Source organism: Strix aluco, chromosome 4 (genome assembly GCF_031877795.1).
Source record: "Strix aluco isolate bStrAlu1 chromosome 4, bStrAlu1.hap1, whole genome shotgun sequence".
NCBI lineage: Eukaryota > Metazoa > Chordata > Aves > Strigiformes > Strigidae > Strix > Strix aluco.
The window spans coordinates 15,373,724-15,517,902 of record NC_133934.1 but is presented as its reverse complement, the minus strand read 5'-3'; the positions used below and the strand labels follow the sequence as shown (position 1 = coordinate 15,517,902).

Sequence of the window (144,179 nt, the reverse complement as noted above, 5' to 3'; positions counted from 1 at the left end):
AAAACAGGACATGGCTTCCACCTCACCCTTCCTCAGACTCTCTGTCTCTAAAGTTAACCCTTTTCACAATGGTTCCCAATGTGTCAGGATAATGTGTTGATTCCGATTAAACTGAATGATTCAAGTATAAGAATACCATAAATGTCAACAAATATATGCACCTTCTCTTCTAAATGTAATTTTAAGAATATATGTACCTACAATGAAACAACTATTTGTAAGCAGAGACCTTAGATCCGAGGCTATTCAGATTTCAGGATTAAGAGAAATTCAACTGAAAGCCAAGATCCAAAGTCTATCCCCTAGTTCTGGCATAGCTATGAAACTTGGCCAAGCTTTATTACTGTGCAAATAAAATTTAAAAAACAAATAAACCAAAAAAAACCCCACAAACAGACAAAAAAACCCCCCACAAAACCATACTGAGAACTATTCAGGAAAAACCATCAGAACCCAATCAAATCCTTGAACTGTAATCTCAGTTCAGCCTTCTATTAGAAGCCCATACACAACACATCTTAAAATTAACCTGAGGTCAAAGAAATCTGCATTCCAAAAACTTCATATTCTCAGTTTATCACAATTCTCTCTCTCTTCCCTTCTTGTATTTTAAATGTGACCAACAAAGTGTTTATTTGAAGAGGGATGCATTTATACTGAGAATGTAAACTGCAGTGAACCACACACAATAACACCAGTGAAAATTATTGCATGAAATTGTAGTTACTTTATAGCAGCCAAAAAAATCCTCTCCAGGTTCTAAACTTTTCTTAGATGAGCCTGTAAAATTTCTACCTACAAAATTGTGATGTGAAACCTGTTAGATATGGAAGTAGCCAGATAACTATAATTCAGCATGGTCATGACAGAGAAAGAGGGCTCTTTCAGGTCTTCTGATACCCTAATCTACTATCTCAAGTATCAAGCCAGAAGAAAAGGCCACACCGAAGTGACAGCAGCAGCCATCATAGAAGCATAGCCCGCTAAAGCAATATTCAACAATAGTCACAACCCAACCATTTCTCTACCCCTCCTACCTTGAATTGTGCCTTGATGCACAATCTGCTCTTTTTTCAGCTCTGCTGCACAGCCAACAAAAGGCATATTGCTTGTGTTATTAACAAGACTGAAAATAAGCACTGAGCCTGTGAAAAATGTATTCATTCTTGGGATAAGTACTTATTGACACCCTAATGTGTTGGCTGCCTCCCTTATTTCATGAGCTCTAAGGAGCTTTATTATCAGGGAGTCACCTCATTCTCTCAGAACAAAAGAAATTCAGGTGTGGGGTAAATTGTATATATTCTTTATTGTACTACAGAAAAACTATGCTTATATGTCTTCTGGTTTTGCTGCTGAGAGATTCTTCTCCACAAGCAGTTGGATTTTTTTCCTCATTACTCTTTTAATCTTTGCTCAGCTGCCACCATGGCATTTGGGACTGCTCAATACAGTTTTTAAAGCACTGCATCTGATATTTATGAACCTATAAACTGGTGCTGCTTGTTTGAAGCAGCTCAGGCTGTTGGCAGAGGTTCTTGTCAGTTTTGATTGCAAACAAGTTCTGACTGTATTTCAGGTTCATTCAGAGTGAAACCTTGAAAAATCCAGTAAGAGCCACTAAACAACTTCAGGCATGTCTATATTCTTATCTGCCTCGGATGTCCTGAATGCCTTCTCCTTACGTGTATCCCTTTCTTCCAAAATCATTAACAAATAGCCACCATGGTATCAAATTAATTTTCCCAAGGAAACCTTATTTCCTTGTCCTAAGTTTACCAATACATACATTTACTGGGAAAGAATGAAGACTAAAAGGTATACAGTATACATTTCACATTGGTTCAACTCTGTGGTATGCAGACTAGATAGTTTCAATAATGGCTTGGCAGCTATCTAACCTTCTAGCATCATCACTGCAATCACTCTATAATGGCTGTAGTCCAGCTCTTGTTCACTCCAAAGATCTTCTAAGCTAAAGAGGGGCAGAAGTCTGGAAAACATTACCATTTTCTACCTGCTTTCCTACTACCTGCTTTCCTACTGTCTCACCTTTCTCCATCATTGGTGTATCATTATCCTGGTGTGATGGAAGCAGTAACACTGCACATCTTTCTGCTTATTTTTTCACTGTTTTAAAGACTCTCTTCACATTGTATAGTGGAAAAACTCCCAGACTGCAGAGCACTACAATCTATGCTTTATGAGTCCTGGTGCCACAGTATAGACTGAAGAAAGAGTTTCATCAATATCTCATCATTTAGATGATGCTTCTCAGAGTTTTATTTTGCAAATAGAGGTTCACACAGCTCTACTTGCCAAGGCAAGTATAAATAATCTCGTCTTATTAAAGTACTTATATGTCCTCCATCACCACAGTCCACTATATGAGTAAAATAAACAATACCAGGAAATGTTCTTGACATGAAAATGCCATTTTCCATGCCATTCAAATCATCTCCAGCATGGTTTTGACTGGGGTCAATTAGCAATCTCTCAAGTAATTCTCAACAAAGTCTGGATGTTAACACAAGCCAAGGATTTTTTCCAACAGGCAGTTTGTAACTCTGTTTAAGAGAGAAAGAGTTTAACCTTAAGATCATGGGCAGACGCTATCACTTGGCATCAAGGCTAAAAATATTCCCTGATATTGTTTAATTTTCTAGTAAAAATGTAGTAACAATCTCTAAGTATCTCTCAATGCTTAATCTACAGAGCTTCAGTTTAAGGTGGAAGGATGGGAATAAATATTGTTACAAATTATGCTTGGAGAAGGCACAAGAACAATGCTTACGTTTTCAATAGCATATAGGTGTGCAATTCTCACAACTTCAAAGATCAAGGTAGGTCTAACTTTATTCACCAAGGACATCCATGGACAGAAAGGGCTTTGAACCCACTGTAGGTTAGAATCCAAGCAAATGGAAGAAATTTACTTTCTGTGGACAAAGCCTGCAGCTAGGATTAATGCCAAAACTGACCCTATAGTTCTGCCACCAGTAAGACACAGTAAACATGACACTTATGCAACTTCAGATATCCCATGTTAATACAGCTATTTCAAGTACATAAAATTTCCCTTTAGTATAGGCCTTCTCTACTAATTATGAAGACCGCCTTGGTGACTATTTTGGTGCATATACCTTAATGTTAGAAGGTTAAAATGACAAGAGATGAATCTCACATTTAATCCATCTGTGAGACTAAAACCATACCTGAATAAAGAGTGTACAGGGGGCAATATGTCTTAGGAAGGTTAGATATAGACTTTTGGCTTAGCATTTCACAAGAACTTGAAGCAAGAACGTGGAGAATTCACAATATAAGTTGCAATCATTTTACTAACAGTTTTTCACAATTTCTAAACTTTTTTCCTCCTAATGGTAAATTTTAGGGGCAGTTTTTTTCTTTATCATAGACTTAGTGACCTCCAGATAAATCACACTCATTTTATAAAATTCTTATCAGTTCCTTTTATTCCTCACAACCAAAGGTAAACGTGTAACTGTAGTTAAAGGTTAAGAAGTCAGAAGGATTTATCACTGAAATGACACCAATAAGATCTGCTCAGGAACATCTGCTCTAAGAAATTTATTATTGCAATACTTTCTAAGCGCCCTCTTGATTATCTTGCAAAGGTCTGCATACTAACAAATCTGATGAATATCAGTTTACAGTGGATATATACTTACTTCGTAACACATCAAAAAGCATAAATGCATGAAAATTTCAGGCACAGTCTATCATGGGACAACCTTAATTATAAAAGATTAGCTCCAGTGCCAAATGCTTTGTCATATTCTCCATCCCAGATCTATATTTCCTGTACTCAATCTTGAAGCAAACAGTGCAAGCAAATTGTTTGCTCAAATACATCTTGGATCCCCAAACAAATGAGAATGAATGTCTTGTTTTCCTTTGGTGAACACCGTCATTCTTTGCAATGGAGGGATATAAATATATATACATCAAATTATATAACATGTCACAGAGCAGACAGTCACAAGATGAATTTGTCTTTTTTAAAGGCACAGGCTGAGCATAGATGTTGAGAAAATGAAAACAGTACTGCTGTTAGAATGTACAGCATGAGTCTTTTGACCTGGAGGTAAAGGAAGACAAAGTAACAAAGGCATGTCACTCTAAAGGATACAAAACTAGAGAAAGCTGTGCACTGGTTTTGTGTACAAGTTTTCTCAAAAGACAAAAATATTTCCTTTAGATTCCATTCTCCTTATCAATATTGCTTTATTCCCAGAAAGCAGTACTGTAGGTGACTTACAGAGAAATCACTCATTATTAATGGAAAAACAAATCAACAATATATTTACTTGGCTAATGCACTTCCCTGGGTCACATTATACAGGAAAGCTTTTAAAAATCATTTGTTTGACTGATCGTATTATGATCTGAACTGTTAGCTACTCTGAGCTGGAGATCTTGTTCTAATGTCAGGGCTTTAAAGGTACAGTTCAAATGTGCTCACATGTGGAAGGAAGGAACCACTCTGCTGCAAAGCAGCTGTATGTATGGCAGATGGAGGGTGTCTCAGGAAAATACAAACACTCTCAGCATCACCTCCCAGAAACTCTGCTGCAAACTCTGCTTGTCACCCTGCTGTAAGAAGGGACAATCCCAGTCAGCTAGCAGAGCTCCTGCTGGCTTTCTGGGTTGGCATGCCAGAAAGCTGAGATTTTTCTTGGGCATTGGAGTGAACTTAGAACTGTCATGTTATGGGAGAGTGAAGGGGGCATTTCATGGTATACAGTCTGTTCAAGCACAATTTACCACAGGAAATATGGCCACAGTAAACACGTTCACCATTGTTTCTTGCAGCTCTCAAAACCAGATTTTTATAAAGACAGAAAGTTACTTCCATACATGCACATGCACATGCATGCACACATTACATATGCAAATATGACTTTACTAGCGATCTGTTAATTGCAATCACTCTTAAAAGGAGGAGGTAGAAAATGAAGGTATATCCATCCTCACCTAGAGAAACAGGGTTTCTCTTGTCAGGAGAGGGAGATATCTTTCAATTGGATCCACTTCCCTTTTATTTTTCATATTCCCTTTTAATTTTCATATTCCCTTTTTTCTCCTCTTTCCATTTCATCTCGTCTCATCTCATGTCATCTCTTGTCATTTCCCTTTTTCTTCCCCCTTTACTTTTTGCTTTTCCTCTCTCTTTTCTTTCTCCAGCCATGGTAGTCTAAAAGATAATCTTTCATCTTTTACTTCTTATATATGCATGGATGATAATACAGCCATACCAACACAGTCAAAGCAAAGCTAAGCAGTATTAATTCCTGCTACTTCTGTGCTTGCCATGTGAAACAAAGAGAACTGAAAAAATTGTCATAGATACCATAGCTACGAACGCTGGAAGACCTCCCTCCCTTGGTGTTTCTGGGGACATTTCTTCAGGGTTTACTCAGTCACATTCTTGTTTCCCTATTTCATTCAGTTAATTTGCTAGTATTTGTGAACTACTCTTTATCCTCCATTGCCTTTATCTCTTCTCCATAAAAACTATTAACTTCATAGTCAAATGTACATTAGCAGTGGTTACATTTATGCACAGACTTTCTTCTAGTTTGCTTCTGGCCATCTGGACAGTCCACTCAGTCCCCTCTGTACTCACACAATGCTTTTGAAATCACCAGTTCCATCACTGGGGTGAATCCCTTCAGCCAGGATTACTGCAGGGTGCTTGCTACTCCCTGGGCAGCTCTAGCGCAACTAGGGCAAAGTGATCAAAGGAGCTCTCACCCAAGGCTGAATTGGATACAGCCCCAGAGGGGGAAAGCAGAGAGGGCGGGAAATGTCCCAGGGAAGAGGGGGGCCTCCTGGTCTCTCCTGTCCCTCCCCATGACCACCTGCAGGGAAACCTCTGGTCCTGCAGAGCCCTGGTTACACAGTCCCATGAGAGGGCAGGGTAGGAAGCTTCCAGTGCTTCTCCAAGTGCCCTTCCCTTCTTGGGTCAAGCTGGGCTCCAGCCATGGAGCAGCAGCCCCACAGCAAGAGTGGCCCAGAGATGCAGGCCCCAGCATGGCCTCTTCAGCCCCCTTGTCCTTTCAGGGGGCAAGGTGGTAGCCAGAGACAGGAGCAGCAGCATCTTTTCCACTTGCACCAGGGACACAATTTGCATTTGAGTGTCATCCTTCTTTTCCAACCTAAATGATTCTATAATTCTGTGTTCCCTCCACTTGGGACCTCAGGTCCCTGCCACCTCAACAAGAGACACTTAACACAGAAAGGGACTTCAGGGCATGCTCCCATTGACAACACCTCCCTCTCTTTTCCTTCAGAAGGTTTTGGACAGGATACGCATAGGATGTACAGCTCTGCACATGCTGCACTGACAGAAACATGCCACTTGTGTCAGTCCGGGCACATATGCAGCCAGGCTACAGAAAGCTTTTAAGGTGTCTGGGTCTCAAGGCATGTACTCATGCAGTACAGGCCACATTGCAGGACCATTGCCAGAGCCTTCCTCCTGCTCACTGAAATCTACTGGCTGGCCAGGGCAGTGAAGCTTCTGGCAGCCTCTGACAGCTGCAGTGAGCAGGACAGCTCCAGCAGCAGAGGAGGATGACGAGGAGGAGGAAGACTTCAGTGGTGCACACAATGGTGTCAGGTCTTTGGCTGCATCCACCCCATCATCAATGCAGGACCTGCCCGATGCATGCAAGTTGTTGAAGGAGCTGGTGGGTGACCTCCTTGCTGTCTGCTGAGTGCTTTGCAAGAAGACTTTGATGTCAGAGATGCACCTGGCCAGTGGGATGGATGGCACCTATGAAACCTGGAGCATCCATGAGAACAGCATTGCCTACCACCTGCTTGTGTCCCTGTGGCCACTCCCCGGGCACTCTTTCAGCCTGGAGCTGGACACCACGGGGCACCTGCCAGCAAGGCCCTCCAGTGTCCATGTGATGTTGGAGTGCACGTGCTCGAGGAAGCAGCTGCTGGGGGATATCTTGTGCTTTCTCCACCACCCTGATGACAAGCTGTTGAGGGATCAGAGCTTGTGCCTCCTACACACCCTCTGCACAGGCTCCTACTTAGACGTGGAGACACCTCACATGTTCATGAGATCAGCCTGGCTGCTTTTGCCTCAGTCGCAACTGCCAGCTGGAGGTGCTGCCCTCCTCCCAGTCCTGCAGGTTCCAGCTGACAAGCACCTCCAAGATGAACATCTGCACCGAAGTGATTTTTGCAGTGCAGCAAGGCAGCTCAGGCACCTTCCTAAGCCTTGAGTAGGCAGAGGCCAGCTTTACCAGCAGCACACCATGGCTGGAGAGCTGTGCTCTTGTTGAGATGCTGCTTTCCAGACTCATGGCGAGACACACCCAGCAGCACAACTTCCACCTCAGATGTCTGCAGTTCTGCACCCATATCCTGGTGGTCACAGGCTTTTCCATCCATGCCTGCGACCCTGAGGACCTACTTTCGTCTCACGCTGGGGAGGACCAGACGGCAATTTCAGAGACAGGCACAGAGACTCTGCTCATCCCAGAGACCGCCTGGGGAGTGTGTGCCACAGAGCGGAGCAGACTAGACATGGAGATGTCACCGCTCCAGGGGAGCTCAGCATAACTAGAGTTTGGGGAATCTCAACCGGTCCAGCTGAAGATGCCATTGCAACTGAGGCTCCCATTACCACCTGTAACAGGATGGGACCACCCACCCTTTGGAAATTGTTGATTCCCTCTGGAACCTTTACACAATGTGAAGATGACAATAAATTAGCTTGTTTTAACCAATCCTCTGTATGTTTGTGCAACTCTTTGTTGGGAAATGCGAGCAAGTAGCAGGTTGCTACCTGCTCAGATGCAGAAGAAGTTGGGTGGCATTTTGAGGGAAGTAAGTAGTACCAAAACAGAATGCTTCCTGACCCCTTTTTCCTTTCTTTTCCAGTTTTCTGCTCTGCTTCAGTTTTAAGGGGAAGATGCCTCAGTGTGTGTATACCGGATGGGAGGGAAGGAGGGCAAGAGAGCCAGACCCTTCTCAGTAGTGACCACTGACAGGACAGGAACCAGTGGGCACAAATTAAAAACCATTAAATTCCATCCAAACACCACCAAGTACATCCTCACTCTTAGGGTACTCTAACACTCACACAGCCTGTCCAGGGAGGTTGTGGTATCTCCAGCCTTTGAAAGTCATTTGGACACAGTCCTGGGCAGCCTGCTCTAGGTGGCTGTGCTTAAACAGAGGGGTTGCACCAGATGAACTCGGAGCAAACCAACACCTGGAAGCCCAACAGCATTGTCCTGGGGTGGCTCCTGGGGAGGTGGACATCATGGTCTCCAACTGACGAGCCCTTTGCACAGGGAACAAGCACCACGAGAGCAGAGCAGGGCCCTGAATGCTGTGCTTGCTGCACTGGTGGGAGGCTTGAGCATGAGTCAACGCAGAGCAGCAGCTTGAGAGCTGGAGGCACAGTTAGGGCAGGCACAGGAGGGAGGAGTGTTCTACAGCACCAAGCACCTCCACTCCCACACTCCCTCATCACTATTTGGAAATAGAGTCTCTTTTAGAACACTGATGTCTCATCAGCACGGCAAGGACAGAGGCCCTGCCATGGAGAGGCCCCATCCCACCACAGGGATAGACACCATCACCCTCCCATCAGTATCACGAAGGCACCAAGGGCACTGTCATGTCTACGAGCACAAAGGCCAGCACCAAGGCAGCCGATCCATCTCAAAGGGTGGCAGAGCGCGAGTAAACCATCCACGGGCCACATCACCTTCTCTCACAGATGCATACTGAATTTCTTTGAGTGGCCTGCCCACGGTCACAGGCAAATAGAGCAAAGATGTGTTTAGGAAGTTCCTGGAGTGTGTGGAAGATAACTTCCTGACACAGCTGGTGAGAGGGGGCCGTTAGCAGAACTGCCACCTTGGACTTCCGGAGGGCAAACTCTGGCCTGTTTAAGGGCCTGGTTGATCGAGTTCCTTGGGAGGCAGTCCTGAAGGGTAAAGGGGTCCAGGAAGCCTGGACGTTCTTCAAGAATAAAATCTTAAAAGCATAGGAGCAGGCTGTCCCCATGTGCTGAAAGATGAGCCAGTGGGGAAGAAGACCAGCCTGGCTGAACAGAAAGCTTTGGCTGAAACTCAGAAAAAAAAGGAGAGTTTATGACCTTTGGAAGAAAGGGGCAGGAGACTCAGCAGGACTACAAGGACGTAGTGAGGTTATGCAGGGAGAAAATTAAACTGGTCAAAGCCCAGATAGAATTTAATCTGGCTACTGCAGTAAAAGATAACAAAAAATGTTTCTACAAACACATTAACAAAAGGAGGGCTAAGGAGAATCTCTGTCCTTTATTGGATGTGAGGCAAAACATAGGGACAAAGGATGAGGAAAAGGGTGAGGTATGTAATGCCTTCTTTGCACTTTTGCATCTGGTCTTTAATAGTAAGACCAGTTGTTCTCTGGGTATCTAGCCCGCTGAGCTGGAAGACAGGGACAGGGAGCAGAATGAAGCCCCCATAATCCAAGGGGAAGTGATTAGTGACCTGCTACACCACTTAGACACACACAAGTCTATGGGGCAGGATGTGATCCACCGCAGGGTACTAAAGGAGATGATGTAAGTGCTCACCAAGTCACTTTCAATCATTTATCAACAGTCCTGGCTAACCAGGGGGTCCCAGTTGAATGGAAGTTAGCAAATGTGACGCCCATCTACAAGAAGGGCCGGAAGGAGGATCCGGGGAACCATAGGTCTGTCAGTCTGACCATAATGCTGGGGAAGGTTATGGAACAGAACATCTTGAGTGCCATCACACGGCACATGCAGGACAATCAGGTGATCAGGCCCAGTCAGCATGGGTTTATGAAAAGCAGGTCATACTTGACTAACCAGATCTCCTTCTATGACAGGGTGACCCACTTATTGGATGAGGGAAAGGCTGTGCATGTTGTCTACCTAGACTTTAGTAAAGCCTTTGACACCATTTCCCACGGCATACTCATGCAGAAATTGGCTGCTCATGGCTTGGACAGGCGTATTCTTCACTGGATAAAAAACTGGTTAGATGGCCAATTCCAAAGAGTTGTGGTGAATGGAATTAAATCCAATTGGTGGTCAGTCACAAGTGGTGTTCCCCAGGGCTCAGTACTGGGGACAGTTCTGTTTAATATCTTTGTCAATGATCTGGATGAAGGGATCGAGTGCACCCTCAGTAAGTTTGCAGATGAACACCAAGTTGGGTGGGAGTGTTGGTCTGCTTGAGGGCAGAAAGGCTCTACAGAGGGATCTGGACAGGCTGAATCGATGGGCCTAGGCCAACTGTATGAGGTTCAACAAGGCTAAGTGCCAGGTCCTGCACCTGGGTCACAACAACCCCATGCAACACTACAGGCTTAGGGAAGCTGGGAAGCTGTCTGAGAAAAAAGGACCCAGGGGTGTTGATTGACAGTCATCTGAATATGAGCTGGCAGTGTGCTCAGGTGGCCAAAAAGGCCAATAGCATCCTGGCTTGCATTAGAAACAGTGTGGCTGGCAGGACTAAGGAAGTGATCGTCCCCCTGTATTCGGCAATGGTGAGGCCACACCTTAAATACTGTGTTCAGTTTGGGGCCCATCACTACAAGAAAGACATTTTGGTGCTGGACCATGTCCAAAGAAGAGCAATGAAGCTGCTGAAAGGTCTAGAGCACAAGTCCTATGAGGAGTGGCTGAGGGAACTGAGGTTGTTTAGTCTGGAGAAAAGGAGGCTGAGGGGGGGACCTTATCACTCTTTACAACTACCTGGAAGGAGGTTGTAGCAAGGTGGGTGTCAGTCTCCATTCCCAAGTAACAAGCGATAGGGTGAGAGGAAATGGCCTCAAGTTGAGCCAGGGGAGGTTTAGATTAGATATTAGGAAAAATGTCTACACTGAAAGGGTTGTCAAGCACTGGAACAGGCTGCCCAGGGAAGTGGTTGAGTCGCCATCCCTGAAGGTATTAAAAGACATATAGACATGGCACTTAGAGACATGGTTTAGTGCTGGACTTGGAAGTGTTAGGTTTATGGTCAGACCTGATGATCTTAAGAGTCTCTTCCAACCTAAATGATTCTGTGATTCTATGTTCCCTCCACTTGGGACCTCAGCCAGAGCTGACTAAACCAGATACTTCATTTTTTGTGTAGAATGCAAACACAGAAAGATCTTCAATGCAAAATAAGTGATGGGCAGGAGAGAGGTCTATATACTACCCAGAGGAATTATGCATTGCCCAGTCTATTGCTGTATTCTTTCTCTGTCAGACTAGTTCACATTCACCATTTTAGTCTTAGAGTTTTTTTCAAAGCGATGCTATTACTGTTATTTTACATCAGTCAAAAGAAACTAATATAAGCTATATAAAAATAGCAGTGTAACAGAGTAAGTAACTTTAGGTCATGAAATAAAATCTTTTCTGACTCAAAAGCGAATAAAAAGGAACTTTTTAACTTGAAGTGTCAAGGTCAGAATTAAATCTGGTTTAGTTATTTCTTTTCATCCTTTACACTGACAAGTACAAAACACAATCTTCTGAATCAAAATAAATATGACACTATTTATGTTCTAAAACAAAATGGAAGATAACAATCTTTGTGTCAGAATTTATTTCAAAAAAATATATCCTAACTCTGTATTAATTTACAATCTGTAGTGCAATTTTTGGTAATGCTTTGTATACTATGCTACTATATTTTAAAATCTGTTGAGTGGCTGAGAAATTATAACCCATCTAAATTTACCGCGATTATTGCTGGTCCACTTCCTGGAGATCCTCTAGAAACTTTGTTTTGGAAACGCTGCAAGAGGTGAAGTCTATCACCATCCGCTTGCCCCATTCATATCTCTAGCATCCTAAATTGACCACTAGTGTACATGCACAGCAGTCTAAACAGACCTTTGGTTTGACTCATTACAGATGTTCTTATGTTCTCAGCATTTAAGATAATTGTTTTACAGAAAAAGGTGTATGGCTTTCCTAATAAGTTTTTGTTTTGTTTTGTTTCAAAAAGCAGTGGCAGTGCCATTCTCTTTTTTAATCTGTTTTGCATTGCTTAACGCTGATATTTTGCGCTCCCAATGTAAACAGATTGCCCTTTGATGTCAGGACTAATTCCTTGCATGTTGATGGAGCACAATACGAGAGATGAAATCAATCATATGGCTCTGAGACAAGAATCCATCTGTATCATCATGCTAATTTGAGAACACATTTGGAGCCAAGATAAAATATAATACTGCAAGGAGCAAAACATCATGCTGATCAGCAGAGACACAACTAAATGCCATTGAAGTCCAAGGAAAATAAAATCAGTGGGCAACTTGAATCAAGTTGTCCAGCTGTATTTCTTTGCAGTGATACAAATATGTGTGATGCATGTATACAGACATATATTAGTAAATTAATAAACTGGGAAATGTACTTGCAGACATAGGATTTGGATTTGCTGTACCTTGGTGGTTTTAGTACAAGTATTAAAGGACATTAGATTCTGGCATTGTTTCTTTGGATCAGACAACGGAACAGCTCTCACCAACTTCAACATAAAATAAGTCAAGCCTAAAAAGTTGCTCCTTGTGGCAGTTGGCATGGGGTGGACTTAGTTGACAAGTGCTGTTAGCATATAAACTTCAGTTAACCCTGTAGGAAAAGGGAGAAACTTAGTTATAAAAATAGAGTACATTGAGTGTAAACAACCTGTCAAGCACTGTGAGTGTCTTTGTGGAAAGCCTTTGAGATGGGCTGATTGTGAGCACCAGCACTAGCTAGGTTTTGGGTGTTGAGGGAATGTGAACAAGCTAACAAAGAATTAAATTTTCTCTACCCAATGCTATAACTATTGGTGTCCAGAGTCACTCAAGAATGGAAAAGGACTTAACAGCCCTGCTCCGTGACTAGGTACCATACAGCTGGAAGCACTATATTGACTCCCTCCTGACTTCTAGATTGCATTGTCTCTCCAATGGGGCAGGGAAGTCATATAATTTCTAAAATTGCTTACATCTGTGATTAAAGTGTTTTGGCATCTAATCTATTTAGTCTCTGAACTGCCACTCTGGTCTTAAATCACAACATCTCTTCCTCATCAACTATATCTATAGACTGACAACACTTCAGGAAAGGGATTGTTATTACACAAATGTGATGTGAAGATTAGATGTCATGGGTGACCTAGAATAGCGGTGTCCAACTTTTCATGTTAATAAAGCTCTCATGAAGGTATGTGACTCCTGTACACTATGGCTCATCCCTGTCATATAAGCAAATATGCACCCATCCTGTAATCAAACTGCACATGACTGCCATCATCCAGATCTGTTTGCAAGTATATGTGAAGTCACATGAACAGTGTCTACTTTTATGTACCTGTCACTTTCCCAAAGCACATATTCCACTATTATGAGACAGACATTCATATAATGGGGCATGTAAACAGCCTCGAGTCACCTAAACTTACACACATACACATGCAGAAGACATGCCTTGTCAAGTATGCATCATAACATTCTGATCATGCTATGGACACACAGCTGGTTATATAGTGTAAAGAACTGGTTATACAGGGAAAGATGACAGGTCTCTGGAGAGAGAGGGTGGAATAGAAGATGGCAGTCAGGAACAAATTGTTTGGACTGGCACATATGGCCTGTGGTGTCCCATCCCATAATCCACCTAAGAGTCCTTCCTAGCCCTGACGAAGCCTTGGCAAGTCCTTCCAGAAACAGTTCTCACTGTCTAAAAAGCACATTCACTAATCCATTTTGCCCAAATCTGCCCATTAATGTGGGGAATGTTGAGGACAAAAACAGATTTCTGCAACACCTGAACAGATGTGGCCTGTCTCCTTCATGCAGCAGCAGCAGCACTGGACACAGAGGAGGCACCACTTATGTTCTCCTTCTCCAAAGTCTCCTTATTTCTCTGCTGAAGAGATGGTGGTCCAGACATCAGCTGGTGGACCAGTGAGAGGACTCCCTCAATCCCCTACTTAGACTAGGATCAGCCTGGACCACCGAAACTAGACAAGATGTGAGAAAAATCACAGCATGATGAATCTTAATAGAACCTGACTTTTAATGGATTGTTCAAATCCATAAAAGTGATGTCCCCCATCTGTTATAAAAAATGTGTAATATTCCTCATGTCACTTAACTGGTTCTGAACACTGTGTGGGAGAACACAGGAGAAAGATTAAACTAGGCTAGGAGGATTTCATAACATCTTGTGGCACCTCCTCTCAGTAGAGTAAATCGCACTGTCTACTGCAATTCTTCACATACTTGAATCTTTATGATGCATTCCTAAAAAGCCACACATACCTTTGGGTCAAATTCATATTCACACAACAGTAGCATACATTCATATAGCCACTAGCAGAAATCGCAGCAAGCTTTTCCACTGGTATTCAAGGTAATCTGCAGGAACTGGGAACTCGGGAAACAGGGATGGAGAGCTCTAGGTCAAATACAGTCGGCTGAAAAGAAGGACCTATATTTCTTCACTGATTAATCATATCAGTTCAGAAATACAAATTTAAGTGTTAGCTGGACATCGTGGTTCCTTGATTCTAACTAAGGAGGTACAGATGAAGAATCAGATTCAGAAGAACTGTGATTCAGATTCATTTTATCCTGCTTTGGGCACTAGATCCGAACTACTTCTTTTCTTTTTGCACTGCACACCCAAAGCTGCATTGCTTGCATCTTGCAGGCAGCTGAGAAGCCCACTTTGGGTACAGGTAAAAACCCACCTTGAATCCATTTGGGTGGCCTGCCTACAGCCACAAATGGATGGAGCACTCTCCACCCTCTGGTATACAATCAGCTCAACTCATCCAGCATAAGGAATCTTAAGAGCAGAACAAAAGGTCTTCTGTTAGGATCCAGTTTATCTAAACATAATTCCTGAAGATTAGGCAGAGTAAGACAGTACTGTAGACTCCTTCTGTAGGTTCCTTCTACAGTCAAAGGGCAATTCCTCTTTATAACTGCATGCCTACAGTGGAGAAAGAAGGGACCTCTGCTCCAGGAGTGTCTATTTTTGCATTGACTGGCTTACACTAGGTACTCCACATTTAAATACTTTAGGTGAGATTGCTCTTAGCCAATCTGAAAGGTCCCTCCTTCCCAGCTGCTCTAGAATGATTCTAGGGAGTGGAAACATGACAAACGAAGGGCTTTTACCACATAAATCTCTCCCACCACTAGTTAAGCCCCTTGACCTTAACAGAGAGCCTACGGGCTGCTGGCCTCCTGCATTCCAAGTAGCTAACCAAGGAGATACATGAAATTGTTTGATTTCATATAGTCATAAATTCACGTAAGTGTATGAGTATATATAAGCCTGGAGTTGAAGGAGAAACATATAAATGTGAAAATCACATATTAGGCCTCTCCTCTGCGATGTGGGTGTAACTTGGAAAATGGGAGCACTGGCAGGTATTTGTAGAAGAAAGGGATTGCAATATTCTACTTGGTTATTTTCCCATTCTTCAGAAAGGTATAAGAAAATGCTTCCTCTGTTTTTCCTTAGATGTGGGATGACTCAACAAAACCTGAAACTCTGCTATCTTCAGCATTGTTTAAAAATGAGAAATGCAAGGAACATATCAGTATGAGGGACGCAGTAGATGCAGAGCATAAATTGAGCACAACAAGACTGAAAACAGCATTTTTCTATGCTTCCTCCCACAAGTAAGCAAGGAATTGCTTACAAGGCACCCGTTATGGGGTGCCAGCAGGTCAAAGCATTGCCAGCAGGTGGAGGGAGGTGATCCTTCTCCTCTACTCAACACAAGTGAGGCCACACCTGGAGTGCTGTGCCCAGTTCTGGCCTTCCCAGTACAAGAGAGACATGGACAGACTGGAGAGAGTTCAGAGAGGGACTACCAAGATGATGAAGGGAGTGGGGCATTTCTCCTATAAGAAAAGACTGAAAGAGCTGGGACTGTTCAGCCTGGAGAAGAGAAGGCTCAGGGAGATCTTATCAAGGTATATAAATACCTGAAGGGAGGGTGCAAAGAAGATGGAGTCAGGCTCTTTTCAGTGGTGCCCAGTGGCAGGACCAGAGGCAATGGGCACAAACTGAAACACAGGAGACTGTCTCTGAACATCAGGAAACACTTTTTTTACTGTGAGGGTGACTGAGCACTGGAACAGGTTACCCAGAGAGCTTGTAGAGACTCCATCCTTGAAGATACTCAAAGCCATCTGGACACGGTCCTGGGAACCGGCTGTAGGTGGCTCTGCTTGAGCAGGGGAGGTGGACCAAATGACCTCCAGATGTCCCTTCCAACCTCAAGCATTTTGTGATTCTGTGACAGATTGGAAAGAAAACTATGTTTCTTAACCTTGGCTTGGTGGAGCAAGTTAGAAATAATTCCAGTTCTGTCAATGAACTACATGGGCAAAAGAGACCAGAACTGGACTGTAGGTTGTTCCATTATGCTAGACTGATAGCCAAGTTGAAAAAAAATTTTTGAAAGCAATTGCTTGAGTAACTGACTGATGGTATTTGCAGGATATTTGCACATTTTCAAGTCTACAGCTACCACTAACGCATAAAATTGTTTTCTTCCTCTATGATTAGTGACAGTGTTGAAAGAAGTGTACTGGGAGTCTCCACCCCTCCAACAAAAATACAGAATCTTCCCTGGTGCTGTTCCTCTCCCGTGTGTATTTCATAACAAAGCAGCTTATTTCTATCAGAGGGAGCTGAATTCCACTAGAACTAGAAAAGGTACATATCTGAGTGAACAGATCAACATTTTCTGCACAGCAGGTGTATAGTCATCACAGATTACTTCTGCTCCACTTGAGGAGTGATTGAGCAATGCTGCCCAGAGACCACTGACATCCCAAGAGGACAGGTGGGGTATTTAGCCCACGCACTGAAACAAGAATTCTGTCCCAAATGCTGGGGGGGGGGGGGGTGTTTCTCAACTTTTAACTGGGCTTGTTTGACCTTCTGTGTCTGAAGAATTTGAATAAACATCTTTTCAGTAATAGCTATATCCCCTCTGCACATCTGATAGCCCAGAGGTTTACTGCAAATGTTTCCATCTCCTTTTAAAAACAGGTCATTTGTCTAGTTGAATCAGACTTATATAAGACACAGTTTACTGGGGTAGCCAATGTGCATTAGCACTCTTTTATTAATGAGTTCTACACAATGAAACTGAACAATTCTTTCTGCTGTTCTCCCAGAGAAACAGGCAAGGGGTTTAAAGTGACTTTCTAATCAAGCTGCACCTCATTAATGGAGGCTTTTTAAAATAGCTTTTTATAGTGAGACTGCTTAAAAATACACTTTAATTAACTCCAGTTCATTTTTGCTTACTTTTCTCTTAATTTGATTTAGAACAAAGACTGTGTGAGCTGATGCGCACAAACAGGAAGAATTCTTTCATGACAACATTTTAAACAAATGAGATTTAATCTTTTAAATTCAAAAACCCATGTCTTTCTGGTCATATTATTCACTATGTGGGTATTTACATAAAATATGAATATTTATAGACACAATTATTTATATATAGATATATTAGCCAGGCACATTTTAGTAATGAAACATACTCCAGTACATAGCAACACACATGAACAGAAACACCAATCTAGAAAATGTAAATATGAGAATATATTCTTATTAGAAATCAGAAATAAGTAATTAGATCTATTTTTTAGAAAATCTCAGACTTTCTGAGTGGGAAATGGAAGTAGGTTTTATTTCTGTGGGTAAAGATTTACCAGTCCTAATAATGAACATTTTAAGCAAAAAAGACTTTTCCAGTGAAAAACATCTAAACAGCATTTTAAGAGAGAAACATGGCAGACTAATATTACAGAAAAGTTTCCTATAATGAAGACAGGAAAGGAGGATCCTGTAATAAAAGCTAGCAATATGTGAAGCCATGGCTGAGAACTGACTACACCTGAAAAAATTTCAAAGGAGAGGAAATCGCAGAAAATAAGAGGTGATAGAACGCCAAAGAAGTTAAGGTAGACACCACACAGTCTGCCCAAGAGATCTGCACTGACTACATAGCTGGAAATTGTATGTAAACAACTAAACATGCAAGAATTAGTGGAAGAACATGGCAGCTGACCATGCTCTGACTTTGGACAGGCTGGACTACATGACCTGAGATTCCTCCAAAGCTGAACTATCCTATGATCTAGATGGGAATTCATGTTAATGATGATGTCCTAAAAAAAATAATTTGTAAAAATATGATTGCTAAATAAAATTTTAATTCTCTTTATTTTATAGTCCTTTTCACCAACCCATTTTGTGATTAGGAGGATGAATTACAAGGAGGTAAAAGCTCATACTCTCAATAGTAGTTAAGGTCTGGATAATTTAAGGCAGATCTCTGCTGAAAGGATTGGTCCCTTAGCATCCCTGATGTCCACACTCTTCTTGCGCTGTCTCCTTCCAGCACCTCTGAGCTGTGCTACCTCACAACTCTGAAACTCAGCCTCTCCTCTTCAGAAGTAATAGTAGCAGAAGCAGCAATTCACAACATTTGGGTATATTTACCTCATTTGTCACTGTTCCTTTACTATGGCTCTGCTGCAACATAAGGACAAAATTAGTTTCTTTGGACTGCAAAACTGGAGTAAAAAGGCAGATGCAACAATTATTTTAACATGGAATTTTTCAAACTGTAGGTCTGTAACTGTGTTGAGAGATATAAAAGTTTATATTAGTCAGCCATAGATACCTTCAATTGATGGTAGTTGCTAAGGCAGGCTCATGATGAGTCTGTGCCACTGGTCACTTTTCCTGAACTAGGTGAATGGAGATGCTGCTGTCTTATCTGTAATGAAGAAACAGTGGGTGGAAGGAGATGTTACAAGGTGTTTACACAGAGACACAAGAACCTTAAAAATGGGGCTGAATATTAAACATACCAGTTTTTATGAAACACTGTACACTGGGTTTGTGTGGTGGGTTTTTGGTAGTGGGGGAGGGGGCTACAGTGGTGGCACCTGTGAGAAGCTTCCTGAAGCTCCCCCAGCTCCAACTCAGACCCACCTCTGGCCAAGGCCGAGCCAATTAGCAATGGTGGCTGCACCTCTGCGATAACATATTTAAGAGGGGGAATCTGGGAGGAGGAGTTGGACTTGTGAGAAAGAGTTGTGAGAAGGACACCTGTGTGAACACCAAGGTCAGTGGAAGAAAGGAGGAGGAAGCGGGGGAGGTTTTTTTAAGATGTGGTAACACTTCTTACTGTCCTACTCTGTTAAGTGTTGGTTTTAGTGTTTGAATTAAATTTGTAATTTCCATTAAAATGAAAACCAAACACATTACATTTTGTCTTTAAGGATGAAGTGAGGATCAACCTTCTTTCCTGTCATTGAAAGAATTGAACTGGCTTATATGATATGGCTTCTTTAGGAACACAGGACATCTCCAATGAAGATCCCAGGAACATGGCTTCTTTATACAGTCTGTGTGCACCCCAAGGGTGCTGCCACCTGTAATAACCCAAACCACCTTGAAATCGGTCCCAGTGGGAATCAGATCAAGACCTGAATTAGGCCAGAATGATCAACTGTTACTCTAAGAGTGAGCGTGAAACAGTAGCATGTTTGGGTTCCTCTCCCACTCCATAAAGGAACTCTGCCATGATGCTAGTCCTAAGGCTATAATAAAATTCCTTTCACCCGGTACAGTATAGCTGCCTTTCAGTCAGGATAGCCCTGTGAAAGACATACAGCTCCATGGGTAGGCACATAAGGGTCACTCTGTTTTTCTGATGATTTTGATATTTCAGAATGGGGTTTCTACCAACTACAGCTCAACATTTAACACTTCTGAGGGCTGGATTCCTGGCTAACAGACACTCTTGCAACTAGGAAACCGGGATGATCTAGGGACCCCACAAATGCAGCCAGCACCCAAGATGCTGAGTAACTGGGGAAAATATCAAGCCCAGAAACCAGGAAGGTCTAGTCAGGATTTCACAAATAAATTTATTTCCTTCAATCTTCAGTGAAGCCCATTCTCAGTTGAAATACTCTGACTTGACTACATGATTTGGGTAAGTATTTCAGCTGAATCCATCTAACCAGTTTTCATCTGTACCTTCTTAAAAGGCCCATAGAGAACTGGGGTTAGTCTTGTCCGTCAATGTCTAGGCAACCTGATTCCATCTCCATACAACTCAAACAGCCAGACTCAAAACAGCAATGAGTTTCATTAAAGCTGTATTTTCTAGTAAGCAGATAAAAGATCTGCTTTTCATTCTTTCTAACAAGTGAAATAGGGAATAAATGTTCTTCCCCTGTAGCTAAAGAAATCTGAAACAAGTCCAAACAGCTTCTCTATTGAATTTATACAAACAGCAGCTCTAAGCTCATAAAAATATATCACTGTGAAGCCTACAAATATGGCTTCATTTTATTACTCTCACAATGATAATTTGGAGCAATAAATATTTTACACTGAACTTGTATTCTGTCTGCAACATGGGTCATCTAATTTCCTCGGACTTCACTCTATATCTAGAACTCAGGTTTCATAACCCAGTTGGTCTGTGCCTGGAAACCCTAATGATCTTAGCGGCAGCTAGTTATAAGCAACAAAAAGACAAACACAGACCAGCCCATGTTACACATGAGTGATATTTAATGAAAGCCTGGATCAAGCTTTCTTTTTCTCTGTTAAATGTACCTTCCTCTGCAAGGTCAGTTGATTTCCATGGAATCACTTGCAAACTTAGGTAATGCTCTGAATCAGAGTGGCAGAGTTGAGCCTTAAGGGTTAGAGGCCACCACCGGGAAAAAAAAACCAACCCAGTCTTTTAAAAGTAACTGCGCCCTTAAAGGAACACAGTTATTCTGGATACCATCTGGTGGGTGAAAGCATTCAAATTTGAACACTGTGTCTAATAAAGGCTACAAAGCATCTGTGTGCCTGGGCATGTTCTTTCCATCTGAGGTTACAATATCCCTACTGTAGCTATCACAAACACCTTAAACTTTTTTAGCACCGAGAGCAATCACAGCTTTTTTTAGGCTTCCAGTCCAGTTAGTGATGTTATGTTCTATTTGAAATAAGCAAAGACCCCACAATCAAAAGAATTTTTTTCCTGTAGTGTAAACCCAGGGGACAGATGACCACACAGTGGGTCCCAGTCTCTAGCAGGTAAACACATCACACTGTCTAGGGGAAGGATGTCTCTAAAGTGTCCCATCAATGCCCAGTGCTTCTGAAAACACACAGTATGTTTCATCTCCTGCTTGATGGTGTGAAAGGAAAGCGGGCCATGGCCTTAACCTACTTTGAATCCCTTTAAAGCCAGCAGACATCCCAGATGATTCAACTGAGAGCAAAGTGCCTCTCAGTGCGATGCTGTCAGGCTCTGCCTAGGAGTGTGCTGTGTACGGCACACATTTCAATTCTCTATCCCCTGCCCATGTCACACACTAAAGCCTGGGGAAAGTCTAGTCCTCAACAATATATTGCAGTACTAGAAGAAACATGTCTGTAGTTATTACCTCATGCAGGTTTGTATTTCAGTTGCAGAGTATAAATTCAACAGAATGTCTTTCCTTCACCTAAGCAAGAAAGCCAGTAGAGTAAACTTCAATTAGAGTATGCAGATTAGTTCTTGCCTGTTACTATTAAGTTCTCACAGACCACATAGCATTGGCATGACAGGGATTTGCTTCTAAAGAAAGCAATAATGATACATGCAAAAAAAAAAAAAAAAAAAAAAAAAAAGAAAAAAAAAAGAAATCTAGTATAATATATTCCATCAGGTGGCAAGTATAGGAAAACAAAGTGGCACAGAACAAATGCAGAACAGTACTCTCAATCACAGTGATGCCCTCTAAAAACTGAGATGGAAACTGTCATTCCAAAGAGCATGAATGTCTTTCTCTTAAAATAATCTGAGGCCAGACATTCCTAATTTAGAGTAGCCAGAAAACTAAGCAAAGAATTAACTTGTCTTATGGAGACCTTCTGGCTATTTCCTTACATCTGTACATGGCCATGAGTAGAAAAAAGTCTTCTAGCTCTCAGGCTGAACGTATAATAAACCAAATAACACATTGAGAGATGTCTGAAATTACAAGTCTGGAAGCATAATATTGCTTGAATGGGAAAGCAACTCCAGTCAGTCATTTACCCTGCCTTCTTTCACCATCTTCAGTTTTTTTTCTGTATTTGAAACTGCACAGCAGGGCTCAGATGCATGGATTGCTGTCACCTACCCCTAGTGAAAAGGTCTGTGTGCTGCAAGCAACTTTCAAGTGATATAACAGCATTTAACTTTTTTCCTCCAAGTGGCTAGGTACCACTGAAAATGAGGATCCTAACCTGTTCTCAACAGCTCTCGGCCACACGCTCTTGTGCCAGGGCAAAGCCTTGGTGAGGCAGCTCACATGAAACCAAGAGGAAACAATTCTCTTCGCTGGAGGCACTGGTGGTTTTCTGCTGCTTTAGCAAACTCAACTGCCCAATGAACAAGTCTAGCAGCAGGACAGTGGGAATGGGGAAAGACAGACCTGCCTTTTCAGCACCTGCAAGCTCTGCTGTCCTTGCAAGACTCTGCTAGCTTTAGGATGTCACCCTGAACAGAAGGGTAGGAAAACCTCTGCAGCAGCAACTGATCTGGACTCACCTCTGCCTCATGCCCAGAGCTCTTGTCACCCACACAGATGTTCAGGAAGATTACACTACAAGAGTTATCACTTTATACCTATCTCCTTCTCTTTATATAGCAATACCTTACCTGAAAGGGGTACTCTATATTCTCAAAGGAAAAGGCTTAATTACTTGCAAAGCTATAATGAGTTTGACACATTTTCTGAAACTTGGGTCTTATCCATTGTCAATTTACTACAGATTATTTTTTTTTCTTTTACTTTGTTAAACCAAACATTCTTCAGATCAGGTGAAAGCCATTATCCGGAGTCTTGCATCACTAAGTAATAATCTCTGTTTCTTATTACAAACAGCACTTCAGTTACTAAAAGGAAAAGTCTTAAATGTTTATACTGAACTGCAGGATTTTAACAGGCTTCTTACTTACAGCAGTACAAACCTCAGTGCTCCTCAATGTTTGACTCCTGGAGCTTAAAGTGCCAACCTGAGAATGTTTGCCTAAAGAAAACATATTAGAAGGCCATGGCATTACTGCATGCTTCACAGAGATCCTTTTAAATAAAAATCTAAACTGTGCTATGAGGTGGGGCTGTGAGGAAGCTTCAGATTAATCCTTTATTTATTTCTCTGGAAAAGTTCAATATTATCACTTAATTATCATTCATCCTCCCTTTTCACTGTAAAGTTCCCTCCTGCATGACTCAGTTCCACCTACCTTTCCTAAACTCACCTATACAGCAAGCCCTCACTTATTCTCTGTAGAGAAACCTTCCCTGAAAATATTTTTATAAGATTGAGCTTTTTAGATTTTCCTTGCACCTCCTTCAGTATTGTTCCTACACCAGTCTGGTCCCTTTCACACAGTTCCTTTCCATCTGCTACATTTTGTTTGTTTTCCCTGTGTTTTATTCCTTAATCTAAGATGTGAATTTAATTTTAAAATGCTGGACCATTGAGAGAATATATGGTAAAAGTGGTTCCCACCCTGGACCATAATATTACATCTCCTGAATATTGCCATTACTAAATGAACCATCACTGCTTCTGAGAAGCTTTGATAGTAGCACTTGTTATCAGCAGCACTGGACACTTGACAGAAGCAAACTCAACTTTCAAAAGGTTTATGGTTTAGCCTTTTGTATACTTGTTCAAATCTGATGCCCATTTGGAATTACTGTCTCATTCTCACAGTTTGTTTTGCTATTTCAGCTGTACCTTCTACCATGAACAACCAAGGTGCTGTCTTCCACCTCAGGGACAGCTCTTCTCTGGATGGCCCAGAAAGCCTTCTCTTCCAGAGAAGAACCTTTCCCAGACCAGAGACACACAGTCTCTTCTACCAAAACTAATCTAACTACCTGTGGACTGCAAAATCCCAGGCCCTTCTTTCAAATCCAACAGCTCACATATCTTGTACGCTACAAGGTTTCACCACCCAAGAGTTCATTTTGGACCACTTCTGTTAAGCCACAGCTCTATCTACAATGATATCAGGCCCAAGAAGCAGCACTGCCTTACTCCACAAGTGTGGGACCAAACTGTTTACGGAGTGAAAGGACAGCTCCCTGGATTTATACTGACTTGTTATTTCTATCAAGAGTCACATTGCCTGGTGGCCATGCTGTCATCTCCAACCTGAACACCTCATCAGTGCTTGCCTTTGGGGATAAAGGAAAAACACAGTATGTAGGAAAGGGGAAAACTTTAAATACTTCACCTGAGCAAAGGCCATCTTATAACCTCACACTCCCAGCCACATACATCTTTCCATACTTTCCTTTCCTTTTCACTTCCTTTGATTTTCACATCAAAATGTTGCATTTCTCATGTGTTTACATTCTAGCCCCAAATTGGACCCATCTTCTTTACATGTTAGACCTGAAGTAACATACCTATTATTTCCTGAATGTAAAATAACATTATAATATATATTTAAATGTATTTTATAACTCAACTCCTGAATTCCCTTGGCTAGCTGGATTACACCACTACTTCCTCCCTGCTTTCCCTTGAGTATTTCCTAGTGACAAATCTAGAAATCTGGGAGCCTGAATTGTCCTGAATTGCTTAAGTCATAATTGCATTACTTCAACCTGACAAATGTAAACTCTGTTGTGTAACAGGCAGCTCCAGCATAGACTATACAGAGAAAGCTCTAAGTATTTCCTCAATTAAGTAATTTTCATGTCTTTGTTCTTTCAGCTATCTTCCACCTCTGCATTTCCAAAACAGCTACTGTGAGAAACAGTGGAGTGGTGGCCCAAGGTTTAAAAGACAGTTGTCAAATCCCACTGAGAAGGAGTTGTCTCCTTAATGTTTATGGCAGCATGAAACCAATGCTCTCCATGCAGTGCTGGTAACAGCTTCAGCCAGCTCCAGAGCCGAGCCAGCAGCAAAGCCCACCTCCAGCGCTGGCTGATCTGCACTGTGGTCCATCCTGGGAGCCACTTTGTCTCCAGTGAGTCACCACCTCCTCCCTCCCTGCCACGCAGGCATGCCACCTCTGCTGCCTTCCTGTCTCCAACACGGGCCCTGTCCCCAGCCCTGTCCCTAAATTATCTGACCCTGGCTCTGAATCAGTCAGCATCTCCGCCAGCAGAACTGTTTCCTCTGAGCAGGCTCCCATTTCATTTACTGTATGAGCAGAACACCCTTCTCTTCTGAGTGTATGACACATGCCAGTCATGCAGGATATGCTGGAATACTGGTAAAATCAGACATCCCATTTTTCACATCCTCCTTTTCAGACTAATGAGGGAAGTGTAAATGAATATTGGTGACATTGTATTGATAATTTCCTTTCTCTTTCTTTTGGCTTTCTCATTTCCTTTTTCTAAATTAGTCAATTAACTCAATTAACCAAAAAAAAAATGTAGCATGTGTACAGTTAGTGTCACTCTCTCTTACCAGTTTTCCCACAGTTGAAAAGACACTACCACCATCATGTCAAACAAGTCTGCTTTGAGGAAATTACAAATTTGCTTGATAAAGAGAAGTATGCAGGCAGGATGGACCTAGACCTTCATAAGGCATCAGATTTAGTAGCTCAGAGCATTTGAATTTAAAAAGTAAGGATTACATGTACTTGAAAAAGCCTAAGAACTCAGAAACTGATAGATCTTGAAACCTTATTGGCAATTGGAATTCATTATCAAAGCACTGTGAAAGTGTTTCCATTGTGAATGTTAAGCATCAGTATTGCACTCACTGATGAAAATTTGTGAAAAGCAAGGAAAATTAATTAAATCTAAACTTCCCTGAGCCTAGAGAAAATGCCTTTCAGTGAGATACTGCAAGAGATCACTTTGTTTAGCTTATCCAAAAAAAAAAAAAAAAAAAAGCACACTGAGAAATGACTTAATTAGAATAAGAAAGTATGTTTTTGGGCAAAACATATCTTTAATCTACCTGGGAAGGTGATAATATAAGACAATGGCTTGGAGCTACAATTAGATAATTTAGGATTAGAAGGTGCACAGACACTTTCTGTTACTGACACCAAAGATGGTTCATCTTGGAACAAACTACCTAAAAAAATGGTGAATTTTTCACCTTTCGATTCTTTTATATGAAGACTGGATATTAAATATCAAATGGGTATTATGGTATCTGATCTAGAGATTACATGGAAAAAACAGTGATCCCTTATGACTGCATTGTGCGGGTCTGTAGCCGTTGAACAGCATCTAGGCTTTTTGGTTTTAACCTGTTTGCAAGAAAACCAAAACCCACTGTCATGCCATAAATAGCAGGGTTAAACAGCAAGGCTAATCTCAAATGAAAGTATTTCTCTACTAGACTCTCAGGTTTATAATAAAGCATACAGGGAGGTATTAAAATACAAGTAAAAAGACAGCATTATTGTCATTATTTTAGTAAACACACTTGTGAAATGTTCTCTTTTTATCTTAAAAAATTAAAAGTATTTGCAGATGTCGATTGGTACTAAAGAAATTACACTGAAATTATTTAGTAAACACTTAAGTACAGAAAGCATCTTAAATATTAAATATGCAAAAACATAAAGTAAAAGACATTTATAATTATACCATCCTATTTTTCCTTAAGTAGTTGTATTTGTTTCTTGAAAACCTTTGACAAGATTCTATTTAGAAATACTGCTTTTAAAAAATAATTGAATGTTTTTCATTCCTTAGATTTTCTATTGCATATTTATTTTACTAATTAATTTAGCCATACAATAGTATGCCTATTCAAGGCTGGAGGCAGACAAACAGTTGTAAACAGAAGAACTCCACACACACCTACTTCCTGTAATCCATTTGAAATTGCTGATAATACTTAAATAAACATAGCATCTTTGTTCTGCATCCCTCAATAGAAGTCATGATTAGAAAACAGAGTTCTGTAATTGATTGCTGTGGCTCCTGTTATAATATGAATGCAGGCCAAGGCTAAAGGAAAAGGATTTAAGGAAATACACATCATGAGAATTTTTGTGTAGCATTAGCGCACTAAGCTGGCTTTGGGGCAGGAAGCGAGTGTGATCTGACATTTCCACAGCCCTGCGCCCAAGGAGTGAATGAACAGTGAGTAAGTTGCAGTGAATGGTCATAGTATCTGGCAAACCTCTCATTAGTCCACTTTCAGCAGGAATATTAACCAGCGTCCTATCAAAGGTTGGAGAGGTGATTTAAGCTTTTCTTAGCCACTGCTTATTTAAAGAGACCACTCTCAGACACTTAGGTCCAGCTCATGCCAACCTCACAGTCCCCACACAGCAGCCACAGCAACAGTTTCTAGTAGAAGGATGGAAAAAACCTGGCTGGTGTACATGTGCAGCGGGAACCCGGTCCTGCAATGCTTTTGCAAACAGCTCCACCAACGTGGATGGAAATTTAAACATCAAACCCTAAATCAATATAATCACGTGCCATTGGAGAACAGCAGTTCTCAAAGCAAGCCGATGAACAAGCAACTATTCTTTCCAAGCAAAGCTGCAGAACTAAAGCTACAGAAAAAAAGTAAAAGTTTGGAACAGAAAACATAAGAATAAATTCAGGAAGTCTTAAACTGACCCTCAGCTGCAGAGAGGTTCCTGGCTGTCACCCTTCCCCAGTCAGGGGAGTGCTGATCTATGATTTAAGCAAGTTATCTCTTTAGGCAAACAGTACCAAAACCTGTGTACAAACAGTGTAATCCACCTTCTTGAGGAATACCCCACCTCTTTCAGATCTGTCAGACTGCATGAAACGCCCCAGATAGGAGTGGAGCTAAACTGATCAAAATCAACTGAGAAATGAGTTCCCCCACCAGCCTCTTTTTTCTGTTGTTGTTTGAGCCTGCTTTTTACGCCCAGTGAACATCTAGAGTTTGGCTGTTGAAATAATGGATGAAGAAGTATGTTAATGCTAGTTTTAATGTATTTTATCTTGAAAAAAACATACATTGGTTCTTGGCAAATACAGACCTATTTCATTAAATTAACCCTATGACTTAAAATAAATCCCCAGAAAGCCTTTTTCCCCCAGCTCTTAGGAAGCAGCATTTCTGTCACTCTAGACATCCATCCTGCTTTAAATTCTTCTGGCTAACAAGCATTTCAGAGGGGGAAAACAAAAAAAATTAGAAAACCAAAGCCACCTTGTAAAGTCCAGAAAACATAAACAAGAAGTAAATACAACTACAGTTATTCATGCGGCCTTGCACGGGTGTTATTTTTGTAGGTACAGGAAGGAGGCTATCAAGGAGGGGCGGGGGGCTGTAGATAACAATTTTCTTCCCCAGGCCTGTAATATTATTTGTGTGAATTATTTTCGTGCATCCGTGTGTGTGTGTGTGTGTGCGTGCACGCACAGAAGGAGGTGCTGCCGACCCGGCAGGCAGGCAGGCAGGCAGGCAGGCAGGCAGGCAGGCAGGCAGCCCGCTCCTCGTCGCCCGCTCCCCGTCGCCCGCTGTCCTCCCTCCGCTCTCCGCTCTCCGCTCTCCGCCCCCCGCTCCTCGCCCCGGCCGCGCCGCCGCCGCGCTCAGCCCAGCGGGGCCCGCGGGGGGGCGGGGCGGGGCGGGGCGGGGCCTCGCGGTGACGCGGCGCGGGGCGGGGCCGTACAAACAAGCTGGCGCCGGGCGCTGCCTGCGCCGCTGCCAGGCGGGCGGCACCGGGCGCTCGCTCCCTCCCGCCGCCGGGCGCTTCCCCCGGCTCCGTCGCCCATGGAACAGCGGGGCGGGCGCTGCCCCACGGCTTCGCGCCCCGGCGGTGAGTGATGCGGGGGTGCCTCGGAGAACGGCAGTGGGGCGGCGGGTGCTGCCCGCGGGAAGTTTGGGGTGGAAGCGGGCGCCGGCGTCGGGGCGATCGCGAAAGGCGGGGGGGGTGTCTGCCACCCCCTTCCTCTCGCCCCGGGGGTGCGCAGGTGTCGGCCCCCTGCGCTGCCGCCCGCCCCTGCGCCCGGCACCTGCTCCCGGCAGGTGGGAGCCCCGCGGCCGCGGGAGGCGAGCGCCGCTGCGGGGCCGAGCAGCGTGTTTGACCGACCGACCGTGCGAGCCTGCGCGCCCGGCCCCGGGGAGGGACGCACGGCGGCTGCCCCACACCCTCCTTGCTCACCGGGTCGGGCTCTGGGCATCGCTGCCGGGGCGGGGAAGAAAAGAAAACGGGGGGCGGGGGGGAAGTGGTCGGCAGCACCTGGATTGTGGATCTGCCCAGATCTGGCTCCTGGGCACTTTTTTTCTTTACCTGCTTGTTTCCCTTGCGACTAAATGACAGGGGTATGTAAGGGCAGACTGTCAGGGGTGCAGAGGCAGGGTGGCGGGGTGCAGGGCTCCTGCCTGACAGCAGAACAACTTGCAAAAGCTCCTCTGAGCATCTTCGATCCATTCCACGCTGAGCGCTGGAGCCGGCTGGGTGCAGGGTGCTGAGCTGGAACCTGGCGAGCTGCGTCGGGCAAAGTGGTCTCTGGGGGCTGGCAGGAGAGCACGAAGCCTTGACTCGAGCTCACCTCTGCTTTGAAGGACTGGTTCCCTAGAGCAGTACAGGGAAGGCTCGGTTACTGCATTTCTCAGCCTGCTTTCCAGGGATAAGGGTGTAAGAGGTTCAAATCTTTTGGGGGCAAAAGAATGCCAGGAGGCAGGGGTGGCAGTAACCAGCTAGAAGAGTTCTGATTTGGTCTTGTCTTCGAGCCATTCAAAAGATCAAGAAAGGGCACCTAGCGAAGTACAAGTAATTCAATCACCTCAACTGACTGGGAATTAAAGTGTTTGACTTTCCTTCATCTCTATGTTGGTGCAGTAGGTTGAGGGCTTTCCCTGTCCCAAGACTGTTCCTCTTGGGATGCTGGGGAGGAAGAAAAATACCTGGGAAGTCCTGTGAATACCAGGCTTGAATGGCATGGGGCTGGACTATCTGCAGTGATCATCCTTCTGGCATGAGAGACCCGTTCATTGCCCACTCCCACTGAGAGCCTCTGCAGTATATATGGCAAGTGGAACATTTAGTAGAACAGGTTCAGTTCAGTGTATGCCCATATGTTGTGTGGCTATCAAACTTAATATCTAAATATACATATAAAATATAGTAACTATTACAATTTACTTCTGCCAGCATTTCTTGCACTCACAAACAAGTGCATTTCCCACATTGCTCAGAAACGAGCACCTATCAGTAAGAGCGCAATTAATGACATCAGCTTTAGCTATCTCTTGCACATCCACCCTTTCAGTACCCACCCTGTTTTTTTTTCCTTTTTGGAAAATGCAGAGGGTTTTGATATTGCATAGCCAAACAAATGCCTTCGGTAGGTCAGCAGCAAGATTATGCATCTGAGGCAAAGCCAGCTGCTGCAGTGGAGGGGCACTAATTTGAGCAAATTCCGACCCCACCATTACCAGGTTCCAGTCTGTGTCCCCTCCTTGTCAGGATACTACCTTGGTTATTCTGAATTAGCCATATGCTTCCACAGACATTACAGAAAAACAGAGTGGGTGGAAAACAGTTTTTCAGTACACAAGAATGCCTGCATGTATAGATACATATAACTCCTCTGCTTTTCATTAGAGGAAACCAGAAATGTTTTTGCTGGTCTAACTAGCGTGGGATCTCTCCTTTCCCTCTTCCAGAAATGCCACCCAGAGCCAAGAAGCTTTAGAGCCATGAAATATGTCAAAGCTGATAGATTTCCGTGAAAAGTTTTGATAATTAGAAAAAGAAAACTGAGAATATGCCTGGGCAGTCCCAGATCCTGCTGGGTCATCTCACTTCTTGCTCTAGATCATGAGGGTTCTCTCCAGGTCACCATGAGGTGCTTCACTTAGTAAATTGATTGGTTTAGCTAAGTCTAATACAGTGATGACCTCACCAGTACATACTCTGCTCCAGTATTATTCCGAAGGCAGGAGAGTGGAAGACACAGAAATCAGCTTGGAATATGAACCAAAACATTATTTGGAGGTTTGGGTTTTGGGTTTGTTTTTTTTTTTCTTTATTGTTGCTTTAAATGTCTTACTGGTATTTGAAACGGGGCCCACAGCTACAGAGAGTCGTAAGAAATTGACAGAGGAAATGAGAATGGGATGCTTAATCTGCTGTGTTCCCTTTTTCAATACATCCAGTTAAGGTGAGCCTTTGTACAGAAAGGGAGCAAGACAGGACAGAGTCATCCTTTCACACAGGTTGTTTTCTTGGGGACAGATTTGATGAATCAGGAAGGAACTCTATTAACTGTGCAATAGAGTTCTGCTTCCTAATTAGAATGTGACCCATTTTGCTTGGGAATTGGCATGGGGAGTAACTTCTGGATTTTCAATTGAACATTTGGGTTTATGGGGAGTATAGAGAAGGCGGTGGTACAGTGTACCCTTTCTCTTTGTGAAAAAAATTGAGTCCTGACGGGTATTCAAAATTGCTAGAAGGTGGTAGGGGGATTCCATATTAGCATTCAGTACAAAAATTTCTGTGCATCCTGAGCTTTTCAAGTTTATTTTTATTCTGCTGTAACGTCCCATTTTATTTTTACCTGCATGAGGTTCTCTGAAATCTAGGGTATTCTCTCTTCTAAAAATTTTTATGATCTCTTGGCATGAAAGATTGCAGTGGTCCCTTCTGACCTTAAGAAAAAGAGTGCATGTTATATATAACTACAGTCTATTATAAATTTGTTACTTTATTGCTCACACTGGAGCTGAGTTCTTTCTTTAGAAGTCATGAACTGGTGACCTAGCTAATTTGTATAAACTGTATATGTCACAGCAGGTGCAGAAATATAGCAGATTTCAGCCAAAAATACTTCTACCAAGTCAGCCCTTTTCAGCTTAAGTTCCCCTAACCAAAATTTAGAGACTTTTAAAAGGATATTTCTGAAGTCTTAGAGCTGATAGACAATATATCATAATTTCAGTGCTGTTAAGATGACCAGATTTGTTAATATAATTTGGGAAAAGTACCTAGACAATATCATTTAGGCACTCTAATACAGGTTCATACAGTTACTTATCTTTTTACCTCCCCTCTTAAATACACAGATGGCTTTTTTTATATATCAGGAGGTGATCAATAGTTTATGCCCCTAGAGATCTATGGCTTCAGAGGTATGTAGTTCTATTTAATTTACTAAACTTGTCTCTGTAGCACTCACTAAAGTAGGCAATTACTTGTCATTAATTACTGGAAACTAGAATTAAAGCATTTCATTGGCACATGTTGTTTAAAACTTCTGTTAAAATGTGATTAAAAAATAGTGATGGTGGGGAAGTGTGGGAAGCATTTATTTGTGAAGAGGGCATTTTGAGACACTTTAATAGTTAAAAATAGCAAAATGCAGAATACATTTCCAAGGGAAAAAAAAATGTTTCATAATCTAGATCAGACTTCAAAAAAAAAAAAAATTGCTCCCTTTCCTTTCCTGCTCTTGACTGAGCTTCAAGTGATACCTGTACTAGAGAGTTTTATGCCAGCTGGATACAAAGTGTCACTCAAGAGCTCCTATAAACAGCTAAGGAATATATCCTATGTCAGACACCATCTATTCTTAGAGGATAGGAATATATATTGTTCATATCAATGAGTTCTTGAAGAAGTTCAAGTACACTACAGTTTATCTAGTTCAGTTTTTTTAAACACATCACTGAATACAAATGTTCAGATCACTGACTTTTCATCAGTTTAGAAAGTTGTTTGTAGAGTTGGTTAGCTCAGTAATGGATTTATTTTTTTTTTACCCAATATACGAAGCCAGCATAGCAGATGTGTGGGTTATACTGCACAGCTCATTTTAACCAGCAGTGTTAGTCTTACGTTTTGCAGTACTGAATGCCCAAGTATACGCAAAGGAAAATACAGTCCACAAACTGTGCTGAGATTCTATCACATCTGCAAAACTAAATATACTTTATAAGAACAGAATGTCTCCCTCAGATTTTCAGCTCTAATCTCCCTCTAGAGACAAACTTTAGCAACTGATCTATGGTTCTCATTCAGACCAGACTGTGCTTTTTTAGATGCCTGGGCAAAGATATCTCCAGTGAAAGGCTTCAGTTCTGAAAGGAGAAAAAGTGAGGACATCTGAAACATAACCAGTTCATCCTAAGTTCCTAGAGAACCATAAAAACACAACTTCTCCTTAATGAAGGTGAAGTCACCTGCATGTTCATGGAAAGGATGTAGTCTTCCCTCTCCCAGTCACTGTCCTGGTAGTAACTGTGTCCCATTAGCTCTGCTAAACTTCTCAGTGTGTTGCTGTGGCCTTTTTTGTGAAGTATCCCCCTGCCAGATTTGCCAGCAGACTCTACCTGATGCTTACTGACTGCCCTACAGACATTCCTTATGTTCCCTCCTACCTGCTTTGGCAGCTAACTCAAAGGCTCTTATGAAAGCTCAGAGCTAAATCCAGCCCCATCCTATCCCCAGCAAAAAAGGTGTTATCAGTCCAGGCAAAAACTACCATAATTTGTTAATTCTAATTAAAATAAAAATTATATAGAATCTAGGTGGTTTAGGCCATGCCATTGAGTGAGGCTAAACATACCCAGGCATTAAAATACCTTAGTAATGTGGTAAAGATAGTCAGAAGTCATAAAATAGTGACATATATTTAAAGAGCACTGTAATATTCTTAAATATGGCAGCTGTGGCCCTCGTACTGCATTTACTGAGAAAAGCTTCAATTTATTTCCAAGTTACTATTACTTTTGAAGAGGTTTTAATCATGAAAGCTGATCTGATTGGCAATGTCCACATTGAATCTTGTTGAATAAACAGTATGGCACATTTCGCTAATCAATTGGAGAAAACTGAAGAAAAGATTAAGCACAAGCAAACTTTTTGAAAAGTCTTGGTATAATCTTCAAAGCACCATTTAACATAAACTGTGTTTCTTTTACCAACTTGCTCATTTACTTGTAGCAAATACAATAGTAATGACTGTCAGTTAAATTTTTGTACTAATCTGGAATACAAAGTCATTGAGTGAAGTCATGTATGCTCTGCATGTCTTCTGGAAGCAGTGAAGAGAATTCTTAAAGCAGAAAAGTCATTCGGCAGAGTAGCTCCTATAAACTGTTCAGTGCATGCTTATAATTGTTGAAACAGTTTTTCGGACCCACAAATTATAAAGCTGTGGAATACACGTTTGCATCATTTTATATAACCTGCTGTAGTTCTAGCCACCAAACTGCATAAAGTCTTAAAGAGGTCATAAGAGAAGAAAGCTGAATGACAATCAATTTATATTCAGTTTTATTCCTGGACACCATTTTGCTCACACAACATATGTTTTGTGCTGAATTTAGAGGCACACTCATGTCCATTGTGTTGCATTAGTCTAACACAACAAAATAATTGATCCAGATATCAAACCTATACAGTTTGAGAGAAACAAGAAAGAATTGAAAGAAAAGGCAGACAAAGCTTTATTGATTGCAAGCAAAACAACAGTAGCATATGAGCCAGCAATGTGTGCTCACAGCCCAGAAAGCCAACTGTATCCTGGGCTGCATCAAGAGAAGTGTGGCCAGCAGGTCGAGGGAGGGGATTCTCCCCCTCTACTCTGCTCTTGTGAGACCCCACCTGCAGTGCTGTGTCCAGCTCTGGGGGCACAAACATAAGAAGGACGTGGACCTGTTGGAGCAAGTCCAGAGGAGGCCACAAAGATGATTGGGGGCTGGAGCACCTCTTCTCTGAGGACAGGCTGAGAGAGTTGGGGTTGTTCAGCCTGGAGAAGAGAAGGCTCTGGGGAGACCTTATAGCAGCCTTCCAGTACTTAAAGGGGGCTACAGGAAAGATGGGGAGGGACTCCTGATCAGGGGTGTAGTGATAGGACAAGGGGTAACGGTTTTAAACTGAAAGAGGGTAGATGTAGATTAGATATAAAGAAGACATTCTTCACTGTGAGGGTGGTGAGGCACTGGAACAGGTTGCCCAGAGAAGCTGTGTCTGCCCCCTCCCTGGAAGTGTTCAAGGCCAGGTTGGATGGGGCTTTGGGCAACCTGGTCTAGTGGAAGGTGTCCCTGCCCATGGCAGGGGGGTTGAAACTAGGTAATATTTAAGCTCCCCTCCAAACCATTTTATGATTTTATACTTTGAAAGGCATAATTACTGATATGGTTCATTGGGTGTGCATAAAGTAAATGCTACAGGTACTGTAGCAGTGTTCTGCAGTGTAAGAACACTGGTGCACACCTGATGCACACCTGAACAAATAATTGGGGAGGGACAAAGAAATTTTATATGTCTGAAGCAGAAGATACTCTCATGTTGCAACAGGAAACAGTTGCTTTTGCTTATTTAGAAAAAGTGATCCCCGCAAAAGTATTTGAGTTAAGAATGGGAAGACACTGAAGCTCAAAAAGCTATCTGAGGTGAGGACCTTGGTACCACACCTGTAATATCCCACAAGTCTGATTTCAGAGAGCAATGTCAGCCAAAACAGGAGAAGAGCTACAGTTAAGAGACACCTTGCTGTGTCTTTTATTTCCCCCAAACATTCCCGTGCGGTACTCAGCCACAGAAAGGCTTGAATAAAAAAAGTTGGCAACTGAGTGGTATGCAAACTATGAATCAAAAATGAACAGTCCCAATTAATTGGTATATATAGTTAATTAAAAAAAAAAAATCCCAGCAGTGTGTTGTCACTAATATCTGAGACTAGCAGCTAAAAGTTTCTATTTCCAGCAACAGACTGTTGGCAGAACTTGGCTATTAGCATAGCATATTTCAATCTGACTACTAAGATATAAGGGTTCCTACCATTGGGCTTTAACTCCTTTCAATGACAGTTCAACCTGTTCCTCACTGGAATCCTATTATGCTTTTCCAGTCAGGTGTTAAGACAACAACTCAGGTTTACTATTTATGGAGCTAGTGACTCTTAAAATATATTCTGAAGTAAGTGGCTAGTCTGTTAATCTGTGACCTTAAAATTCAGCAAGAGTTGATGTTTTGTTGCTCTTATATACTGAGCTACCCATCAGTCACTGATCCAATCTGGCTGGTGCTGTACCTTTTGTTCACATTGCTGCTGAATATGTTGGCAGCATAGCTCAGTGGGGACATCCACCATGAATTTATCTATATGGAATTGTCTGTCACCCAGTGTTCCACCACGAGTATCCTCAGTGTGGGGCTAATAATTAAGATTATTTCTTGTTAAAACTGAAGTACATTAAGCTGAGAAAGATTAACAGGAATGGTGAGGACAGGGAAAGAGAGAAGATTAATGACGATAACCAAAATGGAGCTCTCTTAGCCAGATAAAACTTCACAGTGACCATAAAGGGAAGAACAACAAATTCCTCTGCAAAGTTGCCTCACGTCAGACATCACAGAACAGCCCAGGGTGTGACCTTCTGCCCAAGACAGGGCATGCCCATGAGCTCAAAGCCTGAAGGCATACAGGGAAACACACACTTTTCAACTTCACATTTATTGTGACACTTTACTTTCCTCTCCTCCCAACCTTGATTTCTGCTTCCTAACAATATTACTGCCTTGTAGCCCTTTAAAAGTGATTAGAGAAAGGGAAAGCATAGAAGTAATAATCAGTAGCAAACATCAGGAAGCAGACCTGCTCCATTCAGGATGGAGTCATGACCTCTGTAAATGCAAAGCTATCAAACAGAACTTTCTAGATCACTTAGAAACACATCATTAGTCCTTGTCACACTGGGACTTAGCTTATTGTGGAAAAGTCATTAGTTTCTTTTCAGATTCTCTGGAGAATTTCCAAAACCTAGCCCTTGCATTTCCTCAGGTCGTTCATATGTAATTTCATATTTCAGCCCTTGTTAGCCAGTACAGTATGTGCTGTTCCAATTTTAAATTCATAAATACAGTAGCCTACTAAGGCAAAGCAGTCAGGTGCTCTGCCATTGTGGCTTCCACTTCTAAATGGAGTTAGACAGTACCAAAATCATATTTACACCAGCCTTCCACTGAGGTTATAAAGTCTTTGGAAGGCATCTTAATTTAGGGTGCTTGTATGCACAGCCTGCTCACAACATGACAATCTAACGCCTATGCTGTGTGTGAGGCTGTTAAGATTTCACTTCAAACATTGCATTAAAAACACCCTCACCTTTAAATGGGGTTCAGTGGTGGTATTTAGTCTTTTGATAAAGTGTAAAGTTAGTTCTTTACATCACAGCAGCTTGCTGGCTAACTCTTGAAATGACCTTCAGAAGTATCCATTCTGTATTTTCTTTCCTGAGTATCATGACTGGAACCACAGGTCTTTTAGTATTTTTTGATGTAGTCATACTATATTCTGTGGTTTCATTGTCTTACATTTTTGCAGCATCAAAGTGCGTGCCACCTGACACTATCTTTAGAAACCCTAAGCACAAAGCAAACGTTAACTTCACTTAAAAATGACACAAAAATTCAACTTTTCTTTGGTCTGCTACTCACCCAGAGCTCTTCTTAACTTCCTCCTAGGAGAATGTTAACTTCTCACAGTTGGGCAGCTCCATCTACATTGCATGAGCCTTTTTCCCAAGAGGCTTTACATCTAAAGTTGCTGTCACATGGTCCCTTAGGAGACTATAATTCCCAGACTTCCTACAAGACCCTCAGCTTTTTATAGGAGTGCTCTTTTTGTCCAGTCCACACCTTTTCCTTTTTATGTTTTTTCTAAGATAAACCTATTCTTGCAGATCAAAAAAGAGCTTAATTCTCTTGTGATTGTGGTTCAACTCCAATGAAATCAGATCTAAAAAAAATAATAAAAACTAATACTCCAGATGAATCCTGGGTGCAAGAGAAATATTCAGAATGTTCATGTCTCCTGATGACTGGAAGTCATTTTCTCATAGCATATTGTATGTGCCTGTCTTTAAAAGAATTTAATTATACCAAATGATGTATGAGCATAGAGTTGGGAAAACTAAAGAAATTTGTTCAGTTGTGAAAAGCAAAAGATACTTGCAGTGTGGCTTTAGTAGTGATATGTTTGAGTATAAAATAATGTGCTACTTTTCTTTTTCTTTTCCCTCTTTCAGCAAAGTTTCTGTTTGAGAAATACACGTTCACTCAGCAAAACAAAAACAACTTTTAAAAGTTGTTCTCAGTGGAAATCGCTCTATGCCCCATTACCTGCTTGAGTGAAACCAGACTAAGAACTTCTGTCATGGCAGCTTTTCTGCTGGGAGCTGTGTTGCTTATTGTTCAACCTCAGATAGTGCCTTCCAGATCGGCTATAAATTTGAAGGCTGACACTTCTCCTCAGTCTGTTCAGAGAGAGCTTTTAAAGAAAACATCTCAAAAAAATGACTTCAAGGAAAACATTCATTCTAATGGATCATGCCGGCAGCTGCCACAGACTATCATTATTGGAGTGAGAAAAGGTGGAACAAGAGCTTTGTTAGAGATGTTGAGTCTCCATCCAGATATTGCGGCAGCAGAAAGTGAAGTTCACTTCTTTGACTGGGAAGATCATTACAGAAATGGATTGCAATGGTATATTAATCAAATGCCATTCTCTTATCCCCATCAGATCACCGTGGAAAAAACTCCAGCATATTTCACATCACCTAAAGTGCCTGAAAGAGTTTATAACATGAACCAATCAATGAGACTACTCCTTATTTTAAGAGACCCAAGTGAGAGAGTACTATCAGATTACACCCAAGTGTTCTATAATCATATGCAGAAGCACAAGCCGTATCCATCCATTGAACAATTCCTGATTAAAGATGGTGAACTCAATGTGGACTACAAGGCAATAAACAGAAGCTTATACTACATTCACATGCAAAACTGGCTGAAGTATTTTCCTCTTGATCGTATCCACATTGTAGATGGGGATAAACTAATCAAAGATCCCTTCCCAGAAATAGAGAAGGTAGAGAGATTTTTGAAGTTATCGCCACAGATAAATGCTTCAAACTTTTATTTCAATAAAACTAAAGGCTTCTACTGCCTAAGGGACAGTGGTAGAGAGCGTTGTTTACATGAGTCAAAAGGACGAGCACACCCACAAGTAGATACCCGGTTACTCGAGAAACTGCATGAATATTTCCATGAACCCAACAAGAAATTTTTTGAACTTGTGGGCAGAACATTTGACTGGCACTCATTTGTGGCAAGTTAGTGGTAAGCTTCAGAACCTATGTTCCAGTGTACATTTAGAAATTTTAAAAAGGGCATTTAAGCTATAATTTATTTGTAAAATCCATAAATACTTCTGTACAGTATTAGATTCACAATTGCCATATATACTAGTTATATTTTTCTACTTGTTAAATCTGAAAGCATTTTGTATTGTTTTTCATGGTTGTTAACATTGTGTATGATGTGTCTATATGAAGAAACTAAATTATTTCACTGCAGAAGATACTCTCTTGAGAATGCGTTGTCTTTTTAATAAATAAGAAATTAATTTCAACAGAACCCTTCAGAATTATTTGAATACTTTGGCCTTCCTGGACTATTCTGGACTTTCTCCTCTAATTGCTAATAAATATGCTAAACTTTACATTCCCGTTTTTCTTGCTTTAAAATGTGGTTTAATAATTTTTTCATTTCAAAATATTGTTCCATCCTGCTTTATAAAATTATTTCCTGATAAAGTGGTGGTACTTATACATGTTGGGACGTGCATACCCAAAGGACAATGGAAGTCTCTGTGTAATATGACATATTAACTGCTGTACTTACCTTTGTATTTACTGTTAAAACAAGTGCTCCTCAAATTCTTTGGCAGTACAGTACAGGTTTCATGGCAGATTTTTAAAGTTTCTGTGGGGACTAGCTCATAAAATCTAGAGTTAGCTGCAGAAATATGGTCAACCTGAAAACTTCCTACAGTCTCTGAATGTATATATACTTCATAAAGAAGGAGGGTTTAGAGAAGAAATTAAGCAATATAGGGACATTTTCAAGATTCCTTGTGACTGTTCCTGCATTTTATAGCACATTTATGCTTTGCCATCACTGCAAATGAACACTTACACCAGAAAAATTATTTGGTCTACATTCCAAAAAGCAGCAACTTCATTCATACAAATATTACATTTGTACCCCATTTAAGGCTGTTTTCTACGAGTTGAACAGGTGCTTCATGCAACTGAAAATTGCCCATGGACTACTGTTCATTTAATCTCCTTCCAAGAACCATGATGCCAAGTCTTGATTAGACGTGTGCTGTGGGATTAACCCCAATTCCAGGAACTTTTATGGTCTTCCATCTGCTAAAAATGGAAGTTAGATGTTAGTACACTGGTAAAAATTACAGCTGTCCTTGTCTACAGTAGTTACGATGTCCTGTTAGCCATCAATTTCTGGAGTTAGACTTAATCCTGTTTCCACACAAGGCTTACTATAGTACTTTCATTCTGAGCTCCTGATTTTTATTTTATGATCTTGAGTTTAGCTGTTGAATGTGCAGTGGTAACACCCTGTAAATTTGAACTTGTAACTAATTGTTACAATCCTTTATAATATTTAAATGTAGATGCATTAATTTTTTCCTGGTGAGATGGTGCAAGCTTGGGCACTATGACAAGGTACCGTCTGGATGCAAATATCTTATATTATGCTGCTTGCATGAAAATTTGCAGATGCTGCCCCTCTCTCTCTTGCTCCTTGTGCACCTGCCCAAGCTGTATTCAACCTCAGAGAGGTTGGTGGTGTTTTATAAAGTAGATCTTTGATGAAAGCCTACAATGAAATGGTATTGTACTCAATAAAATATTTTCTGAATTGCATCTTTCCTTTCTCTTTTGTTCATCAGCTTCTAGTTTGGAAGACCAGAATTTAGGATTCAACTCCAGTTTAGATTCCAGTTAAATGTAACTTGAGAATTTAGCTAGTGGATTGGTTGGAAAGCAGTTGTTTGCCACTGGGTTGCACCTACATGGTCTATTGCTGACCCAGAATATACAACAAGGAGGGAAAGTTTCTGATGGCAATAATGTCAAATCTTACATGAGGCAAATGCCAAAAATAATAGGATTATAGTACCATCATACTCCTGTTAAAGTTTTGGAAAAGAGAAATTCAGGGGTGTTTCTGTAAGGTGGGGCAGTAATTTTTTCTACAGTCATTATTATCCCATTGTCTTGCTAATGTGATCTCTGCAGGAGCCATCTGGACCTAAGAGATTTTGGCCCAGATGAAAGGCTTCCCACCTTAGTATAGTTCGACCTTCACTAGTGCCTCCCTACAGTCCTAGGCTAAGCCCACTGCATTCACCAACTTTTTGCTGGGAAAGGAAAAATACTACCAGGGCATGTGACCAGGAGCCAGAGGAGTACAAGGAGGGAGGGTTGCATCAAGTTCACCTGCGGTAGGTCATACAGGGCAGCATAGGGTATAAGTGTTGAATCGTTAATGCCAGAGCAATATTGATGCCTGGTGTTGGTATTGAGAATACTTTTAGATGTATAATGCTACTTGATACCAGTATCTTGCCTGTGACTAAGCAGGACACGTGCACATGTTTCCCCCCACCCAATATTGCTTGTCTGTAGAAAGAGAATTGTAGCATGAACCATTGGGTCACTATCGCTGTGTTAGTGCTGGGACCTCATAGCATGTGATCTGTAGGATCAGGAGGTGAAGTGACCACTTCAGGGGGACATCCTGAAGCAAAAGCTTACATGACCCGTGCCCTGGCCACTAAGTTCAAAGGGGCCCACAGATAGTGTGTCATACTGAATGTGTATGCCTTGTGCAGGGATGGTATGACTCTAAAATACCTTATCCTGGAGGTTTTACAGATAGCTGTGTGGTAGCTATGATGGTGATGGACAATAATCACACCCACACTAATGATGGTAATATTTACCTGCCATAGATGCCCTAAGTTCAAGAGTTACAATACTTAAAACTAGGATTCAGAGTGTGAATTTTCAGTTTCACAAAAGTAACATTCACTTTCCACACATGCATTACTGCATTAAATATATTTGCTACCCTATTTCTAAAGAAGTGCTAAACAACAAAAGTCAACAGAAGAAAGTGAAAAGAAAATGAAAGAAAGAGGCTGAAGCACATTCCAATTGAGACTGTAGAAACACCAATAGTGAGCCCTGAAGTCATGCCATATCTATTCATAAAAGAAAAAAAAAAAAAAAATCTCTGAAAATACCTTTCCAGAGTTATGCAATACAGGTATTTATTTCTGTAAAACTACCATCTCAGGTTTAAAGTACAACCACTTGGGTATTGCTCCAGAGGCCTGTTTCCTCAGGGCAGCTAGCCAAGTCTGTGATCACTCTTGCAAATATAAAATAAATACAACACTTCATGAGAGTTCAATGTCCAATTCAAAGCCTACCACCCCCCTTGAGTACAAGAAGAAATGCCAATCAAGTCATTAATCAGGGTGCACTTCAGGACTAAGTCTTGCCCTTTGCTTCGCAACACAGATTAGTGTTAGTCTTTGAAAGCCAGATACTGTACCTGCAGAGGACAAAGTTTAAAGTATAATGATTATTCCATTAACACTGCTGAAAGAGTATGGAAAGGGATAGAAGTCTCCTAGGAAAAAAAAACCAAAAAATTACTTCATCAGGAACATTGCTACATCTACTATTGGTGCTGTATAATCCTTTTACATGTGCTTTGCTGTTCCTTGTACCTTTCTCCTGATGTTGTATGTGAAATAACATCTACCGTGTTTGAATAAATCAACATTGTTTTGGAACATCTGAGAAAAAAAAAATCCATCTTTTTTTTAATCTTGCTTGAGCCTATTTGCATAGGGAAATACGGCACTCATTGGTGAGTGTGTGATACTTACCATCACAGAATATTTTAGATGAAAACTTCATTTCTTTGGGGCTCAAAGATGATCATTTCATGTTTCCTTGTCTACATGCATTTTCAGACCCAGTTTCTGCAGAAAGCCAGGATTCTCATTTTCTGTTGTCATCCACACAGGTTTCAAATGTCTAAAGAGAAATAAGATGGGGTAAGGCATATTTTATGTATCTTTCTTCTGCTTTATCTAGCATGGCTGACCAGACATTTAGGAAAGTTCACACATGCACCCCACAAGTAAGAGGCTGTATATAAAAACTATTTAGACGAATATCCCTTCTCCTTTCTCTTTTTCAAAGTCTGTGAGTCTAAAGTCCTAATTTAGCTCACATTATGAATGAAATTTTTCAGGAGTATATTAGTAGATGTTCTCTAATACATTAATAAAGTAATAAAAAGTACAATTAAGGCAAAAGTATTAAACTGACATATGTCAACAAAGTGTGTTGAACTTGCTACTAGGTATATACCAACTGAAATAGTTGCAAGTATGTGCCCCTACAGCTGTTAACATTATTCTTTTCTCATTCTTAACCCAGTAACTTTTATTTATATGGCTCTGCACAAATGCCCAGTTATGCTGGAAAGATTATATGTTCAATGTTAATTCCTTCATTTTGCAATTGCATTAGAAAAGCCAGTTACAGATAGAAGTCATGCAAATATCTTATGAGTGAAAAAAACTTTTATTAGTATTTTGCTTACCAAAAATAAATGAAATTGCATTTATGTGTCCTAGAATATTAGCAAAGAAGAGCAGTACTCTCTTTTCTTGCAACAATAACCCATACACAGTAAATTTTCTACTTAACTACCACACAACAGTTGATGCAGTTTTTAAGTTAATAGTGCAATAAACTCAACAGTGATGCTGCAGATTTTAAATGCCTTCTGGGATATATAAAATATGCAAGTCAGGGCGGGGAGCAGCTGGATGCATAGGAACAGCTGGTCTCATTGGTCTGAGAACACTTTTTTTTTTAATGGTACAGGACGTGAAATTTTTGGCTTGGGTGTCACTGTGTTGTCTATGAAAGCAATGTCTTCAATTAACTTCCAAGTCAATAATCCTATCATAATGACATCATCTTTTAACTAACTATTGACATCATGCTCTGCCAAAACATGGCTTAAGAGCCAAACCCCAAACAGCAGGTGCCTGAGGGATCCCTTAGTATAAAAATAAATTGTAATACAACTCAGAAACATAGCTTCAATTATGAAGGCACATGGCTTGAACAAAGGACTGTTCTGAAGTGAATGGCAAAATTCTTCTTTATTTAATTTGGATGAGGGTTACAGAAACAGGAACGTGTATGCATTCACAGCAAAACAGCAGAACAACTAACATGCCCTCCCCTTCTTGGTTTTCAGTCAATCAGTCAGCAGCATTTCAACAATAATTATCAGGTAAGCTTCCAGGACTCAACAGAGTTCAGTCCAGATACACTCAGTTACAAAAGGAAGAGTTCTTGCAGTATTTCTTACACCAGATTTCTCAGGGTACCTCTACTGAATTTTGTGAAATTCTTCCTTCCTCTCCAGTATGCTGCTGTATCACATCTGTTCTATAATTAACTATTATATTAATACTCTAAGAAAATAGTTCCATGAACTGATGATATTTTTATAGAATAGTGCTCAAATGAATGGGAAATCACAGCATTATGGGGTCCAAAACATATTTATGTATGTTTGCTCTGATATATTTTAAACTTTAAATGAATAAAATTCAGCTTATTTGATTTGCATCATTGCATTATAGGAAGAACTATCGTCACACTATCACAGGCGAATAGTTATCATCTAATGCATTTGGTAAATAGAAATGTATAATCAAAGGAACATATTTTTCTTGTTGCTAGAACAGCAGTTATGTTCTTGACAATATTATGAGGCTTTTACCCATACTATGACTGGTAGCAGTATTTCTTTTGAAGTAATGAAAAAGTCTGAGAAACATTCTCTTGATCCATGTAGGAATGGGGTCTTTTTTCCCCTTGTGACTTTGTGTAAAGTACAAAGAGCAAGAATGCAAGTTACGTTATATAGTCAGATAACGAAAGTTTACTGAAATGTAACTAAACCGAAAGTAAGATAAGTGTGGATGTGCTGGAAGAAATTGAAACCATACCACGTCTTGTTTATTTCAGTGTCTTATCATTTTCTTGCTTGAATATGTGTGTTCCTGTGCAAGGGGAATAATAGAGGTGAAAAAAGGACACACTCTGCAGAAAAAAAGACCACCTAGTCCATTTTGACTGTCACGCTGGCTGGGACCAGACAGCCACATGAATGGACAAGGACACTGGGAGTGGATAGTAAGGGATACAGGGGAACCTCTTATCATAGCCTCATTCCCTATGTTCACATCCTTACATATGATGAACAAGCACTCTTAGGAAAAACAGCCTCTTGCCCAGTTCTTGTCTGTGCCACCCAAACAGAGAAAAGGCATCCAAATCCATCTGACTATCAGCTGATTCCAGTGCCTAAAGGCCTCTTTTAAAAAAGTCAGTGCAGTATAATGCAATTAGACTTATTATTCACCTAAGTGTCTAATCTTCCCCTTTTTTGTTTTTAAATTTGTACTAAGTTTTCTATGTGCTACAAATAAAAGGGTTTGATGAATAAATGATTTACAGCCTGCAGGAGGAGAAGAGTTCATATTATACATTTTGTAGACAGGAGACTTGCAAAAGAGGATATTTTCTTATAGAAAAAAAGAGCATCTGTGGATCAATTGGTTTCTTGCTGACTAAGCCAACTGGTTATGATACTACTTTTGACATCTTCCTTATTCTTGTGTGGGCTTCAATTATATTAATTCCATAAGATATTTATTATTGCATATAGCTATCTATTGAATACCATACATATGAAGTTTTAGGATGTTGGCATTAGTTTTCTAGGTTAATTATTTAACATCAAATGATGTCAAAATCCTAGTGCCGTTTTTTCATACTTAATAAACTTGAGTCAGCTAATACTCAGGCATTCATAAACTGAAAAGAAAATAATTGAGAAGTTGAACTGCCTCAAATGCTCCTTTTTGTGATTCATACAAGAACTTTTTTTATACAACCTTATGGAAGTTAAATTTCAAGCACAGTAAATAAGGAAAGGATTTACTATCCCTTACAAATAGGGCAATGCATGAAAAATTGATTTTAACGAGTGAATTAACTGTTCATGACGTTGAATGAGAATTGACAGCTCATGAAAGTGAAAAGTTTGCTTTTTTCCTGTTCTCAGAGCAAAGGTAAAATGGGTGTCACAGCCTCTGTGGGGACCTGCAGAGTTCTGGTATGTTCCCTCCACCTTATCACAAGCATGAGAATTTTACTGCCTCTCATCTGTCACCAAAAGATGCTTTTTCTCCTCCTGTGCCTCAGGTTACTAGCCTTGAATTGGTCTGTTTAGCTGTGAGTATACTGGAAATAACAATTTAAACATGAAGGAGAAAGTGGCTTAGTAGAATCAGCTCTCTTCTCCACCTACATAACTGCTTGCCTTATAAACAGTTATGCTGAACCAGCTGGGAGGACAATGTGCCCAGTGCAGACAGCAGGAATACATTACACTGATATTGCTGCTAAACTCTTCATTACCTTATTCAGAAGACAGCTTTGGCATTGTTCCTACTAACTGAAGGACCTCAGCTCTTTAAAATTGCAGCCATTCCACTGGCAGACTGGCCATCATCTCTTGTGTTTGATTGTTTAGTAATAACTACTTGCTGGGGGATGATGCCCCTACATTTCTTTTTCCCCAAACCAGTGATTCAGAATGTGATTTCAGTAGATACAAGCCATGGTTGAACACTCAGAGATACTGTTTAATCTAGCCAAAGCTGGTCAGAGCTGTGCCAGAACAAGAGTGGATTCAGCTGAAAAAGAACCCAAACAAAAACTGTTTTTTCAGCTGCATCAGGTCCCTTGTTCAGGTCATCACACACTTCTGCAAACACAAGTAACCCTGAGCAGATCTGAATGTAAGACAACCTTTCATTCCAAAACTGCCAAAATTTGCTTATTAAACTACAGAAGTCCTGTATTACAAGGTATTACAGCACCTTGAGATATTCCTGCCCTCTAATTTGTACTGCCTTGGGACTGGTACAACTTTGTGGGCAGTTATCGTGTGAATTGGATCAAGAAACTGACGTATTTTTTTATACATTTCCTTCAAATCACTGGTCATGCAGAGACAACCAGAGAAGTGGCATGCTGTGGCCATTGTGGGGTTTGATACAAATTTTGCCACTGAATGCTTTATACTGTGACACCACAGCCCTGGTGTGTACATTGCAGCAAGACCTATCTTCACCCATAGACCTGTCTTCTAGTTCAGACCAACCTGGGAACTGACAAATGCTCTTGATAAAAACATTTAAATGGAATGAATGCCCAGAGCTTATTTTTACGTCTTGTCTGATGATAGACATAATAATATTCAAACACTGTAGATGAGGAAGAGCGGGTGATAAATGACCCTCAAACCTGTCTGTGAGGAGACTGCAACAGTAAAAGTGCCGAATTCCCCACAGCTCTCAAAATGTTCATCTCTCAATGGGTTCTGTTTACTTTTCCATTCAATCCTTAACTTCTTTGTCTGCCAACAAAGGGTAGAGCGTCTAAGATAATTCCTGTTTTTGAAGGACACCTTTAGTATATCTCTTAGCCAATTTCACAAGGAATCTGTGCCACAGCTTCACATTTATAGTTAAATATGTGATAGGTGCAATCAACCACAAAAAGAATGCCCAGAAAATGTCTTTTCTAATCTAAAAGGATATACCATGTTTATGATCATGTTTAACCAAAATTTTAGCAATTGGGAAAATCTTTTTCTAATAAGCAGGATTGTTACCTCATTCTGCTCTCAGATACGCTGTTTAAACCTAGTGCGCCCCATACAATCATCTGAAGAAAGGGAGACAATACTACAGGCCCATAGACATAAAATATACTAAGCAAGCATATCTTCTGAAGTATTGAGAGAGCAGGAAAACCACCTTTTCCTCTTGCTGGTGAACATGTAATTTCTGCTATATTTAATGTCAGGCTTGATTTATACCTCTGAGAGGAGAATTGTACTTAGAATATTTTAAATACCATTAATATCCCTGATAAATTTCCCTTTCTTATCTGTAAAATCAATTTCTGAGAACTTGTTCTTAACTTGGCAAGTGAGGAATGTATCTAAAAAACCCTACAGACAAATGTATCTATAAAACTCTGGCTTCCGCTACAGAGTGATATGACAGTTCTCCTACAAAACTGGTAGAGTGGATTCAGTTAAAGTTGGAAATTCCCAGTCTCACTGAAGTCACCATAGTGAAGTCACCATAGAATATCACCTAGGTGCTAAGGTGAATTCCTCTATGTTCTATCAGCGGCATACATCACTCAAGTATTTTACCACCACTCTCTGGGACCGTCCATCCAGCCAGTGCTTGACCCAGCAGACCGTTCGCTCATCCAGGCCATGGGCAGCCAGTTTTTCTGTGAGAATCCTATGGGGAACTGTGTCAAATGCTTTTTGAAAATCCAGGTAGATAACATCCACAGCTTTTCCCTCATCCAATAGTCGGGTCATCTTGTCATAGAAGGAGATCAGGTTTGTCAGGCAGGACCTGCCTTTCATAAACCCATGCTGACTAGGCCTGATCCCCTGGTTGTCCATTATATGACTTTTAATGACACTCGAGATGACCTGCTCCATGACCTTCCCTGGCACTGAGGTCAGACTGACAGGTCTATAGTTTCCTGGATCCTCCTTTCTGCCTTTCTTGTACATGGATGTCACATTTTCCACCCTCCAGTCCAATGGGACCCCCCCCAGTTAGCCATGATTTCCAGTAAATCATGGACAGCGGCTTAGTGAGCACATCTGCCAACTCTTTCAGCACCCTTGGGTGTAACCCATCTGGTCCGGCAGACTTGTGTGCATCCAAGTGGTGTAGCAGGTCTCTGACCACCTCCTCTTCAACTGTGCTGACCTCAATCTGCTTCCCCTCCCCATCTCCCAGCTCATGAGGCTGGGTGTGCAGGGAACAGCCAGTTCCACTGCTAAAGACTGAGGCAAAGTAGGCATTGAGCACCTCAGCCTTTTCCTCGTCCTTAGTTACCATGTTTCCCTCTGCATCCAATAAAGGAGGGAGATTTTCCCTAATCCTCCTTTTGCTGTTAACGAATTTATAGAAACATTTTTTATTATCCTTAACAGCTGTAGCCAAGTTGAGCTCTAGCTGCGCTTTGGCTCTCCTAATGTTCTCCCTGCATAACTTCACTACAACTTTATAGTCTTCATGACAGACCTGGCCCCTCTTCCAAGGGCAATAGATTCTCCTTTTGTTCTTGAGATCCAGCCAAAGGTCCCTGTTTAGCCAGGCTGGTCTCCTTCCCCTCCTGCTTGTTTTTCGGCACATTGGAACAGCCTGTTCCTGTGCCTTTAAGACTTCGCTCTTGAAGTGTGTCCAGCCTTCCTGGACTCCCATATCCTTCAAGTCAGCCTCCCAAGGGATTTTGTTAATCAGTCTTTTGAACAGGTCAAAGTTAGCCCTCCGAAAGTCTAAGGTGGCAGTTTTACTAACCCCTCTCTTTGTTTCTCCAAGGATCGAAAACTCAATCATCTCATGATCACTGCACCCTAGACAGCCTCCAACCTTTACTTCCCCCACAAGCTCTTCCCTGTTCACAAGAAGCAGGTCCAGGAGGGCACCAAGCTTCATCCACCTCACTGCTTTGGTTGGGAGGTCTATAGCAGACTCCCACAGCAAGATGTGTTTTATTGGTCCTTAACCTAATCCAAACACTCTCAACCCCGTTATCGCTATACTTGATTTCTGAGCTGTCACAGCATTCTCTTACATACAGAGCCACTCCACCACCTCTCCTTCCCTGTTTATCCCTCCTGAAGACCTTGTAGCCATCGATTGCAGCACTCCAGTCATGTGAGGCATCTCACCACGTTTCTGTTATAGCTACTATGTCATAGTTCTTGTGCTGCATCTTGGCTTCAAGCTCCCCCTGTTTGTTGCTCATACTGCATGCATTGGTATAGATACACTTGAGATGAGCTAATGAATCCAACACCTTTTTGTGAGTGTGGGCCCCATTCCCTACCAGACCCTTCTGAGGTGCTTCCACGGTTTCTAAACATCTTTCCCATCTCTCAAATGAAGTGGCAGAGGGAGAGCCCTCACCAGTCCACCATCCTTCAAGCTTTGGCATGCTTCCCTTGAGCTTATTCCTAACAGGGCCAGTTATCTCCCTGTCCCCTCTCATATCTAGTTTAAAGCCTTGTCAATAAGCCCTGCTAACTCCTGCCCCAGAATACTTTTCCCCTTCTGGGACAGCTGCATCCTACCATCTCATTTGTCAGACCCCTTTTATAAGACCCCTGAAATACAACCAGTGTTACAGTGGAGAATGACATTCGAGTTCTGTTTAAAGCCATACAAAAAAGCAGACAAGTCAATGTTTTTGAGGAAACCAAATGCAAACTTCTACCCTTAAGAAGGACAATGAAAACTTTAATGTGTAGGTAAAACAGGAACTTATTTTTAAGCACATGCACCAGAGCCCTACATGGTAAACCATGCAATTTACCTTGCTCTGAAAATGGAAATGCTGCAGAATATATCAGTGTCTCAAAATGAAAGAAAAAGAATAAGTATTTTAAATCAATGCCTTTTGACAGTATATTCAGCCAGAAATAGATACCTTGTAAATTTGCCTAGTGAGAAGTTGGCAGGTAATTTTTATTTTTAATAAATTTAAATATTTTTTAAAAACAGCATGTTTTTAAAGGTATTTATGTATCTGGAAATGCAGAAAGGTAACCACTGGAATTTTCAAAAGCACCTTCGTAAGTACCAGATTCTTTTTAGGGGCTTGAATACTGTGGCTCTGATAGACTCCTGAAGGCTTTGTGAATATTGTCAGAGGAAAATGGTCTCTACGTTCTGAAAAAAAAAAAAAAAAAAAAACCCAAAAAAAAAAAACCACCAAAAAACAACAAACCAACCAACCAACCAACGACATGGAGTCCACAACTGGAGAAAAAATGCTACATTTTAAATATCTCCAAACTGAAGTCATTAAAACAAAATCTTCTAATCTTTAAAGACACCTAACACTTAAAGGAAGATCATTTCAGTGTAGAGAGTATAATTTCTCTGTCTATGCCATCTCCAGTGACAAGTTTGCTGTCTCCAGTGATAAGCTCTCTGTAGCTTAGCTGAACCTTTTCTGAAGTCTTGCTTTCTCCTTAGGCAAAAGTTAAAAAAACCAACGAGGGCAGAGAGGACCTACATCAGCTCTACTTTCTATGGAACAATTGCAATCATATCACAGGAATTTAGCATTATAGGAAATTAAATAATGGAAGAAACCCAAATCATCAAATAAAATACACAGACATTAAACATACACTAGACTTTTCCAGATGATAAACCAAACTTTCAACTCATTTAAATCAACACAGATTCATTAAAGCCAACACACTTTGTTATCATGTACTTTTCACTATTGGAAAAGGGACTTGAAGAAAACAAAAATTATGTGTAGTTGTTCCATAATCCTTCTGCACTTCTGAAATGGTGTAAATGAATTTATTAAAATGAGACTAAAGTCTTCCCTCCCTGGTCCCAGAAAACAACAACAAGGTTGTTTAGCCATCCTTCTTAAACTAGCCAAACTGTATGACAGCAAAAGAAAACTTTAAAATTCCATAGCAGAGTTGGGTAGAGCCAGATACCTTTCAAAGAACAAGAAATCATGTAGAAATTATCTAGACTCCAAGTGTTCATGAAAACAACTCATGTCTCATAAAATCCCCTCTACCCAAATTAGCACATTTCAGCTTTTAGTTACTGCCTGTCAATCCAATGTATGCTATGTAAACTTGCCTTGCACAGATTTTACTTGCTCACTCTTCTACAGAGCTAATTTAAAACCATGCCTGCTCTACAAATTTTCCAGCAGGACAGATCTGCTAACTTAATATGTTGTTTTACAATTTATCACAAAAAAGACAATGAAGTTAAATGCAGCAGAAGGATGCAGATAGTCCCAACAGTTATGGTTCATTGATGGTGTGTTCTGCAGCCCAAACTAAAGATTTGTAGTGGATCAAGTTATTTTTCTTTTATATCCCTAGAAAAGTCTACTAAATTACACATATTTTGACACCTGTAATTCAAGCATAAGGGAGAGACAGCTAATGAATTAAAACAGATTTTTCCTCTAGCTTTCTTGGAGCTTGTCTATCAGTAAAGAAGTTACCAGGGATTTTTTGCCTTTTCTAGTATATTAAGCGAATGCCTCATGCAAAGGAAATTCCAGTTTTCTTCTCTCTATTTCATACTCCAAAACAAAACAAAAATATGCAGGAGTTGTTACTGAGACAAATGATAATTTGCTCATACAGGCAAGCAATTCAACAATAAGACAAAGCAGACAACTGCAGATTGGTTTACAAGATGTGGATCATAAGAACAGTCATCTTTCCTTTGAAAGGCACCTATTTATCACCTGCTAACAACTTTTTAGCCTCCATGGACAATCTCTGAGAAAAAGCAATGACTTCTAATCTGACTGTCCAGGTTAAAATGCTAGTCTGAAATCCAGAAGCAGCCACAGCCACTGCCCTTTATTGAATGAAACATGTCTGAAGGTTCATGCTGACCTGATAAGAGAAGTCTCTCAGATGGTGAACAGAGAAAGACTTTCATAAACTGCAGAGCAAGGCCATGACTGTGCTCAGATGCCAGCTGTGTTTTAGATAAGAGGACATAGAAATGTAGAGTTGCTAAGCATTTTTGCTCTTCTTTTTTTTTTTTTGTTATATAATTCATATACATGTTCATGGAAGAAAGAGAACCAGCTCTGTCTGTAACATCTCCAGAGGAATACTGTGGAATGTCTAACTATTCTCCCTCAATTTGGTCTAGATCAAGAGGTGTCCTCTAAAGGGCTCTCTCCTGACACATGATGTTACCATCAAATGTAGGTTAGCTCAAGAGGAAAAGGTGAAAGTTAACACAAACTTCAGGGCTGGTCATTAGTAGCTATCCCACAACAGTCATTTTCATTGATTCCTTTCATGACATGGCTTTATTTACTGCGTACCTCAATAGAGATTTTCTCTCAAAATCATGCAGATATGGTCTCACTGAGACATGGTGGTGCTGTTCTTACTGCATGTGTGCTAAGGCCACTTGTCTTGATTGTCAGCTGTGAAAAAAAGATTCAGGAAAGCAAAATGTAGCTATAGGTGAACCATGATATAAGGACAACAGGGTCTATACTGCCCTGCTTCTGCCTATTTCTGTAGAAATCATGAAGAGGAGAAGAAAATAGTGGACAGGAAGAAAAAGGTGTTGCATCAGTGAGGTCAAAGATTATTTTTATTACATTTATAGATCTAGCTAAGTTAAGCTAAAGGTAGCACTACATTCTTTTCTAATAAAGCCAACAAAGAAAGCAAACAGATACATAAAATATAGCAATATAAAATGTTTGTAAATAAAATAATAAACTGCTGAAAGGATCAAGCTTTTCAATATTTTTGAAGTGCTTATATTGATATTTCATTTGCAAGAGGTAACAATGTTCCTTTAAATCATTGAGAGTAATTGAACAGATCTGGCTGTAGATTGCTTGCTGTTCTGAGGATTAAATATAGGAAATGTAAGTCGCCATTCTATAGTTAATGGTCCCATAAAATAAACAAAATCTTACTCTGCTTGACTTTTGTGGGTATCAGAATTAAAATTATTTTTTCACTTAAATAAACTGGTATCAAATCATTTAAAAGCTTATACACTTTCTAGCAAAATGTACTTCATGTCTTCTTACAAAAAGTAAGCAATGCACTGTGCCATACCTTTTACAGTACTGTTTGCAGAAATAATGTCCCATTGCTGTTCTCCCTGATTGGCTGTAAAAAACATGTACAGGATTTAAACAATGTCTGAAAGTCCTTGACAACATTACTTCAGATGTCCAGATGATGTATAACAAAAATCTTTACAGCTTTACTTGCAAAACCAGTCACGCAATGCTGAATTTTTTTGTGCTATACTTTCTGCTAAGTGTAATTTAGAACATGCTTGCATTAATGTTGTCAGGCAAGACTCCAAAATAGAATAAAAAACCTACGGGTAACTCACCATCATTCTTTAAAATTGCATGACTACTTATGTATGAAATCAGATTGGGGTTCTGGAAAGGAGATATAATAGGATTTCCTCTAAGGATCCCTATGAAGATGTTTTGGGAAGCAAACAGCTTTTCTCCAGATCTTGTAATTAGACCTCTTAAATCATATCATTCCAACAATTATCACTACTACAACTTGCCCTCAGCTCCTAATGCCTTTCAAATCAGTGATTTTTGAAGCAATGTAACTGGAGTTAAAGAGCTCAGATGAGCTACTTGCTAGAGATATAAAAGGGACTCCACTCAAATTTTAATGGCTTAACTATTCTGAATTCTTCAAATATTCTACAGTTTGCCTATAATGCCTACAGTTTCAAGGACACTGAAATTGTTCTGAAGAACAAAGAGACTAGGGTAACACATTTTAAGCAAAATTAATATTGGCTTAGTAGAATTAATATAACATATTTTATTCTGACTATACTTTTCTGAATATAGCAACCTGGTTCAACATTTATTGCCCCTTCAACTCTTGTTCTACTCAAATTAAGGGAGCCAAAAAAAGCCACAAGTGTTCACCGAAAACATTTGTGCTTCCTAGAAGCTGATCAGCAATAAATGTAATACAATACTATTAACATGCTGTAAACAGAGTTCAAATTTAATCTTTTATGCACTTGTGAATACAAAGCAGCAAAGGATGCAGAAGAATAGCTTTGCAAGAAATCCTCTTTTACTGGTTAAAGAATAGATAAAAAATAAAACAAATAGAGAATAGATAACAAAGGTTAAACAATGTAATGTTTTAGTTTTCTGTGTTACTCAACACAGATAACTTCTGTACAAGGTCACTCTGGATAAAACAGACAGAATCTAAATTGTCTATAATCATCTTGCCAGTCCTCAGTCTGCCTTTTTTGAATCTGAGCCCTAGAAGAATCCAGATTTATACCCTTTTTATTAACATAATACTAGAGAAGCAGTTATGAACATCAGTCACAGCTAATAAATATCTGAAACTCTTTCTTTTGGATCTTCCTGAATATACTTCAAAGTTGCTAGACCTTAATTCCATTTGTCTTGGGTGGGATTCCACAGCTTAACCTCTCCCAGGCTTTATCTGGGACACAATAAGATGTTGGTCATGATTATTTTCTCCAATATATCTACAGATTTATATGTATATGACAACACAGTGATCACATCTGCAAAACAAGAAGAAAAACATTAATCTCTTGAAAGGTAGGAACATCTACAGAACTGTTTGAAAGCTTTGATTTTCCCCCGAACTGAGCTAACCTCATTCCTGGAGGTAAAGCAAAAGAAACCCAAAAAAGACCCAACACTCCACTCAGATCACCATACATGATGTCTCCCCGTGTCTCTTGCAGTCTGACTCTCAACTTTCCATTGATTCATCTCGCATGGCCTTTTCTAATCTATTTGTGTCCCCTCCCCTTTTCTAATGTATTTGAAGTTTCAGATCTCTGCTGAACCCAGACATAGCCCTAGGAATAGTATCCCATTTCAGCCTATATGGAGCCAGTTTGACTCCCAGTAGCCCAGAAGCCACTCATACCTAAAATTCTTTGAAGTTTTATACCTTAGGCTGCCTTATCTGTGTCATTGTTCTACATTCTCACTCACTTCTTGAGCAACCTTGTTGCCATTTCTCATGATTTAACTCTATGCATTCAGGCTGGCAACAGAACAAAACTAAACTGAGAAAGAGTCATAGTCAATACTAGATTCATAACAAATTCTCAAAGTATATATTCCCAGCTTTATAGATTGAAGAAAATGCATTCTGTAAATGCCAATTAATATATTTTTTTCAATTCTAAGTAGTTACTTAAATTGTAATCAAAAGAAGCAGAACAACATTCATTTTAAATACAAGATGCTTTGTGACTCAAATTTATTGACACCACTAAGATTCTTTTAGCCCTTACAATATTTTCCGGAAGCTGTGAAAAGCCAGGCCTACTTAGAATGTAAATGCTTACCTTGCTTCCCTGAATGGAAGTAACACCAGAATTTGGGCCCCTACATTCCCTGTCTAATGCACAAGAAGACTTAGAACTCTCAGAAGGGCTACCCTGCACTGTTAATAGAGAGTTCCTGAGAGTACCCCCTAGAAAACACTGCACTATGGAGTGCTCACTTCTGTGACTCTGGATGGTCCTTCCAGCCCTCCTGGAAACAGGGTCTAGCATCTCCTCCTGATGACAAGGACATAACTTTCACACAACTGAGAAGGACTTGTTTTCTTTTAGAACAAAGCTGCACCATGGTGGTGTTCCTCTGAATATCAGTGGGTAGCGTTCATTTAATAGAGCATTAAATGGCTGTGGCTGTGCTAATTAAGGCTGGGGCCCTTTCCAGCTGATGGAAAGAAGGAAATATTTGGAGGAGTTGGCTGACCTGACATTCTTTAGACATTTATTCTCAGATAAGACAAATCACATCCTGAATACATTTATTGTTAAGGTAGTCAAGGTAGTTTCCACCTCAAAAATAGGCACCTAGAGTTCAATTAAACTAACCCCCTACCCCTTCCCAGTGACTAGAATACTTTGTGGAAATGTGGAGGACCCTCTCTAGCCTGAGTGGTTTCAAAGCCAGGCATTGCTCCTCCAGATGGACAGCCCTTATCAGAAGGCAGTGTGCCCCCCATGCCTCCGACAGAAGCTGCACTGTCCTGTAGAAAAGCACACAATGCACAGGCCAGTCATCTGAAAGACTCCAGGGAAAGTAAGTTTGTACAACACACTGATCTAAACATTTGCTTTTCTTTTGTTTCTTTTGTTCATTTGTTTTCTTGTTATTTCCTACTAAATGTAAACACATAAACAGCCCTAGAATCAAGAATCAAACCCAGGACTCCTTTTCTCTTAAGTAAGCATCACCTCCCAGGTAAGTGTATTAGCCCCAAATCTGTAAAATAAAAGATGGTCAAACTGCCATCACTTCTCCTCCAGCAGCTAGTTATTTAAGGAAAATAGCTAGAAAGCAATGCTGACAGGGACCCAGTTCAGTAACTCCGTACTGGAATGCCATTCAGCAAGAAGTTCCACCTCCTCTGCCAGGGCAAAGACTTGGGCACTGCTCTGCTTCACTTCTGACTTCCTAGCATAAGTGGGAACTAGCTTGTGCATTCTGGGCCTGCACAAATGACAGGACTTTATGAATCACACCCGAGGGACTATCAAGTGATGAGAAAACATCTAGATGCCTCTTGGTTTAAGCATTTATTGTGCAAGCAGAATTTGGATGACAATTTAGATTTAGGTGTCAGATACCTGTTGAGCCCATTTTAGATGACTGTAACTTTTTTTCCTAATATTTCCCAACAAACAAAACAATATTTCACATCAAAGATTAAAAGTTTTTAAAAGCCAGATTAACTATAAAATCCTCTAGGATAAGCTTTCTAGTAAATCTATTCAGACAATTCTTATAGCTTAATTTACATAAAACTATGATATGAAAATGGTGGAGCTTAATGTGCATCCATCAAATTATTAAACAGAAATTTTTTCACCTGTTTGTTTTATTAGTATTTTGATTATAGAACTGTAAAAAGAGGTGAAAGGTATCTGTAATAACATTGTTAAAACCAGAATTTGGATCAGGTTTTCAACAAATTTATCAAAGTGCAAGCATCAGGCAAATTTGGGTTATGCAGTAAATTTTAGCATGAAACTCTTCAGAAGTTTACTGTATGATTTCAGTATGGCAATCTACACTAGTAAGAATAGTTTTCGCTTTGATATTTAGCCTAGCCAAATTTGGGGATGAAAAAATTCACAAAATGACCAAATATAAAACTCAATATACATATAGGAGGGAAGCCCGATTTCCAATCTCTGGGAAAAAAATCAATTAGGCATTGTCTAAGAAGTTATTTGGCAAAACTGTTTTCAATTTATTCTTTGTCCAAAATGAAAAAATTCCACAGATTTTGTTTATATACCTCCACTGGCCACGCTTCACAAATAAATGGAACTGGTAAAAATCTTATGCCTGCCAAGAGAGAACCCCCCCTTGATTATTGGCATTTCAATGCAATTACAGAATTCAGGTTTAAAAATTAGACTGAATGATAAAAAGCACATTCTTCATAAATATTTAACCTTCTTCAGTATGACAGTAATTATAGTGTGGAGCTCAGTAGCTGTATATTCCATTTAAAAGATCTGTCATGCCTTCCATTCTAAATGCTTCTTTTAAAAGGTTTGCAATGCCAAGATAAAAAGAAAACTCCCCCAAGGTGGAAACTTGGAATAAAGTCTCAGCTTCTAAAAATTATTATTAATGGTAGATTCTGAGGATGAGAAAGAATGTTTGAAATACAGTGAGATTTACAACTACTGCTTTCTTTTCCTGAGCAAAATATTTAATAACATTAGATAGTCATTCAATTTTTACATTCTAAAAATATTTGAAAAAATTGCAAAATATTTTCAAAATGAAAACACTGATTCTCATGAAATATTTTTTGTTTTGAAACGTCCTTTGATCCTACTGATAACATTTCATAATTTAAAAAAATACTAGAAGTAAAGATAAAGTATTTGGTGTTGAATACAATTGTTTTAGATCAAATCATAGAATCATAGAATGGTTTGGGTTGGAATGGACCTTAAAGATCACCCAGTTCCATACCCCCTGCCATGGGCAGGGACACCTTCCACTAGATCAGGTTGTTCAAAGCCCCACCCAACCTGGCCTTGAACATTTCCAGGGAGGGGACATCGACAACCTCTCTGGGCAACCTGTTCCAGTGCCTCACCACCCTCACAGTGAAGAATTTGTTCCATATATCTAATCTAAATCTGTCCTCTTTCAGTTTAAAACCATTACTGCTCATCCTGATAAAGAGTCCCTCCCCATCTTACCTGTAGCCCCCTTTAAGTACTTGAAGGCTGCTATAAGGTCTACTCAGAGCCTTCTATTCTTTAGGATGAACAACCCCAAATCTCTCAGACTGTCCTCATAAGGGAGGTGCTTCAGCCCCCTGATCATTGTTGTGGCCCTTCTCTGGACTCTCTTCAACAGGTCCATGTCTTTCTTGTGTTGGTGACCCCAGAGCTGGACACAGCACTGCAGGTGGGGTCTCACAAAAGCAGAATAGAGGGGGAGAATCCCCTCCCTCAACCTGCTGGCCACCGTTCTCTTGTTGCAGTCCAGGATGTGGTTGCCTTTCTGGGCTGCAAGCGCACATTGCTGGCTCATATCCAAGTTTTTCATCCAGCAGTACCCCCCAAGTCCTTCTCCACAGGACTGCTCTCAATCCACTCGTCGCCCAGCCTGTATTTGTGCATGGAATTGCCTTGACCTGTGTGCAGAACCTTGCACTTGGCCTTGTTGAACTTCATGAGTTCTGCACAGGCCCACCTCTCAAAACTGTCCAGGTCCCTCTGGATGGCACATCCCTTCCCTCCAGTGTATCAACTGCATCTCACAGCTTGGTGTAATCAGTGAACTTGCTGAGGGTGCACTCAATCCCACTGTCCATGTCACCAACAAAGATGTTAAACAACGCTGGTCCCAATACCGACCCCTGAGGAATGCATCTTGTCACTGCTCTCCATTTGGACATTGAGCCGTTGACCACAACTCTTTGAGTGTGACCATCCAAACCAATTCCTTATCCACCAAGTGGTCCCTCCATCAAATTCATGTCTCTCCAATTTAGAGGCAAGGATGTTGTGTGGGACAGTGTCAAAAATTTTGAAATGTTTCAAATTAAATATTTCTTTTCCAGAAATTCCAGATAACCAAAAAAACTATTATTCAATCAGCTTTAGATAGGTATAAATACATTTTGATAGGTAAAACCATACTTTCCATATTATAGAAAACTAGAGAATAATTTTGAAGATTTTGCTAATGCTTAACTTGAAATTCTAAGTTGTCTAACTAGGGGAAGCTAATTCATCCATTTGAAGTCTGATGGTCTGGGGGTGGGGATAAGGTGGGAAGAGAGAAAGTGCTAAACCTCAGCTATGATCATTAGTTAAGTGAAGAAAACAAGTCTTGTCAGGAGAGGGTGATATTTGTGGCTGTGCTGGCACCCAGGCATTTGACTTTGGTTTTCACTTGTCATAGAAGCAGGATGCGTAAGTCTCTTGCCAGAGTAGAGTCTTGTTTTGCTACTCAGCAATTGCAGTCAGAGCACCTTAGGAACAACCCCCTTTCTGGCAAGGAGAGAGCAGGAGCAGATCCCAGGAGCTATTTTCCCATTCTCTGCCCACACAGCGTGGATAAGAAACTAGGCTAGTTTGCATGTGGGTGGCTGGGGGAAGGAGGTAAATAAAGACACATATGTTTATACGGCAATTCATCTCTACTGGAAGTCAGTGAGGTTTGGAGCCCAGCTGCTGCTTATGCAGCGTTGAAAAGCTTCTTCTCCTTGGAGCTGAACTATTATTAGAGGCAAAATTCCTCTCCAGCTTCATGGCTGTATCAGTGAAGAGTAACTGACAGTATCTCTATAAGATGCTGCATACACCTCTTCAAGATTAGTCAAAAGAATGCAGTCGAAACTCAAGTTTCACTTCAGATTCTCTTAAGCACTGAAAGATTTAATGAGAAGGCCTTTGTGCTTCAGTTCCTTCCTCTTCTAGGCTTTTTCTAAAAGATTAACTTTTTCTTGGGTATTCATAATGGCTTTAGTCCTAATTACCTGTATACTATCATGGACTATTTTTATTCATTTTCATTGCTTTGCATTTATGACAGTGAATTTCATTGCATTTTTGTCACTATCAGTTAACTAGCATGAGAATTTTCTGCAGCTCCTGACAATCAGCTTTAGATATGTCTAAATAATTTTGAATCATATACAAACTTTGTTGTTTCCCTATTCAACCCTTTTGCAGATTTTTTGAATATGCTACACAGTATTTGGATCTCACTTCTAACTTTCTTGTATAGTCATAACCAAGCATATACTCCTACCCTTTTTTCCATATCTTTTACATAGTCACTGACCTATGTGAGGACTTTTCTTTTTTCCCTGTGACAGCTTCATTTCTTCACCAATATTAGCTTTATCATCCTTACTGATATGCTGTTGACTTTAGAAGACCCCTAGTAGATGTGTGAAATAGGAGTTCCCCCTACGGAGTGACTCTTCCTCCAGATAACATGTAACCATTTCTCTACTAACTCTAGTACATAGGATTCTCATCACTCAATATAAAGTGTTTTTAGCTCATTATGAACGTCATATTTCTACATTCTCTGGGAGAATCTTTAAAAGTTATTTAATATACAAAAAGATATTGGCATTTAGATGGTTATTCAGCTAAGTAACCTAAAATGGTGTATGAATCTACACATTTGTCTAGTATAAAAGCCAGATTCACTGACCCTTAGTTTCTTAAGATTCCTTCTGTTTCTTCTGAAAGTTTGGTATCACACTGGTCACTTATTGTTACTTTTGTATTAAGACTGATTAAAGAATGGGTGATGTACCACAGTCATTGACCAAATTCACTTCAATAGGTCCTATTTCCCTTCCTACTGTTCTAAATTTACTGAATTTCAGAGAGAGAAAGAACAGCAAAAGCAAGGATTAAATAATTAAATAATAAAGAAAGGAGAGAAGTGCTCTAGCCATCACTCAGAGACAAAAAGACACATGAAGAAATAAAGTGGGGCAGAAATAAATTTTTCAAAAATTAACTTTTTTTTTCCCAAGCAAAATATTCTACTGAAGACTGCTCTGTTCTCAACACTTTGTAATAGATAGAACTCACCTTCTAGAAACTTACTGCTCTACTTGCATAGTATCTCCTTTCTAGGGTTACAAAATGGAAGGTTTGAGGTACTCATCCTCCTTTTGGGGAACTATGACCAATACTACTGACATGCAGCTTTCTTGGATAAAAACCTATGAAAAAAAAAGAACTTTTAAATTAAGTAATCTTCATACACTGTTTGAAGACAGATTTTCCTTTAAAATTAGACCATAAATGACAAGGTGAGGCTTGAAGCAAGAATCTGGATGACAAATATTACTTGCAAATAAACAAGAAGGCCATAAATTCATGAATTTGAAAATACAAGGAAAAATAAGTATGTTTCCTTCAGGAAGACATGCTTATCTAAAGATGAAGCTGTCATTACTGGGACAGGGCTACCTCTCTTTTATGCACTGTGCTACTTCTTCACAATAATGTGTCACATTTTAACCTGTTCACATAACCATGGCTCTTGAGTAACAAAGATGATTCCCTCACATGTGCCTCAAAACCCAACGTCTACATTCACCTACACTCTTTCCAAATGCTTTGCACATCTTAAGAAGAGACATGAGAATAAAAAGATTATCTGGCCTAGTATTTTCTTTTAAGAAATCCTAGTTATTAGTGAACAGATCATTTTTATCGTTTGATTTCAAGGCAGAAGTAATTTTTGGCAGTTAGCTTGTCTGGTTCAGCTATTATTTAAACATTGTTAAAATACAAGAAGCCACAATAAATGAAATTTATTTCACTGAAGTTGCTCACCTTTATGTGAGCATAATCATGTGAGTATGAACATATATGAGTCCATAATTTAAGTTTTTTTGCAGTTCAATAGTCTAAGCTGCTCTATAACTCTTGCAGTGAACTGACTCTTTCAGTGTCCTTTATGGAAACGTATTGGAAGCACTTGATTGTCTTTGTCCTTATCCTCATTCATTATCATCCTCAACACATTATCAAAAGTAAAATTTACACAACAGCTCAGGCTTAAGAACCAAACAGAACTGAAAGGCTTTATATGTGAATGTTGGAAGACTCTGGAATGATATGAACTGTGAGTGTTCTGACACAAGAAGATACTCTAGAAAAGGCCACCTCCTTCCTTTCTGATGCAGATGATGGTATGAATTAGTTTCATTCTGGAAATCAAACACTTGAATCGTAATATGAGATACAAATCCAGATATGCTACTTATGCACCAAGTTCTATTCTGTCATGTTATATTTCTCTATTTCTGTAGGTAGGAAGTTCTGTCCCTTTTCCTGCCAGGAAAAAACCAGAAAACCTGCTGCAACAGACAACTCTCTAGCGTCATTACTATGCAACATACTCCCTGCCTGTCACTGCCTCTGGAGTAGTAATCCTTGCCTTCTCCTGAGCACCCAAAGAAAGTCATGAACTTGGCATGATCCACCTCTTGGACCTCAGACTGCCATGCAGTCTGGATATGCATGATGGTGTCCTAAGGTACCCTGAAGGCTTGAGCATGCCAATCACCACATGCTTTAGAAGGTACAGCCATGCTAAGGGTATATTTACAGGTTCAGGATATGTTTACATGCTATGTTGAAAATGATGCAAACTTAAGAAATTTCCAAGCCTATGTCCCCGTGCTACTTAGACCTCTTGTCCTTACCTCTCCACTGCAGTTTATTCACCCTGAAGGGACTTCCTCCTTTATTCTCATATAGTATGTGCCAATAAAATTAGTTGCAGGACTTTCCTATGAATTAGATCACTAAAATTTTCTAAAATTTTTAACTCCCCTTGGAAATATTTTTTTGTATCATGTTTTTTAAACACAGAACATTTTCATGAAGCAGGTGACAGTTCAGTGCCCTAGATAAGACTGTCCTATCCAAACTCTCCCAGAGATCCTGTTTTTCAAAACCTTTAGAAAACTGTTTGTAGTAACACCATTATTATAATTAAGTAACTATTAATCTTTAAAGAAGTCTCAAAGAACTACAAGAATTTGGGAAATAAAATGGACTTTCATAATTAAACAGTTTTAAAGGCAGAAAGGGTCAACATGTAGATAGCAAACAGAAAAACACATTCTTCATTAGTTTATAGCCATATAATAAGCAAAAAAATATACCTTCAATAATCAGTTATCAGTGAAATGCCTGACCTATTCAAATCAAACACTTCTAACTGGGTATGAATAAGTAGAAGAAAGATTTAATTCTTATCAACAAGCTGTTCTGAATCTTTATGGCAAAGATGGATGGAGAGAGGGTGGAAGGAAGGGAACAGAAATGGAAATATCTTAAATGACTAGATGCATTTCTAGATGATAGATATGCTCAGAAAGATTCACATAGCAAGATAATAACTAGAAATAAAACTCTAGTCATACAGCACCAAAGTAGAGAATGCAGTTGCTGGTAGGATTCCTGAAACAGAATCAGAGAAAGAGGAAAATAAAGAAAATGGAAAATTTGAATAAGAGTACAAAAGATTACACACTAGAAGTAGAAGTGTGATGGGGAAAACTACATGTGAATGTTGGAGACAAAAGATGAGGGAGACACCCCCTCCTTTCTAAAAGACTTGCTGATTTTTTTCAGAAACTGTATCAGGCTAGAATAGAAATGGGAGGTTATACTTTGCGGTGAAAACCACAAAAAATTATACAAGATAAGAGCTCTAGTGTTAGGATACAAAGCATCTCAGCCCAAGTCTATAAAACTTCACAAATGAGATTTCCAACTCAGCATTACCAATGCCTGAGTGTCAAAAGAAAAATGAAAGGTTGGGTCCTCTGTTATCAGGAAATAATTTAGTGCCATTGACTTCAAATAGAGGTGGAGCAATTAACACTAGCACAGAACCTGGCCTGATCCATTAGTTTCCATACTAACAAGGGGGAGCACAATTCCCTGTTAATTTGTGACAAACTTAAAATAACTCTGATTATTGCAGCTCAGAAAGTGGAAGATGAAACAAACACTGCAGAGCAGTAGGAGGAAGTTCATTTTATGAGAAGCAGCTCTTCATTCTCCTTGCAAAAGCAGTTCCACTGTGAATAATCTCACTAATGTTTTTACATGCATACAATGAGTATATATACACTGATGAAGGACCTGTCCTGTCCAGATATCTGCGAAACACAAACGTATTCAGAAAGGACAAAGCTCACTTTAAGATGTTAACACAACTTAAATATATTCCTCAAGTCTCTGGTAACTCCCATTGGCTGAACACTGATGGTGACTGATGCAGTAGGTCCTGGTACCTTGAAACTCCAGATGTGAGAGACTTAAACTCTGTTTGAGCCTGAAAGTGGAAACACACTAGGGGTTCTGTCCAGAATTTTTGCTTCTTTCCTTTGGGTTTGGCCAAAGGAGAAACCCTGACTTCATAGATTCATAGAATGGTTTGGGTTGGAAGGAATCTTAAAAATCATCTTGTTCCAACCCCCCTGTACATAAGCAGGGACACCTTCCACTAGACCAGGTTGCTCAAAGCCCTATCAAATTGGCCTTGAACACTGCCAGGGAGGGAGCAGCCACAGCTTCTCTGGGCAACCTGTTCCAGTATCCCACCACCCTCACAGTGAAGAATTTCTTCCATATATCTATCTAAATCTACTCTCTTTCAGTTTAAAGCCATTTTCCCTTGTCCTATCACTACATGACCTTGTAAAAAGTCCCTCTTCAGCTTTTTTGTAGGCCCACTTTAGGTACTGGAAGAATGCTAGTGTCTAAGCCTTCAAACTACTGGAAGAGTGAGCAGAATTGAAGCTCTGCCCATCCCACTGGCAAAACACAGCTTTTAGTCATCTTCCCATTCCTGGTAGAGTTAGCTAGAAATTTTTCCCTTGAACTGTTATGCCAGTGTATAAGTGTTCTACAAGAACAGGATGTGATGAGCCATTTGACAGAAGCAGGTAGCTTTCCTACAGAGGATAGCACACTTTACTGGCAGGTGACCCAGCTTCCCAGCAGTGTGTCAGACAAACTGAACATAGCCACAATTCTGGCAAATGCAGAGTAACAACTAAAGCCACAAGTGGTAGGGTTTTAGGGCTCCCTGACAGGGACTTGGAAACCTTTTGGTCATGAGACTTGAGTGAAGCCAAGACTGCCATGCTGACTGGATGTGGCCAGGGATATGTAAACCACCACGATTGTGGTGTCCAGGGAGCTTAAGGAAGTTCACCAACAGTTCGCTTTTAAGAATACTATATAAATGATTCTTTGTGTTTTCATTTCTTCATACAGAAAAAAGTTCAATACATTTCTTTCTAACAGAAATGCCATTATTTTGTTCAATCGCAGAAATACTTTTTAAACTTTCTGAATCTCCTACTGAATGTAAATACATATTGCAATGAGCCTCAGTACATGGGCACCCAACCATATCATTAGGCATCCTGAGAATCTGTGAGGCTTCAATGTCTTTGCTGGTCCAGACCCTAAAATACCCTCAAAAAATTAATCTTTCATTGGAGAAATGTCTATAGAAAACAGAAAGTGCAAGCAGGGGAATCATTAACCTGTAGAAGTTAACACATATATTAAACTTTGCTGTTTCAGTGGGAACTTCGATACAACAAGGACAAAGTTCTAGGACTGGATCAAAGTGTTGGGACTGCACATGATGCAGAGCATCAACCTCTCTCATTAACATCTATGTCTCCTGCAGTCCATGGATGGCTAGGAAGACCAAGACCTCGAAAAAAATTCCTGGAAAAAAAGAAAAAAAACCCCAAACCACTGAATAAAATAAACTCATGAAATTGAACAAGACTTGTTTAAAACTGCTTAGACCATTAAAGCTAGGGAGCCTACTCCGGATAGAAAAGTTTTCATTCCAAATACACGATCTGCTTATTCTTCCTTTCATGTATGGAACAACTGACTCCTTTCAACTCCCTGGGAACTGGCATTTCATGAGTGGTTATCTCTTACTACCTCCACACAAAAATCTTCTACTTTATATGAACAATTAAATATTTATTGTACATCGGACTAAACAGTTCATCTTGAAGATCACACATTTGAGAATATAGAAGGCCAAAGTTTGACGTTTTAATACAATTTTTTATCCTGGAGCATAAAAATATTTCCAGGGAGGGTTTAGAGGGGGGAAGTTGCTCAAAATTGTACACTTCCTTTAAGAACGTCATTGGAGTAAATTGTCATTTTCCCAGAGAAAAGGCTTGTTGCAGATATTCAGGTCATTCCACTACTAAGATCTCCATCTCACATCAGTCTAACTAGCAGACAGCTCATGGACTTGCACTGCCAGGATGTCACTTCCCTATTCCTTTGGCAGCCCACCAAAAAAATGGCTCCTGTGTCTCAAGTGGGAGCTGCCTGCACATGCCAGTCACCTTACAGAGACACCCATAACAAGGCTGACAGAGAGTGGTCAGAAATACTCTAAGAGCTCCATGTTGGAGTTTCCTAAAATACAATGTTTCAAATACTTCCACTGTACAGGAAATCTCATATTTCTTATTTTCTGCTCAAGTTAGGAAGAATATTAAAAAAAGAAAAAGGTCATGTGGGTAGACATATAATCTCCCACTCTGATTTACTTTTAAACTTCATTTCCAGCTCTGAAACCCTTTCTCTACAAACAGATAGTCAAGCTCTGCCATTACCTGAATACATCCAAAAATTAATCCACTGATGTCTTCTGTTATAAACAAAAAAACCCATACTTAGTAGGTGCTTACTTCTCACAGATTACTTTTTGTCATAGGATTCCTCTGGGGGCCTAATATTAGGAAAGTTCTTTCAAATCTCAAATTACAGTTCCTAAAGTGTGTATGGTGAATGTATCTGTGACATTTTAAAAGACATTTTAGCTCATTTGCAGTCTTCTACCAACAATTTGTCAAAAAACAGAGAAGAGTCTGCTGAAATGAATAGTCTTTTGGAAACCAGCAATTCCATCTAAGGAGAAATTAGCAAATAATCCACATGACAGTAACAGATGCTGAGCACAGCAAATCAACCAACACCTAGGCAATCTGAGTGAACCCCAAAGCACTGAACAAGAGAAATCACAGTATGATAATGGTACAAGAGATTTAACACCCATGTGGAAGAACAGATACGGTATTGCCAATGCTGCTGATGTTGCATGGAGGTTTAGGTTTTGGTCAGAATTTTGAAGACATACGCCCGTTTTCCACTACATTTTGACAACTTCAAGTACTAAAACAAGGGAAGTTTCATTTAAATTATGAAGAATTTACCAAAAAAAGTTATTCAGGAACTGTGAAGTCATATGAGATGCACTTGGGCATAAAACAAAGACAATCTTCAGTACTGGTAGGAGTTTTCCAAACAGTTGGAGACCAAAAAGTTCAATAATACAAGCAGCTGTTCCTGGTTGGTTAGGTAACAGCATTTACAAGAAGTCTTCTAGAGCCAATGCTCTATATGTTGCCATATTTCCTTTGTTTAAGTTCAATGTGATCTGTGTGCACTGTGTAAACACAACATGCACATAGTACTGATAAAAAGGGGACATTATATCTGGCAGCATCACTGGATTCCCTTACAATAGCAATAATTTACTTAGAAGAAGCCTCCCCCTAACAATCACAGCATGCTCACTGTGCAACAATTCTAATTCCAGTGTCCGGATACCGTGTCTTTGTAATTTAACCTCAATTTCATCATCATATTTCCTGCTTTTATATCTACATCTGCCTGGCAAATAGTCTCACTGGGAAATAGCTTGCAAGCAAGGAAGAAACTGGGCATAGGTAAAACATTTAACGTCTTTAGGATAAAAAATATTCTCTGCTGAAATTCCTCTTCATAGTGAGAGATGCCCCTTTAACAAAGAAAATAAAGCTGGAGTCGTGTGTGCAACCTCTTCTTCCCCAAGACTAGAGGAAGCAGTGCACATATTTTGCTGTTGGGTCACAGTGCATCATATGAGATGTCTAAACATCTGCTGTATGTTGATGTGGTACTTCACATAACTGTGCCCTGATCCTCAAGTAGGGTTCAGTCACCACAGCAAAATAAAAATCACAGTTATAATAACAATCAGGCAGCTTTGCTTACTGATACAATACCATGATGTAATTTGTGTTCTTCTTTTTTGATGGTTTGATGATGAAAAGTGCCTTTCGCTCCTACCATTTCCATACCATTAAATGAGGTCATCCTTTGCAAACACAAGGGATCTGAAATAACATTTGTAATGAGTTATTAACTGTAGTATAATGAAAAAAACCTTCTGAACTTTACAAAACTGCCCATGATTTATAATGATTGTATATCAAAAGATGTCAGGGGAGGGAGTGCAAATGAGACTATAATAACTGAAACAAAGACAGAAGAATAAAGAAATAAAGATAAAAAGAGGCAACCACACTGATAGAGTTGCTAGGGCATTAGAAGAAAAACAGCACTTACAATTTATCAAGTGATTAAGCTCAGATACTACTCATTAGGGAGACTCCAGCTTTCTGAACAATAACATTTGGCACTTGCTAAAAGTAGAGGTGTATTTTCCACTAAGAGTTAGCATCAAGAATGAAGATACAACCTCTTAAGACTTCCCAAAAAAACCTGAACTTGAGCACCTGTGTAACTGAACACGAACTGTCCCTCTTAGTGTCAATGAAACTGCTTAGGATTTCAAAGCTTGGCATGCATGTAGTGTTGAGCTTTTGACAAGCTTGTTCATGTTTTGTACTAAAATCTTGTTATCAGGAAAAAAGGGAACTCAGCTTAGATACATAGATAAGAATTTATTGTTAGTCCAATTAATATTTTAGCATGTAATCAAAATGTAACATCCAGTTATGCCCAGGTACAACTATACCTATGCATATGTTTTTCATTATCTAAGTAGTACAGAAGAACCCTCTTAACACTACAGGAAATTATATACTATCTTCTTAGTACCTACCTCCTTTCTCTAGTGCTACTCACACTCTTTTAATGCTCCTCTAGCTCCTAAAGTCAACAGCTCCAGGCTTCTGTAAGAAGGGGGCAAGAGAGCCTTATCTGAAAGGACTTGAGAGCAACCTTATTTCTTTGTCCCAGTTAATACCAAAGGCTGTTTTTTGTTACCAACTACATCTATACACTTGTAAAACAAGCTAAAATCAGCTCAAGCTAAGACAAGCCCAGCAAGTTCTAAGACCCTGCATCGCTAGGTCAATAAAAAGCCTGTGGCTTTTTAATAGTAATGGCAAAAATTGTTTTTACTGGGCTACATCTATGTTTAAGACATGTGGGTGCTTGTATACAGTGCAGAAGAGAAGGGTAGGTACACAGATGTGACTTTCTACAAGAGGCCAGTCTACTGACTGTTATGTGAATACACAGACCTTGACTGTAATGGAATTAAACGTGAGGCCTGCAAACCTGCTGTCAGAGCTATGTTTTGAAAATCTGTTACCACATCAATGTGCTAAATCATAGGTATAGTTTCATTTCTCTCACATCTGATACATGACTGACTTCTAGAATTACAGAACTGTGTCTGTTACTTCAGTATTGTATAAAAATTTGACATCATGTTTCTAAGTGTTAAATACGTAGAATAAGATAACTTCTGGAGTCAGATGGCTTTGCTAGTGGAAACTAATGCCCCTTTTAATTATTTAGAACTTTTGAAGAATTATCAGCTGAAAGTATGAAAAGGAATGGAAAAACATCTACTTGGATTTTTTGAAAAATCTGGGAGAAGATATTCAGGAAATTAAAGTGCCTTGAGTGATGGATACAACTTTCCCATGGGACTGAAATGACAGATTATGTGCAGAAAGGGTTAGTGGTTAGCACAGCAGGTGTTAACGGTGTTGGAAAGATTCAGTGATACAGGTTTTTACAAATAGTCTAAACAGGGAGTAAATAACAACGTTGCAGAAGACAAAAATTTGCATTAATTGGATTTAGAAAAGCTAAAACTGAAGAAAATTTAGATGGCTTTAACAAAGGCAACCAAAAAGACAATAGGGATTCAGGGTAAAATTACCACAAAATTTGATTATATAATATATGATCCTTGATACTATAAAAAACCTTCTTTCAGTTTCCTGCCCAGATTTATGAGAAAATTTTGCCCAGAACAATATCCTATATGATTTATCTTTACACCTCTCAGGGTAATATGTAGTCACTTAGAGAAAAGGTACTCGATGAGACGGACTTCTGGTCTGATCTGATGAATACATTCCAGTGTAAACATAGCAAATATAAGAAATAAATAAATGTTCAGAGAAAATGTAGAGCTTGTTACTCAAATAATTTTTATAACTTCTTTTGTTATCAGGAAAATGAATGTGATGTTGCCAAACAAGCACAGGGGGGATTAGGGTTATACTGTTTCTTGGACAAATCTTAAATAACAAACAAAAAGAGGCCAAGAATGTAGTCACAGGGCAGTTATTGAAAGAGTAGACTAGAGTAGCCATGCGAATCAGGCATCTGTGATAAAAAGCTGGTGAGCTATTCTAAATGTTTTCTGTACTGGAAGTTGAGCAATAAATTCTAAAGTTGTTAAAATATTGAATTTAAATATATTAGTTACAGATAGGCATTCTATAAGCTGAATTTATTACTGGTTGCCAAGTTCCTTGAGTTATGTCAAGACCAACTTTCAGCTTCAGGCTTGACTTAATACTTGACATTTTCGAGTCATAACTGCTTGAGCAGTACTATAAAATACAGGGCTAAAAATGTTTGTGTGGTGTTGTAGCATCTCAGGTTTTCTGTTACAGATTGCATCTCAAAAGTGAACTTGTTACTGCTGTGGTCAGGAATAGAATAACATGTTGGACTGACTAACCCAGAGATTTTGATTCAGCTACTCTTAAGTAGTTGACATGAACAAACAAATGACATTTTGTCTTGAGATTACCAACACACGAAACACAGACTCTCAGTTACATCAAATTTCATGTGACGTTTTTAAAACACACCCTCTACTTCCCACTCATCTCAAATGGTCTGCAAATAGCAAGATATCATGCAATCCCTATACATTAGCCACACTGCAGTCTACGGCTTGTCAAAGATTGGGGTTTTTTATAGGGGTTTGGGGTTTTTTGTTTATGCTGAAATAAATATACAGTTTATGGGAGTTTGGCTCTTTAAGCTTCAGTTCTGTAACATGTAACATGAATGTGAAAATGGAACAAAACTTGCCCTTGCAGAGAGGAAGTCCAACTGCATGCCAGATTGTGTTATCAAGAATGTAGACAACAGGTCATGGGAATTGACAATTCTCATTTACTTGACACTTGTGAGACCTCATCTGCAGTACTGCAATCCAGATTTTGGATTCCCTGAGATAAGAAAAATGTTGACATGCTGCACCAAGTTCAGGAGATAAGCCACTAAGATAGGGAATTGGAGCACATGGTTTATAAGAAGCTGAAAGAGCTGTGTTTGTTCAGCATTTGGAAGAGAAAGCTTAGGGAGACTTTATTGCTGTTCACAACTACCCAATGCAAGGATGTAAAGAAGATGGAGGCACAGTCCCTTCACAAAGGTCCATAGTTAAAGGACAAGAGGCAATGGACAAATTCTTACCTCAGTGGGAATCTTGTATTCCCAGATACTGTCATAACAGGGCCAAAAAACCCTCTAAAATTCTGAAGTGTTTTTTAATATTAAAAATTAATAACTATGAACTAGCTTACTATTTTTACTATTTTACATTCTTCTAGAATTCTCATGCATACTCCACACTTTATCCCAGACAACTACCTATGTGGAGATGAGGGATTTTGAGAAGTTATGAGTTTTTAATGATTGTTGAAGAGCATCAGTTTTCGAGTGTATCAACAAGACAAACAAGGACATAAGATCCAACAGTGAGGAAGCTGCAAAAACCTCACTTGGAAGCAATAAGCATGTCCTAGGAGAAAAGAATTTCCATGTTCAAAGCTGCACAAATTGAGGTCTGGAAAATCAGATGCCAAAGAACAACAGTCTTCAGTCTAATTCAAATAACCAATTTATTTTGTTGGGGACTCAAGGAGGATGAAATCCCTTTGCTTTAAAAGAACTGTCTTACTGAGTGAGCATTTTATCAAGCTGTGCTTGATAATACCAAAAAAAGAAATACTAAAAACTGCATGAAAACACTCAACAACAATACTAAGCTCATGGGTAGTTTACTTTCTCTCATGGATCCAAAGAACTTTACAAGATAAACAGTATTATTTCCCTCTTTGAAATAGAAGAAACTGAAACACCAATGTTAAATGACTTGACAAGACACCAACTTATCTTGGACTTAGATTTGGACTGTCTGAATATCAGTCCATTGCCCAGTGCTGTTAGTCCACTAACCAATACTGTTTCCAATTGCCTGGCAGTATGTTCTGAGCATGCCAGTATAACTGCATATATTTTGTATGTAACATAATAAGCTTTTTGGTCTTTTTGGTTTTCTTGGGAAGAAAAAAAAAAACAAAACAGGTATGGTCAGTTTGTGTTCTAAGGTGTATGCAAATTGGCTGATCATGTCTCTATTAAGTCCTCTAACATTTATATAATCCTTAAGAGTCTCAAGACTTTTCTATTTATATAAGCAGTCACTGCATTTCACAGTTTGTCCTGTCAGCTCCCTTGAGGCCTGCTACATATCTTGGCAGGACTTGTTATATCCCCAAAGGAATCAGTGATTATTCTTTCAAATGGAGCTGCCACTACATTGGAGAAAGTCTTCATAACAATGGGTTATTTTTGCTGTAGATGGACTTCTTCTTCCCTCTTTATAACTAATTTGAAACTAGAACATTCAGCAAAACTGTAAATGCAGTATGTCTCATTTCTCAATGGGAAGATGTCTGCATCAAGTGTACTCCATAGTGAATTAGTTTCTCTGTCGGTAAATGAATTCAGTATCCACTATCATTCAAGTAGGGTTCACATTCAGTATCATCTACATAAAGAAAATATATAGTATTAGCATTCAGGTTTGATAACTTTTTATGAAAAAATTATAACTTGTTATCACAGTTAACATAATCAGATTTAGTTTAAAAGGACATGATCATGTGATGGAAATTTTGTGATAAAGTTAACTAGTGTTTTATGTTTTGCCGTTGTGAATGATGACATCAGCACTGACTGAAGTTATCAGAACACTAATGTGTAAAATAGGGAAGACTGACAGGTGTTACATTTGACTCCTCTTTGAAGAACTGTGCTTTAAGTCCAGATCTATCCAAAAGTAAAATTAATTAGTAAAGTGCCTTGCATGACTGGAATAACTATAGTATTAGAATATGCTGAGTTTGATGGATTCTTGTGGAAATTAAAATATCTGAGACAGATCTTCAAATTTCTTTTCTACAGGGAAAGATAGACAAGATGCAGAAGATATAAAATGATCGTCTACTACCTACCTATCATTATTATTAACAATAATGAAGCAACACACAGTAGATCAAAAATCATCCCTTGTATATACCCTAAAAGGATTAAATTCACCTTGCTGTGGAGGATGAGGACAAAGTTAATGTACCGTATAATCCCCACATACGTCCAAAAAGCTGTGTTATTTCAGTTGCTTTTCAGTCAGGAAGGCAAAAGCAAGGATAATGCTTTTGGAACAAATAATTTATACCTTTGAATTAATTTAGCACACATGCTTAGATTCAGAGAAAACACACAGCATTCATCCTGACAATTGTTTTGCAATGTGTAACAAACCCAGAAGAGACATAAAAGACTCCTTAAAGGGTAAATTTCTTCCACTGACTGTATTTCTTATGTCCAAATAAACAGATAGCATTTAGTCAGCTGTGTATGTGCTTTGCACAGTTAACCATGCAGGCTTAAGACCATGATTGTTTGCTTAAAACCACTCATGAGTAGCTTTTTTCATCAATACTGGGGTTGATCCTGAAATCCTAACTTACAAAAATCCGACTAGTGCCACTTTGTGATCCAGCTGCTGAACCAGAACCCAAGCCAGACATCCCATTGGTTCTATGCAGCATACAGGGAAGAGGTGTTAGGAAAAGCCTTCCCACAGTTACATGGTAGGACAACAAGGCAGGAAACAGAGACACACTCCCTTAAATTCTGAGAATAAGATTTCTTAAAGGGGAGAAATAGTGTGGGATGAGTTACAATCCTCTCCATGCCAGACAATCAAAATGGTCATTTGGCTGCAGAGATGACATAGTAGACCAGGGCTCAAAGATTATTCACTCTAGTTGCTTCCCACTGGCTCTTTATAGTTTCTGAAAGAACAGACCTTTCCCAGAAATCCAGAAAATCACTGCATTCAGCATTTATGATTAGTGAACCACCTGCTCTCCACAAAGCAGCCTTCATTAACACTTTTTTCCAGTAAAAGAGCTTCTCCACAGTCTGCATAAGTAACCTCACAGAAGATTTTGTAGCCATTACAACAGTTTTCTAGGATGCTATTTGTGACCAAATTATTGTGGTTGGTTTAACAATGTACATGCTGTCTGTCACTCTCTTCCCTTTACCTCAAAGAACCCCGTTTATCTAAACAGCTCCCTGCTTCCCACCCCATCCTTCAAACACATGAGAAATACAGTAAACACAATGGTCAAAACCCACCTTTTCTTATGTTCTACAGAGCAAAGACAGTTCTGACAATACTAGAAGACATGTAGTCTCTTCTCCATTACTCAGAATAAGATCTCACAACCTTTGTATGACTTCTACCATTTTAAGTCTTCTTCTGGGCTCCAATTTGGTCTCATCACATGCTACAGCTCAACTACAGTCCTTCTCAACCACCAGCATTATAACCACAGATTCTTAACCATTAGCTTCTTTGAGGTAACAGCCCCAATATGATTCCCTGAGTTCCAGCATCCTGCTTAGGGTTGTCTGTCTGTCCTGGGCAGAGCTTTGGTCTGTTCATCTGCTCACATTTATTCCCTCTCTCTCTTCCTTTCTCAGACTCAACCCTCTCCTTATATCTTCTTTGATGGCCAACTTTCTGTAGGAAGCAGGTGACACTTTTTTCTCTTCTATTCTTTTCCCCCCTCAAAAATATTGGGTTGTGGAGGTTTTGGGTTAAATTAAAAAAATTAAAAAACAGTATTATTTTTTTATAATCTGCTTTTCCAGGAACAAATCTCCTCTTCATGGCAAAACCTGAGGTATTACATGTCTATTCTTACTGGTCAATGAAAATAGGGGAAAGACCTTTTCCTTATTGTAAAAAAAGTAACACCTGAAAGGATAACCACTAGCAGGTGTATATCTGCTGAAATCATGTGCCTGTTGCCTGAATTTCACTTTTCACTGGATTTCAAGAGCAAATACTTGGATGAGAAAAATAATTATAAGTAAATAACTATAGGTAATATCTCTAGGTACATTATGTCTGAATTATCTGTCTTCTCCAGAACTGTTGAGAAATTGTAATGCCAAAAATGCCTGTCTTCGTGAAATGCTTAACTAAATTAATCTGTTGAAGTATTCACCTTCCAAATGCTTTATGAGTAGCAACATTTAGTGTTATTTTGAAATAAGATTGTTTTTATCATTCCACAATCAGAGGTCTGTTTCTATACTTCGCTAGTAATGTTGACTAGGAACAAATCCTAAATACACTGAACTTGCTGGGAGTCTTTCCTTTGATTTCATCAGTCTTGATGAAGGCCCACAGCTGGTCACAAAAGCATGGCGTCTTTCTGTGGTAAGTACCTGTAACACACTTAAACGGCTAACTGTAGCTTAAGCTATTGGTCAGAATATCCTGAAGAGTAGTTTTTCCTCTAATACATACAATTCACAGAGTGATTGCATGGAATACTACTGTTTAATGAGGCAACTGGCAGATGATGGAACAGTTTACAATTAAGTGAGAATCAGTCCTTAGAGTTAATTTACAATAACGCAGTTCTGTGTCAGCTTCTGTACAATTTTGCCAGCTAATTATGCTTTACTGTATGGTTGTACATTGATCTTTTTCAGTAACTGGCTGAGAGAAATAAAAAAAAAAAAATCTTTTTTTTGGGAGAAAAGATGCGATAAACTCTTAGATGTTATCTTTATTTCAGACTATACACTGATTGAATAAATGACCCAAGATAATTGGGAACTTGGTGTTGATAGAGTTGCCATCTTTTAAATAAAAAACAGAAATGGGGACCAAAACACATTAGATGCTAAATTTTCATAAATGTATGTGTAACAGAGGTGAAGAGAACCATAAAGCAGGTGCATACACAAAAACACATGCACAATTGCACAGTTAGTTTATGCAAGCCATTATTAAGATTGCAGATGCAAATGGTAAGTCAGATGTTTAACTGTTCATTTACTCATGTAAGTACTGTTTTCCTAAGCAATGACATTGTATATATGTAAATTGAGAAGCAATCTGATTTGTCAGTGTTATACTCACTTTGCACAGGGGTAAATAACTACCAAAGATGAAAGAAAATAGAAAATCATGACTACAAAGTTGAATGGCATTAATTATTGGTGCTACTGCAGCTCATTATATTGCAAAATCTCTTCCTGATTAGATGCACATTCAATAGGAGACATGACTAGAACAGAGAAAAAAAAAAAAAGGAGATGAACAAGAAATATTTCAAAGCTTCTGCAAAGATGATAAATGTCCGTTACCATGGTCTGGAATCTCTCAGACAGAAAGACCTCTTCTGGCATATAAACTGTTTCCATTACATTAATTATTTTTCTGTCAGGAATGTATGTATTGATATACACCCTCTTTGTTTCAGTAAGAGACTGCTAGTGAGGCAGGAATATCTTGCAGTCAAAGACAACCTAAGCAGGGATGCCTCTTACATTTAAGATACATCTTTCAGTCAAAATACTATGCGTATTCAGCTACACAAAAATTCATGCCATACCCAAATACAAGCCCCAATACCTGGGGTACAAATAACTATAAGGATTTCTGTAAAATTTTAATCTCCATGGTTTTTATACATTTCCTGAATCCCTCCACATGTGTATCCTCTGAAAGCTCCTTCATGGTGTCACTTCAGGTGCTGCTCTGGGCTTTCCTTCTCTCAAAATGCCAATCCTAATCCGAACTGTAATCTTAACAAAAATCCTAAACCTAAAGCTGGAGCTGGGTCTTGGCTTTAGCCCAAGACCCTATCCATAGCAAGATGAAAAAGTTCTCAGGAGAGAACTCTGAAGCCCAGCACTCGCTTTGGCAGCCCATTCCCAGCCCCATTCAATTTACAGCTGTAGGCTTTTTCATTCTCCCAACAATAAACACAAAAACGACCTTAACTGCAGCTCAGGAGTTGCAATACAGAACCTGGAGCAGCAGGTGGAATGAGCAGGGGTTGGTGACATGCGCTCGAAATAAGACAAGGCAGTGTCCTATGTATAGTGTTAACATGTAGTGTTAAAGTTGGGAAAGAGAAAAAGAGTCAAAATGCAGTGGGAGCAGAGAAGGAGTGGAAGAAGCAAAAGCAACTCTTCCCTGAGAACTTCTTCCTGTGTGTGGCTGGGAACCTTGGTCTCAGGCTTTGTGTGGCTCGAGGGTTACGATTAAGGTTAGGGCTGGGAGAAAGTCAAAGCATAGAGCTGCAGCTGTCATGGGGCTGGAAAGGGGCTCTAAGAGGAAGGTGCAGGCTCCAAAAGATCTCTTCCCTGACAGCTTGTTCATATCAGACATTGGGCTGACCTTTTGTAAAGGGTCTGCTCTTATACCGACTGATTCTCTGCTTTTGATCCTCTTGGTGTTTGTGTTGAGTAGACTTTGGGGAAAGCAGAATAGCATTATTATAATTTTTAATTGTACATTCCCAGTAACAATTTCCAGTCTAGTTTAGGAAGGCATTTCAACATGTAAAGTATGTAATGAGGATGAACAGGAATTATTTAGCATAATAACAATATGCAAATATGTAAATAATATGTGAAGTGATGGGCTTGGCGATATGGAGAGAAGAAACAATAAAAGACAGTTTAGGCTGAGTCTCAAGGAAAACTCTCTCACATAAAGATCCATTAATCAGCTACACAGGTGAAAGTGCTACTACTTATGATATTGATGGGATACTAAAAATTAAGCATTTGACAGGGAATATTGGACATGGTTTAATAAGTCTTTCCATCAGTCATGTCTCTAAGAAAATGCAATGTTTTCGCACTTCTTTTAGCATTTTGAAAATAATATCTTTCAATATTTAGGCTAAAAACACAGATACTATTTTGTAGGGAGTAAAATTCTTTCTTTATATGTTTTCCACTTCCTTTAATAGGTGCTGTAGACTACTTTCCCTGCTCAATAATTCAATATTTTTATTTTTCTCTGATTTCCTATCCACAATTTTTGAGGCTTTTATGGTAGTAAGGACATTTTTCACTGGTTGAATAAATTTAAAGAGCAAAAAGCTGAAAATATCAGGGACTGGAAGTTCTAAACAACTTTGGTTCTGAGAAGGAAGGGATCAGTCTCAAGGGAAATTTAAGTAGAAATTTAATGCCATCAGGACTATTGGAAGTATTGTTTTCACAATTAATTTATAAAAAATAGAAATACTTCTTGCCTAATTTATCACTGTTTAAGGTACATTTATGGTAATAATTATGGGTGCCTTTCTTTGTGTTCACATGGCTTTAAGTCCTTGCTGCTGTTTATGATATCATCATTCAGCATAATTTAATTCTACATGACAAAACCTGACAAAGTTTAGTGGTTTCCTGTACCTTGTCCACCTGCTGCTTATCTGGACTCACTTGGAAAGGATTCAGTAAAATTTCTGCAAAAGAGGCCTTGCATGACATGCATGGAATAAATTAATTATGTGTGTGTGTAATGAGGCCAAAAGACCATGAATCCTTTAGAGACCCCTAAATGGCAGTTTTGCCTAAGTTTTAGTGACCCTTTGAAACAAATTGTCTACTACAGGACTTTGCAGGTGTCTGGAGTCAACACAGGTGACAAGCTGGTGTCTAACTCTTCAGCCTAGTGTTCAGATCCCTCAGTCAGGAAGAGAACTTATCCAATTGCCACTGGCTGAAAATCACCTCTTCTTCCTCCCTCTTTTCCTGCCTTTTGATTATAGGTTTTGGTTCACACTAGGGGACCCACTACTTTGCCTGCACAACCCTTAACTATTAACAAGCATGCAACAGCTGCCCTTATCAAAGTATGCTCCAATCAACACTAACAGCATTGCAAACAGGCACTACCAAAAGGGAGTCAGTGTGTTATAATGACAACTTCATAGTTGCTGTGGGGAAAATATTATGTGGGAACCCTGCTGCACTGTAAAGGACACCCAGGAGAGGATGTATATCTGGAAACAGCTCCCTCTCCCCTCTCCCTCTTTGTCTTATGCTAGATAGACTAGGACTGAAGCAAATGATTTACTTTCTCTTTGTCCTCTTTTGCTTTTTTGTTTTTGTTTTAGTTTTCTTTTTCTTCCTAAAGTTACTTTCACTATTTTAGTCAATGTATGCCATCAGCTATGGACCCTTCTAACAAATTTTTGTGCAAGTGAATCTATCTCAACATCCTTTGTGCAACATATTCTTTCCTTGGCCAGGGCCAAGCACTGATTTATGAGTCCCAGTATGCCCAGAATGATAATATATGATGTCAGTCACACAATATGGTAGTGTTCCCCACTTCCTTATCTTAGAGTTGGGCTCCTCCTAAGCTGCTTCTCTAACCTCTGAAGCTTGCTGCTTGGAGGACTGCTTGGAGTGCCAGTTCAGGCACCCTGAGTTTGAGGCAAGCTCACAACACATTTCTGCAAGGTGATTATTCAAAAGATTCTCTTTGTTCTTTTTGAACTCCTAACGTTCTTAGTAACTGTTGACCACAGGTTAAGAGTACCTCCTTATGGATTCAAACCTGTTTAGATGTTGCATAGGGAACTTTGATGCTTAGCTCAACGAAGACCCTGTGAACCTGTGAAAATCATCAGAAGCTTAAATGTCTGCAGTGAGTTAGGTATAGGGAACAAGGAATGAAGGAAGGGGTTTTGGACAGTGTTCTGAGCCCATCATGTAAATTCTGCTTAAACTGTATATCAGGACTTGTGCCTCTTATCCCTATCAGTAAATGGGGACAGTCATTATTCTTTTCTTTCAAATCTTATTTATCTTGGCATTTTAGATTTCACTAGAAGGCTTTTTCCTTCATTGCAGTGACTTATTGAATGGTATCTCATTGGAGGTAGGAACAAGGGCCTTCTAAATGTTATTGGACTAGGAATAGTAACAATAATTTATACCATTAACTAGTTCTTAAGGCACATCATCTTCACACACAGGACTGCATTTGTGTGTTATTCAATGTGAAAATATTCAGTTTCAAAACTCTAGGTATTTGTTTCTGGGAATCAGACACTTTAAAAAAAAAAAGAAATTACATTCATATTCATTGTAAACCCCACATATTCAGTTACCAAGTAATTCAGAAATTGCATTTCCTAGGTTAGACTAGTCTGAATTTTCTTCTCTGACATCACCATGGCAGAATTATATCACTGGAAATATATAAGAGAAGACATTATTTCTTCTGTTGCTTTGAAACAATTAATGGAAAAGGGAGCTGAAAATTGAAGCAGCTGCTGTCAAAGTTGCGCATAAGTCTGCAGAGAATCTTTTTGCCAATTACTTTTTTATCCTGCCTGTATGACATAAGTTCCCAAAGTGTCCTGTTGCAGACTGCATCATCTGTGAGGGAGTCACTCACATGATAAGAACTAGCAAACATCACAAAAGTATTTACATGAATTTCCATCTGGTTTGGGAAATTAATTTGCTTTGGCTGTGGTTTGCTCCCCAGTTGCAGTCTATGCAATTCTATATGGACACTGAGTCAGAGAAGACTCTTGGGGCTGTGAGGGGAGAATGAATTTTCTATTTAGCCCCAAAGGTTCTATATTTGTGCCAGAAGAAACTGCAGTTATTCAGTTACAGATCAGAAGAAATATTCTCTGAGTGACGTGACTAATCCCAATAAAGATTCCTGATTTATAAGGCAGAGTTAGAGGTTACACTTGTCATTGGAGTCCAAGGGATGTGTAAACCCCACTTTTTGTTTGTAACTCAGGAAGGTCAGCTTTACATTAATTCAGTCCTGTGCTGACAGCACTGTAACTATGTAAGGTAGATTTCCACCACCAAATATTTCCCAGCACTCCAAACAGGATCATGATACCTATGCTGCCACCATAGTTTTTTGCTGCAACCAGAGCTAGTTATTCCACTTCGGACACATCCGTAACAGCTGCAATCATGTTCTCCAGTACCACAAAACCTTTAAACATATTTTGAATGTTATCAATGCATTGAAATTATATATGTTCATTCACATGAGGAAAAATGAAGCAATGCCATTAATTAACTTATCTAGTATCACAGAATGACCATAGTAGAAAAAGGTTTTAAAGCTCTAGTCTTACAAACTGAATTGTTTCATATCAATAAAATGGCATGAGTCAGGGCTGTAGCTTCTACAATACTGACGAAGAATAAGAAGAATCATGAACCTAATAGCCCAGCAGCTATGCTGTTTCTTTTGATATTATGTAAGGTACATCATATAAATGAACTAATTCTTGTTCAGAAAATCCTTTTAGAACTTACAGCTTTTGTTGTTTTCTCTTGATGCAGCTTTTTGCTCTGAGTGCTGGCAGCAAAGTGAAATTTACTCAAATCCTGATGGCCATGTGGAGCTGGTGCTTCAGTGAGCAGAATTTGAGTAAATTCTTCCTTGCTGCCAGCACTTGAAGCAGAACATACAGGATTTCCAGGGAGAATGCCACATTTGGGAATGCAAGAAAATACAGATGGCCAAAGGCAACCTAAAAGCTGGGTTATGAGGAGGAAGAAATGGAGCGGGAAGAGGAAAGAAGCAAATTGGAGCCCAGAGAAAGAAAGGAGAGGAACAAGGCAGAAAAAGCCAGGACACAGGAAAGGGGAAGTGTAGTCAACTTCAGCCAGTGTAAATAAGGACAGTTCTGCATATTACAATATGGTTACATTTCTATCAACTCTAGCTGAGCATCCAACCTGTAAACATAGAAGGTAAGAGATAATTATTTTTTAAAGTGAAGAATTCAGATTTTCAGTTTGACATCTTGGTCATCACTGTATCTCATTTCCTTTCTATCTCTTTTTGTAAATGTAGTAGCTGCTTTTTCTCATGCTGGCAGTCTCTGAAGAAGACACAGCAGAAGAGAACCCTTCCTTTTAAGTGAATTCTTGAAGTCTCCTTGGAGTATCCAAGTACGAAAGGTACACTTAATAACTAACCACCTACATAGTAGAGCTGCTAGAACATTTTAAGAAAATGGAAAGCTGACAAATCTGTTTCAACAAAGTTGTCAGTTGTAAGTTTCTGTGATCTAAGGTCTGTGAAGAGAGAACAAAAGACAAAAACTGACCTGCTTCACTCTAAAAAAAAAAAAAAAGAAAAAAGTTATTAAATGCTATTTCCTTCTCAAAAAGATGAAAGGTTTTGGGTTGATTCTAACATAGAATGAAACCAAATTTTGAAATCTAATGAGCTGCTACAAAACAGCATTGTTGTTCCCTAGCTACCTCTCATATTCTTTGGGCTAGTTGCAAAACTATTTCCAATTTAGCAGGTTCACTGTATAATTTTTCCCCCCAGTACAGTGAGAAGAGAGACTCTTTCCTATTCTTTTGGTACAGAGAGGATTTTAGATCGTAAAATTAATTGTTTGCCAACATGCATCTAAATCCAAATATCTGTGCAATCCAACATAAATTCACCACCGCACCTTGCTGTGTGTCACTGAGCTTTGTGGTCCAATTTTAATGGAATACTAGATGAAGCTGATGTGCATATTTTCATCCCACACATACAAATTCATCATGAGAATGATTGCCTTCAGCAAACAGCATACAACACATGACATTACAAATTTAGATACACCTTCCTGAAAACATAATAGGAACAAAAGAGATAATGACCAGCAAAAAATCTGCCTGAAATTCAAGCCTCTGAAAATTGTCCTACCTTTGTCAAAATTAAAATGAAGACTGGAGAAAAAAAAAATAGAATTATTAGAAATATACATAAAATAATCTGACAATCTGAAAGTACAAAACACTATTCAGCCGGTAGACTTCTACCTAGCTAGTGGATTAACATAGTTCAGTTGTTTACTTTTTGTCTTCATCTATTTGAAAAGTCAGATGTAATTTGCAACCCATTCCCTTTTTAAGTTAGTTGAGGATCAATGTTTCTTAATTTTTTTCAATTTTCTTTCACTGACTAAATATACTACCATACGTGCCTGGAAGTCTCAGCCAGCAGTATCCTGGATGAATCTTATTCTAGAAAGAGAACTACTTCTTTGTGCTTTCTCCTTTCACTTTTAATTTATTCCCTGGATGTTTCATTAAGAGGCTGCAAGTTCCCAAAACATTAATAGAGGTTTAAATAAGACTAGTCTCCTTCCACTGATCTCTCATGTCTCAGCCATTCAGTCTTTTCACCTAACTTGATACGCAGTTGTAAATATACTTTTCATGCATGATGCTTTTCTCAATTTTTTTTCTAGTGAGATTGCACATCACAGAAGCAAACACGCACACAGACAAAAGGGACAGTTCCTCGTCTACAATAAATCAGCAAAATTTACTGAAGTTGCCAAATGAGGCCATTCCCAACATCTAGTAATTTTCTACACACCAAAACACCATTTGTGAAGCAAGAAGTCAAGACTAATTCTATTCTCTGTTTCTCCCATGTCTTCATCCTCTCCCTTCCTACGAGATTTTAAGGCTCAACTGTAGTATACAATGATACCATTTGGGATAAGAAATAGCATAAAGCCACACTCTTCTTTTGATTTTTCTCCTGGAAAGTGAATGAACTTGGAAAGAGTTCCAGTTTGGTACAGCATATGCTGCTCAGCATGCTACCACAGCGAGCCCAGTGCTTCAGAGGGGCAAGCCCAGTCTCGCATTCCAGCAAAGCAGCAGCAGTTCTGTTCAGTTCCCAACCCAGAGCTGTCAGTTATGATATGAGCAGGCCCAACAAAAAAGTCATGTCATAGCAAACAGCCTGTTTTAACAAAGGTGCTGGATTTGGGGGCAGGGAGTGGGGAAAGGGGAAGCTCTTCCTTCACTTGAAGGTATTTCTAATGCATCAGTGGATGTGCAGGAACACCTGTTAGGAACAGAGCCTCTCTAACTCCAAATAAACTGCCCAGTGATTTATTACTCACCCTGTTAGGGGGAAAAAAAAAAAAAAAAAAAAAAAAAAAGTTGTATCATGTTTGTAGTTTGACTTTATCTCACTTCAGTGTCCAACAATTTGCTTTGTCTGCTAAATTAAAAAAGCATCTGCTATCAGACATTTTCTTCCTTATGTAGGTACTTTTATAGCAAGATATCTCTTGAACTCCTTGTTCCTAAGTCAGAGTGAGTTTTAATCACCTGTGATAAGCAGAATATTTCAGACCTTGACTAATTTATATAGCTCTTTTCTGAACCCTTTCAGGTTTGTCAACCTCCTTTTAAAGGTGCAAATACTACCTTTGAAGAGAGTGTTCCGTTAATTAGTGGTAGCTGGCAATGTTCTGGATCAATTGTTTTCCTTTCAAGAATGCCAATTCTTGAAACCAAACAACTGTAGTAATACAGTTGGTGTGTCAAATCTTTCAGAATCTGTTTTCCCCTCAGATAGGTTGTTTTGCTGGCTGCTGCAGAATTAGAACCTATGGGTTCTGGTACCACCACTTCAAATCTCTACAATTTCTTAACGGCAAAATGAATTGTAGCCTCAAATTCAGTCAGAACTTCCTGCATAGTCATAACAAATGAGACAGCTCTGTCTCATTTCCTGGAAGAAAATGGGTTTTTTAAATTTTCCAGACTACTTGGTCTCCAGCTGGACCTAACCAAGTGCCAGAAGTTTTTCTGAGATATGTACCTTGGTTTACTGACCTGCATAATCAGGTTTTCCATCTCTGTTGTACTGGTTATTGGTGATTACTGAAAGATACTTCATTCTTTTTGAACATCTGTGATACCAGCTTTTAAAACCACACATACGGTTCTTATGCATTCTCATTTCTCCCGAGGACAAACTGGACCAATGTGCTGAGGAGATGACCAGTTTGTTCAGAAGTTGAAATATCTCTTACTGATCTGAATCTATCTAATCAAAGGTTACATTTACCTCAGTGTAACAGAAGATAATTTTGAATTTCCCCCTATTAAATAAGGACTGTGTCAACTCTTTGGGTAGGAAAGATGATATCTCCAGTACGTCACTGGCTGGTAACAACACCTTCTCCTGATGACAACTAAAAGTCACTTTGATGTCAAAAGGTGTGGTTCCACAGGAATTTATTCTAATAACATCTGGTCTAGAGAATTCATCCTCCTCCCTTGCATGACTACACCATGAACCATCAGAATAAGCTCATGCCACAATCTAGGTCACACTGCTTTGCTGCTCAGGAAAAGCTAAAACCATGCAAGCTCAGCTTTAGTTTGGTTTAAACTGCCCTGGAACCACATTCTCAGGCTGTCATTCAACCAGCTTTTTTCTGTAACAGTGACTCAGCTTTAATGGCTTCACCTTTTTCCCCCTTTTAATTTGATCAGTTCTCTGATCCGGTTCACTCTGCAACTGTGCAAATAGTGGTAGGAGCAAAACTGGGAAGAGAAGGAAGAGTGAAAAAAATAATCAACCTGAAGGAGAGCAGACCATGACACCACTGAATGAAGTGCTGTTAACCTACAGCCTCTCTGAGAACAACTTTTTATGACGTTCCTCCAGCCATTGAACTGTGTGTTTTATTTTATTCCTGCAATCAATATATATATTACTAATTAAAATTACTATTTCTGACATACATACTAACCAGGCTTTTTTGCATAGGTTTCATGCGGTTCAGGTTATGAACCTGGAAATATGTCACTAGATATTTGAAGATAAATTCCTTCTGGGTAGGTTATGTTATCTGTTCTGTCAACAAGGCTGGAAGCAGCAAAAAAAATAATTTGGTTCACAGTTACCTCAATCTTTGTCTCAAGATCTAGCAAGTTCAGAAAAGCTTAGGTTTGTCCATGGCAATGAGGTGGTCCCTACCCATGATGTGAACATTTTGTATTGTTATATCATCTCCACTAACCCACTGCCTTCCCATCTTGGTGATTCATGGAAAACTAAATGCCTATCCCATCAATTTTCCATAAACAGTCTGAACAGCACTCTCCATTTACCACAGCTGGAACTGCTTTTAGGCAAATCCTTAGCTGGAGAGTTTGATGCTTCTTCCTTATACTTATGCAATATTAGACCCACTCTGAAATTAGAGGAAGTGTATTTTGTAATTTAAATGTCTACTGGATTGAACTTTTTGATGTTTCTCACACAACTTGCAGTTATCTCAGTTCCTGTGAAAATCAGTAGGAGTTAAGAGCACTTAGCACTTAAAGACAGCTCATAAAATCAACCCCTGAGTGATAGGTCATTTCCCTTTGTTAAACTATTTGTATGAGCTTTGGTGCAACTAATAATTATCATAATCACAGAATCATTCAGGTGGAAGGGACCTCAGAAGATCTCCCCTTCAACCCTCTTCTTAAAGCAGGGTCAGCCATCAGATCAAATCAGATTTAATCTGATCAGATAATAATACTGAATACCAGATCAACTCTGATATGTGGTTGATATTTTCTTGTTTCTCATAGTGTTTTCTAGAACTCTTTACAAATGGAATGTAAGGTGATTTCATAACCAGTGCCTGGGTTGTGGAATGCTCCATTACACATAGTCTCAATATCTAAGTATAACCTGAATGTAGTGAGAAAAACAAGCAAATCAGGCATAGATTGTTTTTCTCTTGAACATTTTGAGAATCAAGATTACTCTGCCTGACATCTGCATGATTTTCCATGTAGTTGTGTTGAAATACGAAAACAATGTAATCTAATGTCTAACAAGCCAATAATGGAAAGAAATTATAGCTGAAAGCTATAAATCCCTTGGAACATGAAATATTCTACATTTTCAACTATTTCCATCTCTTCTCTGTTTGCCTCCTGCCCAGTTTAAAAAGAATTTTCTGTTGGAAAAAAAATGGACATTAAAAGAAGCTTAAAGAAATACATATATGTTTCTCTTCAAAGTATACTTTTCTGGTCTTACCCATTCAATTTCATTCTTAACTCCCACATGCTCCAGATCACTATCCTCTTTCAATGCAGTTTCAGCAGAGATTTCTGACGCTGGACTGAAGCTACATTGAGTTGCTCTAGCAGAATCAAGTCTAGAGTTACATCCCTGTCAATAAATTAATTGCACGTGGGACCATTCACTAACACTGAGATCAACTGGCACAGAACAGCTCATGTTCCTGTTACTAAACACTATTATAAGCTGGGTATTGATATCTTAACTAGCTATTGATAAGCCTGACCTAGGCTAACTTCTGAACAGTTCATGGCAAATATTTGAGAGCATAGAGATTGATCTGGGCCAAAAGCTTGCCAGGGAATGTTCTGGTAGTATAACAGTACATACATTTAAGTTGTTTCTGGGAACAGACCTTGGGCACGTCTATATTATTTAATTAAACAGTGACAAGGAAATGTCATAACATCAAAGAAAATGACTGAGAATATACTTCTATTCATGTTCCTGTTTACTGCTCTTGAGCCTTGGCTGAAAATTACTTCTGCTACACTTAGGAAAAGTTGGTCTCAGGACAGACCTGGTAGCTTGGGCTGTAGTGCACTCAGTCCTTTTCACACCTTATCTATCCAGACCCCATGAACCTGGACTAAGACCTACAATAAGTATGACAAGAGGCTGAGAGAACTGTTTGTTCAGCCTTGAGAAGGCTAAAGGGAGCTCTTAACTGCCAACAAATGCTGAATAGGAGGATACAGAAAGGATGGAGCCCAATTCTTCTCTAAGTACCTAGTGGTAAGGAAAGACACAAAGGAAACAGGATGGAAAACAGGAAATTCTATTTACATCTAAGGAAGAACTTTTCCAACGGAAATGTGGTCAGGTTGCCCACAGAGGATATATAACCTTGGAGATACTCAGAAAAGGGATGGACAAGCCTTCAGAAGTCTGACCTAGATCAGTCTGCTTCAATAGATCTAGATGACAGCCAGGGATAACTTTCAGCCTGAATTATTCAATTATTCTGCAATTCTAAAACAACAAACAAATCTTTCCAAGTCCTTTCTTAAGGAAGACCTGGAACTTGGGAGAAAGTAGCTCTTAGAATATGCTTGAGTGTTTATAAGAAAAAGTAGTCTGTTTTGAGAGTGAGCAAGAAAGCATAGTCCCATACCTTAAATGGCTGGGCTGGCAGGCCAGTAATTTGGGTTTGGTGGGGTTTTTTTGCTCCGTGAAAACACAATGAAGACAACAGCAAATTAAACTGCAACCAGTGCAAACCCACTCGCTAGCTGTGATACAGCCTACACATGAAAAAAAATGTTCTATGATGTTTCACTGGAATAGACTTTTTTTTTTCCTTAGCCTATTCACTTGCATCTTTGGTTCTTGCATAAGATTTTACTTATGTTTACATAATCTTAGTCTTCTCTGTTGTTTAGACTGTTAGAACACTCTGAAGCCCCTTTTGGTATTAGAGCTCTATCATGTACATCACATTTCTAAGCTAGCCTTCATATCTTTCCATCTCACCCACTCTCCAGCTATTTCCAAATCTCATTTAGAATGAGGCATCTTTCCTTCTTTAAATCTTCATTCCTTTCCCTGCCCGCACTCACTAATATTTGGGATACAGGTTTTGGTTTTTTCCCTTGTTCCCAGTGATAACCTCTAAAATAAAGCATGGATTCTGTGGTTTATTAAATTTCACTTTTTCCCAAAACCAAGAATTTACAGAATGAACCGCATTGTATGTATCCTAGTGCTCAGCCCTCCTCCAGCCCTCCTTCAAAAAGTCCTGATTTGGAATTAATTCCTTTTAGGAAATTCTTTAGTTCCACTGCCATGAAACTAGCATCAAATCAGAATCTAGTCTTTGAGCCACAAAGACAGATAAAGACTAACTCTGGACTCACTTTTTTTCATGGTCATTCATTTAAAATATTTTTAAGATGCCAGTACTGAAATTACTCCCCACTTGCAGATATTGCAGTAATTATGCAGCACTCTGGTGCCAGTACACATAACAGAGGCCCTCCCCCAAGTCTATGCTTTGTGCCACTTACCCATACATTTTTCATTATCATTTATTTTTATTATCAAACCTAGCCCTGACTGCCAGTCAGTCAGCCTGCATGTAGACAATGTGCTGCTCCCACAGACAAGAAAGTCAGAAGAAGAATTTTAAATGAGCTGTTTCAAAAGTGTTTATCACCTAAGCCTACTTCCCAAAGTGGTACTATGGATAGTTAGAGTGCATCTACTTACCTGGTTTTCTACCTGGGACTGAATTTCCACCAAACACAAGCATCTCTCCAGTGGTGATAAACAGCCTTGCCATTCGTTTACATACATTCCTTATTCATTCAGATCCACACAACAGATCTTTTTGTCTCCAGTTTGGAACATGGTTTGACTGAAAAGGCTTTGTTCACATGAATCTCTGAACATCTGTTCAAGTTTTTCTCATTCCCAGTCCCCATCTATTAGAAATTCTATGTACTCTCTACGGAAAGTTTACTGTATCTTTATCAAATAGGAAAGAAAAAAACACCAAACAAAACAACAATAAAAAAAGGACCCAAAAAAACCCCACCAACTTTCTTCACATCAAGCACATTCAGCTCCATATAAAAGACTGAACTTGAGTCCAGCAGCTGAATCAAATACTGTTCAAGTCTGGAAAGACAGAATTTAAGAAGGGTATAGGTGGTGTTCAGGCCTCAGTGCAAAAGTGAACATTATCCATTATGAAAATTTGTCTTGAAATATTATGAAGTTTGTCTATTAGTAAGCAGATCTAGGTCAAATGTTCCCAAGAGCCAAGCTGCTAATGAAACAGGTCGAAATCTAGTTGTGTCTTCATTATATATTTCCATACATTTTTTATGAAAGTTTGCACACCACCAGTAGAAAACCCAGCAAAGCCTTTTTAATAGAAGTACTCCTCAAAAAGATTACAATGTAGGATTAAGTTCGTTTGGCTTTAATATATTAGCAAACTTTTTCCATTTGTTATTTTTTTCCCCTTTGAATAAAGCACACAGCATGAGGATGTACTGTATTATTTCTAAGACATTTATGTCTTTATTGAGGTCAGCTCTCCATTCTGCCCCAACTTTCAGGTGTTTCAGAGAGAAATGTCAATCTGTCTCTCTTGCTAGCTTATTCTACTGTGCGTTATTCTATCTCAAGTCACTGGAGAACAGTATTTCAGGAATCTAAAAAGATCTCAGCCTCTAGTTCTGCTAAGAAAAAGAAAAAAAAAGAAACCCAGACAGCCACCTGTTTATCACACAACAGTATCTAAGTGCCTCATATCTAATGTATTTATACAACAGACCAGTAGGGGAGGCAGATGTGATACTACTATACAGGCTGGAACTGAAGTACAGACTTATTTTTTACTGTTGAAGAACTTAACAAGAAAAAAAAGCTAATCAAAAAGAAATTCTCTGCCACTGAGCTCTTCTACCATATTGTCCTGAAAATGTCTACATTGTTAATGATGTTTCATATAGTACCTCATGCAATAGGAACAATCAAGTCTCAATACCATTATCCTAGATGAACTGTTCTAGAAAACATTAAAATATCTTCATTCTAAAAGGATGCAACACATCCTAGATGACACATAATTCTCACTTTGTTCCTGCTACCTTAGGTAATAAAAAACAGAGAACAGGTCTCAAACTGTCACACACTGCATGGAACAATGGTAACAGGGTGAAAGAGGCTCCTACTCTAAGGACACATGCACATCTGGCATAAAACTGTTATATATCTAAATACTATGGGAAGAACTGAGCCAAGAGAGGTTGCTGAACTTGCTATTGGCAGCTAGCCAAGGGACTCCTGCTACACCATCCTCCTATTTCACAGTGGGACTCAGAGACAAGTTGGGAGTTATTATCATGCTCTCCCCTCTGTTTTCCAAAGTGTGTAGTATTTATTTTATGGTTTTAACCATATAATGATTTTGATATTCATCTATTGCTACTGTTTTAATTAACACTGTTCCTATTTATGTAAGGGATAGAGTTTTTATAAACTGACTGCTCTAAAACAGAACCATGTATGCAACAGGAAAAGTGACAGCCCATACTACAATGGCAAAACCTACTGGTGCAAGAAATCCATTACCTAGCCTTTTGCAATAAGAGCCCAAGGCATGACATTTCAGAAGAAATCATGGGGAAGAGAGGAAGTGTATTAAGTACAGTTAGTCCATATGTGAAATCTGGCAAGTTGTATGATACTATAATACAGGACAAGATAAAATACTGAAAACAGAACAGCAAGTTGAGTCTTAGAGAGAAGTGAAGATGCTTTCTGTTACCTGCCCTCCCCCACAGTAGTGAGATTTACTGTTTCCTACATATGTCTCCTTTAACCAAGAGAGAATTTCTTTAAAATCTTGGAAGTTGGTGTTATTTTTGAAATGAACGGAATTTGAACTTGCTATTAGCATTAGAAATTGCTTTCTTTGGCTTCTCTTTCTTTTAAATTACCACTCTGATTGGATCTGTGGCCATTGGCCCCTACTTGGTAACTCATCTGGCTTGGACGTTGCTATGGTAGCCAGTACTATTTTCATAAGCGTGTATGACTTTCCCAGTATGTTTCACACATATTTCCCAAAATGTTACCTGAGCCAAACATAAAACTTTTTCATAACTGATAAAAATAAAGCATATCTTAGTCTGCCCAAACCACAACTGATGGATAAATGTGATGTGCATCCATTATACTCATTGTTAACTCTGGCCAGTGGAGATCTCTTTCTTATTCTATGGAGGTGTTCTTACATGCAGGGAGAAAAAAATCTGAGAGATAATCCAGTCTTTGTGAGACCTGATAGTTCTTCCAAAAGCATGGAATTCTCGGCTGGATGGAGGTAACACCAACTTCAAAGTCACTTCACCACAGAAAAAAGAAATGAAAGAATCCAGTCTTGCAGTATGCTGTTCATTGAGTACAGTGGACTTGCTTCATAATGAGAAAGGAATTAAGTGAAAGAATATGGAACACTCAAGAAGAAAGCGTACAAGTATAACAAAGCTGCTCACACATTTTTAATGTATCAAAAACGTTCTTTCTCTGGCCCCCATAAAACATAGAAAGTTCTAGACTGCTTTCAGGGATATGAGAAAAAGCCATCAAACAGAGAAACATACAAAGTCACCAGCAAACCCCTACAGGATAATGATTCAAATGTCATTTTCTATTTTTTTTTTTTTTACTGGGTTTAATTTATCTAGCTTTTTATTTTTTTTCATACATTAAACACTGTGCTAGGTAAAAAGACTGGACCACAGAGTACCCTTTTCTTTTAAAGATGCCACAATGGCTTTTGATAACACAGTTTTGACCTTATCCTATTTTTTTACAGCCTATTTGCTATTTCTAAGGTATTATTCATTGCCCATTATTATACTAATAAACTTTATTATCTTTTATAAAGCTGACAATGGTTAAATGCTTGAATGGCCCTCACAAAAGAAAGCCATAATGACAGAACAAGGTAAACCTAATAAACCATTCTTTGTTCTCAAAGTGTATTTGTGACAATGAACCATTACCTTTTATTTATTATTCACATAAATGTATGATGGGATTTGTAGCCTCTCCGGTATTAACTGTCTCATCTCGCAGAGACCATCCAAGTTTTTTTGTTAACTGTGTTTTGAATTTTTCATCTCTTTAGTAAGAAGACAAAGAATGTACCGAAAAAAAAAAAATTATTCAAAATTTGCCCATATTATCCATTTTAAAGTCTCAGCAACTCTATGCACGTACACTCATCTACATGCTAGAGTCACTTTTTCTAGCTTCACACTGAGCTAATACTACCAGCTTAAGTCACTTAGACATGTAATAAACAGGCAGATTGTAGAAGGTAAGAAATGGTATTGTTTGGACCTTTGAAATACTGCTGAAATTTAGTGGAATGTCACCAACTCTATAGTTTTATATCAGAAACCAATATTAGACCCTGTAGGCATGCAACACAGGCCAAAAAAAAAAAAAAAGCATAATTAAAAAACTGATCATAAACATCCATGGTGCATGTAGTTCCCATATCATAATGTCATGTGCTGTCTTGATACATGTATATATATGATTTATTAGCTTCCTATAGATGCTTTTCCTGTAGCTATTATGGGAACAGACAACTTCTTGCTTTGTCACGTAACTTCTTAATACTGTTTATTTCAATTATGTTCAAAGTCCTTTTCCACTTAAGTGCGTTAAGTATCTCTGTATTAGCAAGATCTAAACTGTTTCTTCAGTTAAGTCAAACAGATATGAAATACTGAAGTTCAATCCAAACCACAAGATCTTCCCTCTTTCAATCCACTGGAGAAAAAAAACCAAAACCAAACCAAAACAAAACAAAATAAACTCAGAAGAACAAAATCACCAAACCAGATATACAGCTCAAAAGAGACTTTTTATTTCATAAATGACTCTTTTTCAGTGCTATGGAAAATCAGAAAGTAGATTTTAATCCAAAATCTAAGCCAAATCTTTAAAAAACACCTGGAAAACCATCAGAGCTATCAGACTAGACATATGTTTGGGCTGCTCCTCAGCAAAGCATAAGATCCTCCATAACTTCAATAGACTCCAGGAGACACCACAAATGCAATAAAACTGAGCTCCAAGGTGTACATAATCACATTTACCCTGGCCTCCTCTTCAGGCTTTCCCTGTCAAAGTAGTGGTGCAGGATGAGCTCATAAACAAGAAAGTAATGGCTCAAAACAACTCTATGCAAGGTACATTTTGCTATAGAACTCACTGTTACCGGTTTTATTTTTCTGACACCAACATCTGCACACCGTTCCATCAGCTGTTATACTGAAAACCAATGTTAAAGAGGGATAAGTCACATCCTAATCTGAACCAATATTTTTCAGCAGCATCTTGTAGAACACAGGCCCCGTGCTAAAGACCTCTGATGTATATTTAAGTGGAACGCTCATCAAATGCATGACAACCATTTCTTGCAATCAGAATACTGATACAACAGAATTAGGCTCAGACCATAGATTCATATAATATACATTAGTAAGCCAAGTAACACATTGTAAATTACTCTTGGCCTAAGCTTATAAAAATCTCGTGAAGGTTCAGACTGTCTTCCTTTTTTGAAAAGGACATGGTATTTCTCTGACTAAAGGAGCATCTGTCAGCTGGAAAGAACTTGAAGGGGGTTATGATGCTCTAGTGATATTTTCTTATTCATGTTAACTCTATGTGTGCTTGTTCTCCCTTTAGAGGTAGCCATGGGAAATACCTCATCGTACAATTCATTTTTATTGAATGTCTCAGTAGTACATTTATTTTTCATAAGTATTTTTGATGCATAGTACAAAGGATAGAAGGCAATAAATTGTTTATCTGATCAGACAGCATGACACACCTCACAGCCTCAGCCATTCTCTCCTTGGATCTCACCACAGAATACATTTTAGAATATTTTTTTATTGTGTAGGTCTTGGAATAACAGACAATCAGTTTCATACTCTTGTAAATTGTTCCATTAGTTAAGTATTGTAGCTATTAAAAGTTCACCCCCTAGACACACACATTACAGTCAAATTCTCTCCTAACTGGATAGATAACCTAACTTAAACAAACACTTTAGTCTCTCACTATTGTTTTCCTTTTAGATTCAAATCAGAGTTCTTTTTAATTATTGTAAGTTATTCTTCCCTATTCTAAGTAGCTTCTAACAGGATCTGAGACATGTAAATATGCTCATTATTATAGAAAAGCAATATTATTTTCAAATTATTGAGGCTAGCAAGGACAGAAAGAGCTTTCCATTGTTCTTATCCAGGGAACATAAAATAGCAATGAATATTATCAAATCAATATTCTTTGAAACAACATGGTTCTGCTTCTCACTCAACTCTAATCACAGGTAGACAGTAAGGAACACACAGCTGTTCTGCCATTTTTTATCAATAACTTCTTACTCAAATGATGGTACAGTGTCATAATTTGCACATAAATTATTTAGGTTTCTATTATTGAGTTCTGCAAATATTTAGAAAAGGTTGTCAACTGGTAAGGTCCTCAGAGATGTTATGTGTCTTTGTGAGAGGTCAAAAAAACTGCCCACACATTAACAAAAACAATAATTTAAAGACATACAGTTGTCAGCATTTTCAAATTATTTCACATAAACATTCATCCCAATCAATCCCAACTGTAATATGATTTTAAAAGAAAAAATCAGGTAAAGTAACTTACCAAAGCTGTAAGTTTTGCATCCTCAGCTCCCTACAGGTCCTTTCTAACACCACAGAATTCTGCGTAGAAAATCTGTCAGGAAATCACAATCAGGCAGTTTCAGTTTATCAGGTTGAAGGTCTCATTCTGCATCATCCTGAGCAGTAACTGTGAAGAAATGTGTGAGCTAAACAACTCACAACACTGCTGGTTTCGCTTTATAGAACTATAATCAACATCCTTCGGGGAAAATACCATTGGAATCCCAGTACCATTCAGGATGGAAATGATCCCAGGATGCCCTGTTCAAAGCAAAATAAACAGTTAATTCAGACCAGGCTCAAGGATTTTTCTAGTCTAATCCTGAAATTCTGTATCCAAGGTCACTTCTTCCAATACTTGATTATTTTTATGGGGATTTTTTTTCCTTATATCCAGCTTGAACTTCCCCTGATTCAATGTATGACCATTGTCTCTTGTTTGCCTGCTGTGGACCTCCATAAAGATCCTGGCTCTGTCTTCTCAGTAATCTCGTCAAAGGCAGTGTTCCCTCAAGCATATGAACTGTACCCTCCGTTTTGATGTCATCTGCAAACTTGATGGGGTTGCATTCTGTTTCCAAGTAATTTATAAATATATTAAACAAGCTAGGTCTCAGAATACAACACGCTGGGGAACTTCACTTGTAACAGGCCTTTGGGTAGGGTAGAAACTATTGACTACTAATTTTTGAGCCCATTTTTAACCGATTCATTCTTTGTAGACTTTTCTTTTACAGAATGCTAACCAAGGCCAGATTTAACATTATTTAACTCAAGAGAAAAAACTGGAGGTCTGTCAATGGGGTGTTTATTTCCTCCAAATGACCACGTGCTGTTAAATTGTTCTAATTTACAATGCAGACTGAACTGGTGTCTGGCTGCTCCGAGGAATGAATAAGTATGAAAATGGCCCTAAGAAGACATAAATTCATTCACATAAACGCTTAGGAAATTTAAGGTTTCTGAGTTTTCATTAGCTTATTACTTCAGAATATTTTCTCTATTATTTGGCTAACTGCAATATGCAAAGATCTGAATCAGCAGATGGGTATTGCAGGGTACGTAAAGACTTTGGGGCCCACTGTCCAAACAGACAAAGAATAGCTTGAAATTGAGTCAATAAGACTGAAGAAAAGACATTGGAAGGAGTGAAACTGGTGAGCTGGACTCTGTATACTTGCTGAAGTTTACTTATCAGTTTTGGACAGCTTAACCTCTCCTTTAACACCAAAAGCGTATGCCTTGATGAGCCTCACCTGAGACTCCCACTCACCTACCCTCTGCCTGTTGGCTCAGCATCTCCATTTGTGTTGAGGCCTGTGCACCTATTTCTAGCCTGAAGATATGTTGTAGGTAGATATGTGCAGGTAGACATGTCTCTTACTGCTGCTGAGCTTCCTTAATGACTGGACTGACTTATCAGAGGTCACCTAACAAAAGCAAGATGATAACCTGTTGTTATCATCAATCATGCTCTGCTCACCCTGCTTGGAGATGTGGAACTGCACCTTGATTGGTGACGGTGCTGTCTCTGGCCAAGTTGCCCTGCTTTGACTCCTGGTGTGTCTTCCCTTCTGAAGCAGCCCTGCTATCCCTGCTCCCTGACAAAGAGCACAGCCAGTGTCCTGGTGGTCTACATAGCGTGACCACTGTCCATAAGACCAGGAGGGGTTAACAATAGAAATTTACTCAGATTCTGATATCTGTGTAGAGTTGGTGCTTCAGTGAGCAAAATTTGAGTGAATTCTTTGCTGCCAACATCCAGAGAAGAGCATACAGGATTTCCACAGATATATTTGGGAATGCAAGAAAATACAGATGGCTGAAGGCAACCTAGAAGATAGGTTATGAGGTGGAAGAAGGGGGATGAAAAACAAAAAGATGAATTGGAATCCAGAGAAAGAAAAGATAGAGACAAGACAGACAAAGACAGGATTCAGGAAAGGCAAAATGTGGTGAACTTCAGCCACTTTCCCACGCTTTTTCTTCTATCTGTAAGTGAATCACTGAAATTACTCTTTTTTTTTTTTTTTTTTTTTTTTTTTTCCCCTAGTTTCTCTCTCACTGTGGAAACTCCTATATTTTGGCTCTTACTGCCAGCCTGTAATTTCCAGTTTTTCTTAAGAATCAACACAGCTCCCACTGACACATTGGACCCGGGATATGCTTGACAAAGACTATTTTTCAGGGCCAAAACATGCACTGTGACTTCAAGTATTTCACTCTTCATTGTCTTGGAGGGTAGCTTCAAGAAGACCAGTTTTTCATTAGCTTTATGCCCAGCACTCCTGCACAGTAAAGTTTATGGAATCAAGCTCTTGGGATAGCAGTAGAGAAATTCTCTTCTGCCCAGACTGGTAGAGCTATTTGGCTTCTTTTTCTAGGTTAATGCATTAAATGCCTGACAGATCCATTGAACTAACATTTGCTTTTACCGCCCATCAATAGAGGTAGAATAATCAAAAGAGAGGGAAAATGGCAAGGAATAGAACCCCCTAAACATATATCCACTCTTGGAGACTATGCAACATTCCATCTCACATATAACAATCTAATAAAGGAAAGAAAAAACTAATTCTAAATAACACATCAGTAAGTCCAGAAAATCCTATCCCAAACCAGGGAAATACCAGAGACTCTGTAGGACACTCAGGACTTCACCTGTGAAAGGCAATGCCAATGCCTGTCTAAAAGAACAGTTTCAAGATGGGCTTGTGAGTGAATTCTGTTCTCCTCACTTGCTACTAGTGATGTAGTAGTATCATAGCCTGCTTGGGTGATACAGTGGTGTTTGGTGCTTTACTCCTCAGAGAATAGCTGGGAATCATTTGGAAGGGATCTTCTGGCCAGGGCTAAGCTTTTCTTCTTGGTCGCTGTTTGAATAGCCTGAAACCAAATGGCTATTGGGGGAAGCCTTAGGCCTTGCTTATAAAGGCAGACATATGCAGTGATTTCACACAGTTATTCAAAATTTACTGTGACAAATGACAGTATGAAAGCTGAAGAGAGACATATAAACCCCACATTTTTTCCTAACACAGTTTTCATCAGAACCAAAACCAACTGAGTTCCACAGCGACCCATATATGCATCTTCTCTGGTACCAGCCAGAACTTCAGCATAACTTTATTCACAGCAGGATAGGGATGAGCTTCCCTATTTCTGTGTAGTCTAAGGACCTGCTTTCCAATAAGAATTTTAAGTTCTAGGAACAGTATAAATCTTGACACACATGCAAGCCTTGGTGCAGAATATTTGCTTTCCGTTTAACAGGTTTTTCATTAGAAGATATGTAACCTTATCACTATGACAGTGAGAGAGCATGAGTCTTATTTATCCTTCCCATGGGTTGCAGGATGAAGTAAAACCAATCAGAGAACCATTGCTTGTGGTTTAGGCTTTCCTTCCTCTGCAGTTCTGGTCACAGTAGGACCAAAACAGCTCCTAAACACCACATCCACAGCAGTGGGGCAACAACCACAAAACAGCACAGAAATGCATACAATTCTTTCAGTGCCATCTGAAACAAGAATCAACCATCCAAGTCCTTACATGTAGGAAAATACTCACCTATCTGTCAATGCTAATAGATTAATATACCTCCAGGTTTCTGTTAAAACAAGGGAAGAGACATGCTTGAATCTTCATTTATCCCTCCACGTTATCTTGCAATGACATATCTTGGAGGAACATTTACTAATCAATACGCACAGTCTGTCTCCTCATTTCCTTTTAATGCACTTAATATGAAAGAAGAAAAGGTTTTGTTCTTTGTTTCATTTTTCTATGCTACATGAAATGAAGAGGACACAGAAGTCAGGTTGTAAAGATTGATACAAACCTCTGAGTAAACTCAAGAGCAGGAACTCAGTAGGTAGGCAAAGGATGACCCTTCCCAAACAAGTATATGTAAACTTTGGTGGTCAAGGGAATAATGCTGTTTCTGTATTTATCATTTAAATGTCTCCAAACCCATTAATTTATCTATCTCTGAAACATTTCTAGTGTTTTCTCACCAGTACTTAAAACAACATATAACTCTGTGGAAATGCAGGGTAAGTACCCCTTATGCCTTAAGCAATATGATACCACCCTCACTCAGCCACCCACTCTTCCTGCAGTTCCGTTCATCTGAGGGATGATTCTTAGCTTTATGCAATCTCCTTGGCTCTTCCTCAGTTCCCTAGGGAGCTCCATCCTGCTCCTGTCACCATGCTGCATTGAACACTACCACTAACAGCATGTAATGGCATAAAGCAGTCAGCAAGACAACTTTTAGGTAGAGACAATGTTTTTGAGAACCAGTTCAGAAAGAAGCATCTGTCAAAGCTAAGCTTACTCTTTTCTGCTTTCCATGACACTTGTTTGACCTTAGGAAGATTTTGAGTACTTTGGTAGACAGTACAAACATAACACAGCAGCACAAAGAAAAGTCAACTTTACACACAGCCAAGTGGACAGGTCTTCCCCTTTGAGGTGAAATATTTTTCATTCAGCTACAAGTGAATTCTGTCTTAAAGTCCAGTCAGGTGAGGCAACTGGTTTAATAATGTAGCTCACATACACGCTTGTGTCAACAAGACATAAAAGAGCAAGATGAATTATTTCTGCAACATGAAAACTGCACATGACAAAGACCATACAATGCCAGGATGCAAGAAGAAAGGTGAGGGTTTGGGTTTTTTTATTACATTTTTTTTTAATGACTCAGAAAAATAAATGGAAAATACAATGGACATTTTCTGAGTCGAGCTAGTTCTTGTTACATTGTTCGTCTAGCGTGATAGTATTAAACAGCTATTCACAGCTGCTTCACATTCACACTGTGCTGTCATTTAGCACTGTTACTGGGCTTCTGGGAACTCTTGGAGATAATGACACATGCTTTCATTTTAGACAGAATAATCTGCATGTTCTTGAAATCCACAAGAGAGTACATCAATTAACATATCCCAGATATTAATCCATAAAACACGTTTGCATTTTGGGAGGTTGGTTTATTGTTTTTAAACAGTCTTATTCTGTTTGCATTAAATCATTGTTTATTTAATCAAAGATTTGCTAGTTTATTTAAGATTTTTAAAAAACAAACAAGGAGATCTTCCAAAACTCCCGAGAAACAGAGGAATTTTTATTGGGGAGAGACAGGAAAGTGAAAAGGGAAAGGTTTTGCACAGCTTCTTTTTAAATATGCTATACAGAGTAGAGATGTGACAAATTCATTTTTTTATTTAATCATCAGATACTAAATACTTTGATATTAAATTCATCAGGTACTACATATGACTGAGGGTAAAAAATGCATCGTACTTGAACAGAATGGCATTTTCAGTGTTTCTGATTTCACCCTACAAGACCCAAATTGTACTTAGGTCCTAAAGAGAAACAAGCGAATGGAAGTTGAAGCCTGTCCCTATATACCTCTGTGTCCTTCTAGATCTTTAGCTAGGGATGAGTGGGTACAAACTAGTGTCAATAGTGGCACGAGCCTAAGTAATTTTGATATTGTGAAGGTAGCTCTTCAGTTCATCTCCTCTCTGTCAAACAGTACCAGAACTTCTATCCCAAAGGAAATATCTTCCACCCTCCCAAAAGGGAGGGCCATGGCACAACCCTCAAAAATATCCCCTGCAATTTCTACCTTTCACAGATAGAAGCATTTTAAGAACTAACAGATGCTGTGAGCATTAACTTCACTAAAGATATTCAGATAAGTCATACTCAGACCTAGAGCTGACAGAAACCAAGTGCTGCAAAATGCTGACTTATTAGGTTATTTTGCAGGATTTTGAAAACCTTTGGAAAGCTTTCTTGGATTTAGCATGTATGTCTGATCAGAAGAAATAAGATCAACAGCCTGACAAGCAGACCTTTTACCTAGAAAGAGAGGTTGATACTCATGACCTTGCTCTGACTGGATAAGACTAAGAACTTTCACCTGTGTTCTTATACCCCAGCTACAGGTTATGGTAGTGGTATGTGGGTAACATATATCCAGTAAAGATCAGAAGTTCTTGTGTTTGACTCAGTATGCGATTGGGGAAAATGCATATATTTTAAATGTTCCATAGTTAAGAGAACTTCTTTTTGACTATTGAACAGATGTTGAATAGAATAGAAGAAAAGTTTAGTTCATAAATTTGAAGCTTGGTTTTTTTCTACAAAATCAATATAAATTTTATTGTAAGTATAATGGTTGGCTTTAAAAGTGCCCACCTAGCATTTTAAAAACAAGATTGTGATATTTTAACTATGTTTTTAAGAATGCATAAAAATCTCTTGTGAGAATTATATGCATTAGCCATAATAAAAAATCATTTAAGGAAAATGCAACAACAAAAAAACCCAAAAATCTTTCTGCATTTATTGGCAACAGTTTGTGAGGTGTTTCATCTTCAGCACAATTAAGGGAGCTTTAAAAAGAATGGATCATTCACACAGGGGCAGGTTGTCAGCACACAGAATCTAGATTTTTATGCTAATACCACTAGCCACTATGGTCCTTAGAACTTGTGACCAAAGACTCAGTGAAATGCAAGGTTCACGCAGCTGAAAAATCTGATTTTAAAAGTTCAAAACATCTCCATTCAACTCTTCTTTGTAACAATATCACAGAATTGTAAAGACTCTAAGTGAACATTTATACAGGCTCTATAAAATGTACTAGATAATCACAAGATAAAGACCGAAAAATCTCAGGATATTCTTTTCCAGTAGCTGTGTGTTCAGTGCCTGCTTCAGTAGGATTTTAGTCTGATTCTACAGGTTCTACATGCTAAAGCAGTGCAAATGCTACAGACAGAGGTCCTCCAGTTTGGATGCCTCTGAGAAGAATTAGTGAGAAAAAGAGCAAGAATAAGGGTGTCTCCTGGCATGCCTAAGTCATCCTGCAATATCTGCATAAGTATATACAGTCCTTCTATGAGAAATGTTTTCATGTGTACAGCTAGTTATTGTACTTCAGACACAGAAAAACATTTTCAGTCTTAAATAATCACACCGTGTCTATACCAAGGTGTCTGAATGAATGTGTGAAATGGGTATATACTAGCAATAGGCCTATGAAATGGAATAATACTGACAAATGAATTTTTCTGGGAAAGAACTCAAGAAACCAGACTTACTCAAGTCATATTGACAGAAAATTGTGAAGCAGGGAGCAGAACTAAGATCTTTAAAGTCACAGGCTAAATGGTTTTCCTACTAGAAATATTTCTTTCATTAATAAAACCAGGAACACACACAATGAAGAAAAAACAGAGGAAAGCTCATGGATCTAAAAAACTTTCAAAAATCATTCTAAAAATCTACAGAATTTAATAGAAGGTAAAACCTCTGCCATTAGTTTTGAAATTGTGACATAAAATTCTACTCAAGATATTAAAAGGCTCTTAAAATTTAAATTATTACTTAAAAAATCCAAAGAGAATTTGTTATCCTGGATTATATTCTAGGAAAGTTTTCTACAAGTATATCTAAAGTGTACAGAATGGGAAAGCTGGACTAATACATCAGTTTACCTCTGATCCAGGAAACCACAGAAATGGATGAAAAACAGACAGACTGAAAGATAGACATTGATTCAGATTCATCAGAATCTGGACATACATGATATGGCTAGTCATTATTAAGGAATTCATTTTAATGCATTAGATTCTCAGTCTAGCTATTTTCAAGATATAGAGAATCCCCTGAAGAGTCCATTCAGGATCATGATTCATCGCTGTTCTCAAATATGTAGACAACATGCACAGCATGGGATGTAGCCTTCTGTTGACTTACCAGTTTAGAACCTATGCTGTCTTGGTCAAAAATAATTTAAAATTAATTTCTTAAAGATTTTTCTTCATCCAAAACTTCATTATTTTCAGAGGTGCACGAAGCAGCGGATTTATCAATGACAGGGTACAGAATGTCCATGATCTCTCTATATTCTAAATTCCAGAGTTACTGAAATTTACTCCTTGAATACTTTATATCCTCCAAAGCATCTAAGTAGCAATTCTAGTCACTTAAATTCTTGTGCTATCTACTCAATACTTAAAACACTGTAAGGAGTAATAGACAACTTGCTCTCTCTTGAACATCCAGTGTGTCTCTGTTCCATCCTTATTTTGGGGGACATAACTTTCACTTCTCATTAATCTCTACTGAGACTGCTTCAGAGGTCTCTAGTGTGTCCAAAGGCTGACTCAGCCTCCATCTGAATCTCAAAGATGCCATTGATTGGTGATGAAATGGAAAGGAGTTTCAGGGCTTGGCATTCTAACACACATGAGGTACAAATTTCCATTTAGCTTATTGATGTTACCAGAGTTTGCTGTAGGCTTATTTTATTTCTCTGTCCCAAAGAGTGAAACGGCTATGAGTCTATCACTTTGAAGAAACTCGTTCACTCCAGTCTGAATTCCAGGAAAACAGATGTAGAAATCTTTGAAATAAAAAAAAAAAAAAAAAAAAAAAAAAAAATTCTTAGATGTATTAAACAAATATGTTCCTTCTAATCTCTGCAAAAAAAAATCCAGGATTGCACTAAAGTTCCTTCAACTTGCAAATGGCTATCAGGTTGGGAAAAATTAATCATACTTTAGTTCAGCAAGTCTTGCCTTTCTATTTCACCAAAAGGGTAATTCTGGAGTCCCTAGATTGTGACTAAGGTAGATATCATAGAATTAATGGTAACTGTTATGGCAATTATGATACCCTGCAACCATATTTTTCATGTGGTGAATATTAGAAGCAGTGCAGTAGTGTGGAAATCAACTGTGACCTGATTTGCATTGATGTAAAATGGAAATAGATTTAGTCACACTAACAAAAATATGCCAAAGCAACAGGTTCATGATGAATGGCTTGTTGTGATGCCATCAGTCCCCTTCCCCCCACTACAATCAGTACATGTGGTCCAGAAAGTACAGCAATGACAGGAGCAAAGCACCAACTCATGAAGAGATTTTGTTGAACTAGACCTGTAAGTCACATTCTTACAGTGTTTACATGTGTTCACATTGGATATTATTAAATAATATCATGATACGGACACAGGCCTAAAGCTGAACTTGTACTACATTTTATTACGTTGTTATTACTATATGGTAGGTCAGTACGCATAAAATGGACTGTAAACTTTAAACAACCTATTTAATCATTCTGTATTTATTGTGACAACGACCTGTGAGACAGAGATGCCCAGTGATGGCACCTAGGCTGACCATGGTGTTGCCTGAAATCAGACTGCAGCTAAGGCAATAATTTGTAATTCAACCAACCATATCAAAGAGTGAAATGGATTTATGATGGTGTTCTCTGAGAGAAATGAAGGTCAGTTTTCAGCAGTGAAGGTGCTGTTGACTGCAGAAGTATGTGATGAAATTATATATAAGTTTCTGTCATCCTTAAAAAACAGAAAAGAAGCTGAATGAACTTCCTTTTCTCTGTGGTTTAAAAGATTCCTTCCCCACAAGACAAGACAGATGATCATATCAAGGGAGTGATATGTTATTCATCTTACATCGACTAAAAATAAAAACGATATCATGTCTGGCTGAATCTAATGTTGGGATGGTATTTCATCAATTAGATTTTTTTAGTATTTCACCAATAAAATTAATAAGAAGCACAAAAAAGAAAACCCATTTTGCCATAGATATCTTCTGCACAGATGGACAGAATCTTGCTAATGGTTGTTTTGTAGATTACTGCAAAAATTGGGGCATTTTGGAACTAAATGTTACCAAAGTCTTGTGGGGGGAGGAGAAAGCCTGCTGCCTAATATCTGAAATCTATTTTCATTTTCTATGTTATTTCTTATAATGTTAAATATGTAACTATGATAGGAGCATCTCACCACCTTGTTTCACCCCACAGCTGCCTGCTAGGATCTTTTATCTACAGATGCTCACCTGCATAAATATCTCTAAAGCTGTCAGCATAAATATAGGCAAATCTACAACAGATACACCAGTGCACCGTGGGAAGAATTCTTCATGGACATAAAACCAACAACTCTCCCCTCCCCATCATATTTTTCTCTTTTGATCTTGAGTTGCACATCTGTGCCATCTTCACTTTAACATTGTGCTTCACCTTTATATAAAGGGCCCTATCCAACCTCATCCCCACCTTCTGGTCATAATTGTGAAAACTGTTTTGCACAGATTCTAAATTGTGATCCTTTTTAAAATGTAAGTGGAAAAAAAAAAAACAAATTTATATAAAATTCTAAGAGAGGGATGGGAGAGAAAGGTGAAAAGGTGTATCTTTGAATCAGGCAGCCAGGTTAGCATGGAACTTCTCTATTTTAATTTAAAAAAAAAATTCTCGGGCCTAGGATGATATGTAAACAAAGGAAAATCGAAAGTCTCACCAATGCAGAACAACATTTGAAATTCCATAGAAACCGTCCTGTCAATTGAACATTTAATATAGCAAGATTTGAGAATTATTAACTCTAGTGACACTGAAGTTTGCCAAGAAGACTGTGCAAGCTGGGAATTTTATCTGCGGTACCACCAACTCAGCTCTTAAAGCACAAGTAATAATGAAGGCTCAGACCCAAAGACATCACAGATTCAGGGATAAATTTTTACCAGAACAAGAGAATCTAAGGTGCTTAGCAATTTGCAAATTGCTGGAAAGAAGGATGATGTGTTCATTTGATTACGGTACATAAAGAATGTGGGCTGAATCAAATAAATGGTGGCTTTATATTTAGTCCTTGATTGACAACCCTCCAGACATGCTGAAAGCATAAATTAATTAAAACTAAATCTACAGCTGAAAAGAACAAGGTCTGATGCTTTTTTCTAACTACCAACATAAGAATAGAGTACTGTATGGTGCAGCAACATTTCTGAACAAGTCTACTTAGACAACTGTGCTGCATTCTACAACAAAAACAATGCATTATCTATACTCTCTTCTTACTCTGTCTGGGCACATGTCTGTGGTTCAAAACAATATTTTGTAAGAAATACATTGGAAGATCAATTTGTATTTTAGAAAAATAAATCAGAAAGGTTTTGCATTGCTTAAAAGACTTACAAAACCTTAGAAGCCCCAGATAGACCACAGGTGTAACTGCTTGCTGGGAATGTGTCCACTCATTATGGCGGGGAAAGTTTTTCCTGATTTCAACAGAATAGTGAGAGATCGTGCACAGAGGATCTAAACAGCCAGAAGCATCTGAGAGGAAAGATCTGCCTAGTGTATAATCCAGGTTCATTTTATAGAAGTTCAACAATGCTATGAAATGTACTTATAGCTATGGAAATTTTAGTAAGCTGTCAGGTGTTGACAAGAGGGTTAACAATTAAAACTGCTTTGCTTTTAGAACACATAGATATTTCATGTAGCCCTGTTTCGATTTTTTGGTCTTATTTTTTATTCTGCATTAATTCCTAACCTGTTATGGAAACTGTGTTACCTGCATAACACCTCTGAAACTGCTGTTTGCATCTGCAGAAGTGCATTTACTTCTACAACCACATTCACAGGTAAGGAGTCTGCCTTGTCAACAGACTCCTACTTAATGGATGACAGGGTATATAAGGACTATAGTCTTCCCTTCAGGACTGTCTGATGCTGCAAAGCCATAATTGCAGCTGTGGGTCAGCAGCTGCCAGTGAAGAATTCTTGTCCTCTCTCTCACAGTACAACCAAGTGTTTGTGGGAAGCCATCTGCTGATGATCAGCTAAAGGGAGCACCAGCGAGTGCCGTTGTTTCATTCTCCTCCTGGGATCAGGATAACAATGGGCTTCTCTTTGCTTAATGAGCGTAAATAAATATCAAGATAAATATTGATATGATCCTGGCTACTACAGAGTCATAATTTGCTCATGTAATTATAGATAGAGGTGTATAAAATGGAGCCTTGACTATACTCGCAATCAGACGCATTTTCATTTTATATCATTTGTTTGAAGACACATGCATTAGAAGACTGCGTTATTGCTTTAGAAGAACTAATTACTGAAATCTTTTCCTCAGTCTCCAGCATTGAAATAAGAAGGGTGAAGGAGATTGGATAGTGGGCTACCAGATGCTGAGGAAGCCATCTATCTGTTTTCCTTTGCTTCTGACCAAACTAGAGTGACAGTGGTTTTGGGGCAAATTCACAGAAATCTTTTTATTTCTTCATGTAATTCAGAAAAATGTCTGCAGGTCAATTACAACAGAGCATGCAGAATATGGTTAGGAAAGAACAGGTGTCTCTATGTAAGTGGACTAGTTATGCTGACCTTGATAAAGTGATTAAACCATGCACCATTATGCTCTACAGTAAACTTATGCTTAGTTCAAAACAGAGTTTGAAAAAAACTCTAGGAAAATGTGCAAAATGCCCAAGGAGGAGTGAGATCTGAGCATGACTGAATGTTACTTTTAAGCCTATATGCTTCCTTCGGTGTAGACATATAAATCCAATTAACGTTAATGAGAATGTGTTGTGCCCATATGCAAACCATGAGCTGAGATGCCCTACTGCCCCTCCAAGATTTCTTTGTATGATTCAATTACTGAACTGCTATGTTTAAAGCATATTTTGACTTGAAAAGTTTCAAAGTTTTAAGTTTATTCTGCCTTAATAAAAATGAATAGCAACAAAATATAATTGATTTGGTAATGTTTTGCAATAACTTCAAGGTCTTTTATGTTTCTACAATTTGAAAAAAAAAAAAAAACAAACACAAATAATGTCAATGTATTTTGCACATATCACATAACCTACACTGTATAAATCACAAAGTGATGACAGATCTGTAAATACTGTTTTGTAAGGAGTTCAAGTCAGATTTCTAAAGAGACAAATAATAAATCAGCTAGGAGCAGGGGGATCCCTGATTTGGAGAAAAAAATTAACCAAAGCTTAGATCTGCAGAAAAACTGTTTCTGGTTTCAAGACAACATTCTTCAAAGAAACAAAAATCTTCAAAATGGAATGAAAGACTTCAATTGTTTCCTGAAACAGATTTTAAAATGACGAAAGTAAGGCATCTGCATTATTAATCAGAAAAACACATCCTACAAATTCTAATTCTGTATTTGTTATTTTCTACTGAACACAGTGTTCCTCACAACCTGACAAGGTGATGATCCCAGAAACAAAACAGATGGTCTTTAAAAAGATCTACAGATCCTCTCTGCTAATGAATCTCAGGAATCCTGCAGGATTTGTAATAAAGCTTCTCATACATATAAAAAGAAACGTACTACTACAGTAACTCCCTTAACAATATTTCTATGAAATCAATTACCTATGTCTGGTGGGTTTTATGTCTAACTTAAGAGACATCTCCTTGCTGTTCCACAACTGGTGCTGCAATGTTATATATTTAAGCTTTAATTTTTCTTCTTCCCTTTCAAATTGGAGTTGATGTTTTTCTTATCCCCAGTCAACTTTTCAGTTTCCCTATTAGCCCTTCCATGACTTTCCCATTCAACCCTCCTGTCATGGAAGATGATCAACATCAGTTTCTCAAGCTGCCTCTAGGTTCTTTCTCATTCTCTACTACTGCTGTGAGTCAACAGTTGACTCCTTTCTTGTATTAATTAGACAAATGCTGACCTGTGACTTCTACATTTCTGCCAACCTCTGCTTCTTTTAAAATTACCTCTTTTAAAATTACCTCTTCATCCCAGAACACTGTGTATTTTGTTATACCTGTTATATCCTGGAAAGTAATTATATTCTGTACCTTGGAAAGAGATGGTTATTTTTGAGGTATGGCTGTATAATGAATCCTTGACTGCTACTCCTTTAGTCAGCCACAACAATACAAGTTATAATGGAGTGACTACATTAGTGGACAAGGGAAGAGCTCTGGACTTCTGTAAGGCCTTTGACATGATCTCCCACAACATCCTTCTCTCCAAATTGGAGACATATGGATTTGATGAGTGGACTGTTCGATGGATAAGAAATTGGATGGATGGTCACATCCAGGGAGTGGTGGTCAACGTCTCAATGTCTAGATGGAGATCAGTGATGAATGGTGTCCCTCAGAGGTCTGTATTGGGACCACTCTGTTTAACAGCTTCATCAATGACATAGACAGTGGGATGGAGTGCACCCTCAGCAAGTTTGCAGATGACACCAAGCTGAGTGGTGTGGTTGACATGCCTGAGGGATGGAATGCCATCCAGAGGGACCTGGACAAGATCAAGAAGCAGACCCATGTGAACCTCATGAAGTTCAACAAGGCCAAGTGCAAGGTGCTGCACCTGCGTCGGGGTGAATCCCAGTATCAGTACAGGCTGGGGGATGAAGGGATTGAGAGCAGTCCCACGGAGAAGTACTTGGGGGTACTGGTAAATGAAAAACTGGACATGAGCCAGAAATGTGTGCTCACAGTCCAGAAAGTCAACCATATCCTGAGCTGCATCAAAAGAAACATGAACAGCAGGTCAAGGGAGGTGGTTCTGCCCCTCTACTCTCATCAAACCCCATCTGGAGTACTGCATCCAGCTCTGGAGACCTCAGTTCAGGAAAGACATGGCCCTGTTAGATCGGGTTCAGAGGAGGGCCACAAAAATGATCAGAGGGATGGAATACCTCTCCTATAAGGAAAGGTTGAGACAGTTGGGGTTGTTTAGCTTGGAGAAGAGAAGGCTCTGGGGAGACGTTATTGCAGCCTTTCAATATTTAAAGAGGGCTTATAAGAAAGATGGAGACAGAATTTTCAGTAGGGCCTGTTGTGATAAGACAAGGGATAATGGTTTTAAAGTGAAAGAGGGTAGATTCAGACTAGACATAAGGAAGAATTTTTTACAATGATTGTGGTGAAACACTGGAATGTGTTGCACAGAGAGGGCAAGGATGCACTATCCCTGGAAACATTCAAGGTCAGGTTGGATAGAGCTCTGAGCAACCTGGTCTAGTTGAAGATGTCCCTGATCATTGTAGGGGGAGTTGGACTAGATGACTGTGGTGGTTTGACCTTGGCTAAATGCCAGGTACCCACCAAGTCACTCTATCACTCCCCCCCCCCCGCCCCCTTCCCCTTTTTTTCTCAACAGGGCAAAGAGGAGAAAGAAAATAAGATAGGAAAAAAAAACAACCCTTGTGGGTAAAACAACAGCAGTTTTAATATAAGCAAAGCGAAGCAAAGGTCCACGCGCGGAAGCAAAAAAAAAAGAAGACAGATTTATTCTCTACTTCCCATGAACAGGCGATGTCGGGCCTTCTCAGGAAGCAGGGCTCTGATACGCGTAGTGGTTGCCTCAGAGGACCAAGGGTGACCCAACCCCCTTCCTCCTTTCTCCCAGCTTTATACTCGAGCAGACGTCATATGGTCTGGAATATCCCTTTGGTCAGTTCGGGTCAGCTGTCCTGGTTGTGTCCCCTCCCAAGATCTTGCCCACCCCGTCCCACTGTGGGGGGGGGAAATGTCAGAAAGAGCCTTGGTGCTGTGTAAGCACTACTCAGCAGTAGCCACAACACCAGTGTGCTATCAACACCCTGCCAGCTCCCAACATAAAACACAGCACCATGAGGACTGCTACAGGGGAAAACCAATTCTGGCTCAGCCAGACCCGGTACAATGACCTTTAAAGGTCCCTTCCAACCCAAGCTATTCTATGATTCTATGATATTAGGAAGTAACACTACTTAAGTATACATACTTTTTATATTGTCAGGTATAGATAAAGAAAGAAAGTCTCTCTTTAAAAAAGTACTGTAGTAACCATCTTATATATTTATTTATAATATTTGATCAATGATTTAACAGATTTATACCAGGTAGCTGGTTCCTGAGGGCACCTCCAGACAACTCAAACCTAAAGTGCTCCTGCAAGAGTTAAGTGCTCCCTGGCCTGGACAGTTACCACACTGAAACAATGGGACTTCTGATTGCTTCAGGTTCTTCTGACTGACCAGAAAAGAAAGAAGGACAAAATATGTACATTGTATTTCACAGAGTTTATCCAAGCATCCCCATGCTTTTCTCATCATCAGTTCATTATTTGAGGCCAAACACAGCCAAAAACCCAGAGAAACTCTTAATTGCAGGTTTCAGCTCGCTTCCCACTGAAGTAATATGAGACTTCAAAACTACAAACCAACCCAGATTCCTTAAGAAATCATAGCCTAATGGAAATCAATAGTGGAATAGATTTATTAAATCTTATAACCTAACACACTGACAGCATGTTATCTATCCCTACTATATTTGGTGTTTTATCCAGTCTTGTTTTCAAAGTGCTACATAATCATTGTGAAAACATCTCAATGTTTCTTCAAAATTACTGAATAAAATATAGTTATGACTAGAAAACAGATGCTTCCTGAACCTTTTCGCAGAGTATATACCTCACTTGAGACATTGTAATGGATCTTTTGCTGCTAGAAAAGGTTCACAACATTTAAACTACATTGTGGTGATGTTGAGGTTTTTTATTTAATCTAACTACTCATATATGTACTCCCTCCATACTACACAGAAATAAATTTCTACTCCTGAAGCCCTTCAGATAACTGTAGAGAACAATCATGCAATCCTGCAATCCCCTTTTACTGAAATATCATATATTTGGCTCTTTTAATCTTCATTCAATCCTTCCTCTCTAACCTCTGTTGTTTGTTGCTGGTGTTCACTGTAACCCCTCTTCTTTGTGATAATGTGATGCTGTTTGTAATTTTCCATAGGAATCTCTTCCAAAGATTAGATTTTTAATAAAATTTTAAATCTGTATTTTACATGGTTTGAGGTCATTATAGAAATTACGTGGAGCTCCAATGTATGCCTTCTAATAGCCCTCAGCTAGTAGAAATTCTCTTGTTGTTCAAGTGGAAGAGGCCTATGATTTCAGAGAAGAAAGTTGTAATTTCCTCTTCATTCATCCATTCAGTTAGCTGGTAAATGTGATTTCTGAGTATACAAGCATCTATGAATGGCTTTATAATGATCCTGCAGTAAATTAATGTGATTTAATCTGAAGAGACTTGAACGCAGCAGCTGCATCAGATGATGTTGCCCTCCTCCTGAAATGCAACAGTAGTTTTGGTGATATATCAGAAAAACTATCTTTTGCAGAGGGGCAAATGGAAAACCAGACAGACAAAAAAAAAACCTAAGGCTATCATTTCAACTACCTTACTAACAGTAGAACTGCTGATGAGAGAGTATAGTTTCAAAAAGAAAAAGAGGTGGGCAAGTAGAACCGGAAGGAAGGAAATGTAGCCAGGAGGAAAATAAAGCTGTTGAGTGAGAGCTTGCACTCTGAAACATTAAGGAAAGCCCTTGCAATATGTAGCTGAATGAAAGCTGCAGAGCATAGACATGGCCATGAACATAAAAGCCTATGACAGTCCATTCACTCATAAACACTGCAAATTTTCTTGAAGGTAGATCAAGATGGAAAAAAAGGATGAAGAAAACAAAATTCAGAGAAGTTACTAGTAATGCAACCTTAGAAAAGCATAAAGATGTGGAATATTATATCTTTGGGAAGGTAAGAAGCTATGTGCAGAACCTGTCAGATATCTCCTTGTCCTGGTTTCAGCTGGGATAGAGTTAATTTTTCTTCCTAGTACCTGGTATAGTGTTGTGTTTTGGATTTACTATGAGAATAATGTTGATAACATACAGATGTTTTTAGTTGTTGCTAAGTAATGTTTATACAAAGTCAAGGATTTTTCAGCTTCTTGTGCCCTGCCAGCAAGACAGCTGGGAGGGGACACAGACAGGGCAGCTGACCCAAACTGGTCAAAGGAATATTCTATATCATATGACATCATGCCCAGTATATAAACTACAAGGAGTTGACTGGGAGGGACTGCTTGGGAACTGGCTGAGCATTGCTCAGTGGGTGGTGAGCAATTGCATTGTGCATCAATTGTCTTTCTTAGGTTTTATTTCACTCTTTTTGTTGTTTTTTGGGATTTTGTATTACAGTTATTACAATTATTATTATTATTACTATTATTATTATAATTATATTCTCTTATTTCAATTATTAAACTGTTCTTATCTCATCCCATGAGTTTTACTTGTTTCTGATTCTCCTCCCCATCCCACTGGGGCAGAAGGGGAAGGAATGAGCAAGCAGCTGTGTGGTGCTTAGTTGCTGGCTGAGGTTAAACCACGACACTCCTCCATCTCATTTTATGGACTATCCTACTTTACTTTGTCTTCCTCAGGGACTGACCTCTTTGGTCTCCTGCCTTGACACAGATGACTGTTCTTCATGAATCCTAGCTCATTGATCTTCTTATAGCAGATCTATAAACGTGCCACCAGGAAAAAGCCATTATCCTAACCACTGTAAAAGAAACAAGGAGACAACATGTTACATCTCCTGCCACACCAGGTAGCAAAAAGAGAAAATAATTATTTTCTCATTTCCATTAGCAATTAGAGTAAGTGAGGATTCTGTTAGAGCTCAGGCTTCTGTCTCAGCCTTCACATGACCTCTAGTAAGGGGTTAAGCACTCAAACTTCTGAGAGATCATCTGTGCCAACCCATTCGACCAAAACCCTCTTGTGCATGTACAGAATTTGCTTTGCAAGCTATGAATGATAAAACACCCACACAATTCTAAAAACATAGTAGTGTATAGTAATATCATATATTACTGAGTTCCTATACACAGAAATCAATACCTAGTGAAATCAATGATTAGAAAAATGGAGAGTGGGAGAGGGTTAAAAATAGTATCCAGTTAAAGCTGATGCAGCTTTAAGTAACAGACGTTTTTAATGATGTTCTCCAATGAATTACAAATATCAGTGAAATTGAATACACTTCTTTTTCATTCATTTCAGAGAAAACTTTTCTTTCGCAGTTCAGTCTCCATTAGAATATTTTAATGTACTTAAAGCACTTAGCACCTTTTGTGAAATTCATGTCTTCAGATATACACAGTATTTTGAAAAATAAAGAATGCTTATTTTTATTAACCCTTCCAAAGCATTTGACGATTACTCCTACACAATGGTTATGTCCACATTCAGACCATTTATCTTCTCTTAATAATTAGTGGTAACGAGTTGGTGTTCTGTACTTATATGTGTGCAATGTAAATGAGGAACAGTCATTTCACTGGTAAAAGTTTAAATTGTTGAATTATCTCCATACTCTGGCATTGTACTGTTATACAGCCTCAGAGTTAATGCACAGAGAATATGAGAGAACTCCCATGAAAACAATGATGAGGATAAATCCCTATTTATTTATTTGTAATCAGAAAGATAAACAAACTAATTTTTTCTCACCAAGAAATCAAGAGAAACTCTAAATCTAAAACCCCACTCTAAACAAAAACATATTAAGCCATCCAAGAATTATTTGCACATACTTTGTGTATGAAATCAGTTAAGAAACAGACATCATTTAATGGATAATGGATACCAGTCAGGATATTTTTAATTTGGAAGGATGTTCTGTTAAAACAAAGATAACAGCTTTGGAAGAACACATATTACTAAATTTGTTTTGTTCTGCTTGAACATTCTTAATGAACAAGATAGCAAGGCAAAAAAAACAGAAAGTACAAAAATATAAAAAAACAGAAGAGACCGGCATCAGCCACCACCAAGGAAAAACATTGCAACTGGATTGGAACCTCTTCCACTTCTTTTATATTATCAAACACATTTATTTTGTATAAGTCATAATAAGAGCTGGGGCATAATGTGTCAAGTGTTTTTCTTCCATATAGAAACGACCTTTCTCTACTAATTTAAATTACAAAAAAAAAAAAAAAAAAAAAACACAACACCAAAAAAATCCAGAGGGAATGTATACAAGCTATAATTACCAAAAAAAAAAAAAAAAAAAAAAAGAGAGAAAGAGAGAGGAAAGGGGAAGTTTGCTATCTGGGGATCACTATGTTTATTCTGTCACCTTATATCTATTTGGATAAACACTGCTTTATTTATACAAATATACTGGAGGGTTAGGTGGAACTCAGGATAACAACAAAGGAGATGAACAATGGGAATATCCTGTGAGACTCAGAGAAAGCAAAGTTCAGGAGTGAAAGGCAGAAAGCTCAAGAGGAATGAAGGTGTCTGAGATGAAATATAGTTTGCACAGCAGAAACTTGTAGGGCAAGCATGGGATGGGACAAGATGAGATGAAATGGGTTGGGATGAGCTGGGAAAGGGTAGAAAAGAATTATGAGAAAAGAATAATTAAAGTACAATAGAACAAAATTACCTGATATTCAGATTATTTATGTCCTAAATGATAGCAATTATGAAAGCCTAGAAAGATTAAAACACCCCCTGGGTCATGAGCTGCCTGAAGAAACTCAAGATTTGGGGAATTATAGTAGCATATATTTTAAAGTTGCATATACATGTGAGTGGCATATATGGTATAAGTTAGTAAAAAAAGGTAAGAATTGACATATTGTGCTCACGTGACAAGGTTTGTGGGGGGTGGGGTACTGTAGGGGTGGCCTCTGTGACAAGAAAACAGGGGTTGCTCTCATATTGGACAGATCCATTTCCAGCTGGCCTCAAAATGGATATACTGCTGGCCAAAGCTGAGCCCATCAGCAACACTTGTGGAACCTCTGTGAAAATATATTTAAGAAAGGGCAAAAAATGTTGTGCAGCAACTGTGGGATAGAGGAGTAAGAAAAATGTGAGAGAAACAGCCCTGCGGACACCAAGGTCAGTGAAGAAGGAGAGGGAGGAGGTGTTCCAGCACCAGAGTAGATATTCCCTTTCAGCCCACGGTAAAGACCATGATGACACAGGTTGCCCCCATGTAGCCCATGGAGGACCATAGTGGAGCAGATATCCATACTGCAGCCCATGGAAGACCTCATGCGGCAGCAGGTGGAGATGCCCTGAAGGAAGTTGCAGCCCATGGAGAGGAGTTCATGCAGGAGCAGGTTTTCTGGCAAGACCTGTGACCCATGGGGGACTCACACTGATGAGAACTATAGCTCCTGAAGGACTATACCCCATGGAAGGTACCCATGCTGGAGCAGTTCTTGAAGAACTGCAAATCCATGGGAAGGACTCATGTTGGAACAGTTCATAGAATCATAGAATTTTTTAAGTTGGAAAAGACCTTTAAGTTTATTGAGTCCAACTGTTAATCTAGCTAGCACTGCCAAGTCCACCACTAAACCATGTCATTAAGCACCACATCTACATGTCTTTTTAATACCTCCAGGCATGCTGACTCAGCTACTTCCCTGGGCAGCCTGTCCCAGTGCTTGACAACCCTTTCAGTAAAGATATTTTTCCTAATATCTAACTTAAACCTCCCCTGGCACAATTCAAGGGCATTTTCTCTTGTCCTATTCTTGTTACTTGGGAGAAGAGACTGACACCCACCACACTACAACCTCCTTTCAGGTAGTTGTAGAGAGCAATAAGGTCTCACCTCAGTCTCCTTTCCTCCAGACTAAACAACCCCAGTTCCCTCAGCCACTCCTCATAAGACTTGTGCTCTAGACCCTTCACCAGCTTCATTGCTCTTCTTCAGATGAGCTCCAGCACCTCAATGACTTTCTTGTAGTGAGGGCCCTAAAACTGAACACGGTATTCAAGGTGTGATCTCACCAGTGTCAAATACATGGAGACAATCACGTCCCTAGTCCTGCTGGTCACGCTATTTCTGATACAAGCCAGGATGCTATTGGTCTTCCTGGCCACCTGGGCACAATGCTGTCTCATATTCAGCTGGCTGTCAACCAACGCCGCCCCCCACCCCCCCCCCACCCCCCCTTATTTCTCTGAGATTCAAAAACTCTATCATTTCATGATCTCTCTCCCCAAGATGGCCTTCAACCATCACATCATCCACAAGTCCTTCTCTGTTCACAAACAACAGGTTCAGTGGAATGCCTTCTCTAGTTGGCTCACTCACCAACTGTGTCAGGAAGTTATCTTCCACACAGTCCAGGAACCTCCTAGTCTGTTTGTTCTCTGCTGTATTGTATTTCCAGCAGACACCTGGTAAGTTGAAGTCCCCCACAGGAACAAGGACTAGCAATTGTGAGACATCTCCCAGTTGCTTATAGAATATTTCGTCTGTCTCTTCATCCTGGTTGGGCAGCCTATAACAGACTCCCACCATGGTATCTGCCTTGTTGGCCTTCCCCCTGTTTTGCTATATTAAGGATACCAATTAAACTCAGACACCAGAGTGAAAAGAGTAGGTGTACTTTACTAGTGATAACCAAGTAATGTAACAGCGTAATACAGAAAACATACAGTAAGAAGCAGAATAGTGCACTTAAAGCAACAAACAGGAAAATACAGGGTAATGCATCAAATCATTACTACACGAGAGAGAGAGAGAATAGTAATTAAGATAAATACATCACCACTTGCATATATCATCATCATCATCCAGATCATCAGACGCTGGGGAGCCCCGGTTACAGTGAGGATTTGGAGAGCCTGTCCCAGCAAGTGGGAAATCCTACGCGGTGCGTCCACCCATAGGTGAGGCATCCAAAGTCGCTGTGAGCGGGTCCAACCTTATATACCAGAGATCGACAAGCCAGAATAACTGGTAACTTTGTTTTGAACGGAAAATTTCTGGTTTCATTCTCCTGTTGGATTCCACCCAAAGCTTGGCCAGGGCTTGGGGGGGGAACCAAGGGAGTTTCTAACAAGGCCAAATACTTAGGTTCTCAGCCTTGAACAAGGCTGCAAAAGGAAAGTTGGATACATTCTCTCCTCACTACTGATTATATTTTGTCTTTCACTAGCGCGTTTACATATTTTATTAATGACTACATGCTAAGTTAACAGCTTGGGGACTGTTGTTCAGGCTGCAGTATTTCAATGCTTTAGCACTTTTGACACCAGTATAAATGGGTTGTTATAACTTAGTACAATACCTACTAGCACAATAATTATCAGTTATAAAATATACAGGATTCATCTATAGGTCAACTCTGGCTTGGGCCTGTTGTCCAAGACTTAACACTTCACCCCCTTATTCCTATTCATAAACACTCAACCTTACCATCACCATCATTAAGCTCTAGACAATCAAAACATTCTCTAACATACAGGGCTACCCCATTGCCTCTCCTTCTTTGCCTATCCCTTCTGAAGAATTTATTGCAGAACTCCAGTTGTCCAAGTCATCCCACCATGTTTCTGTTATGGCAACTATTTCGTAGTTTTCCTGCTGCACAATGGCTTCTAGCTCCTCCCACTTGTTGTCCATCCTGTGTGCATTGGTGTAGATGCACTTCAGTTGGGCTATTGATCCTGCCATGTTTTTGGGAGGAGAAGCCCTAATTCTTATGTGACCATTCTCAAGCACTTCCATGGTTTCTAACACATCAATAACCCTTGCATCTTTTCTGCCACATGGATCTCCATCCCCTACCTCCACTGAGACAGCAGACCAAAGGACCTTGCTAGCACACTGTCCCTCAAACTATTTGTGAAAGACTGTATCCTGTGGGGGAGACCCCACGCTGGAGCAGGAGAAGAGTGTGAGAAGGAAGGAGCAGCAGAGACAAAATGTTATGAACTGACTGCCATCCCCATTCCCTGTCTCCCCTGCACTACTCAGAGAGGGGCAGATAGAGGAGTTGGGACTGAAGAAGAGAAGGAGCCTGAGAAGAACAGAGGGGGAAGAGGTGAAGGGAAGCTAGTTTTAATTTGGTTTTTGTTTGTCACTATCTTACTCTATTTTTAATTGACAATAAATTAAATTAATCTTCCCAAAGTCAAGTCTGGTTTGCCCATGACAATAATTGGTAAGCAATCTCCCTATCCTTATCTCAACCCAGGAGTTTTTTGTCTTATTCCCCGCCCCATCCTTCTCAGGAGGGGGAGTGAGAGACCAGCTTGGTAGGCACTTGATGGCCATCCAAGGTTAACCCACCACAAATGAACATGAGGAAGAGAACTTGAATTTGGTAAGAAAAAAAGTCATGTTAAGATTTATACCCATGCATGAGATTCAGGGTTTAAGGTAGAACAAAGTTTGCCATTCTAGTGTATGTGTATTAAAGTACTAAACTACAGGAAGTGAGTTTCCTACAAGAAGAAAATTCTGTCTGAATGAACTGTCTGTCACCCCCCATTGCCATAGTATTTAACACTTCCATCAACAGGAAGATGATAATGTGAAAATAAAGAAATGTTGAAGGTGAAATTAGATGGATTTGTTAGAACAATATTATGCTGGCTCCATGCCAGGTGTCAGGAAAACTCACAGGATACACCCTTCAGGACTGTTCCTGAAAGGAAAGAAAGTTGGGTGGAGTTTGGCAAAGCATAAAGCAGAAATCCCAGGCATATCTGTGAAAGGGCAGAGTGTTTAGTTTAAAAGCAAATTTGCCCCTTCCAGGAAGTGAGTATCAGATCAGTAGCATCAAGATTTGGCTAGCAAATCAATAAACGGACAGAACAGAATGTTACCCAGTACTTGTAATTTTCCTCCTACAAAGGAGGAAACAAACTATTTTTTGCTAGGAACCAAGTTAAGAGGAATTTTTGGATGGCTATTCCTGTGTATATATATATACATAATTACATAGTGGAATTATATTTATCTACTAATGTATGACTAACAAATCTTGGAAAAATAAGTAAATACAACTAACATAGACACTAGATTACATTTCTCAAATCCTAGCCATGTGCCTAGATGAGTGCTACTCAGGACCAAGCTCTTAATATTTTTGGTTGCAGTAGAATGTGATCCTTTTTGAATATGAACACTTACAAGCAGCCAGAAGGGACAGAGTGCAAAATATTTACAGGGAATAATTTAGGTCTCAGATGTCTTCATTATGCTCAGAAAGTAGAACATCAAAATGTGTGCACAGGCATGTCAGCATAAAACAGACATAAAATGTCTATGTGCAAAAAATCTGTGTGCAATTCTCACTCTCACTGCACAAATACCTGATAGCTATTCTCATTTTTATGCATTTTAGAAACATCTTTCTTATTTTAAAGACCTAACAGAGGGTTAAAAAGCAACAAAACTACGAAAGTTTTAGAAAATTATAATTAAGCCAAGACTAAGCCCATTTTTAAATTGTGTCTCACAAAGGCTTCTGCATAGAGGAGATGACAGTAAGTGAGCTGAAACATATGATCTAGGGTTTCACTCAGTTTTTGAATTTATGAATATAAGACCTGAATAAGGACTATAGGATCACAATCATAAAACCCAGCATGTTTTCCAGGGAGTTAGTGAATTTCAAGAATTAACAATTCTAGGGTTTTCCTCTGTTCAATAAAACCTGTAAAGCTTAATCCAATTCTCACAGAAGCCAAAGACAGTCTACTTGTTGCCTTGTAGTCACCATGGATTAGATCTTTTGTCATTGATCATCTTGTAAGGAATACAAGGCTCTGTTCATTGATGCAAATGATATATTCAAAATAAACCATCATTGTAAGATTGTTATTGTATGATAATGTAAATGACAAGCTTATTTTCTAATATGCATGTTTCAGATGATAATCTGAATGCAGTGTACTGTGTTGCATTGAAGTATACTGAATTACTGATGGTCAATTCAGTCAAGTTATTTGACAATGAGGGTATGTAATGATATTCACTAGGAACAAAGAAAGTAAGTAATTTTCTTTTCAGATGAAGAAAAGGAGCACATTTTCCTTTTGTGCATGTACATTATTCACTATTGTGAGACTAAAAGAGAGGGAGGTAAGTCCAGAATGTTGCTCAGTTGCTGTTTCCTTGGTAGTAGTGGACTCTGAAAGCAGTAATGGTGCTTACTTCATTAATTTCTTAGGCAAGAAAGTACTTTGAACACTTGAGGATCTTAAACTCAACAGGAATTTTCTGCCAGCCTCATCTGAGATAAACTTGCAGTTTACTGTGAGCTTGTTTTTGAAGGATTTCACATGAAGCTTCATTGCTGAAATTTTTTTAAATTTATTTTTGTAGGGCGATTTATCTCAGTATCTGTCTTTTAAGCAGTATGCAACAACCTTAGCTAATACAGGCAGAAGCAAAATAAAACACACTATAAATTCATTATTGCTTCAACTCCAAAGATCCAGGTTTTCTACGATACTGTTAAGGACAGTAAAACCCAGAGACAAATAAAAATAAAAAGAATTTGACAGAATATACTTTTTAGAAGTGCATCTGTTCTGGAGAACTGACAGAATCTAGAGGGTCAGTTGATGGAGGTTGTCCGATTCAACTGCTTTTAATGTATACAAATCAGAAATAAACATCTTAAATCGGTTTATTGTAGTAAACACTATGAGCAAAGCTTTGCAGCAGAGTCAGCTGTAGATTTCCGCATGTAAGAAAGAAGAATTAACTATTTCTAAATAAGACTGTTTGGGTTTGTTTTGATGTGGCTTTTTTTTCAACAGAATGTGTGGAATGTGTGATGTATTCTCTGGGATCCCACAAACGACTTTCTCCAGGTCAATACAAAACACGTACTCATTATCATGTATCACACATAGTGTGTACTACATCCACAAGGGACCACTCTGATCATAGACCTCATGATAACATATACTGAAGAATTCCATTCCCACTCACTAACTTCTGCATCATGATGACTACCTTCTGGTTGAACAAGAAAACACATCCATCTCTTTAAACCCCATCTTGGTAAAGATTTTGTATTGATAAATTCACATCTTTCCTTGGCTGATTGTAGCAATAACTAAAGAAATGTTAAAGGAGGTGTACTTCAGTTCCTGCTTAAATTTGTTTAATTTTATTTCCACACAAAATGCTTCAAACTAGCAAGAACAATAAATTTTGAAAGCGTTTCTATTACATAACTTGTCCACTGAAGTCTCACAGAAAGGGCAGATTTTGGTTCAGTAATGATGAAAAACAGCACTGGTAATTATCCTGGACTGAGAAAATGCCTGTTAAATGCTTTGAGTTTGAGGGAACAAAACTTTTCAATTACCTTTTTTAAAAACAAAGGCAAACACCTTAAAACCGAGCCATGCAGCAACAAAACTGTTACATATAGAACTAATATAAAATCCAAAGGTGTTTTTTGGTAGAACTTTGAGACTTTTTTTGTTTCCTCTTAGGGATCATCACAAATTAGATACTGAAATACAAACCTCTGCAAATCAGACCCAGGATATTTAAATTAGATTAAATCTTACACCATAAGATTTTGGAGACTAACTCCAAAACTGGATTTTACTTGCAGCTCCAATTCAGAAGTAAATCATTAAATATTTCAGTCCAACATAGCCTCTCTCTCATGATAACATTAAGAGGAGTCAAAATTGTGTAGAGATAGTCCATCATGAAAAATATATCCAGGAATTTCTATAGCTGGAGGAAGTTATTTGTTCCAGAAAATTAAAATTAATTTCATTTTTATAAAGTATCATACAAAACACAGACCCTGGTATTTTTGGAAAATATGATAACATTAATTTGATCTGATTTTAATTATTTTCTTAGCCGCTGATGCTTTCTACTGCAAGATTGGAAATATTTTGGGTACCCTCTAGTGGACAAAATAACATATAACCTCTTACGTTATCCAAAAATGAGAATTTGTGCATGTATTTCAAACCAGTGAAGTAGAATGGTTTCAAGTTTAGAAAGAATATGAAAATTTCTCAGGCAGCTATAATCCAAAAAAGATATAATTTAAAAAAAAAACATGTTTAACATTTCATTTTGCATCTAGAGTAAACTGTGTGACCAAAGCCACATAAGAGTTTTCTCTCTCACTGGCTGAAATGACCCACTGCAATTTCATGGCACTGATCGGACTGTTTAGTCCCAACCAAAGTAATGGTTGTGTTTTTTCCAGAGTTCTGTCAATAAAGGCACAAAAGGTCCTTTAAAATGCAAGCTAAGGAAAAACTCAGCCTAGGAAACTATCATCTATTTTTTGTAATATACTTTATAAGAAAGTACAAAATGAGGTTAGTATTTAAAAATTCTATTTTTTTTTACAGAGAACCAGGAGTCCCCAGGTTCTGCTGAACTCAGACTCATACACACACATTTTTTGTCTCACTTCAGCTACTCACTAGCCATTCAATGTCAGCAGATATGGATCAAATATTGTAGATTTTATTGGTTTTCTCTAAAGAGAAGCTGTGAAAACTTCACAGATTAAATGGAGGATTATTGTGGTACACAGATGCTGCAAATATTTTTTCTTATAACAGACATTAAAAGGCATCATTGGGTAAACCATTACTGGTTACCTGGAGCAAGCAGTAAATCAGATATGGTATATCTACTTTTTTTTTTTTTTTCTGTAATTTGTTCTTATGTCTTATCTGTCAACTTCTTTGAGGAATGTGACATTGCTTTTGGCATGTTTTGATGGTCACTACGTAATTTACACTGACTAATTTCTCTTCCTCCATGCAGCTGACTGACATCACCGGTTTGACATATCAATTAACACTTTGTCAGTCTTTCCTTCCCACATTATTCATTAGTAGGTCACCTTCACTTATATCATTTAATTTCATTTCATTGCATAGCTATTTCCATCACTAATTTGACACATATATTATTAGTGCTTCTGTTTTCTGGTTGCAAATTAGATGAAATATAATTTGACTTGGAATGCAAGAATTTTTCCTCATGTTAGAAAATTTCATAATGCATATTTCATGTTCTCTCTGTCTCAGTACTTCCTTATTTTATTATTGGGTGCCTAAGATTGTACACAATAGAGGATTTATGTGTTTAAAACCAGTACAGCAGCAAAATTATGTTCTTGAAAAAGGACTAGAACTTCCCAAGGCATGGACTTGGGTATCTTGGAATGGGATCCAAAATAGCTACCACACAGAGTAAAGACAGACCTGCTGCTTGTCAATAAGGGTTCTTAGACAGAAGGATAAACAAATCATCCCTTTGGGGGTACAGATTCAGAGACTCCCTCCATTCACAGCCTGATTCATAGACTAAAACCCTCCCCTCCATTTTTCCGCTTAATTCTTTTATTTCAAAGGCGTGAGCCGGTCTCACCTCTGGAGCCTGGCTGGTGCCAGTTGTAACGTTGCCCAGCTAAGCGGCAGAGCAGACAGGCCTTATCTAGGACATGAAAAGCCAGAGTTTCAACTTTCTTTTCAGATGTTTAAAAATGTATTTTCACCTCCTGGGAGACTGTCCTAATCAACAAGTAAATACACCTATCTGAGCAGAGCATATGCCTTTCTACTGAAGTTGCCCCAACATTCACCAAAGGACATGCAGGTGGTGAGCAGAGCAGGGTTCTGCAGCTAGCTATGAAGCAGAGACCTGTGTTCCCTGCCCCTGTGCAGCTACTGTTCCTACATGGATTTTGTATTAAACAGTTACTGGTTATGATGGACAGGAGACAGATACAAGATATGCTGTTACTATGGTTAATATCACTGTCTTTGATTTTAGAAAAATAAACAATCCTGCTTATCTAAAGAAAAGAGTAAAGCTATCCACATGCCATATTAGAATATTCTGGGGAACATTCTGCTTTGTTTCATCTCTTATTGCCTTCCCTTCTCTGATCCATGTGACTAAACTTCTCTTATGTGAGAGCATAAGAAAAAAACCTTCCATTACCTTTAAAAGAAAAACCCTTGTGAGGGGACAGGGAAGCTTTACAACAATAAACTTCCAGCCACAAACAATAGATAGATGTATCCCACTAACAACAACCCAAGATTAGATTATAAAACCACTTTTCCAAGGTTCTTGCAATCTCCATATTTCAGGCAAAATCTTTTGTTCATCTTCACATTTGAAGAAAAATAGATAAAACTTCCCTACCTCTTGTAGCTTTTTTCTCAGATGTTATAATATTCATATTTATAGGAGAGTTTACATGTATACTATACTCCTGGGAGTTTCTCTCCAGTCTGAAAGAGTGATTAGTATTTCTTTCATGCCTGAATTGGGTTCAAAATGATCTAAACTAGAAGCAAGGGAGGCGAATCCAAATCTTTTTCTGTAACAAATCCCTTGAGCCTTACAAGGGCTCAAAAGTTATGGCAAAATAAGAACTCCCATGTAGAGCAATTGTCTCACTATTTTTCTCAAAGAAATAACACCAACTGTTCTTAAAATCAAAATCAAACTGCTTGTACTAACACAGATATATAACTAAATTTTGAAAAACAGTTTAATTCAGTTATTTCCATGGCTAATCATTCTTTATCATAATGTGTTCCATAAATATCCCAGCCTTGTATAGCTCCTCTGTTTTGCTTTCTATATTGATATTTTTAATATATGATATGTCTAGGAGATTGGGATAAATGAAGCCTGCTTCCTCAGTCTAGAAGTCTAGTGGCAACTGCGTTTTTGTGAAGAGCTTAAAAAGCTTGGCTTAAATTTTAATCCAAACATTTTGTAAAATTAAGCAGATGGCTGCTGGCACTGTAGCATTATCTAACTGAAACGAGTGCTAGAAACTGTAAACACTTGTACAGGCAATGAAAATATTACTGAATTTAAATCATCAAAACAACAAGCTCTTCTCAAAATTAGCACATCCTTTGATGACAGAGAAGGCATACACACACACCAAGGAAGCAAGTCTGCTTATTTTAAGGTGGCAAATTGTACGTACTGAAATAATAATGACTCAATACTTCCAAAAAGAAGGGAACTTTAAAAGTGACATACAAAGATGTTATCCCATTTTCCAGTGAGTAGTTTAGGAGAAATCCAGGCCTACTACATAGCTGCCCTATTCATTTTTTGTTTCATTTCCACATTGGTAGCAGAAGGCAGAGTTACTAAGGAGGTTGCGGGTTCTGTTCCTTTAATATAAATGTTCTGATTTAGTCATTACTGAATTGATAACAGCAAAGAGACTTTTTCAAATATCTTTAAGCAAAGTGCTTGTCATAGCCTCTGAACACGTTTCTAGCTAGTTTCACCACTTATCTCATAAGGCCACTCACAGGAATAAGGTTTCCCTCACTTCAGGTCCCTGGAACTGACTGTACTGTATCCCTGGAAAAGGCTTAAAGCAGGAAGGAAGCTGATTTAATAAGGGGCAGAGACATGATATCACCCTCTCTTCATGTTGCAAAAGCATGTGAGCGCTTGTAACAGAATTCCTCCTGCCACTGTCAAACACAAGATTAATTACTGTCAAAGAAATGAGTTTCCAAGGTGGGTTGCTTGCAGGGTTGGTCCTGGCAAGGTGGGAATACTTCTCCTCAGTTCAGGCTCCCTTCTCAACATAACCCCTCTGAACCTATATCAAAAGTGAGGTCAAAATGAGTACCTTCCTTTGGCCATAGGTAGACTTCTCACAACTCTGCAATGGATCTGTAAACTACTGCAGTGTTCACATGTAGTTCTCTGTAATGATACCCTACTTTCTCTCCGGGCTACATTGCATGATCTTGTTGCCTCCTCCATTCCCTCACAGCTTGAGAGCCCCTAACACTTGGGACTCAGGACACTCAGGACTGCGGGCCATCTCAAACTGTGGGACAATAAGTTGAGACCTTTCTTGCAGGCCTTGCTGGGCCAATGCTCCTAGGCAAAGCTTTCTCTGCACTTTCCTACCCCTCCTTGTCCCAGCAATGTCCTCCCTGAGTTTCTTGCTCTTCCAAAAATTCTCCTGCAACGTGCCCCAAATCCCTAGCTCCTCACATGCATTCTGCACCCTTTGGTTATATAGTCACTACCCCTTGTCTGGGTAATTATGCTGCAGGAGACAAGCACCAGCTGGCTGCTAGTATTATAAGTACTATAAATCATTGGAATTGTCCACTAATTTTGAACTCTGGAAGTAATTCGGTTCTCAGATGCTCAGTAAATCAATCTTTTTTTTTTTCTTTCTGAATATGTATATGGTGTCACAGTAGTCTGCATATTTCTTTTGCTTTTTCATAAACAGACTTTCGGTTTTCTTAATTTTTTTGCAAAGAGCATGAATTTCTAAAAATTAATGATCTGCAATCCTCCATAGACAACACTTCAAAAGAAATACAGGTGGGCAACATATGTTCTCTTCTTGCCAATCTCAGCTAATCTAACGGCTTCTGATAACATCTAGCAAAGTCCTCACAGCCCACAGACTGCAGGTACTACTGCTTATGGAATTTGACATTACTTATGTCAGTTGTGGTTTCTTCTCCCTGACTGACTCATCTTATCTCTAAATGAGCCAGAAAGAATCACTGGAGTCTTTAAACTCTCAAAGAAAAGGTGGAGAAAGAAAGTCAAAGGCAATCTAGGACATTACAGGTGACCCTAAATATTTTCCAGCACTTTTTTGCTAAAGATGGCTGCTTTTTACTATGTTCAGGGACTCTAGGCTTAAAGATACTTGAATGACTCCCTGATTAAGACATGTGGTAGATGATTTCACTGTCTTGAAGATAGTCAATCTACTTTATTTTCTTATCTATGACACTACCCATGCACTCATCTGGATGTAAATACTCCCGGTTTCCTCCTGTGAAAAGCAAGTAGAATTACCTATCCAGCCAAAGTTTTCTCTTGTCATGTTGTTTCTCAGCAGATTCTGTATGTCCCTCTGTCCTCTGACCAGGAATGCTGTCACTGTGCTGTCACCTTACTGGCAATGAAAAAAAAAATGGTATCTTTCACAGATCAGTCCTCTGAAATTAAGACATCTGGCTAAGGCCAGCCTCAGGGGCTTTAGGGTTGGGATTTTTTTTCTTTTTTTTTTTCTTTTTTTCCATTTTTTTTCCTTTTTTTTTTTATTCTGTAAAAATAAAACCACTTTGCCTAGGAATCTGTTACAGAATTTCTTCCAGACCACCCATATTACAAGGATCCATACCCTTGCAACCATGTACTGAATACAAAAGAGTAACCTCTTGTTTCATGTGTCGAGGACTGAATAACAGTGGTGTTTTTTCCTCTGTAATATGTTCAGTGAACATTTGCTGCTGTGGACAGACTGTGGGAATTCAAACAAACTAGTATGCCCATCTTTTGCATAGCCCTTTTCAGATTCAGGTGGATGACTGGGCAAGATGCTATGGGACCGCTTGATGTACAGATGCTCTGAAGTGTAACAGATTTGATTAGACCAGTAGGCAGCTTGATTTCTTGTACGAGATTATCTCATGGTTTCTCCCTCATGTGCCACAGCAATAAATTAATAATATCTCTAAACCTAACTAGATGCTATTCAATTTAGGCGATGTTTCTTTCAAGTCAGAAGTAATACAGATGTAAATACAGGAACAGGAATCTAGACAACATTGTGTACCTGTCTGACCCAGGTAGTGAACTTAAACAACCTGAAAGAACTACAAAAATCAGACAGGTAGTATTTTAAATACTATTTGAAAGCTTCTTTCTCCTATTCCTCAGTCTTTAAATCCTGCCTTCCAACCCTGCACAGACATTTTCACTTCAGCAGATGTTTCCCCTTTGAGCTTATCCTCTTTAATATATTTCAAACTGAAGTCTCAAGCTGCTTGCTCACCTCTCTCTACTTCAACGGATCAGTTGAGATGGAAGGAGAAAAATAGCTCAAGCAGATGTTTCAGAAGTTAGAAATGTTAGAAAAAAAAAGTGGAAGTTGTTAATGTGGATTTTATATTTGTGAGTGGCAGCATTAACAGATGCTCATAGACTAATAACTACTTCTATCATTTTCCATGGAAACTGATAGAAAATTTGAATTAAAATAAGTTGCTTTGAAAAGCTCACATGGAGTTATATGATTTATTACATACAGTGAAAGACAATGAAATTTTGCCAGAGAAGCATTTATTATATTTCAAACAAATGAAAATGACAGGCTCTTGCCCCAAGGAATTTAGCAGGTTGTGGCTTCCCTCTGTGTGGGTGTACAAAATGCCGAGAAAGAGAAATTAGCCTTTCTACACTGAGCTTCACAAAACCCATTTAGCTTATGCTCCTTTTTGTCTCTTTTACTCTTAATGTAATAGAAGTAATACAAATACATCTGTAGTATATCTTGGTTGCAGTGACTATGCCTCTTAAATATGAACAAGCAGGCTTAGTGCATGTATTTGAAAACACTCTCGTGATTTGATTGGCTAATGGCAACTTCAGAAATGCAGAATACCTTGAGCACCACCAAAACTATTGAAGGCTATCCAGACCTTTCTATAAACGATGCCCTGTTGGGTGTTAAAATATTAAAAATTCCAACAATTTATATCCTAGAGCACAAGTCTGAAGACAGGGTACAAAATATGGGATAAGCCAAGCCTGTTGATGTACTTGTTAATGCTCATCTGGCTGAGGACCAGAGTAGAGATGAGTTCTAGGGAGCAATAGGATATGGCTCCATGGAAAGGACTATCTCTGACAAAGACAAGCTACAGGAAATAGAAGTAACATTAGGAGCACTTTTTTAGGGTATCTTTTACAAAGAAGGCTGGAGATGGAACAGTGAGAGTTAACACAGGGCACAATACCACAAAGAAGTTCAAATCTGGTACCCGATGGATTAGTTACTGCACATGCAAACAGTATGTAAACTATTCCAACTTATAAATATATTCAATGAGACAGTGGAACTAGATGCTGCACCCAAGGCCAGATACCAAACTGTGGGAGAATTGAAACAACAAAAACCCATTCCTCTCACAACTCTTCTGTCCTATTCTGAGTCTCAGCCATGGACATTAAGTGTGGGAGAGTTCTGCCTTGCAACAAAACCTTACAGAATCCTACTGATAACCTCAATCCGTTTCCCCTTCACATCAATGGCTGTCCAAAACTCCTTCAGTTTCAACAAGATCTGAAGTAGATCCTTTACGAGTGAAAAATTAAGAAACTAAATTTTTTTCCCTTCAGTTTTCAGTGATAGACACTTTCACACTACATATTGGTTTAAAAATTTTACTCATATGGTAAAAGCAGCATATGCCAAACTGTTATGTTTTTTTTTTTTAATGCACTCTTATAACATGCTTTATGTTTTTTATATTGAGAGATGGAAGAAGCTTGAAGCACCTCAGAAAATAAAAAATGCACAAAGCTGCAGGGAATACACATCACCGGATAGTCATTATGTAAGCAGCAGCAATTATATTTTAATGTAAGTTCAGTTATTTGTGAACCAAAAACTATGTTTTGAGTTTTGTTTGTACAGTAAAAGTAAATCTTTACACAGGAGAAAACCAGATTGTTATGGCAGCTGAAAAATTCAATGGTCTTGCAAAAAATACTACACATTTAAATTCAGACCTATATATATAGTTAGCACTGTGGGAGGTTTGTATTTTCTTCCTCTATTTTTGAATGATATAGTGTTTGAGGCACTGTTAACATTGAATAGGATGTAAATATTTATTCTCTTTTTCCCTTGCTTACCTTCCTTCTCTTCCTTTTATTCTTTGGATCAGAACTTGCATCAGCTGAAGTTAACTGCACATAATTCATTAACTTCACACATGCCCAACTGGGGGGATCTCTTATACTTTTCTCCACAGAACTCCCTTCTCAGCCAGTTTTCTAAGAAATGGAAAGGGAATAATACAGTTGTTTACTAGATTCAGCTGTTACCTGAGCACCACATGATCCCTTTTGTGTAATAGTCTTTTGCTCCATAATTTCAAATAAAAGCTGCACAAAGTTGTTCTTAAGTGAAATTCTGAATTCCTAAGCTAAAACTGTAGCAAATATCTTTTACGTTTTCTTTTGTATACTTTACTGAAAGGGAATCATTTAATGAAAAAGTCAGCAAGATGTATGCACACTGTTGTTTAGGTTACTCAAACATACCTCAAACATCAGAATATACCTACCCACATCTCATTAAAGGTACAGTACATGTTGCAAGTCTATGCCCCAAGCTGGGCCCACTCTGAGAAGTGGTTGGACCACATGAATTCCACTGGCCCTTTAGTGCTTATAATACTCTGTGATTCTGTGCTAAAGATTGGTATGAAAGCCATTTTTAGCAATTAATTTTCTATTTATTTTTTAGCCATTAGTGTTTGGGAGCTGGTATTAAAAAATAAAAGGGTAAGTCAACATTTGTAATTGTGGGCATACTTTAAGAAATCAGTGTAGAACTATTTACATTATCCATTCTATACACTTGCCTGAGTAATGCACTCTTTAATCCTATGATCTGGGGATCTTATCATGCTGTGAAAAAAAATAAATCAGAAAATGAGTACTGGGTTTTTACTTAGAGAAGAATAACAATACTCGTATTTTCAAAAGTGAGTTCTTGTCTTTTCCTTGGAACTAAGAATATTTTCCAGCGTGTGCTTTCAGTATTAATTCATTAATTAAAATGGTATTAAAATAATATAAAGGGACTGTTCCTGAACTTGCAAAACCTTACAAATTCTTAATCTAGTGAAATTTGATCAGAGATTAAGTAGTATATAGTGGTTTTCCTCTGAAATACAGTATGACAGTTTGGGCTGGAAAACAATTACTTTAAAATTATGTCATTGGACTTAGATAATTTCCTAAATTTGTTATATTTATGCTTTAAGCATTTAATACAATAAATTAGGAATAAATCAGTATAATATTTTTTAAAAAAAAACATAAGTAACTCTGGGTTACTAAAAATTATTTTATACTACAAAAAGGATCCAGAAATAAGTTCCCTGTCATATTGCATATTAGTCTACTTTTTTGATTCAATAAAAATAGTACCAAAAAAACTTTCAGTGAGCTAATTACCAACACAGTGTATTGATTGACAGCACTCCCAAATTAATTCCCCTAGTCACAAACCAAAGGAAAAGTATCTGTCTAGTTCCTCTATCTTGGACAAGTTTCCCTTTGTTCTGAAAGGCATACCGTTCCTCCTCCTGGTCATTCTTCCATCTCTGACAGGTATTGCTGATAGGGAACCAGGCAGTACCTGCCTCTCAGGATGTAAAAGCTTGCCTCATTCCTGCCTACACTCCTGTGAATTGGTTATATGAAAACAGGCTGTTCAGTGGTCACCTAGAGCCAGAGCATCTGACAGATGTCATAGTATTGCTGAATAATTTAGATCGGAAGGGATCTCTGCAGATTATCTCATCCAGCATCCTGCTCAAAGCAGGGCTGGCTTTGAAGTTAGATCAGGTTGTTCAGAGTCAAATCCAGTTGAGGTTCAGGTATCTCCAAGGACAGAAATTCCACAGCTTCTCTGTGCAAGCTGGTCTGATCTTTCATCAGCCTCTCTGTGAAGAATTTTTTCCTTAGATTCTATTGGAATTTCTCTTGTTGAAACTTGTGTCACATCTTGCCTTCTCATTGTGCACTTCTCAGAAGAGTGGCTCCACCCTCTCTATAACTACTCAATAAAGGAAGTTAAGACAGCATGTAAGTCTTCCATATGTTTGCTTACATATCCATAACTTGATTTTACTCATCTGGATAGTACTTCACTTTCTCACACTCTGCCACTCAGCACAGGAACCTGTAGGCAGACCTTACCAGGAAAGAGCTCAGTGAGAAGTACCTTGTTAATCCACGCTTGCCCTCTGCCACACTTGCTTGAATTCCTGCATGTTGTACCAGACCATTCTTGTGCTTTGAGGAGCTTGATCTAAAGTTTTCCTTCTCTGACACTGGTGTTCCCTTTGCTGTTTCTCACTTCCCTCCCCTTTCTCTCTCTGTCCAATGTTTTCTGCATTTTCTTAAATGTGTTTTCCCAGAGACACAACCAACTTCACCAATGAGTTCAGCTGTGTCCTGCAGAGGGTCTGTTGTGGAGCCAGCTGTGTCCAGCATGGGGCAGTCCCGTCTAAATCTGTAGAGATGGATGCATTTGTTCTTTTGAGACAACACTTAAACTGGTAAGGACATTTCCACTCAAAATAGTTTTCTGCCAGAACATAGTTACAAAGCTAGCAAACTATCAACATTACATTTCTTTCAAATGTACTGATTTAGGATTTTGTAAAGTAAAAAGTGTGTGGAATTTCAAAATACTGGATGAAAAGACTTGTATTTATTTATTTAGTGTAAAAATATGGCATCTATGTTGATAAAGGGAGGATCCTGGGGTGTGAGTGGGTAAGTTGTTCGTGTTTTTTTTACTTGGAGTCCAAAGTACAATAAAGGTAAACGAAAAAGGTAGCTACAGAGAAATATTTTCTTTTGTATAAGAAGTGTTCTAGTTTTGTCGGTATTTACAGTGCATAACTGTTAATTTTGATTTCTTTGTGTCCTGCTGTGGCATAAAATTATGGTAGCAGAAGGTCAACAAAGGGTTTCCACACTTGCATTGTTTATTAAATGATTGTTCCATTGTGTTTCCCTTTTATTTTTTTTTATTTCTCCAAATATAAGCTAATATTTAGACCAACTAAACTGTTTTAGGTTGCATAACAATATTGAAACTGTGAGTTCTTTAGCCTTCAAAACAATCCCACAATACTTCTTTCCTGTGCTAACATTTTATTTATTATTGGCCCTCCAGGGCCAAGGATCCAGAGCTACACAAATCTTGGCTCCTCCATGCTGGAGGCCTAATGCAATCCAGCTGTAAAGGGAAGCTGAGTGAGTGTGAGGTTCCATCTGCAGAACAGTGCAGGGACACAGACTGGCTGTGAGAATCTGATCCAGAAAACATTTCCTTTGATCTAGGTTTTTTCTATCTAGATGCCTACACTTATTTCTCTGCAGTATCTGTATTCACATCCCCAAGTTATATTTGTGATGTGTGCTTTATCCTTCATAAATGTATTAATTTATCATAAATTTGTCATAAATGTATTAATTTATCTGTATGCCTTTGAGTTTTTACCCTGTCTTGCTCGCTGTTCTTATGAACCACTCCTTTCACAGCCACAATCTCATTTCTAACAGGTTAGTTTCATTTCCCTTTCCCCACTATCTTAGCCAAACAATAGACCAGAAATAACATATCTCAGAAGGTAAATTTGATTGTCCCCACCACCAAATGCTATAAGGAAGCTAACACGTTTCATCTGCATCTTCATTCCTTTAATAATATAATGTCTGTTTAACCTAAGCAGGCAAAAATGAAAAGAGGATTCTTGGTGTAAAAGCAAGGCTTCAGTGAGAAAAAGTGTTCACCCAGGGCCTTAACAGGAAAAGCAACAAATAAAATAACAAGGTGGCTACTCCACCTCAGGAAAAGTTTCCTGATACCTCCCTCCCTGAGTCTCTTTTTGGGGCTCTAGGCAGTAAAAAGGAAGAAGCAGAGAGAACAGAAGCAAGAAAATAGGTCATTCCTTGTTTAAAAGTTCATGCTGCACAGCGGTTCCTGTCCTGAAAAGCTGCTTTATTTCAGAAAAGCAGCAGGTTGAGGGCATCGCATTGTGTAAAAGTTATTCACTACAGTCTTTTGGGGGTTAAAAAACAAAACAAAGCAAAACAACCACAATAGACCAAAACACAGAATAGTTGCCATAGCAAGAAAAGAATCTGTGTTTTGCTAGAACAAAGCCAACATGGCATAATGTAGTTCTGATCAACTCTTCTTTTGATATAACAGTTTGCTCTCAAGGGAAGAATTTAAATGATTTATGTAGATCCACAGATTTTCTCTTGATTTGATTTAGACAGTAGAACTACTGTCTGGAAGATACAAAACTTCACTGACTCAGTAAGTATGCATGTTAACTATCTTCTGTCCTCTGGTACTTGCTCACAGATATTGCTGACAATTAGTAAATGTTCATCTTTGTCTACCACATTTATGCAATAAAGGTGTAGTAGACAGCCATGAACAGAATAACAAACATTTAAAATCATTTTCTAGGGTTCTTCTCAACTATTTTTATGGTGGTTGGCATGGCACTTCCCCTTTCATTACACTGAAAGCATTTTTATCAAGATGCTTAGCAGGTTGCAATGCCTTCCCAATCAAAGCTCTAAAGTACCATCTATGTCTGCACTACATCTCTTTCCCTGGTAGTTTGATACTGTTAACCAGTGTCCTTGAGTGCAGTTCCTGAGTTGACAGATCTTGCTTTGACCTTTCAGGTTCAGGCTCAGAGAGAAGTGACCTGACTCACAGTGCTCCTTGATAAAACTTCCATTCACTGATGGCTGTATTTAACCCACAGGGTACACCAACCTTCTCGGTAATTCACCTGTTGCTATTCAAGTTTCAGCAGTAAAGCTACCTGACGAACACAGGATGACTCATTTCAAAGAAGTACGTACCATTCAATCTTCCTCTTTTCCACGAGAAGCTTTTGTCTAGTGAGGGGAACGTGCACAGCAGTGAAGTTAATATGCATATTAGAGTCAGATTACATTGAATGGGACAAGACGGGGAGAAAGGAAAAACATGAATAGGTCATAGATATTTCATGTGACTCTAAAAGATTAATGCATTGTTATGGATTTGCATGATTTCTAGACTAAGTAGAAGTAATGGCTACACAAAGGTGCACAAGCTGCATCCAGACATAGCTCTGAGATCACCATGATATGAATACAGTGTATGTCTCACCAAATGCTGGATGCTCCACAACCTGTGCTGCACGTGGTGTTCATAAATATGCAATCACTGTTCCCCTTCTCTTATTAGCCAAGATCTTCTTAGATCTTAAGTAATCAAATACCAAGATCAGCAAGCAATTGCACCTGGTACACATACATTAACAATCACATGCATGTATTACACTGTATAAAAAGACAAGGATTGAGGTATCAGATAGACAAAAACAGGCAGAACAAAAGGTGGCAGCAGATGTAGATACCATATTACAAACTCTTATTAAATATTTTTAGTTCAGCTCTCAACATCAGTGCAGATTATTTTTGAACACCAAGGATGAACATGAGTAGCATAGGGAAACAGTAGCTTGAGTAACATGGGGAAATAGACTAATAAAGGGAAATAGAGTAGATGCTACTAGTAGCAAGCTAAATTGAGGAAAAAAATCCTGAATCCTCTCCCACTGGTGTCAAAAATGTGGTGAGTTTTCTAGTCACATTTTTGTACTTTCTTTGGTGATCCTGCTGCAACAGCAAAGATTGGTCTTTTCCATCCACAATGTCTCTGACTTAGGGGTCAGATAATTTGGACAAAGTTAGCTTGAAAAACGAACCCTGGAGTAGTTTCATAAAAAATCATTAATATCCTATGGAAAAGAACAAGTCTGATAGTTCTTCTATCTCTCAGAATCCTCTTCAGTTCTCTTAAAAAAGCCACATTTTTTACAATGCATATCAAGACACAGGCCTAATTTGCCTACATTGTGTCTTCTTTCATTTATGTTCCTCCACACACATTCATTCCATGGTCTGCAAACTTCATGTGCTAGTTATTCTTTTTTTCTGCACCTCCCTTCATATGATTGTATTTTCTTTCTCATTACTATGAGGAGCATTGAAGCATCTTTTCAGCCATTTTAACTTCTTCCAATTTTCTACTTAACCAAATTCAGCACCCGCCATTAATTCTGCCCTTATATTGGATGCTCTGATCAAGGTATTATGACTCAGAGAGAATATAAAATGATCTTAGAAATGCACATGAAAATTAAAAAAAATAATGACATGCTAAGAAAGTGAGACTGAAATTGAATCTTTCATGCATTAGATGAGAAGAGAAATGATAAAGATCAGGGGAAAAAATTAAAGTGGTCTCATTACTTAAATAAAGCTAGTGTCCTTAAAAGCCAGTTCTAAAACAAATCCCACCTAAAACAGAATGAGGAGAACCAGCACCTCATAAAGAGATTTCAAGTTTTGCCAAAACTCTACAGCCCTGCTTTGAAATTCCAGCATGACAATTAAGACAAAGACAAAGACAATCAAGAAAAACATAGCGATCTTAGAATTTGATGAATATGATGATTAAAAGTCTCTTAATTAATTTGAGATAATGATGGAATCAAAACTTGTATCTTAATGGAAGATGATCATTTAATTGCAAAGCTTCTCCAGATGTGAATATACCAGAGAGAGATACAAGAGTGTCAGAATTCTGGTTTATTTTGCTCCGAGAAGGAACGTAAGGTCTTTTCTATAAGTTATACAAGAGTAAATACATTCAACTTAGGTGGTGAACTGCAAAGTATCCCATTAATATTGCTGTTGGAAAAGTTCAGAGCCTAGCAATACCTAAGAAAATACATTTATGGAAGAAAGGCACCCCTCCAGACCTTTTCTAAAATCCCTTCCCATGCTACCCAATAGCTTTCTTTTCCCCTCCATCACTCCAAATATATTAGGTTATTGGAAAATCCTTACTCCCTTAGGACCACTTCAGATTTGTGATATACATTTGGTGCTGCATATTGCAGCAGGTGAGAGTATCTTTTGACTTGCATTCTAACAGAGAACAAATAAAAATCAAGTGTAACAGAATAAAAATGTGTCTCAATACAAGTCATCCTTCCACACAACTGAGCTCAAGTATCAAGTTCTCATGACAAGATTTATCACGACATTAATAAGAAGCATGAGTCTTGCACAACTTTTGTCTAAGCCATTTAGTAACGTATTTCAGTGCCAAAGTTTTTCTCAGAGACTTTTCTTCAAAAGGAAATGATAAGGCTCTCTGATTCTAGGGTCACAAATGTTCAGGTTCCCCGACACTCCATGTCTTTCTCCCTCAAGAGTTACTACATTTCTGTCTAACCCCAGACAGCTTAATTTTGGCAAGGAAAAAAAAAAAAAAAGACAACACAGGCCGAAATACCACCATTGTCACAGGCACAGTTAAGAAATAAAGTTAAATGTGACAAATGAAAATCTGAAAGATAGGAACTTCTCCTACATACTGAAAAGAAAGCTATTTAATGAAATCTTACAGTCCCAAAGCTGAACTGTCCTAGTGCTGACAGAGGAAACAAGAAAGGAGAAACAGGCAGACAGCAGCCCTCAGAGCCTGTCAGTTATCTTCCATTATTATAGGACAAATATGGCACTACACTGAGATCCCTTTTTCAAATTCCAAAGAAGTCTAAAAAGTAAGAGTGAAATGTTGGATGCAAATTATTCATAGCTCTGTTAATAAATAGAAATATGCAAATCAGATAAGTTTTTCTGTTAAGTTTATTTTAAAGGAATATGCCAAATTGCAATATACATGAAATAACATTGCCTTTGGTATATGTTGCTTACTTTTTGGTCTTAAAGCAGATGAAGAAAACTAAAATCAGGGAATTCCTATTTATGAGCGGAGTTAGAATGACATCTCATATTTGGTTTTGAGAAAAAGATACAGGAGAAGCTACGTATCACTGACCTTCAGCTGATGAGTTCCCTGTCTGTTGAAATCTCTTTACTCAACAATTGAAAATTATCTTTTGAAGTTTCATAAATGGTAATCTCATCACTGAATTTCAGGGTCCAAACCATTTCCTGCTGTATCTCTGTTTTAAATACACATCCTGTTTTATCAGCTTACTGTTTATTTAAAAAACAACAAAATCATTTTTCTCAGATACTCATTTCTTTTAAATATTGAACTTCTTTTCATATTGAGATAGTCTCTATTTTAAATTTTATTTTGGAAAATGTTTAGAATTCTCAAACCTTTCCCTTTTACTTTCACCTTGAAACATACTGTATTGCCTGCACATATTTAGTAAAATGTATTTTTACTTGGATTTTAACACATTTCTGAGGGAAGCAAAAGTATTTTCCCACTTTCTAGCATAAAAGAACAGGACTAATGGAGTGAGAAAAAAAAAAACACAGAGATTTTTTCCAACTGTTTTGAAATACAAAACACTTGAAAAAAGTTGTCTGAGATCCTTTTAAACAATATAATTGCTGTTGAAAAATATTTGAGAAAAAATCAGTACTGCTTACAGATCTTGTGGAGACATCCAACTGCCTTTCTAGTCTAACAGACAGATTGTTTAGACTGCACATAAAGCAAGAAAATACTCCGAATGCTGTGTGTAAGCCACCTCTCTGAGCTACTGGAAGGACATTATTGCCTTTCAAAAAAACAGTGCAAATACCTAATCCTTTTTTTTTTTTCCCTAGGAGTTTGATTCTTAATGTTATAAAAAAGAAGCTAAATCCCATCTGATTACCAGCTTTCAAAAAGGGACACAGTAAGTCAACATAAATTGTTTTTTAAAATTGGAAAATGTTGAAACAACTAAAAATGCCAACAGAACACTGCAGCAAACTACATCGAATGAGAATTAATCTACAGAGTAATGTCCCATTTTTGCCAAGACTCACACTCGCTTACTCTTATATTTGTCAATTTTGTTGACTTCAGTGAATAAAACTATATACAAGTCTTTCCAGAGTTAAGATCTAATTTATGAATTGGAGAAAGTAATAGTGAAAATACAAATTACTTAAGATATCTAAACTTCATTTTGAAGTCTGTTTACAACAGAGATTGCAGACTTTATCTAACTACAGCAGAAACTTAATCAAAAGTATTTTCTTTATTCTGTTTTGTCTTTAGTATTTGGAGTTATTAAAAAAAAACACAGTAGACAAGTTTTTCAGGATATGCATGTATAACACAGAAATAAATCTTCATTTCAAACAAGAATTTGTGCTAAAATACTATTTCACATCACAATTTAGAAAGATCAATTCCAGGTGTCTTCTAATTAGCAGAGTAGCAGACTTTGCACTTGCCATTCACATTATCTGTGTTCACAGATTTACATTGTGTTCAGCAGCTTCTTAATCCCTCAAAGGTGCTTTTTAAAATATAAAGGAAAAAGCAGATTATGAACTCTGAAAGATCATTGTAACCTATGTCAACTCAGCCTTTCTTAAAGAAGTATTATTCTTTTCTCCCTCATAAACATCAAAACTCACTTGGTTTTAGCAATGCACAAAAATTCCCATCTAAAAAATTTTTTTCAGATACATCTGTTTTTCCTGCCAGAAACTTTCACCACTTCCTTTCCTTGTACAAATCATTAACATGTTGGATCAGTTCTGCCATATCCAGAAAATAGCGAGTAATATATTTTCTCACCATTCCTTTCTACTTACAAGGACTCGGGGAACTGCGGTAAACAAGAATGAGTTAAATTACAGGTCATAAGTCATAGGGAAAAAAAACTATTTCCTGTGATAGCAGGAGACAACAAAACACTAATAGTAGGTTCTTTCCAATGTATTTAATCACCTGTATATATTAGTAAACACTTCTGTCACCTTTGCACAGATTCAGTCTGCTGGGATGTTTAACCTCTACTACATTAACTAACCTACTCCTCTCACACTGGCACTTATCCGGAATTGGACTCTGAGTGGTAAAATAAAGCTGTCATTAATTTACTGTGAACATATTCCCACTCTAGATATTTAATTTGCTTATGTCATCTTCAAAAAAAGAGTCCTAATAACAAAATATTAATATTGCTTTTTTTTACCACCCATTTTTATGTAGTGTTTTCAACTGCTGATCTCAAGACAGTCTTTAAAAGAAGTTAAGTATAATTGCCCTCACTTTTGCTCTAGACAATCAATTAAATACAGTTTTATGAGCTAGTTACTATGAATATATTTGAGTTTTCTAAACATGAACATGTACTTAAATACTGCTAACAGAGAAACTCTTGTGATACAAAACGAAAGCCGGAAGTGTGCAAATTTACGATGCCTTTTCCACAGGCTTATTGGGGAGGAAGGTGAGGTACAATATCATTTTCTTCCTTTTATTGACTCAGTGTTAATACCTCAAATCAGTGCATTTATCATAATTTTGGTATTTCCTTTACCAATGATTAACTCAGAATTTGGTCTTTATAAGCTAAAAATTAGGACTATTAAGGTCAATGCAGTTACATTGTTATAAAGTCTGGGTTAGTTATCAGTTTTAAATATTTCCAGATCATTAGCCCTGTGGAGGTTGACATTTCAACATGCAGTTAAAGGCTGGGAATGTATCAGGCCACATGCAAATAAAACTTGGCATGATATACAATTTCTACAGCTGCTTCAGAGATTCTGTTGTGATTTCCTAAAATGTTTGCCACGTGTTACCTTTTCTTTTACTATGAGGAGGAATATTATTTCTTTGTCTTATGGAGGCATCACTGATTTACTGAGATATTCTCTAGAGCTATGATTCATCAAAGTGAAAGACAAATAAATGCCACACTGGCATATATATAATAACAAGTGTTGTCTAGCTGAGCTTGTGTCACTACAAATCACCTCACAAGACATTGGCATCATCCCTTTTCTTAGCCTCAGTGGGTCATTTCTACCTCCAGGTAAACACGTGTTTGCAGGTAATGTTTGCACCCAGTTGGTTGATTTTGAGTTCTTGCACAGTGTGAAGGCCAGAGTTCAAACTGCAGCCTTAGGCTTTCACTGAACGCAGTGGGAGCCACGAGAAAAAACCCTAGTTTTTGAAAGCAAGGGGTGCCTCTGAATTAGTAGGGTAATACACGGCTTCAATAAGCTAAGATCCTTACAAGGAAAATAGGATTGTTTTCATCATCTTACTGTTATGTTATCATTCACAAATGAAAAAAAAAACAAAGACCACAAATGAAAGTAGATGTACGTCCAGTTAAAGCTAAGTAGTGACATAGAAGAATAAAGTAGTAAATGCATCACATAAGAGCAACTCTGTCTCTTCAGACCTTTTTTCATGATAGGCTTTAAAGGAGCATTCATAACCAGAGCATGTAGCATATTTAAATTTGGGTTTATAGTGCAAGAACCGAATACCCATCTCATAAGTACAGTTTAGAAGAATAACAGAATTAAGCACAGTATAAGAATTTATTTCCTGTACTGCACTAATGATTAAACTTGTCAAAGAAATGAGTGAGTAAATGACATTTGCTATTTAAATTGTACTTACTAGCTGAAATATTTATGGAAATAAAGACATATTATAAACACATTTGAAGAGTTAAAAAATATTCAGAAAGTGGGAAAAAAAGGTAAAGCGTTGTTGACTGCAGTAACACTTCCTCAGCAAAGCTAGTTCCATGCTGAAATATATCCACTGTCTATTCAGCACTACAACTTCTGAAAAAAGGATCAAATCGAAACTGTCATACATGTTTGCATGTGAAACATAAATTGTATAATATAAACTCTGCTCTAGATCTTTTTACAACAAAGAACTAGAAATACCTTAATTGAGTGCTCAGTATTAGTAAAATAGAGAATTCTTTTCATTTTAATTGAACTATTCAGATTCTTCAGCATTTGTAGGTAAGGCTGGAGCCTTCAACAGTATATTGGCTGGTTTCAAGTCTGGATCCCAAATTACTTAAATCTTCAAATACTCTAAATAATTGTAAAATAATGAGAATATTTAGTATATTCTGGAATTCATCTTTCTCAGATGAATCTGACAACAGTGTTTGTGTGGCCATATGCCATGGGCTCTTACAAATTAAAAGTGTTCAGGTATCTGTTCCATAAAACCTAAACCATCAGATCATCAAAACTACTTATTGCAGGTTACTGTGCTATATGACTTGCTTGCTGTTGTTATTTCCCTTTAGGAAACTGAAAAATCAAAATCACTTTGTGGATATTTCTTGTAGGAACAGTTTAGGAACTTTCCAGAGACAGATTTTAGCTATGTTAGTTGGGAAAAGAAACTTGGCCTTGTCCATCTCTGGATTTAAAAAAAATGGAGCTTCCTGGTGCCGTGAAACCAAGCCTTGAAGAAGCACTAAAATTCTATATATCTTTGATCCTGTTAATGTTTCAATATGAGAATATAACCATGTTTGACATTATTATTATTAATGTGGCTATATATTTCAAATGATTGATAAGGTTAACACAGTTACTAAATAAAGTTTAATCTTATTCAAACAGGTGCAGAGTGCACATTCTTATGGAGAAAAAAGTATTTACAGCTGTTGTGAGTGAACCTAAAATAATTATAGAGCCAATTGAACAAATTATTTTTAAATTACATGCAACCATGAGCTCTTGGTTTAAAACAAAATTATGTATTTTTTTTGCTTCTCTCACACTTTCCTTGTCATTCTCCCTTCTTTTAAATGGTGAATCCTTATACATTCTTGTATTCTTTCAGGCAGAGAGAAGTATTTATCATTCAGCTTCCTTATGTTAAGCAGGACATCTGCATATGCTTATTTAACCAGCTTCAAGATTGAATCTGCAGTTTCATTGCTTGTATGGTTACTCCTACTGCCTCCAGTGGACATGGCTCTGTAACAGTTTGCAGGTATTGTGTTCAAAGCCAGTTCCTTTCCTCCAGAGTTCACAGAATTCAGGACATACTTTTACGTACAGAGATTAGGAAGTCTTGTGAAAAAAAATAATTTCTTGCTTCAGAACA

General features: G+C 38.7%; 1 protein-coding gene and 1 long non-coding RNA gene across 3 annotated transcripts; one reads left to right on the top strand and one right to left on the bottom strand.

Moving 5' to 3' along the window:
- The first annotated feature begins 28,701 nt into the window (after window positions 1-28,701).
- Window positions 28,702-40,765, top strand: HS3ST1 (heparan sulfate-glucosamine 3-sulfotransferase 1). 2 transcript variants are annotated; one of them, XM_074822138.1, is made up of 2 exons: window positions 28,702-28,835; window positions 38,060-40,765. In XM_074822138.1, exon 2 carries the CDS (start codon window positions 38,188-38,190, stop codon window positions 39,148-39,150), a length of 963 nt encoding a protein of 320 aa, XP_074678239.1. In that variant the 5' UTR covers window positions 28,702-28,835; window positions 38,060-38,187; the 3' UTR covers window positions 39,151-40,765. The 2 variants fall into 2 exon arrangements, with proteins under 2 accessions (XP_074678239.1, XP_074678240.1); XM_074822139.1 differs by lacking the exon at window positions 28,702-28,835 and adding an exon at window positions 30,976-31,019.
- On the bottom strand, window positions 40,118-90,169 carry LOC141922635 (uncharacterized). Its single transcript, XR_012623028.1, has 5 exons — window positions 90,098-90,169; window positions 53,721-53,774; window positions 42,805-42,955; window positions 42,465-42,542; window positions 40,118-40,249 (listed from the first exon to the last, which is right to left on the bottom strand). It is a non-coding gene; the product is annotated as an uncharacterized LOC141922635 (long non-coding RNA).
- Window positions 90,170-144,179: the final 54,010 nt, after the last annotated feature.

What these genes read in the sequence shown, in the direction of transcription:
- HS3ST1 (XM_074822138.1), top strand. Translation starts at nt 38,188, where the DNA reads ATGGCAGCTTTTCTGCTGGGAGCTGTGTTGCTTATTGTTCAACCTCAG.